The sequence below is a fragment of the Glandiceps talaboti genome, chromosome 5 (assembly GCF_964340395.1).
Source record: "Glandiceps talaboti chromosome 5, keGlaTala1.1, whole genome shotgun sequence".
NCBI lineage: Eukaryota > Metazoa > Hemichordata > Enteropneusta > Spengelidae > Glandiceps > Glandiceps talaboti.
The window spans coordinates 25,270,697-25,390,469 of NC_135553.1; the positions used below are offsets into that span (position 1 = coordinate 25,270,697).

General features: G+C 35.1%; 4 protein-coding genes across 7 annotated transcripts; 3 read left to right on the forward strand and 1 right to left on the reverse strand.

Annotated features, from left to right (window-relative positions):
- The first annotated feature begins 36,421 nt into the window (after nt 1-36,421).
- On the forward strand, nt 36,422-91,525 carry LOC144435205 (myosin-7-like). 4 transcript variants are annotated; one of them, XM_078123785.1, is made up of 41 exons: nt 36,422-36,542; nt 37,088-37,302; nt 37,887-38,030; nt 46,988-47,144; nt 49,439-49,466; nt 52,038-52,149; nt 54,108-54,200; nt 54,852-54,915; nt 55,595-55,797; nt 55,928-56,066; nt 56,405-56,523; nt 57,436-57,756; nt 58,145-58,333; nt 59,710-59,839; nt 61,866-61,924; nt 64,850-65,055; nt 65,574-65,694; nt 66,133-66,269; nt 66,505-66,586; nt 66,961-67,134; nt 67,663-67,743; nt 68,390-68,518; nt 70,337-70,459; nt 70,882-70,968; nt 71,596-71,741; nt 72,240-72,330; nt 78,079-78,135; nt 80,307-80,560; nt 80,904-80,982; nt 81,339-81,781; nt 81,898-82,030; nt 82,316-82,532; nt 82,667-82,907; nt 85,203-85,395; nt 86,024-86,152; nt 86,509-86,709; nt 87,000-87,170; nt 87,486-87,686; nt 87,811-87,960; nt 88,720-88,793; nt 90,493-91,525. In XM_078123785.1, exons 2-40 carry the CDS (start codon nt 37,123-37,125, stop codon nt 88,750-88,752), a joined length of 5,817 nt encoding a protein of 1,938 aa, XP_077979911.1. In that variant the 5' UTR covers nt 36,422-36,542; nt 37,088-37,122; the 3' UTR covers nt 88,753-88,793; nt 90,493-91,525. The 4 variants fall into 4 exon arrangements, with proteins under 4 accessions (XP_077979911.1, XP_077979910.1, XP_077979908.1 ...); XM_078123784.1 differs by lacking the exon at nt 88,720-88,793 and adding an exon at nt 88,964-89,070; XM_078123782.1 differs by lacking the exon at nt 88,720-88,793.
- A 2,541-nt stretch (nt 91,526-94,066) lies between these two features.
- On the reverse strand, nt 94,067-100,537 carry LOC144435590 (vacuolar protein sorting-associated protein 26C-like). The gene is made up of 7 exons (XM_078124177.1): nt 100,481-100,537; nt 98,466-98,609; nt 97,842-97,991; nt 96,743-96,898; nt 96,027-96,201; nt 95,550-95,675; nt 94,067-95,096 (listed from the first exon to the last, which is right to left on the reverse strand). Exons 1-7 carry the CDS (start codon nt 100,535-100,537, stop codon nt 95,014-95,016), a joined length of 891 nt encoding a protein of 296 aa, XP_077980303.1. The 3' UTR covers nt 94,067-95,013.
- Nucleotides 100,538-100,630: 93 nt separating this feature from the next.
- LOC144435282 (40-kDa huntingtin-associated protein-like) lies at nt 100,631-110,576 on the forward strand. The gene is made up of 12 exons (XM_078123871.1): nt 100,631-100,769; nt 101,621-101,667; nt 102,787-102,859; nt 103,458-103,617; nt 103,989-104,057; nt 105,082-105,144; nt 105,489-105,546; nt 106,413-106,567; nt 107,265-107,346; nt 107,862-107,911; nt 108,595-108,650; nt 109,340-110,576. Exons 1-12 carry the CDS (start codon nt 100,711-100,713, stop codon nt 109,419-109,421), a joined length of 954 nt encoding a protein of 317 aa, XP_077979997.1. The 5' UTR covers nt 100,631-100,710; the 3' UTR covers nt 109,422-110,576.
- A 2,048-nt stretch (nt 110,577-112,624) lies between these two features.
- Nucleotides 112,625-117,967, forward strand: LOC144435716 (cytochrome c oxidase subunit 6B1-like). The gene is made up of 3 exons (XM_078124324.1): nt 112,625-112,760; nt 113,417-113,600; nt 117,680-117,967. Exons 2-3 carry the CDS (start codon nt 113,424-113,426, stop codon nt 117,731-117,733), a joined length of 231 nt encoding a protein of 76 aa, XP_077980450.1. The 5' UTR covers nt 112,625-112,760; nt 113,417-113,423; the 3' UTR covers nt 117,734-117,967.
- The last annotated feature ends 1,806 nt before the right edge of the window (nt 117,968-119,773 follow it).

Here is a 119,773-nt window from a genome sequence, read left to right on the forward strand (position 1 = left end):
GTTATGATAACTGATCAAAGTGAGTTGGCCATCCCTATGTGAGTTAGTAACTTAGTAAACCTATATACAGCTCCAGGATATTACTTCTATGCAATGAAAGTTCTAGCATCTGTTCAACAAAACCACAGGTCAATCATCATCAGCTGAGAGACCTGTTGATATGTCCTTCCCCAGGATCCTGTACTGTACAGTCTAGAGGCTATCCATGGCTGGGAATCTGAAGATACCCCTTACCACACAATGGATATATTCAGATAACAAAACCAAGGATAGCCTCTAGACTATGTACTCTACATTTCACCTAAGTGACCAGGCATCTCATTCGACATATCAGAAGTGTTTCAATAAAGTATAGTGACTCTACTCTCAAATCTAAATGAACAGTCACCACTACTAGAAACATGCAAGTAAGAGATATTTAAAGCACAGGTTATCAGCTAGTGAGATGTGGTGCAACTGTTTAGTTCACCTTACTGATCTGGGATGTCTTTATGTATCAAACTGTGTTTCAATTATTAAAGTAAATTGTGTACTGTACCAGTGACTCTTACAGATCTACTTAGCCTATACATGTATTACTATGCAGTGAGAGACCTTTATGTAAACCACAGGTCAGCAATTGAGAGAGTTTTGAGGATAATTCAATCAATGTCTCATCCCACCCGCAGACTTTCCTGCTGTGTGACCAAGATATCAACTTGAATAGCCAGGACTTTGATGGTAACTTACACTGACCAATAAATGCCCTGTACTTATTTTCTACCTTTTTTAGGGACTTTGATACTGTTAGGTAGAATATTTTCTTGACCAACAAAAAATGAAAACAAATTATTACTAACAAAATGCTTCTCAAAAGTAACTCTCATCTTTACAGCATGATTAAAATAGTGACATAGGTTTACAATGCAGTTTTTAATTTCAAATAAATTTAAGTTCAGGACTTCTTTGCTCTTTCTTTCAACTTGTCATGTAACTTTCTGTACTTTTGGTTTCTATCTTTGGAAAGTGAAAAAAAATGGAAAAAATAAATAAATAAATAAATAAAAAAATGAGAAAATTTGAGTTCAGATTGTACAATTTTCATTCCGGTTCTATCGCCTGATTTTTAATAATGCTCATCAGCTGTAGCTTAGATCTTCACACTGGGGGACCTTGGTTTCTCCTCTCCACAAATCCTCAGAGATTTGAATTCAATATTTTATTTTAATGAAATGTTGGCCAGAAAATGTGCACAATTAACCTCTTATTGGATTTTACATCTACCCACTGTTCTTGTGGACTGGACATGGTTGAAATTCATCAACATGAAAGTCTAGGCTAAATCAGCTGAGATATCTCCAAGATGTATATGATTGGTACCAGATGGACACAAACTGTTGGTGATTCCAGACTGAACTCATTTATAGCATGTGTCATTTTAGATCAGTATCTTATATATGATTACATGTATATGAGAGGATGGATACAACCAGCTCAGTACAGTGTTGAAGAGTATGGACACATCATGCTCCTGAATGATCCAAAACCCAACTCTTAAAATATTGAGTCTGGTGAGATATTTCAACTCATATAATGCAAATGTTTACATGATCTTTCTATTCATGGATCTAGAGATTCACTGCCAATCACTGTCATCATCAGTAAAAAACAGGCAAAACAGATGAACATTTTTTCAGCTAAACTTTAAATCCTTGGAAATGAACATTTTCAGTATTTGAACATTTCAATACATTAGATCCCTTGAAATCAAGGACATTTTTGTAACAATCTATTCTGGATGCCAACGCGGTCTCTAACTAAACTGTTATGAGACTAGTGGAGGTGTAAATGGTAACAATACTGTATAGGAACTAGACTAGTGGAGGTGTAAATGGTAACAATACTGTATAGGAACTAGACTAGTGGAGGTGTAAATGGTAACAATACTGTATAGGAACTAGACTAGTGGAGGTGTAAATGGTAACAATACTGTATAGGAACTAGACTAGTAAGAATCAAACTTCTGAGAATATACACGTAGGAGGATTCACAGATAAATTCAAAACATCAATTTAGACATTTATTATGATGAAATACACTAGTATTGAAACTACACTTACCCTTTGGCAGCCACTTTAACATGGTTTGTTTGTACACAATGTTGGATGGCCCGCATGATAGCTTCCATACCATACATACTATGACATTTAGTGTAGAAATCACTGCAGTTACTCAGTAATAACAAACAACACATGACAGACCTGTATAAGGGCACAATGAAAAACAAATGTCACATCACTTCTAGTATTTGTATACATAAGATGTAAACTAAACATACCCACCCTAATCAATTTGAACAGTGCTGGCAATGTATTTGGACAACGTACATACAGCACCTCCCAAGAGTGTGCACTTTATTACCAAAGTTTACCCTGTTCTACTTTGCTGGATCTATAGCCTGTTTTATATGGCACTGATCTGTTACATCAATAGCTGAGGAATACAAGAGCTATCAAAGTAACCCTTCAGCTCTGTAAACAGACTACTGGATTTTAGACTATGCTATAGTGAAACCACATGGGCTAGCACCTGTGGTTTAGCTTGTGAAATTGCTATAATATCATAGAGAACTACATGAGTGAGGCCTAAGGCCAAACATGTAAGCTATGAAGTGCTATTTCGTAGCTTGGCCTAACTTGCGTAGTTCTCTATGATATAGCAACTTCACAAGCGACTGTGAGTGGAAAATTATACCTAATCAGTATACCACAGTATACCAATATATATCTGGTGTGATTATCTGCAAAAAGTTAAGATGCATGGTAAATTTATCATAATTGTAACTGTAACTGATACCATAGTTATTGTAAGGTTAGATGTTTCCATTTTGATAAGGGGATTAATTGAAATTAGGTAAGAGTACAAGAGCAACAGGGTGTCTTTATTCAGTGCCATAAAGAAAGTAATTTTTCAGCTGGAAAAAAAGCCTAATAGTAGTTATATCCTTTTATATTTACTTAAAAAAATAAACAGGGGGGAAGTTTTATATCACCACTACCACCAAAGGAAAACAAATAAATTACAAAAAAACTAGATATGTTGCTGAACCCTGTGCTTCAAATGAAAGATTAGCAAAGTCCAATAATTCTACAATTGAAAATCCAGTCCTTACCCAATGAGAAGATGGTCCATCGTAGCTAGAGTTTCATAGAGAAATTCAGCCATATCAGCTTGTAGTAACACCTCAGCATAGTTGTTACTTTGCATGAGTAATTGACATAATGACTGTACCACTGTTATTCTGATACTAGTGTTTGAAGTCTGTAATAGAATCTGTTGGGAATACAGTAATGGTAGAATTACTGAAATGATATCAATTTATTCTCTGCTAGGTGTAATAAAACTATATACAGCCCTAAAAAAAAAAGAACTTACTATTTGAAAAGTCTCATTCTGACAACATTTTTGGCACTTTAGGGCCAGTGTGGATTTCACAAGATTTTTAACCTTACTGCAATTTTGTCCACAAATAATTATAGCTTGTTCACGTCCCAATTCGTTTACCACCATGGAAAAGATTGAAATAATTAATAAGTTTAAATCAAACTTCTGACATCCGTTATTCTGTGGACTTTACACATAAAGTGGGATTTAATTTGTTGTATGTTACACTTTCACCATGTTCATTCTTTTCCTTAAAATACCACACATTTAACACTTTTGACTGGTATACAATAACAAAGATTTGACCACAGCAAGGGTTAAACAAACTAAACTGTTTTGGTCACTTATGTCAATATTATTGATAACACAGGCTACCATAAAAAATATTTGTACTGGAATCGCTGATAAGATAAAGTCTTATTAGACTCTGAGATGGTATATTCCTTAGCTATAAATCACATGGCAGTTCAGTAGCTGTAACTGTCAGATTACTAGTAATATCATCAGCTGAAGACAGTGTTTATTCAACACTAAAGTCCATGGGTCATATAATGTATTATTAAGATGAAAACTTTTGATGTGAATAACAGTTGTCGGGCAGCACTATACAAAAAGTTGGTTCTGAACAAAAAAATGTTAAGTTTGAAGAATGTAATATCATCAACACATTCTACTCTGAAAATTTAAATTTCAGATTTTATGTTCTTTTCAGTAACTTTTTGTGGGAAATAAACAAAGACATGGGGGAAAGTTTCTAAGCTGTAAACAAGAAATTTATCAAAGATTTATGGAAGAAAAGACAGAAACATTTACAGGAGAGTTAGTTACTTTCTTGTAATTATGTTTTTAGTGCTGTAGTTTCTTTTGTAGTCAGTGTTGTGTTTCTTACTGATTTAAAGGTTTGGCCAATGAATATTATTATTATTATTATTATTATTAAAATCCTAATGGCCCCAGTACTAATCCAAGTCTGTGGGAATGAGATATTGGGGTTTAATACATGTGGCCCAAGTCTGGCCTACAAACTTCATTATAGCCTAAACCCTTTACTTAGTTGATTTCGGCCATGTCATCTCAACACTTACTTTAAACTTTTGCACAGTATTCTGTATTAAAACTTAATAATAAGATTATGATTTCATAATAACAACAACTCAACCTATTCAAGTCAATCATGAAATCTTTCTCTTTGTGATTAGCTGATTCAGTCTACTGACTATGTTTACATTGCACAGCTCTATTCTCCTCATCAATTCAGATCACATGGTGATGACACCGATGTCATCTGACACAGTGGGTAGATTTAAAACCCAGTATCAATTTGCGACCTGTTTTCTGGCTGACAATTCATTACATGTAAAGTAAAATATTGAATTCAAATATGAATGTTGAGAACATAACCCACAAACAGCTAAGAGAAGAGTCTAGGTTATGAGTATTATAAAGATCACTGCTAGCACTTTACTGTTGATAATTAACACAGGTTCACTGTATTTATGGAGTCATGATGGGTGAATGGTTAGAGTGGCTGACTTGGAATCTGCAGGTTGCAGGTTTGAGCACCCATCGCTGCCATTTGTTTCTGAGTGGTTAAAGTCCTTGGGCAAGATTTGAACCACGACTGTGCTTCAGTCAACTCAGCTGTATAATTGGGGACCTGGTAGGATAGAGGTTGCAATGTGAATGCTTTAATCCTATGCGCTTACAAAGGCTGCAGTAGCTTTGAGCACCCAGACTGGGAGGGAAAGCGCAATATAAAAACCAACATTATTATTTATCATTATTACACATACATAGTACAAGATGAACTTTAGATTGTTAACAAAAAAGTACATTGTACTACCATTTTTAGCTATAAATCTACTAGCATATTCAACATTGTAAGGGTCTTGGATAGATAGATCTATATCCATAAATCTAAAAGTTGTCTCCTAAAGTACATTATTCCCACAGCATCCAAATAGCAAGGGCCCTGGATATAAATCTTTCCTCTGTGTAGTGGGGGTCTTGGTACAATAAAAACATTAATCTAAAACTTGTCTCCAACAAATTACTATGTGAAAAGTACATTGGCTTTTGGATCCATTCTCAGCGCAAGCTATCATATACAAACAGTCTAAGGGTCCTGAATATTTTCTCAAATGTAAATCTTGCCTAGTCCTAGCCCTAGCTACCATTCCCATCTCAGCATTCCCATGACGTTTATTAAAAGAACACAGTTTTCCAAAAACTTTAGTCTGTGTAGTGAGTCTTACAATAAATATAAAATCTATTTCATTACATGTAAAGTAAAATGCCTAAGTGAATGTTGAGAACATAAAACTAATGCAAAAACCTGGGATTAAAACTCTGGCCTTTAACTGAAAGATAACACTAATGCAAGAACCTGGGATTGAAACCCTGGTCTTTAGACATAAATGTCACCTCCGACCAAGTCCTGGCATCCCAATATCCAGTATCCACAGTACAGCTGAATTTTAGAATGCATACCTTAAAATATGCCATATGGATGAGGATTGGGTATTTATTTTGGATTTTTAATTTATAAAACAATTTTTCATGGCTTCATACTTGAAGCATGAATGTGAAACAGCACATACCAAGTCGTTGTTTGTAACTCTATAAATTGCAAAAGATTCACATACAAAAACAAACCTGTTTAGCTTTTTGCAATATATTCAGTTGCAAACACAGACTGGCCAATGTTGTTTCACATTGATTTGTCAAGTGATAAATTTGTTTTATAAATCAATTTTTTTTTGTAAATACCCAATCCTTATATGGCTTACTTTAAATAATATTGAGCATACACCAAATCCTTGCCTTCTTATACCGCCATTCCCCACTCTCCAAACCAACTTACATCATCTCTATTTGCACTGATAATGTAGGTTTAATATCAGGCAATGATTGTCTCATTTACAATTTATACAATTTTATTGTGCATCAAAAACTCAGTAGGTTCCCTAGATTACACCATATTTTCTATGATATATATAAGACTTGGGATTATCTTATCTCAATCTCTGACCTGTGAGGACTATCTATTAAAACTCATAGTTTATAATGTTTATACAACATATGTACTATACATGTAGTAAACTTTGACATTGTTGACACATCCAGGGTAATTTATAGCAAGTCTGTACACTAACTTTAACAGGTTAAAGAGCTTGTCCCTTCTAGGTCATTGGCAAGGGACAAGAGTGGGTGGATATCCATCTCATGCCCAATATAAAATAGTTAACAGCTTGATTTGTTTTTTAAATAAGTCCTGCTCCCCCTCACTCTTTCTGAGCTACACATGCTACAAAAGTATTAATTCTGGTGTAAGTAGTGTGTTTCTTTTAATTTATCTGATTCTTCCTTTTTTATTTTGGTATTTATTGCTCATATTCAGTAATGTTGCTTTATTATTAATATTATTATAATATCAATGTTTCACAGACCAGGACATTTGCAATAGTAGTTTTCATTTTTAGAAATACCTACCTTGATGATGCATGGTGTCCTTCACTGACACACTTTATAGAACCATAAATAAAGCTATAGCCACTTCAACAAGTTCAAGACAGTAGACTATACAAACATAAACCCTCTTATCACATCATTATAAGCTAATCTAGTATCAGAGTTGCTATGTTACAATGAGCTGCTAAAACTACATTGTTATCTGTATAGATATCACTATGATAACAACTGATTCACTTACAGGCTATTATATCAAAATCAAACATATCTGTATACTGTTATGTCTTTCCAGGAAATACAGGACAGCATGAACAGCAGCAGACTAGGTGACAATATACTTGTCGTTATAAAAACACCAACTAGGCATAAACTCATCCAATGATATGACATAACCCCATGACGGGCGAGTGCAAATACCCCTGAATACCCACACTGACACTCACACGACATGGAGTTGTTATTATTACATATGTTTATCCAAAACAGCAAATTTCCATATAAATGACAATGTGTGTTAATGGGTTTTCGTGTTCAACAAACGACTGAGCCTTAATTTGTATATCATTTGCATGCAGGTGTGCAATATTTTTGGTATTTCAGTGCAGAGCAAATACCACTAGTATTGCACATACATTCTAATGGTATTTGTACTGTATTAATAACAGACCCCAAACTGTTTTAAAACATTTAAACTTAGAGGTTCAGTTTGGATTAGGATTAAAATCTAAATGTGAAAAGCAGTTGTCTGGCAGAACTATAGCAAAAGTTGGTCCTAAATAGAGAATGATTCTATGTAATCCTTATTGTGTAGCTCCATTGATAAGATAACACTAATGTGAGTACCTGGGATTGAAACACTGGCCTTTAACATTTATGTATCTTACAAACTCATATATTATGGTTGACTTACTTTTTTGAGAACCGATGGCAGAGATACAGTACCACTACAATTCATAAACTTCTCTGCAAATGTCTGATTGCATAAAAGTTTCTTTAGGAAACCTATGTGAAATAAACAAACCAAAAGAACTTTTCATTTATATTACATAATACCTTTCAGTCTATAAAATTAGGATAATGAAAAATATATTTCCTTTGGACTTTATTTTTGCTAATTTTCTCACTAATTTCCATTGAAGTTAAATTTCAATACAAAATGCACACGAAATTGAGGTCTGTAGTCAAAATATTAAATTAACCATTTTCAGTGCTTTGAACAAAAGTTTACTTTGACAATCTGGTTTACAAACACAGTTGTATTCTCAACTTGAAAAATTCAATCCATGTTAAGTTTTTATGTTTGACTTTCTATGTGTCTCGTAGTGCAGTTGTAAGTCAGTAATGTTTGACTTTCTATGTGTCTCGTATTGCAGTTGTAAGTCAGTAATGTTTGACTTTCTATGTGTCTTGTATTGCAGTTGTAAGTCAGTAATGTTTGACTTTCTATGTGTCTTGTATTGCAGTTGTAAGTCAGTAATGTTTGACTTTCTATGTGTCTCGTAGTGCAGTTGTAAGTCAGTAATGTTTGACTTTCTATGTGTCTCATAGTGCAGTTGTAAGTCAGTAGTGTTTGACTTTCTATGTGTCTTGTATTGCAGTTGTAAGTCAGTAATGTTTGACTTTCTATGTGTCTTGTATTGCAGTTGTAAGTCAGTAATGTTTGACTTTCTATGTGTCTTGTATTGCAGTTGTAAGTCAGTAATGTTTGACTTTCTATGTGTCTTGTATTGCAGTTGTAAGTCAGTAATGTTTGACTTTCTATGTGTCTCGTATTGCAGTTGTAAGTCAGTAATGTTTGACTTTCTATGTGTCTCGTATTGCAGTTGTAAGTCAGTAATGTTTGACTTTCTATGTGTCTCGTATTGCAGTTGTAAGTCAGTAATGTTTGACTTTCTATGTGTCTTGTATTGCAGTTGTAAGTCAGTAATGTTTGACTTTCTATGTGTCTTGTATTGCAGTTGTAAGTCAGTAATGTTTGACTTTCTATGTGTCTCGTATTGCAGTTGTAAGTCAGTAATGTTTGACTTTCTATGTGTCTCATAGTGCAGTTGTAAGTCAGTAATGTTTGACTTTCTATGTGTCTCGTAGTGCAGTTGTAAGTCAGTAATGTTTGACTTTCTATGTGTCTCGTATTGCGGTTGTAAGTCAGTAATGTGTGACTTTCTATGTGTCTTGTATTGCAGTTGTAAGTCAGTAATGTTTGACTTTCTATGTGTCTCGTATTGCAGTTGTAAGTCAGTAATGTTTGACTTTCTATGTGTCTCGTATTGCAGTTGTAAGTCAGTAATGTTTGACTTTCTATGTGTCTTGTATTGCAGTTGTAAGTCAGTAATGTTTGACTTTCTATGTGTCTCGTATTGCAGTTGTAAGTCAGTAATGTTTGACTTTCTATGTGTCTCGTATTGCAGTTGTAAGTCAGTAATGTTTGACTTTCTATGTGTCTTGTATTGCAGTTGTAAGTCAGTAATGTTTGACTTTCTATGTGTCTCGTATTGCAGTTGTAAGTCAGTAATGTTTGACTTTCTATGTGTCTCGTATTGCAGTTGTAAGTCAGTAATGTTTGACTTTCTATGTGTCTCGTATTGCAGTTGTAAGTCAGTAATGTTTGACTTTCTATGTGTCTTGTATTGCAGTTGTAAGTCAGTAATGTTTGACTTTCTATGTGTCTCGTATTGCAGTTGTAAGTCAGTAATGTGTGACTTTCTATGTGTCTCATAGTGCAGTTGTAAGTCAGTAATGTTTGACTTTCTATGTGTCTCGTATTGCGGTTGTAAGTCAGTAATGTTTGACTTTCTATGTGTCTCGTATTGCAGTTGTAAGTCAGTAATGTTTGACTTTCTATGTGTCTCGTATTGCGGTTGTAAGTCAGTAATGTTTGACTTTCTATGTGTCTCGTATTGCAGTTGTAAGTCAGTAATGTTTGACTTTCTATGTGTCTCGTATTGCAGTTGTAAGTCAGTAATGTTTGACTTTCTATGTGTCTCGTATTGCAGTTGTAAGTCAGTAATGTTTGACTTTCTATGTGTCTCGTATTGCAGTTGTAAGTCAGTAATGTTTGACTTTCTATGTGTCTCGTATTGCGGTTGTAAGTCAGTAATGTTTGACTTTCTATGTGTCTTGTATTGCAGTTGTAAGTCAGTAATGTTTGACTTTCTATGTGTCTTGTATTGCAGTTGTAAGTCAGTAATGTTTGACTTTCTATGTGTCTTGTATTGCAGTTGTAAGTCAGTAATGTTTGACTTTCTATGTGTCTCGTAGTGCAGTTGTAAGTCAGTAATGTTTGACTTTCTATGTGTCTCGTATTGCGGTTGTAAGTCAGTAATGTTTGACTTTCTATGTGTCTTGTATTGCAGTTGTAAGTCAGTAATGTGTGACTTTCTATGTGTCTCGTAGTGCAGTTGTAAGTCAGTAATGTTTGACTTTCTATGTGTCTCGTATTGCAGTTGTAAGTCAGTAATGTTTGACTTTCTATGTGTCTCGTATTGCAGTTGTAAGTCAGTAATGTTTGACTTTCTATGTGTCTCGTAGTGCAGTTGTAAGTCAGTAATGTTTGACTTTCTATGTGTCTCGTAGTGCAGTTGTAAGTCAGTAATGTTTGACTTTCTATGTGTCTCGTATTGCGGTTGTAAGTCAGTAATGTTTGACTTTCTATGTGTCTTGTAGTGCAGTTGTAAGTCAGTAATGTTTGACTTTCTATATGTCTCATATTGCAGTTGTAAGTCAGTAATGTTTGACTTTCTATGTGTCTCGTATTGCAGTTGTAAGTCAGTAATGTTTGACTTTCTATGTGTCTCGTATTGCAGTTGTAAGTCAGTAATGTTTGACTTTCTATGTGTCTCGTATTGCAGTTGTAAGTCAGTAATGTTTGACTTTTTATGTGTCTCATATTGCAGTTGTAAGTCAGTAATGTTTGACTTTCTATGTGTCTTGTATTGCAGTTGTAAGTCAGTAATGTTTGACTTTCTATGTGTCTTGTATTGCAGTTGTAAGTCAGTAATGTTTGACTTTCTATGTGTCTCGTATTGCAGTTGTAAGTCAGTAATGTTTGACTTTCTATGTGTCTCGTATTGCGGTTGTAAGTCAGTAATGTTTGACTTTCTATGTGTCTTGTATTGCAGTTGTAAGTCAGTAATGTTTGACTTTCTATGTGTCTCGTATTGCGGTTGTAAGTCAGTAATGTGTGACTTTCTATGTGTCTTGTATTGCAGTTGTAAGTCAGTAATGTTTGACTTTCTATGTGTCTTGTATTGCAGTTGTAAGTCAGTAATGTTTGACTTTCTATGTGTCTCGTATTGCAGTTGTAAGTCAGTAATGTTTGACTTTCTATGTGTCTCGTATTGCAGTTGTAAGTCAGTAATGTTTGACTTTCTATGTGTCTTGTATTGCAGTTGTAAGTCAGTAATGTTTGACTTTCTATGTGTCTTGTATTGCAGTTGTAAGTCAGTAATGTGTGACTTTCTATGTGTCTTGTATTGCAGTTGTAAGTCAGTAATGTTTGACTTTCTATGTGTCTTGTATTGCAGTTGTAAGTCAGTAATGTTTGACTTTCTATGTGTCTTGTATTGCAGTTGTAAGTCAGTAATGTTTGACTTTCTATGTGTCTCGTAGTGCAGTTGTAAGTCAGTAATGTTTGACTTTCTATGTGTCTCGTAGTGCAGTTGTAAGTCAGTAATGTTTGACTTTCTATGTGTCTTGTATTGCAGTTGTAAGTCAGTAATGTTTGACTTTCTATGTGTCTCGTAGTGCAGTTGTAAGTCAGTAATGTTTCACTTTCTATGTGTCTTGTATTGCAGTTGTAAGTCAGTAATGTTTGACTTTCTATGTGTCTTGTATTGCAGTTGTAAGTCAGTAATGTTTGACTTTCTATGTGTCTCGTATTGCAGTTGTAAGTCAGTAATGTTTGACTTTCTATGTGTCTCGTATTGCAGTTGTAAGTCAGTAATGTTTCACTTTCTATGTGTCTCATAGTGCAGTTGTAAGTCAGTAATGTTTGACTTTCTATGTGTCTCGTATTGCGGTTGTAAGTCAGTAATGTTTGACTTTCTATGTGTCTCGTAGTGCAGTTGTAAGTCAGTAATGTTTGACTTTCTATGTGTCTCGTAGTGCAGTTGTAAGTCAGTAATGTTTGACTTTCTATGTGTCTCGTATTGCAGTTGTAAGTCAGTAATGTTTGACTTTCTATGTGTCTCGTAGTGCAGTTGTAAGTCAGTAATGTTTGACTTTCTATGTGTCTCGTATTGCAGTTGTAAGTCAGTAATGTGTGACTTTCTATGTGTCTCGTATTGCAGTTGTAAGTCAGTAATGTTTGACTTTCTATGTGTCTCGTATTGCAGTTGTAAGTCAGTAATGTTTCACTTTCTATGTGTCTTGTATTGCAGTTGTAAGTCAGTAATGTTTCACTTTCTATGTGTCTCGTATTGCAGTTGTAAGTCAGTAATGTTTGACTTTCTATGTGTCTCGTATTGCAGTTGTAAGTCAGTAATGTTTGACTTTCTATGTGTCTCGTATTGCAGTGGTAAGTCAGTAATGTTTCACTTTCTATGTGTCTCATAGTGCAGTTGTAAGTCAGTAATGTTTGACTTTCTATGTGTCTCGTAGTGCAGTTGTAAGTCAGTAATGTTTGACTTTCTATGTGTCTCGTATTGCAGTTGTAAGTCAGTAATGTTTGACTTTCTATGTGTCTCGTATTGCAGTTGTAAGTCAGTAATGTTTGACTTTCTATGTGTCTCGTAGTGCAGTTGTAAGTCAGTAATGTTTGACTTTCTATGTGTCTCGTATTGCGGTTGTAAGTCAGTAATGTTTGACTTTCTATGTGTCTCGTATTGCGGTTGTAAGTCAGTAGTGTTTGACTTTCTATGTGTCTTGTATTGCAGTTGTAAGTCAGTAATGTTTGACTTTCTATGTGTCTCGTATTGCAGTTGTAAGTCAGTAATGTTTGACTTTCTATGTGTCTCGTAGTGCAGTTGTAAGTCAGTAATGTTTGACTTTCTATGTGTCTCGTAGTGCAGTTGTAAGTCAGTAATGTTTGACTCTCTGGTAGTGCAGTTGTAAGTCAGTAAAGATAAATTGGTGAATGTATATTGCAGTTTAGAAGAATGAAAATTAAAACCACTTAATATTAATTCTTCACTTGAACAGTATGAAATGTTGTCATGGATCATAGAACAACATAGTTAGATCGTTGGCTAAGTACACACATTATTTTTAACAGATTTCTGAACTCAGACATAACAAAGTGCTTACCCTTTTACCTGAGGTCATTTATGAAAAGAAAAAGTAGGACAGAGACGTCACCTTTGGTTAAAGTGATGGACTCTGGCTAAACTTAATTAATCGGTTGACCAAATCAGTTCTCTACTTTGGGACTTGCCCTTAGGGTGCTGGGCTATCTGATTACAAATACTAGTCAAATAGTAGTAATAGTATCAATGGAGCATACACAGGTTTCTTGGTGGATCTATAGGCTGAAATAAACTTTACAATCTTTTAATAGCTGGTCTAAAAATATCCCTACCATATAAACAAATTCTTTACCATAATGATTTTGACAATACCAGTAACATGACTTTAATAGACACCCCCCCCCCTCCAGCTTGACAGACTAAGGTGTTAAAAATAATAAATACCTTACTAAGAGGAGTTTTACTAGAGTTTGGGTGTTCATGTGTGTATGGAGAAAAAATGTACAAAAAGAGGGAACTCTTGGATATCACATATTTCATCTATGTTATAGCACAATATTTGATGAGGAATTGTAGATTCTTTACTATTCATTGTACTGTGGTATTATGCTTTGTACTGTGGTGTTATGCATTGTACTGTGGTATTATGCATTGTACTGTGATGCTATGCACTGTACTGTGATGTTATGCATTGTACTGTGATGCTATGCACAGTGTACTGTGATGTTATGCATAATTGAACTGTGTTGTTATGGATTGAATTTGTGCTATGGTGCCATGCATTGCATTTTGTGTTGTAGTGCTGTGCATTGTACTGTGATGTTATGTACCCTACTGTGATGTTATGCACAGTACTGTAATGTTACACATAGCACTGGTGTTATGCACTGTAATATGATGTTGTGCATTTTATTATGTGTCATGCACTGTCCTGTGTATCAGGCACTGGATTGCGACATCATGCATTGTACTGTGATGTTATGCATTGTCCTGTGATGTTATGCACTGTTCTGTTTATTGTAATTTGTAGTGTTATATACTGACTTTGACCTTATGCATTGAACTGTGATTTTATGCATTGTACTATGATGCCAAGCACTGCACTATGCATTGTATTGTGCATTGCACTGTGGTGTTATGCATTGTACTGTGATGTTATGCACTGTTCTGTTTATTGTAGTGTTATATACTGGCTGTGATCTTATGCATTGAACTGTGATTTTATGCATTGTACTGTGGTGTTATGCACTAAGGCTATTTTGAAAAAGGGTCAACAGAGCTTGTACTTTTATCTTTTATTTGCTGGTTTTGTAATTCAAATTTGAAGAATAAGATTTCCATTGAAAGAATTGTCACCATAAGTTCAAGAATAATTGGCACACCACAAAGGAGTCTTTTGTCATTTTACAATCAACAAATCGTGATGAAAGTTCATTCAATTTTAGATACAGACCACATTTTAACTACTACAATTTCCTTCCATCTGGTAGACTTCGTGGATGCCCAGTTTGCAGGACATACTGGCATAAGAACTCTTTCATACCATCCACTGTGCGGCTTTTAAACAAAACATTTTAGAAGCTTTTGTTGTAGAATAGTTTTTTTATGTCCTATAACCTTTAACTCATTCATTTTTGCTTTGAACTATTGTTTTTTTTTTTGACCGAATTGCCCATTTGGGGTAAATAAAGTTATTGACTTGCATTGAATTGTAGTGTGTATTGTATTGAAGTGTTATGCATTGTACTGTGGTGTTATGCACTGTAAGTGTATTGTATTGTATTGTATTGTATTGTATTGGAGTTCATATGCATTGTACTGTGTGTTATGCACTGTACTGTGTATTGTATTGTATTGTATTGTATTGTAGTGTTATGCATTGTACTGTGGTGTTATGAATTTCATTGTGTATATATTGTACTGTACTGTATGTACTGTACTGTACTGTACTGTACTGTATGTACTGTACTGTACTGTACTGTACTGTGCTGTGCTGTGCTGTGCTGTACTGTACTGTACTGTACTGTGCTGTACTGTACTGTACTGTACTGTACTGTACTATAATGGTAGTATGTATTGTATTATGTATTAGTGTACATGTGTACTAGTATATCATGTACTGTACTATATGTTATGCTCTCTTCACTGTGGGTCTTTTTTTTTTGACTTACCAAGTGTATTCATAATAAGTTGCTGAGACTGTGCACTGTCCAACAGCAGTAAGAGAGACTGTGGTAGTGAATTGAAAACATCACTTGGTGTGTGTTGCCCATCATATATACAACTCAAAGTATACATTATAGATGTCTGCATTTCTACATCATCAACCTGTATTCCAGCTACTAGGTAATGTAATAAATCATCTGTCAATAAAAAAACACAGTTTTGTCAATTCTCAAATTATGACATGAATATTATTAAATAAAGCTTTGTTAATTCTCTAATTAGTTTTCTGATCTTGGTCAATTTTTGACAAAGAACCCTTTCTCTTGAATACTACAATTTTACTTTCAGTAAATGAATGATGTTGACTACACTAACTTCTGATGTTTTATATTACAAAGTTAATCATTTACTATGCACATTTCTGGGATATGAAATTTTCTATGAATTGTGAAAGTTTATCAAACTTTATGGCAAATGAATACATTCGTATACTGAAATGAGAAAATCTACCAAGTCTGGTTAATTCCAATGGTAAAGTATTATAAAACTGGAAATTTTCAAGGAAGACTTATTTTCATTTATTTTGCTGGACAACAAAAAATGCAAAAAAAAAAATTACTGTAGTGACTAAAATACCTTCTTGTACATGAATACAATTTACCAGTATGATAAATAGTAAAATAATCTTTGAGAACTGAAGACTGTAAAATTGCAAAATTTCTGACATTCTGTAAGTGATTAAATTCAAAACATTACAGACCAAATCAGTCAATGATGATGCCATATTTGGTATTGCTTATTATAATTCTAATAACATAGGTAATTATGTGCTTGGTGGGTCTTGAGTATCATGCAATATAGGGAAAGGAAGACAAACAAGTTTATATGTACAATAATTGCATGATAAGCGGACTGAGGTTCACCTGATTTTATAGTAGTATAGACTTGCTAAGGCCTCTTGGGCTTTGCTCATTCTTTTGTGTGAATAAAATATTTTAAAAACACACAACTGCGTTCTCTTGTATGTTAGTGATAAGCTGAATGAGTGATTGTAAAAAGTTGGGTGAACACGTAGAGTCCTTCGGAGAGGGGTTAGTAACTGGGAATTTGTTTTAAAAGTTGACACCCTTTACAAAACTGAATAACAACTCAAAACATTTTATGATTATGAGACCAAAAAAACTTTCCCAAGGGACTGGTGCCAGTCTATTACTAGTGCTACATCAGTCTACTTCATCATTCATTCAATCTTCAATAGAGCTACTTTTGTTTGTGTAAGCAATCATTCTGCAAATATTGAATTTATATGTTTGCAAAGTGTATTCCAAAGAATGGTAACTCAGGTATGTAGGACAATACAAGTCAGCCAAACTTCAAAGTTACTAGTTTTAAATACAGTTGTATATATATATATATATATATATATAGACAACCTTAAACTTAGCACTGAACCAAAATGCTTGGATAATCTCAGCTTTCAAACCTGAGTCCTCATATCTCTATCCCTGGAAAAGACTTGAGGTCACATATTGAAAGTTAGGATCATCCAAACACTTTGGTCAGTACTATTAAAGTTTAAATTTGTCTGTGACTATTCCGAGGCACTGTTCACCTGCAGAGACAAGTCTTCATCATAATCTTTATACAGGCATTTTCATTTACTTTAATTGAATATGATCAATTTTATCCCAAACATATATTACCAAAGCATTTTACTGCAATGTCAAGTTTAAAATTCCCCTGCACAGATGAGTCTTCATCAGAATATATCTATAAACATTTTCATTTACTTGAATAGAATGTGATCAATTTTATCTGTAACATATTGATACATATTGCCTCAATGACAGTCACTATTTATGTTATACAGTGTACTTGTACAAGATTACAGTTTGTTCTTGTATTCAATTGCCATAATTCAACTGTAAGCTCTATTAATCTAATGTAAATATTTGAAAAGCTACAACTTGTATGTTGGTATGTGTGCCAAATGGGAGCATGAATAGTAGTTCCTAATAGCATGGTCTGGGTTTTTGTTTTTTTTAAAAAACCCCACTTTTTCACCTGTGTGAATAAAAAATATTTATGCCTGTGACCTCAAATTCTAACATAATTTAAATTGAACATGTAGTGAGGGAGAACATAATATACAGGACTCAAGGAAAACATTAACACAAATGACGATAATTTTTTAATTCCATAAGCACTTCTCATTCTTATACAGGCTGTGTGTAGTCAATTTGTAAATGTATTTATAACATTGGTAAAGGGAGCCCTCTTGTGGTCAAATCATGCAAGTAGGCTTATCAGCATTGCCTTCACTTCAATGAAACTGTAGTATTACAACCACAGTCCTTAGCAGTCTGACCTCACCATCGCAATGTCCTAACAAAAATGTAATCAACAACATTACTTCAATGTCAAGAAATAAACTTTTATTACATGGTAGAGTGATACAAGAATAGTGTCACACCTTGATTGAGTAGTAATGGCTGAACCAATGAAGCTGAAGATTGGCACAGTTGACTCAACAATGATAACTCATCTATTACAGCAGTGCATGGCTTAGTTTGTAGAATCTAGGAACAAAAACATCAAATTGGAAATCAAAACATTTGTAAGTGCTTTGCTACGGTTGATGAACCCTAGTAACAGAAAAGGGGTAAATCAGATAAAACTGATATAGTTTCCCATAGATTGTACTAAAATTTTGTTTGGGGAACTCAGGTAGATTTTACCTATTTACCACCATTAGCAAAAAGTTAAAAGACACTTCAATTTATGCTGAAACTTTTTGACCCTGCAAAATTTCCTTCTAATCATTCAACCATGCATCACTTTGGAACAGATGAACCCAAGTTTAATTCAAAGCAATACTTAGGTAAAGTTACTGACTCACTGCTGCCTTTATTCACAAAAACTGCTGTTAAATGACCTGAAAACTGTATATATCAGTAACAGTGCTGTTGTTATTTGCCCAGACAACACACCTCAAACATACTTCTGTTCAATAGCAGCTACCTTTTTATGTGTTTGTGGAAAGATAAATATTTAACCTGTGGGGTGGAAAGAGTAGAACGTTGTTGGTTTTGGGGAAGAGAAGACAAACCCTAATATTTACTGAGGTTAACCACCTTATATAAATGTTAACAACACATCACAAACTTACCTGAATTTAATCAAGTACCTTCACACATGACAGGAGTAAAAAGTAAATACTTCACACATGCTGAGAGTGTCAAAAAACTAAGATGTTGGCATTGGGAAAACAGACAAGACCTTATATTCTACAAGTATTAAATACTTTGAATTCATTATGTGTTGAAAAACTTAGATTTTTTTTTGTTTGAGGTGGGGGGGGGGGGGGGTAGGGAAGGGAGTGGACAGACAAGTCCTTATATTCAAAAATATTCAGCTGTTTGTGTTTGAATATCATTATTGTGATGTTGCCTTTGTAGTAGTAGTAGTAGTAGTAGTAGAAGTAGTAGTAGTAGTAGTAGTAGTAGTTTATTATGGTGACTTGACATTTTACAATAGGAATACATAAACTTATAAAGAGAAGTATTTTTCAGCAACCCCTTTCAGGCTTATAAGTCACTCTCAATCAAAATTTTACAGAACATCAAATAATCAGTACAGTTGTCTAGTAAAGATATGGTTTATATTTTCTTATGGTAAGTTTTATCACAACAATGTAAATATAACTATAAGATAAATTACACATTATAATCTTTCTCTTCTTCTGCTGAAAGCACTTTCAATAAATTTTGTTAATCGTTGAATACAATTATTTATACTGAATATAAAGCCTGATACAACTTACATTTACAAAAGAATTATTCTCTTTGCAAATTAATTCAAACATAACATTTCTGAGATCATCACATAGTTTACATCTCATGACAAGTGTTTTTCATCTTCCACTTCTCCTAAGTCACAATGGAAGCATAATCAATTGAAATGGGTACATTTTTAAAAATGACCAACTTCAATTTGTAGTAGCAGTATGCCTTTGTATTTACTAAGTTTGAATTTTTTTATTTTACACAGGAAGTCATCAATGCAAGACAATAGCCACTGACTGTTTTTTGATTCACATAATTTAGTTAATAAACAGAATAATAACAATCTAGCTAGCAAATAATTTACCAAGTTGATACACTATGTATACTGGGTAACCATGTCAGTGTGATGCCCATACTGCGACAGTTTATTTATATGTCTAGCCCAGAAATACATGCCTTGGTTATTTTTCAACTATTTATCAACCATTATATTTAGCATATCTTTTTTAATAAAATAGCTTATGAAACCTTAACTATAAATTTATCCTGACCTTCCGATGGCAAGGTCAAGTTGGTTGACATTTTCACAGCATGACTTATAAAGCTTTCTGAAATTTCCAGACTTTATATAGTACTTTTTTAGTAGTTCCACTTGTAATCATTTTTATCAGAATGATATAGTTTGAAAATAGTTACATATCAGATAAGTGTGGCACGTCATGAGAACTTTTTAAAGTAGAAACAGAGTTCTGGCAGGGATCAAGACAACAAAATAAAGATAAAAGCACCGGATACAAGGTCGCTGGGTTTGGCATTTGGAGTATTTCTGTAAGGCTGAATGCTATCTGACACTTTAGAATTGCTTGCATACTGTCTATCTCTTTGGTTGCAGCCTGGTTATGGTAATATTGCAGGTCAAAAGTCAAGGCTTAAACAACTTCAAATAATTCATGTCTTGACAAGAGGGCATATATTTCTAAACCGACAACCACTTGACTGTTAGTGGTCTGTTCAACTTACATGCTGTTAATCAATGACGATACAGTCTGAAAAAAAGTGTAAACACCCATAAAATGTAGGGCTTTAAAATGACAAAATTTTATTATTTTGTTTTGGATTTGCCGACTGGTTGGTTGATACGGACATGGTATAAAACTAACAAATGGCAAAGGTTTTCTACACATTTGTCACTTGGAATAGGGATTCCCACTGTTCTGACTTCCACATCATAGACACACATACAGACAGAGACATATTAAAAGTAACCCATTGTACCCCTTTAGATGTCTGTACTTAGAAAATTGGGGTTTCTTGCAAACATATTTAACTATACATGTGTGTTTGGTCATTTCATCAACTGGAGAATGAAAACAAGATAATCCTAGCTACAGGATTTTAATATAATAAGTTACAAATTTAGTAAAAAATAAATTACTCTTAACTTTGACTCATGCACTGTGAACAGAATTCAGCTAAAATATGTTATTTATACTATATGATTGGTTGCAGCTACCTTTGCCCATTATTTAACAAACATTAACAGAATTGATGTCTGAATTTACCATTTCCAGAATGAACTGAAAAGCAACATAAACTTGAGATGGTTGGCTAAAGTTTTACACAACAATGCTTCTACAGTGTAATCATTTACAGTCAGTTTTTGCAAACACTACTAGTCCAACAAAGTTTTATTTTCTGGTTGTCCATCGTCATGGCAATGCATGTGTAAGTCTACATCAATGGTTCTGTGATCCTTACAATATTCCGTTCTTTTCTAAAATCAAGCTTAATATGTAGAGTCATAGTATTCCCCGATATTCTTGTTCATCAGCCAGAAAATACTTGACATAAGGATTTCATCACACCTCAATCAGAGTGAAAAGGATCCTTATTTCACTTGTGTTTACCTGTAATGTCTAAACGTCCAGTGATGTATTCTATGTAATACAATCATACTGATATTTGACCTGACAGCAAAGGTTATCTAATGAATTACAGAATGTCCCTGTTCACCTAGCTTATACACAGGCATAACACTATACACACATGTTGTAGGCAAGACATCAATTTATGGTGTTTAACATTATAAATCAGCTGGAGTCATAGATAGTTGAATGGTTAGTGTGGTTGGCTTATAATATGTAAGATGCCAGTTCAAGCCTTGCCCCTAAAGTTTGTTTCTGAATGGCTTGAACAAGATTTGAACTACATTTGTACTCCAGTCATCCAAGCTGTATAATTGGGAGACAGGGTAGGATAGAGGTTATGATGTGAAGGAGTTAAATGTGTGCAAAGAGGCAACAGGGACTGTATGCTTCCTAGGAAGTTGAGGAAGTATGAAAGCACTTTTGTGCCATTATACTTATAGGTCAATGCAAGGGGTATATAAGCACACATTGGGAAAGCACTATATAAAAACTCATTCAACTATCATTACCATTATAAAGTAAACCAAATAAGTGAGAAACATTTTTAATGTAATTGTTCAACAATAATTTTAGACAAGGTGGCCCAACTTGTTTGTAGTAAACCCTTACAATCTTTTTAGACTTTACTGACCATGTATTAAGTGAGACACTGTTAAGTGTCACAATACATTAAAGTATTGCTTCACAGGAAAAGAACAGAAGCAGGTGGTACAACTTATCCACTGCATATCCATCTACATTATTATACTTTTATTTTCAAACAAGTTTAAGAGATCATCTCTGTTTAGGTGATAATATTAGATTCATGCCCCTAGATACCAATAAGATAATATGATACCAAAATACTTGGAAAGTTTGGTCCCAACTAATTATTTTAACAACTTTAGCCCCAAGTCACGACAGAATGATTGATCTGAAAGTCTGTTTTCCTTTTCGGACTTCTGACAGTGATCTGCAGACTGTGGTATTACTGATTAAAGTTCCACTAGTTGTAACTGGACATGTTTCTTGAAACTATTTTGTTAGATGTAATGATTTACTTGTAATACAGTACACCATGAATAGTATTAAATCACCCGTGTGGTAAATGTGTAGCTGTACACATAATATGGTACAATAAATCCAATCAAATTAATTTTTGGTCTGCACCTAAAAATCAGTGCTCCAGTGCAATCACAATTTCAATATGTTGCTGTACTACTTGTGGATACAATCAACCCATAATTTACATGTACAATGGCTAATATACTATCAGTGAAAGTATTGTGGTTGTGTGATCCCAAAAATGATACTCTCAAGTTACAACTAGAGCACCTTAAGAGTAATAGTACGGTACTAATACTAGTATTCATTAGACCATACTGGTATTTAACAGATGACAGAATTAAAGTATTTATTACTGACATGTATTTTGTCTAATCCCTCGCTATATTTGTACTTGGCATCCAATTTCCTGTTTACAATGTTATCCTGATTTCAAAGTGACTTCTATAAACACAAGGGATTGAAATTATTATATGCACGTCTTTGCTATAGTCCAGAAGTGAAACCAACTGACAAGGCACTGGGAAGAAAAATCTAACCAGCTAATGTTGAGATTTAAAGGATTCAACCATAGTAGACACTGTAAGTGTGGTTTGTTGCATAACCAGAAATGAAACAAACCACAGGAAACAAACTGACAGGCACTAGGATGAAAAATCTAACCTTGTAAATCTCAGCAATATTGAGATTTGGTAGAAGTGAATGAAATCATTATAGGTGTTGAAAGAGTATTGCAGATTCAGAAACGAAATAAACTGACAAAACACTGAAAAGAAAACAATCTGCTAAGGGAAATCTCACCCATATCGAGATGTAGCAGATTAAACCAGTCATTGAAATTATTACAGATGCTGCAAGCATGGTTCTTAATTTGCCTATCAAAAAATGAAACAAACCATGGGCAACAAACTGACAAGGCACTGGGATGAGAAATCTAACCAGCTATTAAAACCTCACTAATGTTGAGATTTCACAGATTAAACAAAGTGTTCAATGAAATCATTCTACAAGTTGATGCTGCAAGAGTGCATCTTTGCAGATCCAGAAGTGAAACAAACTGACAAGGCACTGGGATGAGAAATCTAGCAATGTTGAGATATCATGGGTGACTGCAGCTAGGCAGGTCATTGTCCCTGTGTATTGACGTCACCAGGTCATGACCTCTACCACTATCTTTGTATTGACATTTCTTACCAAATTTAGAACCTTCATACATACACCACAATTTCCACTGGCTTACACTATAGCTATGTTATAGATATTTTATGAGAGGCATTCTTGTACAACTCATATCAGTAACTTTTGACCTTTCAAATCTAATATGCATACAATTTCATATATGACTGTCATATTGTTATACAGACAAACAGCCACTCATTTTTGTTGGCTTTTTACTTTTATTGTATATAAAAAGGGGCTCACATAGCTCGTCCTACTTGAGACTACAAGCTGTAATCAATAGCCGTGAAGGTTGTACGGAACATTTCATTGACTCTGTCAGGAGAAAGCCATATTGTTGAAGGGGATTATTTAAATCTAAATTGAATATGAGTACACAATCCACATTTAGCTGTGTAGGACACTTCAGAAACCCAACAGAGCACGACATGATTTGGACCCTGGTGATTAGACACACCTTCTACATGTGAGCTGACAATAGTACTAGTAACATATACAGCAATACATAGGTGGTGTCCATGTCATTTCACTGAGCTGGGATACCACCAAGCATGCTTTAACCAGTGTGAGGTAGTTCAACTTTGACCCTATAGTCACAGTCGACAGAAAGTCAAGCCTCTTAAAGGTGGTTAATAGGCATTTAATTGCAAACTGACTGCATTCCGCAATGCAAATGCCTTGTTTTCATGATACAGTTATTTGCATACCCTGCGATAAAGGGATATGCTGCCTGAATAATGAGCAATTTTGTCAAACTTTCAAAAACAATTTCATGAGTACCTTGACATTTATTGAGGAGAACGCGTGCTTTTAAGAGTTCTTGGGAAGTTCTTAAGTCCTTCTTCCTTTCAAGTCAACACAAGATAGGAAAAAAAATGATGATTTCAAATAATATCAAAACTTTCATGGTTTTTGGACTTTTATGTCAAATAATAAATATATAACTATCAAAAATGTCATACATTTTGAAATTTTTAGGGTTCATTGTGTTCAAAATTTGACTGGGATTGAAATTTGCAGCAATGCATTACTTTAACAATGAAAACAAAAGTTGTCCATTTCATTCTACAACTTACTTCTGGATGGTTGACTTCATACCTTCATATATTTTGATGAGGAATTCAATCCTACTTTTAAATCTTTTGAATTACGTTATAAACTTTTACTGTGTAGTACTTCTAAGTTTTCAGTCCGTAAAATAAACAAGTCTTTTGTGCAAAGAAATACATAAAAACTTTTTTATTCGAACGGTTGAATGAAAGCTACACATTGCAAAATCTTTAAAGGGTTTTAAGAGTTTTAACATTAGAATTAAAGGGGAGTTAGAATATTTTTAGTTTAGCATCAATCATTGGAATCAGTATTTGAACAAGAATTAAGGTCGCCTTCAAGTAGAAATCATTTTTATTGTGTGTTTAACCACTTGTTACACATATTTACCATAAACACGGTTTTCCCCTCAGCAAAACTCCAATTTGGCACTCACTCCTTTCTCTGAGTGGTGAAAAAATAACCATTTTGAAGATATTGACACGTGTTATCCAGCAAAGAGGGAAAATCTATAGACAGCAGGGTTTCCAAATATGAACAGCTGGATCACCAACTAACAAAATGAACAAAATTAATGTCTACCGGGGATATCTAGACACTTGATGAGTTGAAACAGCTGACTAATCAGTTATATGATGAGAAGGTCATATCACATGTTGCATAGATATATTTACTTCTATAGCAAATTCAATGTTGGCCCAATGATTATGTTTTCCACTCTCTTTTTATAAAAATAAAATGCAATATATAACTTTTTATAAGTCAATATAAGAACTATAACATGATGTAGCTACATATTTAGCTACATTTTGAGAAAATACAAATGTGCTGTGAGTAACAACCCCCCCCCCCCCCATCTTAAATAATCAAGGGTTCCAGCTATATCTATCTCCCTTGATTATTGAAGACGACACAAATAAAGAAGAAAAATTAATATAATAAATTTGATATCACATTAAAATGTATTGCATTCTTGTTTATTCAAATTTCCTAGTAGTAACACAGCAATTCTCTGGAGTATATTTAAATGTATCTGTACAAAGCACTCATAAGATACTTCAATCAGGATGTCACCGATCCAGCTATTACTACTAGACCTAGGTCTGATATGACATCAACTACGTACACTTTTACCAATCTCTGCCATTAATCACACTGGTCGGACACTTCCTACAGACAGAGACAACAGATGTGGATTCCTCCCTGGCACGCATCACACAAATAAGTCTACAAAAGGAAACTAGATGATCATCAAGGATATTAAACAGGTGGCTCAAAGATGCAATAAATCTAAGTCACATAGTATGGAAATATGAAAGGTGGTCTAACCCCATCCAAACTGTAATTTGTTAACAAGTCCAATCCATTATGGACTATACTTTGTATATTGTGTCAATTTCAAAGGTACATCACATCATGTCAAGGTGAACACTTTCTTTCCCTTACATCCTAATATTTTTGAGAAATTTAAGCTGTATATATTTTATTGTTTTATATGGTACACACATTCTGAAGTCTGTGAAAATTAACCTATATTAGGAAGTGATCAGTGTAGAAACATCCCCAAACTATGCAGTAATCTCAGCCTGTGTCAACCATACATACATACATACATACATACATACATACATACATACATACATACATACATACATACATACATACATACAGACAGACAGACAGACAGACAGACAGACAGACAGACAGACAGACTGCATGCAGCAACTCTAGAGCATTGTAGACACAGTGCTTCCAGTAATAAGTTCACAATGTCAAACACTTACTGTCAATTTGGCAAAGAAAGATGCCCTTTATGGCAGGATTAGAAAAAAATCACAATGTCACTGATTGATAGATGGCAACCCCTAGTGACCAGCATGTATCTGAGTGAAAATTACCATTTATTGCTGAAATTCAGGAAATTTGATTACACAAATGGTTCAGTCCTTTCTAACTTCTAAGTCATTTAGACTGTTACAACATGCTGATGAACTGAAAGTATTACCATGTACTCATACACTTACTTTTAAAAAAAAATGTTTTTAACCAACTGACTAAGCCATAATTTTGAAGGTGTTATGATGAGAAACATAGAATCAAGTAAAAGTGTCCTCTTCTGAACACACAAAATGTCTACTCAAATACATCATGAGTGTCCTCATTTTCCAGCCCAATGATTTTGCTGACTTGTTTGTTAATTGGGTATAGTTTTGTATTCAATTTCAATATTGACCAAGTCTGTACCACAACTACAGGAGAATGATAACAGAAAGACAACACAGAAATATGGCACAGAAAAATAAACAAATAAACAACTAAACAAATTTACGGTAGTATATAAGTATGAAATAATTTCACCAATTTATAGAGGTAAATATACTCAAAATGAAAAACACATGTAACATGCATTCATAATTTTTTAAAATTGAGAATGAATAATTTATGCACATCTGAAAAAAAAAATATCTAAAGCTGCTGGAACAATACTTATATATACAGCAATAGAAATGAATACAAGTCATTCATATTTGAAGTAATATACAATTTGAAGAAAATATATTATTAGACATTACCCTAAGGGTTTAACTGGTTTTCCCTTTTTGAAACTTCTTTTAGTTATTTTGGTTCAAGACACGATGTCAGGTATGAATATTGCTAACTAAAAAGATAAGATTTTTCTGAGATATGCCCAAAAAGATGAACAAATCACATTTTGCCATCTATGAAGTTAAAGTACTGTCAAGCCTATACAGTTTTGTTAGCATGCACTCAGTGTATCAAAGATGGATAAATCACAAACAAATTACTATCTGTGTAATAGAATGCAATTACTCTGAAAAAGGGTTATCGGTTTACTTGATGGTCAGTTCTTCCATGCTAATGATCGGTCTCTCATAATAAAAAGAAACAGTATCATGCAAGTTCCAACACACTGTGAGCTGCACTTTAAAGGAAACATAAAATGTGATTCATTTAATATTCAGAAACTCTACACCACCATGTGTTTCATACACATGGTTCATGTATTCCCAATGACAGCTCTCAATAGTCACCTGATCCCTGGACTGATCTAGGGCTTGACTTTATCCCCAGGGACTGTATAGGTCTTAGATGCAAATCAGTATTGTCAGAAGCTCTGAATAGGTCACAGTCAAAACATTAAAGGCAGTCAGACTTAGTTCCTGAAATTATGTAACCTACTGTATTGTCACTGTGACAGTGGTTTTGTCACTTGGCAGACTTTATACCGTACTACTTTCATTCATGGATGACAGGCACACAACTTTAGTAGGTAGGCAATTAGTAGCATCATTACGCAAGTCTGCATTTTTCCACTATTGCAAATAGCAGACTAGGACCAACAGTGCCGGCAGAAGTTGAACAAAAATAAAAGGAATCAAGGAGTGCTCTCACCTTTAATTGTGATTAAATGTTAATGAATGGATATCACATCCTGAAGGCAATGCATAAATAACAAGACACTGACTACACATGTTATTCTTCCTTTGGCTAAACCATTAACTTCAGGTTTATTGAGGAACTTCACTTTCAATTGATGCCAAAACCTCTTTAACTGATGCCCACTGTTGGTATAATTCAAAGTGGAATACAAAGTTGCCTGTATGCACTGTAGACATTTTAGAATCATTCTGTATGGTGACCATTATTCAAAGCTGATGGGAAGCAGGTATGAGTCATTTGGTCAGAATGATCATACTATATCGTCACAGTAGTAAGTTTTCAAACCTCTCAGTTTGTTTTACATTCATCAAGATACAGAGTCAAAACACATTCACTCTTCCATCCATCTACACAGTCCAGTGTTCTAGATATCACACAAAATAATTTATAACCCTGGTAGGTGCTGAGGAGACAATTACCAACATCAAGTTTAACCTATGAGTGAAAACATTTGCACCTAAGTATGCAAAAACTAGTTGTTATTTTTTATCAGCTAAATTTTGTATAAGTCATTTACTCATTATGAAAGACACCACACTATCGGTGATTTTCTTGGCATTTTTAAAATCTATCATTGAAAAAAAAGGCTGATCTTTGCAGCAATGGTAAAACGTGTGCCACCAAAAGAAAAACAAAGCTTTCACTTGCGAGAATGTTAAAATCAGACAATTGTTGCAGTTCAAGGAAACTTTGTGAACCATTTATGATGTACATGTATATGTCCCAAGTATTGCCATATTTAAAATATAAAATCCTTGTCCCTGGACACTAAGCCTTCATAAAATGGTTATTAAATGTGACTTGGGGAGGTCAACTCTCTCATCAAGACAAGGTCACTAAACAGACATGTAAATAAAGAAATTGAACCTGTCTGTGGCTTTGTGGCTTTTATTTGTAAATTCACAGCAGTGTATTTAGTTCCAACTTCAATAAATTATGTAAACATTGCTGGGATAGTAGACTAACAGGCACTAATCAATTGAACTGCAAACTTGGTACTATGATTTGTGTCACCCAGTATTATGGCAGCAACATAAAGCTGTTCAAAGTTAGCAATAATTTACTGTGAATGACCACATTTTACGCTTTAAATTCAATATTCACCTTATTTTCTGTAACTACAGGCAACCAATTTTGAAACTGTTAAACAATCTTTGTTGGTATGTCATACATTATCATACATTTTCTGTATACATCTATGTTCTTTTTTTTATATTTGTATGTTTGTAACCTTTAGTAATTCCTCCAGGAAGAACCACATGTTGGAATAAATAATATATAAACATTGAAATTTAGCTGAATTGAATTGAATTGAATTGAATTGAATTGAATTGAATTGAATTGAATTGAATTGAATCCTTACGAGTTTCAATGGTTTCTTTCCACCTCTCTAAAAAATTCATATTTGTAAAGTTGTTTTATCAATTCAAAATTCAAAATAAATACCCAATTCTCATCCATATGGCCATTTTAATAACTGCACTTTGCAAGCAAACGAAAGTAGCATGACAAATAAAGTGAGAATATACCCCAAAAAATCTGTAGTTATATATTTGAAATTCTTTCATTACATTAGATTTCTCCTCTACCCATTCTGATCACTATCACTAAGGAAGGGGTGAAGGTTAGCCTATAGATACTGGGCTGCAGGTATGCTCATTCAGGGGGAAGGTTGCCTATTTCAACAAATGTCTTTATCGCATTTTCCCAAAAAAGAAAAAAAGAAAAATTCCCTTCTCACCTGTGCAAATAAATATCCTAAAGGGCATGACACGTACTATTTACAAAGGTGTGTATGTGTAGTGTATAGAGGACAGCAAATGAATACACATTACACAGTCACATTATCCCATTCCTGTGTTCAAAGTCTGTACACACCTAGTTCTAATTACTAGCATGACAGACATGGACAAATTCCAATAAATGACAAACAGTATTTCACCTAACAAATCCATACATGCCACACTAGTATGTGACATACTGAGTTATTTATTCTCTTCATTATCAAAAACGAAGTGTATATTGTTGGTGAACTCCAGTAACAAGGGCAGTATTTTCTTACTTGTTAATGACTTATTGTTTTTCTGGACCACAAATCAAAGCAGTTAATTGTTTTAAGATTCCCTTGTACTGGGTAAGACCTGCTGTGACCATGAATACATGGCGTTACTTATCAGACTTTGTGTCCTTTCACAGCGACAAAAGTTTCTAAATATCTAATCTGTGCAATGGAACCAAGATTAATCCCCAGCCTAATTAGACAGTTAGAGAAAGTAGATTTACTGGGTGTTATGTTCCTTGCACTGTATGGCACTGTGTTTTGTGAATTACATCACCAAACTTGTCAGATAATACCATCTATTAAACACTGATACAGTATTAAAATAGTCAATTATCTGCATTGGGATTCTGTATTGACAACGTTTTGTTACCAGAAATGACAACACATCTAAAATGTTTGGTAACTCTACCAGTATCCTTCAGTCATGTAATGAACTGAAAGCAAATAAGTAAGGACAGGCAGAGTTGTGCTTCAAACACTGTGGTTACAGGCTACTGTTATGACACTTTGTACAAGTAGTCACAATTGACAGAATGATGCCAATATGAGTTTATATTCACATACATTCATGTTTATGACAGCCACACCTTAAATCAGCAACAGTGTAGGCTGGCAATTATACCAGTTTAGCAAACATGATGGTTGAACAGGTAATACATTGTATCATCATCATAAGTTGGACTTGGTCGTGCTGCACTATCACTTGCATTTTGAAGTTGTTTTGATGTTGCTACACCGTATAAAGATCTTCATTTGAATGTTTTTTGAGTCTTAAGTCCCACTACACCCTGACTGTGATGACTGTGAATAGTTGGTCACCTAAACTAGTCACTTCTTTTCTTTAATGAAAGTGGCCACCTAATTAAGTTTTTAGAATGTTTGTTGTTGTTGTTGTTGTTGTTGTTGTTGTTGTTGTTGTTGTTGTTGTTGTTGTTGTTGTTGTTGTTGTTGTTGTGAAGTGAAGTGAAGTGAAGTGAAGTGAAGTGAAGTGAAGTGAAGTGAAGTGAAGTGAAGTGAAGTGAAGTGAACAACAAGGGGTACTACTGCAAAGAGTGATTTGGATGGTAACTAAATATCTATACCTTTGGACTTGAATTTCACATTACCATTTATGACCAAAGATTGAATAAAACTGATGATAGTGTCTTGTCTATGTATCAAACCATCTAATTACACTTTTTTTGTCAAAGTTGTTCATTGCATCATTGATTATGAAGCAATATTTACAAAGGATACATAATTCAGAATTAATTTTGCTAATATTAAGGATAACAGCTACTTAGCCTCCCTATGCCAAATAGATTGAAGCAAATTAACCCCATAAAAATATTTTCCTAACTTTTCCACTTGACTTGCAATCTATCTTTTTATTTGTTTTATTTTGTTGGTTGGTTGGTAATTGCATATACATTAATATGGGTTTCTTTACTTTATCTTGAATAAAGTTTAATCAGGCATTGATATTTAACAGACAGGGGTAAACATTTGCCAAATGTACGTTATTTCTTGTCATCTCAAGATTTCTTGGCAACACCGATTTTGAAATTGAAAGAGGTTTCAAATAAATACTTGGTCAACATAATCCTTTACAAGAGGCAGTTACTTTGAGCAGGTGAAGCCTGTCACAACATATTTTGTTGTATTGAAACCATGCATGCAAGACCACAAATCATTCTACGAGCTTTTAGTGTTTTTGATAAAGTAATTAATGTGGTCAACAAAGTGCTTACTCTTACCTTAGTAATTATGCTTTCAAGGAGTGAGCACAGCAGATCACCTGATTTCAGATGAATGCACATGTGAACAATGGCTGCAACATAAACAAAAACAAGATAACCTATCCAATGAATAGTTTTCATTTGAGACGGGATATACTGTTTTAAAAGCTATTCTACACCTTATAAATTAGAAGCAGTTACAAAATAATCTGTTGCACATAGAACAGCTAAAACTCACTGAATAAGTCACTGATAACACACAGGAAGCTATAGTTGTATTTGTAGCCTCCATAAGCTATGCAATAGATACAGCCGTATCGTAACAGTATATATTTATTTATTGCATTGCTTGAATTTACGTGTGCTTGGTATGAGCATGGGGCTACTAGAATAACTTTGCATGGGGCTACCAGAATAACTTTGTTATTCACACACAAACAAATGAGTATTTATAACATTTTAAAGACAAAACAAACCTTCCACTGTGAGAGCAGCCAGTCTCCTTTCCCCATACCATATCAACCCTGTAAATCATTAGGAATAAAATACAAGTCTTTGATTTATTTCAGAATTCTGTTACTTGTACATTTCTCAATGCTTTAACTGTCAAATACTGTTCACTGCTACTTTAATTCATGCTTTCTTTGCTTACAAACTATGAAACTGAAAGCAAAATAAGTGTGAGAATGAATGTTCATGGATTCTGGGTTCATATTCAAAATTGAAAATTTCTACTCACAGAGTAAAGTTTTTTTGACAATATCTCGTCATCATTGTTAGCAGTGCACTACAATGGGCTATTCTCACATGTATCTTAGAAGAGACACATTACTCATACAAACTCAATCTTAACTGAGATGCCAGCATCAAGATCCGAGCTGTTTCTCTCAAGCTTATGACAGTAGCCCATTTTCTACAACTTTGATGATGCTAACAATCTGTTGTGAAAATTTGGGATTCACTTTCAAGAAATGTTTTGACGTTGTGAGTAGAAATTTTCATTTCAAAATAACTAGCGCAATATTCTATATGATTTAATGATGATATCACTGTAGGTTCATTTTACATCCAGTAGGATGACCAAACTAGAATTAATGGAATTTCCATGTATCCTGTCAAAAAAAAAGGAAGGAAAAGAACAAGAGAACTATTGCTATTAAAGTTAGGATTATTTTAGTTTGGTTTATACAATGTAGAATGCAACCAAAGAATTGTATTTATGAGCTTCTTACCATGTAAAAGTGACAGAAAATGTATAGTTGCTGGATCTTCTGCCGACAACACAGTATATAAATCACTTGGTTTACTACTGCACAGTGCAAGGAATTCTGATAAAGCATGTTTCTTTTTAAATAATGTAGTGTTGTTATCTTCTAATATTTCCACAATACATCCTATACATACAACCATATTGTCCTTATGAATGGACCATCTTTTATCATGTCTGCTATGACTTGGTGTAAAGTTGAACTGTTCCATGACACCTGTACAACATAATACGAGCAATTCAATGACAGAATCCCATAACACATGAGTGCAAGTGTGGTGTACTCAGGGTATTTGCACGAGTGCTTAGTGTTCTCTGAGGCTGTACTTTCACCAGGGTAACAAGTAAAAGTGCAGTAGAAAACACCACAAGTATGTGTGCAAACACCCCACGTACCAACATTGGCACTCAAGCATCACATGGTGCTGTTATTATATTATTACATATGTTTATCCAAAACAGTAAATTTTTGTAAAAAAAATAATATATTAATGTTTGTTTACTTGATATTGTGTATGTACATCATGTGAGGTAATCACTGGTAAATATGAAATAATTTGTACAAAGATGAAATGTCTCATTATTATTGTTTAGTCAATTTTATTGAACTGTAGAATAAGTTTGTAATTGAAGAAATAAAATGCCAAGGATATGGGAAGATATCGATTTCCCGATTTTGTTCTACACAACTGTTGCCAGTAGGACAATCTTTATTATGTAACAGACTACAGCTTCACTCCATCATAGTATAATGCATTAATGGTATCATATTGCGAACTGGTTGCCATACACCCATACACACGCACTAACCTTGAAAAGCTAATAATTAATAATATTTGGAAAAGACTTCAGTTTTTGATCAGGACTAACTTACTGCATAATGGACAGGTAGTCTGTGTACAAGAAGTATACTACACAACCTACTGATAGATACAAACATGACCCACGAGTTCGAGTGGCTGTGGTTCCGCGATTCGGCTGTGACTCTTTGGGCGACAACAGACAGAAACGACTGACAAAAAATTCAGGAAGTTGCTTGGACTTGGAGCCCATTTTAGGGTTGATTTTGGGCTTTAACGTTTGTCACCTTGTCAACGAATTCCAAGAAACTTTACTTATGACTCTGGATAAACTAACAGCGGATCATTATAAATATCCTCAAAAAAAATATACGAACATAATATCATGTGTAAGATTAGAACAAGTGTTCCACTTCCAGGCCTTTTGTGTCGTCCACTGAAAACGACATGCACAGTGATTTTATAATCCATTTGTTATAGTTCGTTATCATTCAATGAATTATTCTATTTCAGTCCGTCTTGTTCTTTAGATATGGAGCTTACCTCAAGTGAAAAATTAAGTACTTCTTTCCAATCTTTTGACAACAGAGCTTAAATTTTACTCTCAGGCCTCACGGGGACGACTTACGTCACTTCAAACTATCCGCCATCTTTGTCAAAGTGACATGGACTGCTGATTGGTGTATAGTTTAGTGGCTGTTCCAAGTAATCTACTCACCCTTTGATTGCGCCAATATAGCATTCGAAACTTTGTTTCGGCAATTGAAAAATGTTTTCAACTAACCTTCGAAAGTAATGGAGTTTTGTAACCGACTATTTTTTTGAATATTTTTTTTAATCATGCAATAAAATATAATGATTTCGGGATCTGGTCCCGACCAAACTCCGGTCGCGAGCCTGCTTCTCTACGTGTGTAACAACAACTTTTATTCGACATTTATCAAGTAAGTTGTTTATTTTTGTTCGAACACGATTTATTGGTTCGGGAGAACTTAAACCCAAAGTTAAACGTCCTGTTTGCACTTACATGTAGGTCTACACCCTTTACATGTAAAAACAACCTGTTTGTAATGGGTTCAAATTTCTTAAGTCTAAGGCTTGGCTCTGAAGAAGAACCTGTGATGATGATGATGATGATGATGATGATGATGATGATGATGATGATGATGATGATGATGATGATGATGATGATGATGATGATGATGATGATGACGACGACGACGACGACGACGACGACGACGACGACGACGACGACGACGACGACGGCAGCGGCGATATATGTATATATATATATATATATATATATATATATATATATATATATATATATATATATATATATATATATATATATATATATATATATATATATATATATATATAGTAAATAGTATCAAACTCGTAGAATAGAGTGCTCGATGCTTGGGTAAGCAGGGCGGGAATAATCAAAGTAGGTTGGTTGGAACTTGAGGTGCTTGGTTGTAACTCCGAGTTTCACGCTCAATGCGTTCATCAGACAACTGATGTCTGTTGTCTGATGAACGCATTGAGCGTGAAACTCGGAGTTACAACCAAGCACCTCAAGTTCCAACCAACCCACTTTGATTATATATATATATATACATATACATATATATACATATAATCTGCTAAGACAGTGCTCTATACCGAAGTGGCAGAGCGCAATATATATATATATATATATATATATATATATATATATATATATATATATATATATATATATATATATATATATATATATATATATATATATATATATATATATATATGATTGTTATATTCACGAAGTCGCTCAAAGATAGAACATTATCTATGCTGGTGATTAATCATCAGCATAAGTAAATGAGCTTATATAAATAGTTACTGAGTTGCTATAATGTTCACGAACATCTTCGTTTTGCGTCGTCAAGGTTACAATAAACATAACATGCATAACGGCATCGTGAGTGAATTGAAATGATATGAAATGCCATGAAGAAATGAAGCAGTGCGCAATATTACACGCCACAGGGGAAAAGTTTTCAACACATTAGATATCGAACGAATTAATTTTGAAATACGAGTTATTTGCACTGATTAATATACAGAAACCATGATAATTAGTTCAAGTTCAAGTGAGAAACCGTCTGTCGAGATAATAAATTCTTTACGTGGTAGTCTAGGGTTTCATCCGATGCTGATCATCATAATTAGATGTAGTGAGGAGTCGAACTCATCACTGGCTGCTCTGTCACTTTCACGTATCTAGTCCTGGCCGACCTTTCCTTTTATGGATATGCCGAATTGGCTAAAACCATGACAGGAGAATTGCATCTTATTAGTTATGCTGCCTGTTTGAAGAATGGGGCCCCGGAACACTCCAAGTAAATTCACCCTATCATTCCCATAATTTGTCTCCGCGATCTTAATACAAAAGTATCTCTGACTTATCACATCAAACTAGATCGACTTCAAGTCTTTCTCAAAAGACACTTCGGATTGCTAAATTTGCTCACATTGAATGAAAAACACCTTCTAATTTTTTAATAAGATATTATAATAAAGTTGGTGCTTATAATTTATCAGAATTTTTTGATTAACATGCATAAATAGTACGAGAGATTGGGCTCATAGGCACTTCAATGTTTAAAGCCCACGAAGCTATTTCAATTCTCCCAACTATGTACATTCCTATAGTTGTGGACATTCCCAGTGACATACCTGGGGCGGGACTATGACGTCACAAGATGGTAGCCATTAACTTATTAAAATATATGCAAATAAGCCGGTATTCCGATGTTGTTATTGGTTCTCTACAATTATGTGGGCTCGTTCCAGTGTCATCAACCAATTGTATTTTTTCAAGGAATAAATCGTGTCCCCCTATACTTGAGGAACAAGTTTATAATCGGCATTGCAGTAATTATTCTGCAATCAGCACTTTATACCAGGCTGGTCTGCGGATTTCTGGCTGTTTCTTAAACTACTTCGGTTCATTTAAGGTGTGGATTTTCACATTTTCATTCCCAACTTTGTTTTTCAAAAGTCAGTACCAGATTTTTATTTTACAAACTTACCCTATTAAGTATTGAGAAATTATTTAACTGTGTGGTTTGCCGTATATTTGCACTTTGGACCTCTGTGTACTTTTGTATATATGCATGTAAATTAGGTCATTTTACTTTGCGGAGTGACATCAACGAAACTGTTTCCCAACATCGGTTGCTGAAGTGTGCAGATTAACGAAAACAACGTCGTTGTAATACTTTTTTCATCTAAACTGAAAGTTGTTGGGAGTACATTTACCAACGCTGATAGTCGTTATAAACATAGAGGACCCTGGACTGGATTATTTGTTTCTGGTGGAAGGATACGAAAGTTCTTGCAGTCGTGACGCGTTGTCATTGATAGGAGGACCTTCATCTTACTCGATCTTTGTATTGGGACTGTAAGTAAGGCAGTGGGTACGCTACCTTCCTAACCCACCCGAGTAAGTTTTCTTATTTTGTGCATCATCTGATCTGCTCTTGTCTCCTGTATACTTCAGGTATTTGAAAGCGCCTTGCCGGCTAATTCACCAAGATGGGGGATGATCCGGAGCAATATTTAGTGGTCGACAAAAAGACCCAGATGCAGGAGCAGACAGGTTCTTACGATGGAAAGAAAACTGTCTGGGTTCCTGATGAGAAGGATGGGTTCGTTGCTGCCAAGATCGAAAGCACCAAAGGTGACATGGTCACAGTTATCACGCCACAAGGAAAGGTAGGCATTGACAATCAATGTATTATATAGTTTCTATACTTTTGATTCACCTGACGACCCATGTCATGTCATAGACAGACTGTCTCTCTGCCTGCAGTGCTGTGTATATAAAGTTGTATTGTACAGTGTACACACGATTGTGTAATGATATGTATATGGACTGCAAAGTCTCAAGTATAAGAGTGGCAGAGCTTTTTGTCGATTTTAAAATTGCACGGTCGTTAATGAGAAACTGTAACGACCATTGAACTTTAGTCGATGAATTTGAAGTTTTGAGTTTAGCCTCACGCGTCTTTTACGGTTATTGAACTGTTTACTTTTAGTTTCCCCAGTTATTATAACACAAATTCATATGTCACAAAATCAACACGATGTCATGTGAAGAGTTGAATGAGAACGAGTTGGCCCAGACAGTGCTCGTGATCTGTGACGAGTTCTTTACATTATGTACTGGCACTGTTACTAGATACATTTAGTATTATGTGTGAAGAACGAATTAATTTATTGAAAAAGGTATAGACAAATTAAGAAATGTCAGGACAATATTTAACATGTGTCATTTATTGTTATATCACTTCTTACAGAACGTTACTTTGAAGAGAGATGACACCCAACAGGTGAACCCTCCCAAGTTTGAGAAGAGCGAAGACATGGCTGCCATGACCTTTTTGAATGAAGCTGGTGTACTTCACAATTTGAAACAAAGATACTATGCTGGTCTCATCTATGTAAGTTTGACATCTTACCTTTTACATTGTAAATTAGCATTCACACTGTCACAACCAGGCTGAGTTATGCCAAAAGCACAAAATTCAATTTATTTGATTAAATAATAATTTGTCTCCTAGCATTTGTCCATCCCTCAATGTATACATATGTGAAACAGGGAGGCAGAATTTAAATCAGAGGTACAGTTTCACTTGGTAATGAGTTTACTATGCATACACTACCCAGTTCTTTGATCTGTTGGGGATTGTCAAAGTTGTCACATATTTGGGTAAAATTGCAAACCACATTGTAAGCTTGGCAAAAGCATTAAGTGCACTCCAGTGTTAAGACACATGCACCAGCCCCCAAGCTTCCAATCTGGTAAAAAGAGGACTGTGTTATGTCTGAGTCACATTTGGATGTAAACATACTGTACAACAAGCTACAATACAATATACAATGGTAGATGTCACATAGTGAAATAAGTTCAACTTCAAGTTGATTGATGGGGGTAGATTTCAAGGACTGTTCTTTAGTAGTAGGGTTGTCTAGAGCCTCCTTCCTAAACAGACATTTCTTGATGGCTGATTTCAACATTTCAAACATGACACTTTGAACTCCTATACCCTAAATTAGAGTATAAGAGAGACCCTGCTTGCACTGAGTCACAGCTGATGATGTCTCTCTGGTAGCACTACAAAACAGCTATTTTCTATGGCTGGCTTGTTAAAAGTACTAGTAGTTAAACAATAACAAAGTTGTACCTGTAATGCTGGAATGCCTTTGAATAGACAACACATACAACAAAAACCATCGCATTCTTGTACAGGTTTCATATGTAAATGAGGTCAACATCGTAAGCTAGTGACTTACTATAGTCTGAGGGGATGACTTCCTTCACTTCTCCAATAGATGTTTGATATATGATTCACTTACATAGTGTCATGTTGGCAAAACCCTGACAAGGGTGAAGGAGATAGGTCACTTTCTCACACAACCTTTTTGTTCTCTGAGATACTAGGTTACCGAAACCAGTGTAATTCATATTTCACTGTTGCTAAATCTCCAGAACAAAGTAGTTTTACAAAGTGCTGTGTATATGATATCGTACTTGTATCCAGACATTAATTCAATATTGAAAACATATGTTGAATTACATGGGACTTTGAATATGATACAGGAACACAACTGATTCTTTGTTGGGTCATGAAGTACATACATTGTATACAGTATTTAGAGTAGGATGCATGATACAAAGGAAAAGGCTTGGTTTATAGATAGGGATATTTATGATACTGAGGACTGCTCTCCCCACCCATTCCTGTGACCTAATACCCTCTAAGTCACAAGGTCATTTAAAATTACAAACTCTTTCCAGGCCAGTGCCATTCAGTTTCCACCCCTTTGAGTTTCATTTCAAATTCTTTTTGGTAATAACAAACAACACAGTTCAAATGTCTTCTTTCCATTGTAATAAATTTGATTTAGAGTTTAGTTTCTGCTGTCATGCACTCATGTTATGCAGGAAGTAAGGTGTAATTGCAAGTTATTTAATTGTAGAGAGAATCAGATCTCCTAAAGGTAACCTCCACAAATAGCCAAAATATCAAAGTTTTACTCTGTTTATATGTCTCCTAAACTGTGATTGAAGATTTTGTACATAACTTGGACAGCACCATAAATATTTTATGCCAAGTTTGAGGGTCAAAGGAGGTATGTTTAATTGGGGTTAAACGTTGTCAGTTGTAGTTTAGATGTTTTTGAAGTACATGTAAACATGCAACAAATGTATACAAATAGTTACTGAATGTTTACCCTCCAATCTGTTTTAACTTGGGTGTGTTTTCAGCAATCTGGATCAAGTACACCAGTAAAGTATGTTGAACTATTTCTGGCAAGGTTTATTGAACATAGATAATTCTTATTTCATTTCCTTAGATGTTACAACAAAATTTATCAATGTATATATTGGTGCTGATGAAAAGTCTAAAATACCTCTTCTTCATTTAAAGAATGTTGTTCATTTGTTATGCAGTGACGGCATAAAATAGTTAGCAGTTATAGTTGCATTATGGGTAATATTACATGCCAGTATCATATTGGTCTTCAGTTGAATTGATTACCCTTTAGTTCGCCTCTCTTTGAATTCCGATATTAATGCAGGAATGGCTAGCTGGCAGTCTAGTGGCCTAGAAATCAGTGGGAGACTTTCCTATATGCAGAAGGAAAAGTATTCATTTTTAGTAGATATTCATGACTAAACTGAAACTCTAGACAGAAAGTGTAATTTACTATTTAGACAAATCAGTTTTATTTGAGAGTTAAAAACTAAGACATGGGAAGACAACTAAACAAAATTAGCATCTAGTTTACAAATAGTCTATGATTATTGAAAAAGAAAGATTTTCAATGTTTGTCACATGTTGAAGCATCATGCATGTTGTAATAAATATTAAATTATGCATCTGAAATTCTTTTTGAATAATGCAGTTTTTAGTCCTATTTCCATCTAAAGTTTGTCTGTCATTCCTTTACATCTTATTCAGCACAAAATACTGCTATCAATGCAAAATTTAAATGGTCTTGACAGCTTCAAGTTCTAGTCTAAAATGCCAGCTTGGAAGTTTACCTTCTATACCTTGAAAATTACACTTGTAACAATTGCTAGTATTTTTCACAAAAAATTCTTCACACTGACTGTTTTTCTGAATGAAGAAGTTGAGTCACCATAGAAAGTGACAGAATAGGTCATGGCAAACTTGTGTCAAATTATCCACTACTAAAATTCAAAATGGCTGCCAAACCTAAGTCTAATGTCCAAGATGTGAAAAAAAAGATTGTTTCTTTTCTTCAAGATGATGAACAGTGCTATCTTAACTTTTTCGTATAAAATATTTTGGGTTGATTTTGAAATGATTTAATTTAGGGAGAAGAAGTCACGTATGGACCCTTCCTCTTTACTAAAAATGTTTGGTCAACAAACTGCTGTGAATGAATCATAGGTCAAACTATATGTTTCATATCATTCTAGTACTTACGAACAACATCTGTACAGTAGTGCAAATGTTGTTTCGAAGCACTACAAGTGATATGAAGTAAAAATGGGACAGAAAAACAACTTTAAAATGAAGTGTTCTTGACACAGTGATAAAGATTCTCAACATTCCAATATCCATTTAAAGGCTAGAAAAAAAGTAGTGCCTAGATTGGTCATGAAACCCGATAGGAGAAATGAGAATGGAATTGGTATGTCAAATATCCTGTACATCTTAGCTTGAACTAAAGCATGTACGTCAGTGAAAGTATCTTCAATATATACATATAAACGGAAGTGGTATTTAAACCTTCCCCTTGAAAGTAGGAAGAAATTTACCATTTTAGAAGAACATTGATAATGTTGTTCTTCGTGTCATTTGTAAAACTCTTCAAAGATTTGACAAGATAGCAAAATTTATTAAAAGCATGCTACTAAATTTACTTGATTACCTTACAGCTCCAAATATAATTGGAATGGTATATTTTTATCAAAGTTAAATTAGACCTTTCCTGTCATAAAGCTCAAATTCCTTGGTTTTTACTGTAGTATTTTTAGTACTCCCTGCTCAGGATGGCACAGGGTCCCCTGTGAACTGACCTAAACTTACAGTGTAACTTAAAAAGTCAATCAATTATTTACAGTCTAATGTGATACACTATACTACAGTCATTCATTTGTGTAATACTGGCCGCCATTCAGGATTACCATTCCAGACAGTGTAAACGTGACATCTTGAAAGATGTGCTGGCACAGTTTACATCTAGACTTCATTAGGGGGCAGGGTATGTTTCCTAAAGGGTACTCCCCTGGCTAGTATACAGTATCAGCTTTCTCCCTTCGAGTTCTTAGAAACAGAACATAGCAAAGGTATTTTGGGATAAAATATGACCCCAGGATGGTTTTCTAGTGCATAACTTTGTTCTTTGATTAAGATAGAAACCAGTAGAGTCTGAAAAACACTTTCCATCAGGTAAACTTTTCAACTTTGATTAGGATGAGTAGTCCCAAATTTTAGATTGCTTTCCAATTTCTACTTCAAGAAGGAAAGTGATGTACTTGTACCTGTATCTACAAGTGTACTAAAACTCTTGAGATCTGTTGGATGTTTATTGTTGTCTCTTAATTAACATATAGAAGTGTACCAAGACATTGAATGTTTGCCTCTCTACACACAGTTCAACATCAAGACCTCTCAACACTCCTTGCAATGTCACAAGGACATATTTACTTGCATGAAGGGTTCTGTTGATGGTACTTGAAATGTAAATCTTGCTGCCATGTTGATACAGAAATACAAATGTCCTACAGCTGGGGGGCCACCATCTGAGTGTAATTAGAAACTTAAACTCCCACTCTTGCCTGAAACAGTGAAAGAGAGCGTCCAGTGAAATCTGTAGCTGTCAACTAAACCTTGATTAATGTCTGCTCTGAAGTGCATGTAGCATTGAAACAAGTCTGGTAGTGATTCCTTTCTGTGTTTCAGTCAAATCTCAAACTTCAATGTCAAGGTCTGTGCAGACTTAAAAGTAAAGTAAGCCAGATAAAGTTGATTAATACACTAACCAAAGACAGTTAAATGTAAAACATGTCGTCAATCTGCCAAAATGTTAGTAAAGTTCATTTTAGGTTTAAAATATCCTAGCTAGTACCCCATTACTTTAAACATGGCTTCATCATCATCAATCATGATGAACCCTTTCCACCTGTTCATTACAACAAAGTAAGTTGAAAGGGACACAAACACTCACTTTGGCCTCATACTTTTTTGTTTTCTATGGGAAGATTTATTAACTAGAACAATGAAATAGTGATAAAAGAAGTCGTGACAAGTAGGTAATCCTTATATAGTTAGATTACAGAAGAAACTGGGGGCCTTTGAAAGAAAGAAAAAAGTGACTGGTATTTAGCATCCACAGCATAACATTCCACACAATGTTGGCATGCCATGACTTAAATTTGCATCTGACTAAAGAAATTACCACAGGCATATTGTGTCAAAAGGCCATAGCACTGATGTGTGACTTGTAAGGAGACGAAAATGATTTCAAGTGTATATGTCGTGACTCAGACCCAGATGAACAAATTCAGTACAAGGATGCTATGTGGAATTGAAAGAAGTCTTTTCTGTTCATACTGTCGTAAGAACATGTGAAAGTAGGCAGGAGCATGTTAAAGTACTGACAGTGAAGTCAGTGCATACTAAACTTTAAAAAAAAGAATATTTACTTCAAGTTATGACAGGAAATAGTATAACCTTGTTCCCATCCTTAAAAATTTGCAAGTTCAATAATTATGATAATTTCAGAGGAATAATCATAACTTTCGTGTTTGAATGCAATGGCACATCTCATTTATACATTAAAGTGGCACAAAATTTATACTCGCACACTCCAAAAAAGTTTTAGGATCCCAAATTTTAAATAGCACAGTTATGTGATCTCATCCACTTGTTGCACCCCTAATGTTTTCATCAAACAAGCAAGTAATCAGTTGTGATCACAAAATAATGCCACAATCAAAGACCAAGCAAATGAGAATGTTCTGTTTGGTGACATTAAAAGATTAAATGAACAAAACCCAGGGTGAGATTATGGTAATTCAATATTCATTAACTTAGAAACATAGTTAGCTCTTTAGATTGGCTGAATAGAGGTGTCTTGGTATCATTTGAGTATTTACTTTCAGATTGCCTCCACTAAAACGTATAGATTACTGCTTTTTACAAAGATTTAGAACTGTTTCAGAACAAAATAAAATAAATAGCCAAAGATGGGTCAGAGGTCACAAACATGATTTTAAATGTACTTGTGTCTTTCTCTTAGTAGGTGAATAAGAATTAGGTATTTACAAGGTTTCTAGAATGGTGTCTTCTGTTTAATCAGTCTGGTAATTTAAAATCACTTTTCACAGTATTTACACAGATTTTGAAATGAAAGTCACCGGACTGCTTAGAGGGAATTTAAGGCAGATTTACCCTTTTACAACCTTTTAAGAAATACATAGCTCATGATAGCCTTGTGAACCGTAACAGCTTTGAGTCATACGATACCTATCTGTTACAGTCTAAAATCTAGTTAAGCACAGTTCTATTTATATATATAGCATCTTTAAGGTCATTTGAGAAAAGTGTATGCAAGCAAGGCCAGTCAGGTCACCTAATATCATCATATGACATCATCAGGTCACCCCCTATCAAGAGTAGATTTAGAAGTGCACAATGTAGTTACCATGCAGTATTTGTGATATCTGTATCAGTCTGGGTGGAGTCAATTCAATACAAGCCGCATATAACTGACCTCTTAGCCTAGGAGTTGGAGACTTGTAAGAGATTCTATCAGCATACCAACAATGTAGATTATGCAAACTTTCTACATCAAATTTTTTATTGAAAATACACCCCTGATAAATAACAGAATGTCAATAACAGTTAGCCAGCTGTAGTTTCATAGTCACCTTTGCCCAGACTAGTACCATTATTAATGTTTCCGGCCACTTAATAAGTAGGTGTGTACATTTTACATGTGTGGGTATGGCAAAGAAAAACAGGGTAACAAAAGCATGTAATTTAAATTACCAAACAGTGTATATAAGTGTGTATTGTTCATGTGTTTACAGGGACACAGTCTTAAATGTTAATATGAATGTTTGCATAAAAACTTGAAAAGAATCTCCCTGCACAAGGCCTGATGAGGCTAACCCAAGCCAAGGTTTTTCCACTCTGTGGTGGTGGAATTGCAGAGACCAACTGTTCATGATGGAATGTCTTGTGGTAGGCCTGTCAAATGATAGGCTGAATATTAACTTTGCCTTATATGGTGTCCCTCAGTCCATGTTCTGTTTCTTTATTTGGTGCAAACCAGCTCAAGTTACTTCTATCTATATAACAAGTGTACTCGCGTCATAAGGCCAACACTGCTGTATAGGACGATGTCAAATGTTGTTATTTTAAGCTCTCCACAGCAGAAAAGAACTTTTGGTGTAAATTGTATAGAACGGTGAAAAGAATGATGAAAGAATAGACAACACAATGCTATTCATATAATGGCTGACAGGTTTGATTAAAAAATACTCTGTATCTGTAGAGTACAAGACTTGAGTAGCCATTGTGTGTATGTGTGTATGTATAATCGCCTCCACTTCTGTAGATCATGTGAGAACAAAACCATTCAGCTATACCGTTAAATTCCTTCACAAAGGCAACACTTATCCTGACTTATTTCACAGGGGAAAGTGGAAAATATTCAGCCATTTTAGTAAACTCTTTTGCTGTAAAATTTGTGGTATTATCAAATTAATGAGCCAAATCTGTATTACTATTATCATATTTTCACTGTCTAAAACCTAAACTGAAAAACAAAAACAAGTTTGATTTAAAATATTAAGCATGGAAGGGACAGCAGTAAATTAATCACAGCAAAGACCTAAACAATGTAAATAAAGATATTGATGATGCCTTGGTGATACACATGTAGTTGATATCAGAAAATCTACTAAGTAATGTTATTCTTCAAACTTTATTTCACTCCAGTGACCTACTGCAGTTATTGCTGTGGACTGAACTCATTATTTTCAACCACAGTTATTAAATTTTCCAACAGGAAAAGATAGGCTTGGTTTTGCAGGATACCACTGTCCCACCTCATCCGTCTATCGGAAATAGTCTGTTACAAATACCACCTAGAAGTTATCTCAAATGATTGATAGTGGAAACATCATATTGAAGTGATTGTATATCCAACATCTTTGGTTTCATATCAAATTTTAATGGCTACATGATTGAAAGTGGAGAAACCAATATACCGTTGAATTAAATTTGACGTAAACATGAACAAAAATAGACAGCAACTCATGCCAAAGTTTTTCAATAAAAAGCGTATGCATTAAGTTATAATTGCTATTCAAAAGAACAGCAAGTCCAGTGAACTGGAGAGATTGTAATTACTTCATAATATGCATAACCACCATCCTATGAATTTTACCATTGAAGATGAAGAGAAATATAGCGATCATACATATATATATATATATCTCAGAAAAAAATTTATGTAAAAATGGCTCTACCTCATGAATATGCATATGAGTAATTGAAACTGATCCAGGGATTCGATTTATTCCAGCACATGGGGGCGTCACCTCATTTTCCAGGCCGGCGACACATTCAACATTCTTGTCTTAAGAATTGTACAGCACACAATGGATGGATAAATGTTTTGTAAGGATATTTACAGCCTAACTGTAAACTTATTGGACTGTGTCTTTGTTGTATGTTACATTGTAAATGTTAGAAAATGGTGTCAACCTTTACTTTCCATTATACTACATAAACACATGTATTACTCTGCTACTAATGTTATGATATCAATTAGAAAAGAAATCACTCAGCCAGTCAAAGCTAATTCTTTGCTTGAGTAAAAATTTACTACATTTGAAAAAATTCAGTAGAAAGTAGAAATTCTCCATGGGAAACAAATGAACACATTTGTTTTGATAACAAGTTTTTCCTCAACATTCTTAGCAGCTTTCACTTTTATAAGGGCATGATTTGCTCATATAATTCCCTAAAGATTCACTTAAAAGACTCAACCTGAACAAAACAATTCAGCAATATATTTTTACTTCAAATCTTTATTCTAAATATTCATTAGCCAGAAACCAGAAACTTAATAGAAGACTTTGATTTTTTGATTCTTTTGTATGATTTCCCACCCATCCACAAAATGTTTATGTAGATGTAATAGATAAAGAACTTTACTTCATATGTCTACTCTGTTGTCCGAAATATTTCTTCCAAACATTGGAAAACTTCACATACATGTATTTGCATTTTTCTGAATTTCACATATGTTATAATATTTCGCACTCGTCACACACAACTTGTATGTTATAGACAAGACTGGAGAAACTGATTTGTGTGTTTGTTTTCTTCTTTCTTGATTACAGACATATTCTGGACTCTTCTGTGTGGCTATTAACCCATACCGTAGATTACCCATCTACACAGAAAAAGTAGTAATGTTGTACAAAGGCAAGAGAAGAAATGAAATGCCTCCCCACGTATACTCAGTAGCTGATAACGCCTACCATGACATGTTGCAAGGTGAGTTTCCTGTTAACAGTCAATAGAACAAAATTATCAAATAAATATTAGAATCTAATATAGAACTCATACTTTTATAAAGTAGAGCATATCAAAAAGAAAGACCAGAAATATTTAAGTGTAAAGAAACACACAGAAAAAATATTTCACTGCTAATGTTTTGAAATACTAGAACTTGATTGTGGGTATGAGGTAGTTATGCTATAGTATAGTAGTAGGCTATGGTTAAAATCCTTTTACTACCAGGAGGGTATTTATTTGTACACAAAAAATTATAAGTTGGGAAAAAACAGGATTGCCCATACAGCTCAAATGTTTTGATGTATGTGTAGCATTATAGTTATCCATCCATCCAGACATCATCATCCTTCAGCAGTTATTTAATGTTTAACAAGTCCGGTGAAATAGAGTTGAAATCTAATCAAAATTATATCTGTTCAGCACCTTGAACCTTAAAGGTTGGCAACCCTGTAAAATATTCTAGGAACTGAGGCAGATAGATTAACTGCTTGTCATCAGAGAAACACTGATATTGAACCTCAGTGAACAAATTTGGAATTCAGGGAGATTTTAACCTACTTGTACCACTCCTAGAAAAGATTGTACCATCATAATGAACTTAGATTTTTATCTTCAAATTGTGATCGTAGTTTTGTGTCAAACTCTCTTACATAATAAAGTATTTCTTCCATCTGTAATTTTTGGGGAGGGGGTTTATGACTTTTTGGGAGGGGGTTATGACTAGGGCACAATGAATTCTGTGCTTGGTGACCATGCTACTCTTGTAGGAAACCCTTGAATAAATGTATAGGCCCCAATACTTATCATAACTTCAAGTGTTTTGAGTATGAATAAAATGACAAGAATTTGTTGTAGGTCTTACATCACTAGGCTATCTGACCTTTGACATGTGAAATGGACAGCTTCTGTTAACAACAAGAAACCTAAGTACTCAATATCATAAAAGATATCAAGTTTTCATATCCATATTTACTGATGAAATTGAAAAGTCTTCAACATTTCAAAGTTTGCATACTTTTGGTATAGATGTATACATGTTTGTACCAGGTCTGTGTAGTATTCAGGAAACTATATTACGGATTGCTTTTTGTTTCTGACTATGTATACATACAATGATACATTCATGCATACAAACATATGTATATAAAAGAAAATTGATAGTATTTTCATAGAAGTTTGTAGGACTGTGTGTAGAATTTGATAGATGTGTTGTTTCAGACTGTGTACTTACGAATGGTTATAACTGTATGTTACAATAGTTCAGTCATACAATGTAGGTTTACTGTAATAAGCTAGCTATTAGGTCTGAGTTATCTATCCTAGTGACAGGTACAAAGCATCACTGAAGCAAGAAATTATCTGATGTCAAAGGTTATCCTAGAACAGGAGTAATGAGAGGATTTTAGACATAAATCAGAATACATGAAACCAGGTTAGAAGCAGGTATTTGTCAGGAACAGTCAAGACAGGTTAGAGAATAACAATAGAAGTATACACTACTGGTCTTTTAGACTACTCATACATTTCATCAAAGCGTCTTTGTCAGTAGTGTTAGTGTTGTTGGGGTAGTTGGGAATTGGTAGTTTGGACCCCACATTGCCAATAGGATGACAGGATTTATCATTTCCTTACACATATAGTGTAGACCTTGACATTAATCTAGACAACAGAGATGGGTTTGCCAAAAATAAGCAGGAAACACTATCTCATTGATTCAATGATTGTAACATTGTTTAATAGCTTAGTTTAATATGATTATAATAGATTATAGTAAAAAGTTAGCATTCCTATCATAATACAGCAATGAAAGGATCAATTCAAGCCTTTATACTCCACAAACCAGTCTCAGTGTCATGACAATGGTTAACTTGATGCAAAGGCCAAGTCGGGAAGGTTTAGATCTAGTGTGTATGTTTCATTTATACATTTCTGATGTTAAGGTCAGTTTCTGATATTAAGGTCAAATGTCAAATGTCAAGATCAGGAAAGATGTTTACATTATGTAAGCCATTGAGTTATATCAAAGAGATATGGTAACTAGGATAGAAAGCCATAGTAACAGTGGAATGAAGACAAATTGGACTCTTAGTCTTAGACTTCAGGTGAAATTTAACACTGATAACACCAAAAAAAGAATGCAAAATGAATTGAAGGTTACAGAATTATATAATGTGTTTACTGTGACCATTATCCTATAAAAATATTGACAGAGTTGCAAATAATGAATACAGTGATGACATACATATATTTTTGTGTCTTTTTTTCATTCACAGATCATGAAAATCAGTCCATGTTGATCACGTAAGTATTTGTCTTTGCCTGGCTTGCCAATGTCAGAATGAGTTTTTGAAAACAGAGGGAAACAACACCTCCAAAGCATGATAACATCTGCTATAAATGCATACTATATTAGTGGTGAACTTCAAAAAAAACATGTGATTCAATCTGCATTATTCTGGTTCACATTTGTCTTGAGTGAAAATTTTGCGATATATGTTAATGTATGCAAGTTTAGAAAATAGGAATCTATGTATGTTGAATTATGCAAAATATATGTCTGCATGTTGACTCAGTGTCTCAGAACTGTTTGTCTGGTGCATGCCAAATGTGTCTGTAGCATGTTAAAAATGTGTATCCAGCTATATTACATGTCTATGTCTGTCTGCCCCCCCCCCCCCCTCAACACTGTGGTGAGATGGGATATGCTGATAAGCAGCTGTAAAGTAGAAATAGCAAAAAGCATGATAAAGGATGGATATCCATCTTGTTAAGAAAATGTATGCAAACTGAGAAGTTTGGAAATGAACTGGGGGGAAAAATACAAAAGGCATGAGATGGTGGTAGACTTGTCCAAATGATAAAGGTATGACAGCATGGCAATATGAATGTCGTGTTTTACCCCCTCCCAAAAATGTTGTTGGTAAATCAATATATTGTAAATTATGAAGCATGGCAGAAAAATAGTGCCGAGAAATCATTTGCCTGTTGGATAAAGGACTGTTGACTTGTAGTATGTAATTGCTATGTTATGTAATGTGCATGAAGTAAATGCAGACAAAATCTAGAAGAAAAAAAATCTTAGTAAATAAATGTAGATATAATGCAAAAACTGTAGCTATGATAACAAGTTAGCTAGAAAATGAGATGCTCAGAATAAGCAGCCATACAGACAAGACAGTTATGTTTATTAAAAAGAAAGAACTCAGTAAAACATACCTAATGGATTACAAATTTAGACTCTAAATTGTTATTTTGAAAAGCAAAACAAAAAACGTTGAAAATATTTGCAAAACTGAAAGGTATTTTTGAAGAAAGTTAGTATTATGCAAAGAAAGAGAGTGGAGCATAACAGAGGCAAACATGTCATGTCAGCAATAGTGTGTGTAGTCTACTAAATCTAGTTGTTTAATCCCAAGAACAGACAAATATTGGAACAAGTTCTTACAGGTTTGAAATAATGAAAAGGATAGGATTTCAAAAAGCTGAGGGACATATAAGACAAGAAGTCACCAATAGACAATTAGAGTTAGAGCTGTTCATTTCAGCAATAAAGACATAAGTTTGTAAAAGACAGAAGTTGAATAAGTTTCTATCGTTGTCAGTTTCACATGTTTCATATCTGTTCGATAAATAGATATTGATATTATTAAGATGAAAATAGGAAAAAAAAGGAAAGATTAGCTATGTTGTTGTGAAGTGAGAAAAGCTAGGAACATAATCCAGAGATGGTAGGACTAGCTGCAGCCTGTAGTCAGGTATAATGATGAATAAATTAAAGTTGCTACAAATAATCAGTTAATTTGCTACTTTGTATCAATAGTAAACTACCATGCTGTTGATTTCATATGTTAGCAGTTAGGTTAATAGTGAAAACCATGAATATCTTTCTTTACAGCGTTCGACTTCCAGTCATACTATCAAAGACAATGTCCTGTCTTACCTTTGTCAGTCATGATTTATGCAATTGTACGGGCAAATTCAGCTTTCATTTCATAGATTCCTCAAACCCCACAGCTTGCTTCCACCATCGTCATCAAAACACTCTCATACTCTGTGCATCAATTTGCTCATTTCTGAAAGATGAACTTCAAGTTGACACAGAGCATTGTGGTGTAAGGCTGTTTTTCCCCTTCCTCCTTTTGTTGTATGAAAGTGGTGTTGGTTGAATACCCTTTGCTGTGTACGTCGTGAATCAAAACCTGTGTGTACTTGTTGACTGTTCCATTGCCTAAGTGTGTCATAGTAGTATATATTTTTTTTTAAAAAGAAAACTTGACAAAACTCTACATAATTGATGTAAAGTAAAAAAAAATAAAATAGAAAATGAGAGAGAGACATCTTGTCTGTGTCAATCACCAAATTGTTACAATTGCCAGTTTCCAGTATAGATATCTGTAGACGGTAAAAAATGCAGAAATTCAATTCTAGATAAGGTGGTATATGACTTCTGTAAGAGTTGTCAAAAAAAGTAAACTTTTTTGGTGTCTCCTACATGAGGTTTAACTATCATGCTGTACTTATCATTCCTAGACACTAATGTTCAGCATTTGCTGTTTTCTTGAGGTCAAAGTTGAAAGTTTCAGTACCACTACAAAATAATCTAAATCCTAAAATGCTGCATCAATATTTGATATATTCAAAAACAACATTGTGACAAGGGGTTGTCATTCATCACTAAGATTTGTAAAAGATGTAAAAACAAACACGTGTGGATGATTTTAATGTCTCATTCATCATACCAACAAGAGTATGTGTTTGTTGTCAGTGTTGTTGATGTTATGTGTATATATTGTTTTGTCTTTCCATTGAACCTCACCCCACTGTGCTATTATCATGTGCAATTGGCTGATCTCCTTTATATTTCTCCCTTAGTGGTGAGTCAGGAGCTGGTAAAACAGAAAACACCAAAAAAGTCATCCAGTATTTTGCCAACATTGCTAGTTCAACGGCTGGCAAAGATAAAGACCAGTCAGGACAAAAGAAGGTAGTGTGTGATGTGCCTTCCAATGCAGAAATCATAACTCTCGTCATCAACACATCCCATCTGAAATCCATCCATGTATCTCTTTGTCTCTATATTATGTCATTCCTTATCCAAGTCTACCCATTCTGTTTTAATGCCAACACTTCCATCCACCCATTTCTCCTCAAAACACAAAATCAGATGTCTAGTACTTAATTATGAGGAAAGTATGTCATCATGAATGCATTTATCAATCCATCCATTGCTACCATAGCGGTGTTCATATAAATCCGTCCATGTTCTCAATACTTTTATATTATCTATACAATGTTAAATGCTACTGTATAGTTTGTCCAGCCATGTCAGTTGTGGAATCATCTTGGTATACTTAAATAATCTGCCAGCATAAATTAAGCCTGCTTAAGTCGATATTTGTACAAAGTCTGCCACTTGTCAGCTTTGCTGCTAGTGTGCACAACGTCATAGTTTGATGACTCTCATTGTTAGACCCTCAAAGACATCATCAAGTTTCCCAGTCAACCTTCATCATGTCATCCACTGTGAATACTTCCTTCTCCATACCTGTATCCCATCAGCTCCTTCTTTCTTTCCATCACTATCATTTTCCATGATATTCCTCACGGTCAGGTGACTATCATTTCACCATTCTTGCCTGCATTCCATTCCAGCAAAGGTGATTGAGAGGTTATGATGATACTCTGTTTTATTGGTTGGCATTACACTTGATATTATATTGCGCTCTCTTCATCTCCATAGTCTAGATAATGTGTGGAGCTGAAAAGAGTGCATTGACCTTCATCAGCACCTCCTGGTGCTCGGATGATGTTAGTAATTGCTGATGGCAGACTGCCAAGCATGTAGCATGTTATCTAATCGCTGAAAAAAAAGAACGAGTGAAAGGTAACTTCTAAGATGCATGAAATAAAAAAAAAGATTGCATGGAGAGTGTGTGTGTGTGTGTGTGTGTGTGTGTGTGTGTGTGTGTGTGTGTGTGTCTAATCAAACTGATCTAGTGTGATTGTAATATCAATTGCATGAGCATAGTAGTTGCTAACATCAACGAGTTGACAGCTTTGTCGCCTCTGATCCAGCATGCCGGCAAGGTTTTTGGGTGACCTCCGTGTTTTCAGCGGGCACGAGATGACCCAAGGTGTGTTTCTTATATAACAACTCACGAGTGTGACCCTAGTGACCAGACCAAGTGTGGAATAACAGTACTATAACTCTCTAGTCACCTACTCTTAGTGTGGAATAACAACTATTACATAAATACTGATGGTGTGGACCTACTAGATCCGCTAACTGGATAAACAAGTGTTCCTACCATGGTAGCATGACGTGTGGTATTTTTAGAACAGTCATATCTATCTCATCAAGAGTGGATCTCATCCGCATGGTGTTTCCTAAACCCAAGTCAACCCCCTAGCCATGGAGTGGTGGTCTGAAGAGTTCTGGAAATTCTATGGAACCCATCCATGTATTATGGTTGTTAGTGTGGTGTGGTAATAACCGTGTGAAATGGAACAATTAATCGGCAGTGTCAGAGAAAAGCCAGAGAACCAAAACTATCAAAAAATAAACAAACAAAAAAAAATCATAAAATATATTGACTACAATCAAGATTTCTACATCATCCAAGTGCTACAGGATTATTATTTCATTTTATCCTAACAAATGATTTTTTTTGCAACCATTACAAATCTTTATTTTTTCCATATTCTTAATTTGAATCACAAAAAATTTTCATGTATTTTTTCTGTGATATACACAATTTTTTTTATTGATATATTCAGCAAAAATGAACTTTTTACAATCCATTTTGATCTAACAGAATTATTGTCTATGCATCCTTTCTCTCTCTCTCTCTCTCTCTCTCTCTCTCTCTCTCTCTCTCTTCTATTTTGTTCTATTATTTTATTTCTCTCCTGTGCTACGATTGGTGTGACTTCCATGTACAGGCAAATTTAGAAGACCAAGTTATCCAGGCTAACCCTCCCCTAGAAGCTCTTGGTAATGCCAAGACCACAAGAAACGACAACTCCTCTCGTTTTGTAAGTTTTTAAAACCCTGCACATTTTTAGCTGTTCTCTTCACTATTTCTAGCAAGGTAAATAAATTCAAACACAGTAATCGCTGAATACAACTCTGAAATAATTAGAAGTATAATTTATCATTTTTGTAATTTTACTGAAGTTCAATTATCATTTCCTTGGGGAACAACTTTCCTTTATGGGTAGTAGTGAACATATCACAGGTGGCCATAACTGGACTATCCAAAACTAAAATGATTAAATTCTAAAACTTGAAAACTTCATTTTTTATGTCACCATATTTCAATCCCAAGCCATCCAATTAGTCTTATCAATAAGGATTACATTTGGATCATTGTTGTGTTCTGGACCAACTTTTTTCTACAACTCTGCCAAACGATAGTTTGTCATAGCTAGATTTGAATCTTAATCTGATATGGACCTTAAAAGGTTATGTCCTCCAAGTAAACTCTGGCATCATGTAAATAAAGCTAAATTTAATCAGGAACGTAGGATGGATAAGTGCTTATGTATAGTCAGGATGCAATGCATCGTTTGCTTGTCAACAATTAAAAACACTTTGTATCAAATGACCACAGTACTTTAACACTGTATTATCAGACAGGTTACAGATAAGAAAAAACTAAAATATTGCGTCTTCTTTTTCTACAGGGTAAATTCATCCGTATTCACTTTGGTGCCAATGGTAAATTGGCCTGTGCTGATATTGAGACATGTAAGTATCAATAGAGAAACATACAACAAGTAACACTGAAGTAAAGCACTTTCTTAATTTGTTACACTCATTTATAGCATTCATATCAAGTGTAAAAGTATACTGTTTCAATTGGTTTATTTACAAGTCTAGCATGTGGCCTTTCTGATGTGGTTAATTAGCAAATGAAACAATATACTTTTACACTTGATATGGATGCTATACATGATTGTGGTACACACAGAAAACGTTTTACTTTGGTGTTATGGGTTGTACATACATCAGGTATTTTCTGTGTGTGTTTTACGCATTCAAGGAAATGCTAAGATGTTTATTCACCTTCATAGTTTATTCTTGGAGAAATAGACTTGAAGTAAAGAAACCTGACATGTTTCAAAGTCTTTAATAAATTGTTTGGTTGAATGTATGATATTACATAAATGTTTTATTGGTATGAATTTAAGTACGTAGCATCAGTCATATGATCTTAATGTCATATATCCCATGGGGAAAAAAATCTTAAATAAAGTAACTTGTTTAAACGGTTTATTTCTGAGGCACACTTTATAAAGAAGTGTATTATGAGTATTAATGAGTACGAATATTTCATAAATCTTCAACTAGTTTGTATGAATACATTCTAAAACATGACAGCATGCTAATGATTGTGATGTTTTCAAACAAACCTCTTTACACACAGATCTGCTGGAGAAGTCTCGTGTCATCTTCCAACAAGAGAAGGAAAGATGTTACCACATCTTCTACCAGTTGATGTCTGAAGAGCTTGAGGGTGTCAAAGAGGAAATGTTGGTCACCGGATCCATTAAAGAATACAGCTATGTTGCCCAAGGTGTTACCCATAATGACAGTATGGATGATGCTGAGGAAATGAGAAACACTGATGTAAGCGTCATTCTCTGGGTTTGGACGTAGTCTCGTACCATAGTTTTTGTGATATTTTTCTTGTTGCCTGCTTGAGAATGGCGCTTACTTAGCCTGGCTAACTCTTTTTAAAATTTGTTCCATTTTATAGACTGCTTTAGATGTGTTGGGATTCTCCAATGATGAGAAACATGGAATGTACAAAATCTGTGGGTCTATCATGCACTTCGGTAATGTCCAATGGAAGCAGAGACCACGTGAGGAACAGGCAGAAATTGAAAATACACATGGTATGTCATCTTTGAACAATCCTAATAAGGGACTCTTGATGAATTGCAATGTACCAATAGTTGACACTTTTTTTAAGCATTGAGTTTTTGATCTTTCCTGGTTGACATTCCTCATACAACAGTGACAGATTCTATAGTTACAGCTGATGTCAATGCTTGATGTCAGTTCCTATGTTGAAGGCAGTTTGCAAAATGCAGAGGAAAACTGTTAGTGATTGTTCTTGTCTTGTTGAAGCAATAAATGCATGTGGATTTCTAGTCATCAGCAAAGTAGTTATTTCAAGTCAATGCTTATAAACTACCCGAAAGTAATTCTCATTTTTTTGTCTAATTTGCAGATATTGACAAAGTATCTTTCCTGTTGGGTGTAAACTCAGCTGATCTTCAGAAGGCATTGTTGCGTCCACGTATTAAAGTTGGTAATGAATGGGTCAACCAAGGTAGAAATAAGTCACAGGTAAACATTGTAGTCTATCATATCATATGTAGCTCTGTGTAATGCAAATTTCCATATGTACTGTATAAAATGAGAGATGGGAAATGTTTCACACTGAAGGGACTAAAGCACTCAGGAGTCATGAATATTCATTGTTCAACCATGAATATATTATTTCTGCTGACTCCCATATTGCAATGGACCACAGCAAAGATACCCTATAAAGGCACACGATCAACTTGATTTTTCTCTTGAAATCACAAGTAATACTGTAGGTGATGTAAAATCATGAAATGACTCTCCAGAACCAATAGTTTGTGAAAATGTCTCTATTTCCTGGAGTGTTGGTCCCCTTTAACTCAAAATACAAGATTAATATTTGTCGTCACAAGTTTAAGACAGTATCTGCCTCAGAAAGAAAATCTTTCAACTTTTGTTGTTACTTTGTTCAAGAAAACACATCCATTCTCAGTTCAAATCAAGAAAAAATAAATCAGTGGTTACCATGCAAAATTTTGAAATAGAGCTCAAAATGATATCAAAATTACGTCATTTTAGAATCCAATATGGCCACTGAATACTGCGTTAACTCTTTGGGAAAATAAAATAAAGTTAATTTCCTTGAAAACAAGATTGCCAACACCCCAAAGTTTTAATTTTTCAAAAAGATTTGGAAAAAAGTTTTCATATGGCAAAGTTTGGAGAGATTTTTGAAGATCTTTAGTATTCACTGAAATTGATGCCCCATGTATAGATTTTCCAACTTATGTTCATTAATGTATGAAATTATGGCTTTCCCTATAATTTTCATAATCTGCCAAATATGTAGAAGTGACTTATCACATTATTTCTCTGAAATAGTAAACAAATGAAAGAAAAGTGTAAACTAATGTCAGATGTCTGATTTCTATTATGTATGTTTTCTCTTTATAGGTGCAATACTCTGTTGGTGCTATGTGCAAGGCTGTGTATGATCGTATGTTCTCCTGGCTAGTCAAACGTGTCAACAGGACTCTGGAAACCAAAGCAAAGAAACAGTTCTTCATTGGTGTACTGGATATTGCTGGCTTTGAGATCTTTGAGTACAACAGCTTTGAACAGTTGTGTATCAATCTTACCAATGAGAAACTGCAGCAATTTTTCAACCATCACATGTTTGTTTTGGAGCAGGAGGAATACAGAAGAGAAGGCATCAACTGGGAATTCATTGATTTTGGTCTTGATCTGCAGGCTTGCATTGATCTCATTGAGAGGGTTGGTTTATTTCACCTTTTGTCTGTCAAAAGAAAAAGAAAGTATAAACACATATTACAACTTATTCATCTTTACCTTCAAACCAAAAGTTTCAAATCATTTAAATTGTGACGTGAGCTGTTGTATGACAGCCACTTTTTTTAGAGCTTTATATTCCTTTGCAATGGTGAATACTACAGATACATAGTAATATGTTTTTATGGTTGGGTGAACTAGTCTATTTGATTGCTGTTGTGTGTATTAAGACATGTAGACTCAATACTAGAAATAACTCCATGTATTAATTGTGTGTGTGTGTGTGTGTGTGAAAAGAGAGAAACAAAGATCAACATTTGGTAGCATTTACATGTATAGAGACTTACTTCTGAACTTATGTTTTTCTTACCAGCCAATGGGTGTCTTCCCCATCCTTGAGGAAGAGTGCATGTTCCCCAAAGCCACAGATAAAACATTCTTGGATAAACTGTGCACCCAACACAAAGGCAAATCTAAAAACTTTGGGGTACCTTCCCTTGGTGGAAAGAAGAAGGAACTTGTACGTGAGGAACATTTCTTGGTCCATCATTATGCTGGCTCTGTGAGTATAATTGTCTCTGTTTATAGCAACCATCTTGTCATCTCCTGGTGCCATGCCACATCTTGTTTGATGTTGTCATGTCATTTCATGATGTCTACAGGTTATAACACACAAGTAGTTCAGAGTTGTTTAGGATTATGCTTTCAATCTGTCTTGGTTGACGATCCGAATTTATATAATACATTTGTAGAAGATATAATACATTTGTAGAAGACAGACAGATTGGAAGCTGAATACTAAATATGTTTGAAGTACTTGTGTGTTATAACCTGTGTATTAGTCATTGGCTCTACCAAGTAGATGAACAGTTTTGGTCTTGTCATTTTATTTTGTGTCTCTTAACGTATAAAACAGTGTACAGATTTTAAACTATTATTTTAAATCTTACATAATGGAAAAAAAAGGCAGAATTTACAAATTATCTTACCTCCTCACATTTTGCTGATTATGTTACTAGTATCTGATTATGTTACTAGTATCTGATTATGTTACTAGTATCTGAGTATGTTACTAGTATCTGATCTTCAGGCCTAAACACCTTTGTCTGGCCAACAGTAAGACTACATAGATGTATCACTGGCTGATGATAAGACATTCTTGAGTTGGTAAAACAACAGTAGTCAGTGATATACAAGAAAAATCACAATTGCCTAAAGTTAGAGTTGCTATGGATCTAATGTTTGGAAAGGGACACTGTCACAGTATAATGTGTAGCATAGCAGTATGGTTTGAAACTTTCACAATGTCATGCAGCTAGATAGATTTACAGTGTCATGCAGCTAGATAGATTTACAGTGTCATGCAGCTAGATAGATTTGCACTGCTATGCAGATAGATTTACAGTGTCATGCAGATAGATAGATTTACAATGTCATGCAGATAGATAGAATTACAATGTCATGCAGATAGATAGATTTACAATGTCATGCAGATAGATAGATTTACAATGCCATGCAGCTAGATAGATTTGCACTGCTATGCAGATAGATTTACAATGTCTTGGAGCTAGATAGATTTACAATGTCATGCAGATAGATAGATTTACAGTGTCATGCAGCTAGATAGATTTACAGTCATGCAGCTAGATAGATTTACAATGTTATGCAGATAGATAGATTTACAATGTCATGCAGATAGATAGATTTACAGTGTCATGCAGCTAGATATATTTACAGTGTCATGCAGCTAGATAGATTTACAATGTTATGCAGATAGATAGATTTACAATGTCATGCAGATAGATAGATTTACAATGTTATGCAGATAGATAGAATTACAATGTCATGCAGATAGATAGATTTACAATGTCATGCAGCTAGATAGATTTACAATGTCATTCAGATAGATTTAATTGTATGCATTGTGCTGTACCACAGGTTGGCTACAACGTTGACGGTTGGCTAGAGAAGAACAAAGATCCCCTCAATGAGAACGTTGTTGATCACTTCAAGAAATCCACAAACGCCATGGTCCAAACTCTGTGGGAAGACTACGGCACTGCAGCCAGTAAATACATTTTCCTTTTTCTGTTTTTCCTTCAAACTGATGTATTATGTGAACCCCCTCAAAAAAAACATTTACTGCTATAAACAAGTAAAAAAAATGGCTAGTAACCTCCACAAGATGTATGTAGTTGTACAATGTGTAAATCTGATTGGGTAATTATAGTACTTGTTTATTGTACACAAATGTTGATGTTTACATATGATATATACTAATGTATACTAAGGATCTGGAATATATATTATTCCCTGTTTGTATATCATTCATGATAATTTTGAAAAGTTTGCCAAAGGACATGAACTAGACAAGTTTGAATTTAGCAATGAACTACAGACCATGTGCCATTGCATGGTTTGTATATAAATGTCAAAATATACCGTATTTGTATCTTACAAATGAAACAGTAGCACTATTGTTTTTAGCAAGTTGAAAATTTGAAAAATTCGGACTATATAAAGTTTAATTTATAAAATGACACCAAATTGTTATTAGGCTGAAACTGATCAATCTCTAGTTTTGTATTAAAGTCCAGTTTGTGTCTGTCCATCAAAGTTATAGATATTGTCAGATCTATGTTACAAATATGTGTATGTTTCCATGTAACATTGTTTGGTGCCGGTTACCCAACCCTACCTAGTTTTTCACTGCCGACCTTAAATATTTTTTTTTACATATTCGAGAAAAAATAAAATAAAATTGCAAAAATTGTGACGTGTCAAAAAGTGGATGCGGAAAATGACATCAACTTAAAAAGACCAATATAAAACTATTCTTCCAATCTGTAACGGTTGTATAGCTGATAGGAAGAAATCGATAACACAGAGACCATTTGGAAAACAATGGAAAACCTGGACTAGACACTCACACATGAAAAATAAAATAAAATAAAAAATCTACCCACCCCCACCTATTCTAAAATTTGGCGTAATCGGACCACGCAATATTTTTTATCATGCTTTTTTTATTTCTTTTCTTTATGAATTCTCTAACTTTGTGCAGAAGTTTTGTTTGGTTGACTGTTTTTCTATATTTTTTAAAATCTTGTATGAAATTAACACTTGTCATTGATACTACTGAGTATGTTTCTGTTAATATCAGTGTAACCATTTTTCTCTTTGTCAACATGCAGATAATGTTGCATGTTATTAATTAACTATGATTAGGTGTCTCATGTTCTCGAAAATCTAATATGGTACTTGCCAAGGAAAGGTTCAGTCCCTTGTAAAGTGACAAACAAATAGGAACAAATTTGAATGATGTAGTATTCAAATATTTAAAGGCTAACGATTCAATCCCAGCATCAGTGTCTCATTCATATCTCTTACAGTGGAGCCATGGGGATTAAGATATGACCATTGTCTTGATCACTGCCAACTTTTTCTATAACTCTGCCAGACAACTGTTTTTCTCTCATTTAAAAATTAAAAAAAAAAGAATACTTTCCGAATTCAACATGATGACGGGTCTTAAATTTTTACAAAGGGCAAGTTTCCTGGTCAAATCATAATCTTCACAAATGCAAAATTACAAATTGTACTAGCACTAAGTTAAATCAAAGTTATTTTCAGTACATTTTGTTGCTGCTCTCTCAAAAGTCTTCTAGAAATAGTCTATTTCGTACTTTATGTCAGTGATAGATCAGGAGTCTGCAGTGTGTGACTTATAAAGAAATCTACTGAATCAGGAAATGTATTGAGCCAGTGAGTACCTTGTTGGTGGGAAATTGAACTGAAAACCAATGTATTGAGTTAGGGAAAACTGACTGCTTCTGTAGTTGTGATATCAGACAGCAGCATTTGCTGAGGCAAAATTAATTTAGTATAATCACAGTGTAGAATAGGTATGTTTACGAATCACATGATCCCATTTATGGTAATTTATGATAATTTATGGTAATTAGACCTAGGGTTGTATTCCTGTGTGTATTGATCTGTAAGTATTTTAAATGTTGTCAAAGTTCAATTGATGTACTAAACCTAACCTATTGTGGAGTTCTTGTGTTATAACTTTCAATCTCACTAAAAATTAGGTGGTGGCCGCAAGAAGGGAAAAAGTGGATCCTTCCAGACCGTCTCTGGAATGCATCGGGTAGGCATATGTATTTCCTTTTATTTGGAAATGGGGAAATAGCGATGATTGTTCATGGAGGGTAATTTGTCGTGTTCATTGTCAATTTTCAGTTGGCGGAAAGAAACAGAAGAAGATCAAGACAATCAGTGGCGGTCATCTGGTTTGCATGTCATTCTTTCCATATCCGTGTGGCTTTGGGTGTGATCTTTTTTATGATTCCCCAGATAGTTGCATGCCTTAAGTTTTGATCAGTAAACTCTGCACATAGATATATGATCATTTTCTAATCTTACTCTGAGCCTAAGACTTTATTTGTAAGATTTCTGGTAACACTAACCATGTATAAAAGTTTCATTCTCTCTGGGACCTATTTCAAGCCATCTATACATGACATCCATACATATACACTGATTCTGGCCAGGTAGAATGATAATGATAAAAATGATAATAATAATAATAATGTTTATTCACCAATATAATAAAAATTAACCTTAAAATAAATACATCTACAGAATACATGACAAAAGGGATCAAGAAATAGCAAAGCTAGTCAAGTTTGTATCCCTTAGTGACTAACAAACATACTTGAAAGATATGGCACTTCCTGGGAGTTTAAGAGTAATATATGTAATGTACAGACATGGTAAAACATAATATTCTTATTTCACACAAGCCCACAGTACCTTACATATAAACAACATACATGTGTAACAAACTCTTCATTCTTCAGTCATACATGTACTACCCCTCTTTCACAATACTACAGTAACATACAATAATTTTTCTATTTGCCCATTGCAAAAAACAAGAAAGTTGTTTCAATAATCTTTGATGCAGTCTTTAATACTTAATTGGTCATCTTCTCTTTGACCCACCAAACCTATAACTGTAATATTGGTTGGTTTCAGAACCCAAACCCAAACCCACCACACCCCCCCCCCCCCCACACAAGTATGCCACTGTATTAAAATCTTATCATGCAGACATCGTCCAAAGTAGTCATTCCTCAGACTATTCATCCAGCTATCATTATTCTGTTTCTATTTGCATTATCAGTTTTTGTCAAACCTCATGTTGTTGTTTTTAACTTTTAGTTTACAGTTGCTGACTAAGAATCACAAGTTATTGCTTATTCTTTCACCACTTCGTTTCTTGATTTTTTTTCTTCTTATCTAATGAAATGGTTTCATCCATTCATTCACTTACTCATCCTTGCATGTGATGTATCCAGTACAACCCATCAATGCATTGCACCTCCCTACAGTTGTTCATTTCAGCTCTTGTAAACTTCATTGCAGGCTTAGAACCTTTACATTCCCATCACAGCATGTTGCTATCCACTCCTCATCTATCCAATCAAATACAATTGCATGTCCACATTGTCTGTCATACCTTTGTTTGATAACACCCTATGTACACATTTTCCAGTCACTCCACTTCATCCAACCATGAAGATCCCATCGGCTTCTATTTCCAAGTCCAAACATGACGGATCACTTCCTTCAAAATATAACGTTCATCTTCATCAAAAGTTAACTTTCACTTTCATCTTATCTTCATATATATATATATCTTCATTATCCTAGTAATTTCTACTTTCTCTCACTATATCCATTATCGTAAAAGTCAAATTAAAAAGGGTCTTCATGACGCAACTACCATACCCAAAGCTTTGAACATATTCATAGACTTTAAGTCTCTGCTGCTGTCGCTTCTCATTTACTATCAAGAGTCAATGTGATATGGGTATTTCACAATGAACACAATGTGATTGCTGTCCAGTGGATAGGCTGGTATGAAAAGACTTAGAACCTGGCAAATCCATACCTCTATTGTTGTTTTACTCTTTATCTCTCTACCCACTATTCCATCGGTATCTCAAGTTTTCTGATAGTTCTTCGATGTTGCATGAGCTTCTGGTACTGCTACAATAGCATGTTATCTTCAACAAGTCTATTTTGGTATGGTATAAGCTATTAAGGGAAGAAAGACTTGCTCCTCTACTGTAGGGGATGATAGATTGCTGCCTGTAAAAGGTTGGGAGTGCATGTGTATCTATGGCTTATGTCTTACTCAGTTTCCATCCAATATGAGGTGTTAGATTTGCCAGCCATATTTAGTATTGTACACTGACTGTACACCAGCCTATCGTATGGTCCATCAATGACATTGGTTCATTATAGATTTGCTATCACTTTTTAAGTGTCAACTACTGCACTCGGCACTCACTATTCCTTTAAAGCTGTAATTAGCTTTAGTTTAACAGCAGTCTATATATCTAGTTGGTAGAAGCCCTCATCTAGTTGACGTGTGTATCACTAGTCTAGCATGTAATATGCATGAAATATGTGGGCAGTGGAAGACCTGCATGCATGATGTGGTTTGATGATAAATTGGTTTAAGTGAAATCTGTCTAAGCACTTTGATTCTGCTGATAGGAAATACCCATATCATCTTGACGTTTACTTAGTATGATAATTCTGTTATGTATATGCTGCTTTATCACAAAATATACTTTACTACCCGTACCATATTTGATCATCACAAAATTACCAATCAGGATTGTTTTCTTGAAGAACTACAAAGTCTAAAAATTGGATAGCATTTGTTTCGTTTCATAGATAACAGCTGTGTTTGTAAAATGCACCTTGCTGTTCATTTTGTGACATGATCAGAATATGGTTATATTGGGGTAGAGATATTTACACGTTTTCATAAAGAAATGCAAGCACACTGCTGCAAGTGGTGCCTGAACCACAACAAAATAGCCAACCCATAAAATCATGATGTGAAAATTCATAACATCCCTGCAAAAGCCTGCCAATATGAATACAAAGTTGCAGCCTATACATGCAATGTATGTATGTGATCTTTGTTATTACCTCGCAATATCATAACCATTAGCTCATTCGTAGTTAACTTTTATCTGGTTCAACCTCACAGGAACAATTGAACAAACTGATGGCAAACTTGAACTCCACCCAGCCTCACTTTGTCCGTTGCATTATTCCCAATGAACAAAAGAAGGCAGGCGTGATTGACGCTCGCCTTGTACTTCACCAACTGGCTTGCAATGGTGTGCTTGAAGGAATCCGTATTTGCCGTAAAGGATTCCCCAACAGGATGTTGTTTGCTGACTTCAAGCAAAGGTTTGTTTGAAGCTGCACTAGCTGTAACTGGAATAGTGTTTTTTTCGATCAGACAACCAACGATATATTCACTGAAAATTGTAATAATACAAATAATTAGACATTGTACATGTTCAGTAGGGCCCAATTCTATCCAGGAGTAGTACAGCAACAGTTTGAAAGTATTTTGGCCAACAATTTTTTGTGCGGACCCAAAAATAAATTGGTTTGGATTTGTAGTACCATGCTGTGCATACAGCCACACCAAATGATTTACCCACATAAGATTGAATACTGTAGAGTACAATGAGTTAGTCAATAATATCCAACAAAACAGTTTCAACAATTACTACAGTTGGAGCTAGTCTCTGATTGTAGATACTTTTGTGTTTGCATAAAATCGTGACTTGTAGTTTCAATTTTTTCTTGTAATACTTTTTAAACTATACTGCTCCTTCTATTGGCATACTTCTCTCATGTTATATTATAATCTTGTTTGGCAAACAATGACACAACTTTACATATAACCCATATTTTAGATACCAGATCTTGGCACCCAGTGCTGTACCTCAGGGCTTCTTAGACAATCGTAAAGCTGCAGAGCTGTTGCTTGATGAGATCCAATTGGAACCAGCTGAGTTCCGTTTGGGCCACACCAAGGTACGTAACAATGACTGTACTTGTACTGTTGTTTGCCATCATGCCTATCCAAATTCACATCCAAGTGACCAAACGCCACAGGAGTTTAAGGATCATACAATTACACAACTTTATGTAGTGATAACATTAGATTGCAACAAGTGTATGGTAAAGAAGCCTTCATACTGTGATAATGATTCTGATTGATTTCTGGATGTGGATGTTTCAGCTATGCAAAGAATAAACAATTCCATACATATTATATGTCAATCATTCAGCTATGTCCTTAGTTATCATGAGTTTTAGAAAATGATAAATCTATTATTTTACTATTGCATCTTGTCAGAGTATGAAACTGCTGTATCTGTATAAGTTTTGGATCAGTTTAAGAAAAAGCTCCTTTAAGTTGCATACGATCATGGTGTTGGTTATTAATTTGAAGTGACATTCTGTTTACAGATTTTCTTCAAAGCTGGTGTGTTGGGTACCCTAGAAGACATGAGAGATGAGCGTCTTTCCAAGATTATCGGTATGTTGCAGGGCCACTGCAGAGGATTCTTGATGCGTAAAGTTTACAAGAAAATGTTGGAACAGAGGTATGACTATTTCTATTTTCTTTAACAATGTTTGAACACTTGTACAAATCAAATTTTCTCTCTCTATTTGTTGTAGATACATTAGAAAGTTTTGTTACTCTGTCATTGATAAATAAGATGCAGTTCATTTTGTCATCATATAGAATCATAGTTACAGGAAATTCTTTAAGAATGCTTAGCAATATGACAAAATTAATACTTCTATACTTTTTTTTAAAATTGTTTTTCTGTACAGAATTGGTATTGCTGTTATCCAACGTAATGTACGTAAATACTTGATTTTACGTAACTGGCAATGGTGGAGACTATACACCAAGGTAGGTTTTTACTTGCCAAGGTTTACTTTCCCAATCCTTTCATTTCTTTGCCAAAGTTTTCTCCTCATACTTCTGTAAGTTCTGTACTACTCAGACTGTGTACTTCACTGTAAGTAATATTCAGTAAATGCTGACTTTCAAAAAGGAAAAAAAATGTATTTCTATTTGATGATATAAGAAACAATATATTTAGATATTTAGAGGTAAAAAATCAAGAAGTGAAGATATTTGTTGCCTGTGATCCCAATTTGATTGTGGATATGCCATTAGTAATTAGATTAACATGTGTACAGGTAAACCCTCTGTGGAACTTTACCCTCTGACCTTAATTTGAATATGTGACTGATGGAAAGATTTGATGTGTATGTACACAGGTCAAGCCTCTGTTGAACGTTGCCCGTGCTGAAGATGAGATGAAGATCAAAGATGAAGAATTGAAGAAGTTCAAGGACAAGGCTGAGTCTGCTGAGAAGGAACGTAAAACATTGGAATCACAGAATGCTTCATTGACAGAAGAGAAGAATAAACTCTTCACCGAGCTGGCAGCTGTAAGTTGGACTACATTCGTAATATCAACAAGTTGTACTTTTTTTAGGTGTACAGGATGACTACTTTGAAGTTAACATGTAGCAGTTTAACAGAATATTATGAATCTAGTAAATTATACAACTTTGTAAAATAGTACAAAGTATGTATAGTTACCTGAATTAGCTAGAAGGTAGAAGTAAGATAATCTCTGAATGTTGACAGAAAGTTATCTCTTAGTTCAAATAAATTGTTTTCTTAACATAGTATATGCCTCTGAAATTAAATTCTTAATTAAGAAAACTTTAACTCATTCTCAGTATAAATTAAGATGGTGGATTCTTGGACGTCTTTTATTATTTTAAAAGTGTCAGGATCAAATTTCAAATAGCAATGTTTTGATGGATTTTAATATTTTGGATTTTCAGGAAAATTGGCTGCTTAGGTATATTACACCATAACAATATAAAGATGCTTTCTAGTGTGCCTTTTTTCAGTCTGTCAATGAAAGATGTTGTGATAATTTGTCCACTTGTGTTGTGATTTTACAGGAACAAGAAAATGCAGCTGACTTGGATGACAGGTGTACTAAACTTGAAAGTTTCAAGAATGACTTGGAAGCCCAGTTGAAGGTAATTCTCCATTGTACTTAGATTAGTTTGATTTTCACATTTAGTAGGTTTCTCATGGTACCTAAAAAAAAGTAATGCATCCCACAGTCACTTCAAAAATAAGTGAAACTGATAAAAAAAAAAGTAAGTGTGATGCTTTGAATTCAGTGTCATACTTTTGATAGTCTGATGTGACAGAAATGACACTTAAAGTCAGAGGGGTGTTAAGAGCTATCTTTTTTCTCTTTGAAATTCCTTTAAATTTCAGCTCAAAACCCAGATGCATGCTTGTGATGTTACCATCATATGTACCATTAATGGTGGTGTGATTGTTTCCGATTTGCCCAGAAAGGGCATCATTTTTTGTATATTTTGATCTGATTTCTTGAATATATAAGAAACTCAGAAATAAAAGAACCAGCCAGATATGAATGCCATTATTCCAGGTTATCAAGCGATATTAGTCCACATTATGCGAATGAGATATCACATGTTTCTTTGATATGTCCACATTCCTGTTTCATACAGTCTTCTCTGACTTCAACATGTTGTTTGTTTGTTTGTTTGTTTGTTTGTTTACTCAGACATTGGATAGTTGAATGCTCAAAGAGACCTTGTAAGATGAGATTTGACATGCAACTTTTGTTGTTTGCTTTGTTTACTCCAGGAATTGAAGGACCGTCTGGATGATGAGGAGGATGCTAATGCTGATGTTAGCAGTGCTAAACAGAAACTGGAACAGGAATCTCAAGAGCTGAGACACGACATTGAGGACTTGGAAATTACTCTGACTAAGGTACTACAGCAATAATTGCCCAGAATAGAAACAACCCAACCAACATCACATACACTTCACTCGCAACTTCTATCACCACTACCACCACAAGATCCAAGCACTCAATCTCAACCTCATTTCTTACACTATGTCCATCATATACACACTTTCATTTGCATATACATCATTTGCATATACATCATTTACATGCAAGTAATTTGCATAAACATACTTTGCATAGACATCACAATACATATTCAGAATATTATACACTCTATACCACCACCGTAATTTCTTGCACTTCTTTAGTCCTTGTGGTAAATTTTCATGCTCTTCTATAGTCTCAATAAGTTAATTTTCTATTTTCCAATCTGTGTCACTATATCTATCTTTTCTCAGTCTATTCTTCGCCTTTATAGTATGTTCATGTAAAGGTGTTTCTGTAAGCTTATGTAAATAATTGCATAATCATGACCTAATTTGCATAATCTATACTGTGCATACTAATCTGCATGATTTGCATACTTTTTACAACTTGTGTAATATCAACTTTTATTTTCTATGCATGCTTTCTCTTACATTTTCACACTCCATGACTTGAAGCCATGTATGTTGGGATGCAGCTAAACTGGAAGTAGTTATTATTGTAGTGCAACAGTCAGCACTTTTCCAAGGACAACTTTTTGTTTTGTTTTGATAATCCGATTAACATAATGAGACTAGCAGCATGTTGTTGATTATACTATCAGATTCTATACATGCGCTGTGTACATTGACTTGCTGTACTTGAACTAGATAACAAGTTCAAGGCCAGAACTATCAAGAATGACATTAATTTCAAAACTATTTATTTAGAGGACTTTATCAAGTGATAAAACTTAAATTACAACTTGCAAAGATGCAACTGTTCCATAAATAGTTGATAAAGTGAATTTACCATAAATAAGTATAAATTCAAATTATCATGTTCATGGACATGAATGTTTTTGTTCATTGCAATAATTTTTTCCACGGAATGGAAATATTAGGAATATAATATTAAAAGTTACAATTTATACTGATATTCTGTTATGTGATATTTCCTGGCCTCCAGGGATATGTTTAGTCCAGAAACTTGAAGGTTCAAGGAGCAATAATCACTGTACACCATTGTATTCTGAAAGTGAAATAGTCTGATAGTGTAATTAATGTGAAGCTGAGACTTGTTATGATTTAAAAGCTAGTTTTCTGTGAGACTGATGAAATCAAAGAGTGGACTGCCTTCCTTGCAAGTCTAGTCTAACAACATTGATTTACTGATGTAGTATATAGTTCATTGCCATACTGATAGGTGTGTGTGCAGTTGCATTTTACATGCTGACTGACTTGTATGTGGTTGCCTGTTACATTTTCAGTTGTAAGTATGTCTGGCATGCACAGAAGAAGAGCAGATATTAACAAACTGATAAGAGATTTGTTTCACGGTTTTCAGAAAACAGTGAAATCTTCTTTAGCAATTGTAGGCAGTATGGCAACTGATGTGTAGATATTCAGATACTGGTGTTTTGAGTATGGGTGTATGTATGTTGTCTGTCTGTCTGTCTATGTATATATTTTTGTCTGTCTGCGTGCTACACTATCCATTTATCAGTATCTGCATATCTATATGTATGTGTATGTACAGCAGTGTGTGTGTATGTGTGTGTGTGTGGGTGTGTGTGTGTGTGTGTGTGTGTGTGTGTGTGTGTGTGTGTGTGTGTGTGTGTGTGTGTGTGTATGGGTGAGTGTATGTGTGGGAAAGTGTCTGCTCTGTGTATGAATGAGTGTGGATAGTCAACCAAAACCCATCCCTGTCAACAGGTCGAGGATGAGAAGAAACAGAAGGAAGAACAAATCAAACAGATATCAGAGAGCCTTGCCAAGCAGGAGGAAGCCCATGCCAAACTTAGCAAAGAGAAGAAAGCCCTAGAAGAAGAACACTCCGTAAGTTGTATTACAATTCATCCTTTCAGATGTATTTACTAAATAATAGTGTATGCTGTCTGTCAACAAGATGGAATACTAGAATGAACAGCTTCCAAAGTCACTTCTACAGATATAATGTTTAGACTGCAACCTCCAAAATATGCCTATTTTGACTAAATTTTTAGAAAGAAATTAGGTTTCTGATACTATATTTATGTTTTACTAGGCAAAATTTGACTAAATATGACTTATTAAAAGTGTATCCTTTTGTCGATATACAAAAACAGATATTTTTTGTATAATTTGTTGTAGAAAAGACACCAAGTGTAAGTGTGGTCACATCCATTCAAATCTGTAGTGTTTGATTAACTGAAACAATCCAAATCAATAAAGCTCATTCACCAGAAAATTGAACTTTGGTTTGATTTTTCTACCAACAGAGAACACAGGATGCCCTACAAGCTGAAGAAGACAAAGTCAACCACTTGAACAAAGTCAAGGCCAAGTTGGAGAGCACCTTAGATGAGGTCAGTATTGAGTACAAAGTTCAAAGTTCAAATTAGCTGATATTTTGGAATGATATGGGGTGCAATATTTCAAGCATGAACAGAGACTACAATTTGATCAATTTATCTCTGTATGTAATAGCCCAGATATTACAGCTTCCTTCATTTTGTGTAATTCCAAAGATGTTATTTGTGATAAAAAAAAAATGTATGTATTCAACTCAGTTACATGTAATACATTTCATGTCAGCTGATGTACGGTACCTATATGTAGTGAAAACCACTCTGTCTTCAACTGTGACAATACTTTGTATCCATTTGGGTGCCACCTAGTCTAAAAAATTCAGTCGTTGGTCCATTTATGTAACCACTCACTATCACATGGGTTGGAGCATACTACATATGCGGAAACAACAGCTAATCTTTCAGGCTAGGTGCCACCTATTTGGTGTATAGATCATACATAGTGAATGACCAAGTTTTTGTACCATTCTCATGGTTTGACCTGTTGCATCATTGCTGGCAAAATATATTTCAAAAACCAATCTATGAGTTGTGGAATATCTTTTTGTCATATTTTGGAGGGAAAAGCAGATGTGAAATTTTTGGATGCATCTTTGCTCACAAACAGACCACTTTATCTTATAGACTGAAGATATGTTGGAGCGTGAGAAGAAGGCACGTGCTGATCTTGAGAAGAACAAACGCAAACTTGAAGGGGATTTGAAGATGTCCCAAGAAGCTCTAGAAGAAACAGAGATTGCTAAACGTGGTCTTGAAGATCTAGTCAAGAAGTAAGTAGTATAAGATTACACTGAAGTTATAAATACTAGGAATACCTCATAAAAGAAACTACCTTTATGTAGCAAATTCTGTCCCCCTGGTACACTTAATCTCGCTTTGTACCTGTTTTCATGTCTGTTATGTGAGAGCAATGCAGAAAACTATCTGTTAGTCCAAAACTTGTTGCTGATGCTGATGCTGATGCTGTTGACTGAAAAGGGAGAGAGCAATTGAACTTTGACACCCTCTCTATAAAGTATCACTAGAGGGCACTGTTTTTCCAAAGTTCTCCTTGAGTCTCTGGGCCAATCAGAAACATGCTTTATATTAAGGTTTTGATAAGCACACAGTGCCAGGAGTCAAATTGACTGTGTGTTACCCATGTGAGACAGGTTGTCAAACTGAATACAACTTTACATAGTTTGAATAAAAGTTCATTACGTCTACCAGATTTTGACCAATCAGAACACAAAGACTAAGCATTATTTGTCATCTCTTGTGGTTTACAGGAAGGATGGTGAACTAAGTTCCTTAAACAGCCGCTTGGAAGATGAACAGAGCCTGGTGAGTCAATTACAGAAGAAGATCAAGGAATTACAGGTAAGTCTTCATTATTATGGACAGAATTCTATATGACTTTCCACTGCCAAAATTGTGAACACAAAATTCCATTTTCTTTTGACTGTTTTTGGCATACCTCAACTTCTCTGAAGAAAAAAAGAAAGAATGTATTCAAATTATCCCATGGCATAAATTGATTTCAAATGTGGTACAAAATTGATCAAATTGAGAAACTTTACCATGAACATAATTCTACCTATGTCAGACATGTCACAAATATTTTCAAATTTACGGTGGCATGGAGAGATTATTTTACCACATGTGCCTTGGAGCAATGGGTGGAATTTGAGAGAAAACATGCATAGTGATTTAAATAACATTTGAACTCAACTTAAGTTGCTCAAATTGTGAATGTTTTCATATTTGGAGATAGCAAATACATTGCATCAGACATATGCTCCGAAGTCTTGTACTTGATGTCAAATGTTGATTGGCTTAACAGCCTTAGATTGTGTATGTGTGTGTGTGTGTGTGTGTGTCTGTCTGTCTGTCTGTCTGTCTGTCTGTCTGTCTGTCTGTCTGTCTGTCTGTCTGTCTGTCTGTCTGTCCCTGTGTTACACGTGTGTGTTGGGGAAACAAGTTGAAAATCTGTGTTTAGTCTAGTTCAGATTGCATCATCTTTGAATCAACTTTGTCAGATATCTTGGTCAAATTGAAAAAAAAAGTGTAATTGTGGATGCCAGCTCTGCTATAAAAAAAAATGTATCTGTCTGTATGGTATGTGAGTCTGTAAATCAGTACTGAGTGTGATGACATAGACGTGACTTTGGTAGAATGGAATTGTGATTCATGGCAAAGAATTCATGAATGCAATTCATCCTACCATAGTGTGTAACAGGGCTATGCTAATCTTGGACAGACACAGGCTGTATAGTACTTACTCAGGTACCTGGTACTAGTACCATCACTTTTGGTCAAGTTTGGTCATCTCTAAATTTGATTTGCACATGGAAATAGAATGAGCCACAATTGAAACAACAGATCATCAGGTGTTATTCTCCCACTTGATTGGCCAAGCACAATAAAATATGATGTCTGATAACCTGAGTTTAGTTCCGCCCACTTCCAAAATACACCATTTTCAAGTGATGCATATGGTAAAGTTGTTGAAAGGAGCTGTCAGTGAAGTATGTGGTGTTTTATGGAAGGTGACCTGCACCTCTAGAATAGAAGTCTGTGTAGATTACACCACCATAATGATGACATGGCTACTGCTTGGTTCAGCCTTTAATGTTGTGATGGGGATGAGTGCTTTAGTGTGGAATGTGTTTATAAAAATCAAATCTTGCACAGCTGTTTTTCCTGTACTATTATCATCTCCAGAGACTACGTCATTCATTTTAAAGAGTCTATTTTTGCACTCTGCATCAGTTGATTCAGTCCCATGGCACAGCAGGACCAGTCTCTTAGACTCTTTGTCAGACGTGATGGAACTGAATACAAAATACATCAGATTTTTCATTCAATGTCTGCCAAAATTTAAGGAGTATTGTTTGACTGATTGGAAATGATATCTAGAGTTCATATTACATTCCCAGACGAAATTTCCAAAATTCAATAACCATTTATGTATTGAATAACTGTCATAAGAGGTTATTACAAACCACACACATATTAGTCATCAACTTTAATGATGTCTTCAAATTTCTCAATCATGCTGTGCTGTCTAATCTGTACATTTTCAAAATTATCTTGACAAAATTCTTGCTCTTAAAAAAACTTTTTTGCATATATCAAAGTTATTTTGATCTGGAATTCTAGAAAAAAAATCCTTGTGAAAAAGGAGATGTCAAAGTGTTAAATGAAAATTATTTCAGTTTTTACCAATTTTATTATAGTTTCAACATTTTTCAAACTGACCAAGCAAGCAAACATGGCTGTCTGCTCCTCAAAAATTTACCATGGCTTACCTGCTTGTTTGTGGGAATATAGAAGTGGGGGCAAAGTTCAGCAAACAAACTTTATATCAAGGGTAGTTGCAAAGGAATGAGAAGTATGTGATTGGTTTTAAGTAAAGCAGACAGACAAAGACAAAAACCAACAACCAAAATAAGCATCAAGTTGTTAGGTCATAACAAGGCAGCAAATACCTGAGTGATGAGAAATAGTGTGCCCCAAAAATGCACACACATTAATGTGATTTGACATCCAAATGTGGATGATTCATTATACAAAATGTAACCTTTAGCATAGGTATGTGGCAAGGCTACCTAGGTGACTGATCTTTGTGACCCTGACAGGCATTAACATGTGAACTAGTGAGGTGAAGAATGCAGTTGCTATAGAAACCCACACTGATAAGTGATATTTACAATAGACTAGGGGCTTTTTATTGGCTCGTTGATGACAGTGTGGCAACAATTTATTTTCATTACTTGAAATACGATGCCTTCAATATTCAAAAAAGGGGATAAGATGTAGTGATAGGTTACTGTGATTGGCTATGCTGTGTTTACCTGCAGATCAAAATGACAGCTGGGACATGGTAATCTTTCGATCATTAGGCGGTTCCACCTTTTGAGTTTATTATGAATTTAAATCTTAGATTACAACCATGTGTAGAAATATGCAATAGAACCCTCGTATAGCCTAGTGGGGAGGCTGGGTCAGCTGGATACATTTACTAGCAGTTTTGCATACATGGGCATGAATAAGTTATCATAGGAAATGACATACCGTTGGCAATATAAATCCCACTAAACATAGAGTTTGGCTACCAGCGTGTGTCTGTGTTCTCGTCTGTCAGTCTATTTGTTACTCTGTCACTGACACGATGTCTGTTTCGGCGCAGATTCTCATTAACGTGAGTATAGTCGTTCTTTTCTATGATTCCATCATTGAACTTTCTAGTCTTTTCCGATGTTGTTGCATATACCAACGCTGTGTCAGTTAGGGTGAAAAGATGTATGATGGCCGCCAGTGTTTTAACCATAATCTGAAAGACTTCCTGAAACTCCCAGATATGCTATACCAATGAATCGTTACTTTTTTTGTGCAGTCTTTAACAACTTGTTTTCATTTCCATTACAAAAACATTCTCGAGTAGGAGTTATTCTTATCACCTGCCCAGTGCCCTCAAACCTTAGCAGCTGTAGACAGTGTTACTACAGTTGTTGTGAGTTATGGAATGGTTTGGTAATCGCTTGTGTGAGTTATGGACTAGTAATAGATAGGGTGGAGATTTCTTCATGGGAGTATCCCCATAGACAACTTCAAACTGTTTACCCAGTTGTCTGCAGCTGTCTTCTGTCTCATTAAAAGTGTTTACCTAAAGACAAAACTATTTCCTTCAATTCTATTTTGAAATTCATTTTAGATGAGGCATCAGAAGAAATCTTTTTGCCTTTTTACCAAAAAATGTCAATCAAATCAATTGCTCAAAATTTATTCAAAGTTTTTCAGGCCTAGAACCACTAGTGCTGCAGTGTGAGAAAATAGTCCATCCTAGTCTATTTTGAAATTCATTTCAACTTGGACAGCAGTACAAATTTCAGAAGATTTCACTAAAAAATTTCAATCAAATGTTTAAAATTTATCCAAATCTTCCAGACAGTTTATATTGTGAAGAGATTATATTATTTTCTGTTGAGATTTGAAGTAGGCACAGCAGGCTGCCTACAGAGGATAGTTTTCTTGTTTATTCAAAGAGTTTACTCAGGATGGAAAAATCTTTACTATGCATACATTTATTTTATTGAATGTCATCATGTGGGTTGAAAGTATCACGGTTTCGATAGTTTGAAGCAGTTTTGGCATTTTTGAAATTCCACTGTTGCATAAAGTTGTCCTCTTCTAATGTAATTGGGCAGAGAGAATGCAACCTGTGACCAATGGCATTGAAGATTACCGGAGGTAATTTCCTTGAACTCAAATGTCATGTCACTTGATAGGATGTTGAAGCTATCTATTTTTCTTGGGTTAATGAAAGTGCTTCCTGCTGTTATTGTTTCTGGTATTGTTATTTTAAAAAAGAAGAAGAAAAAATTATCAACCGTTGAAAGCTGTTTGTCAGATTTCTGAGTCTAGTGACCTCTTGGGAATTTTTTGTTCAGTGAGAGAAATGGCTGTGTCAGCTCATCCAATTAAATGGAGTGGAAAGATATGTTGCATGGCAACAATTTGTTGACTAGTTGCCATAGCAACATTGCCAGACATGAGTTGAATGATAAAGATCCTTACAAGTGTTTTAACATGGTCATCTTGTGACGTTAATTGTGAAACTATGCATGGATTATCGAGTACATGAACAACTTTGGTGAGAATATGGATGTTATTACAGCAATGTAGTCTAAATCTGACCTATAGAAAGAGTCAGTAAATGTGAGATTTAATGAAGACACTGGACATTCCTTGACTTCATTTGGCAAGTCGATCTGTACACTCAGACATATGTGATGTTCTGAATGTGGACTATTCTGTGTCTGAGCATGGGATGGAATTTAAGTGAACTAATTTTAGTGCATGAAATCCCATCTCTTTGCACTGAGCATCAGGTCTTCTTGTGTTACATATTATCATATATGATGAGCTCGGTGAAAGTCCTGCTTGCCCTATTAGAGAAAGTGGAATTTCAGCTGAGCTATGCATGCCACTTCCATTTATGGCAGCATTCCATGCCAGCCATCTGACCATGTGATACATCAGGGCTGCTTATCTCTATAGGTCTCTCATTGGCTGCAAGGCTACACTGTCATAGTTGACCAGTACTTGTATGTCAAATGATTTGCATTCAGAGGCAGTAGTAAGTAACCGTGTTGGTAGCACACAGTTGGCATTCAGGCTCTTCAGGGCATGCCTACAGATTGGGAGATTTTTGAAGATTCAGCTTGTCTCAGGGAATTACTTGTAAGCTGTTAACCGGTACAACTCTACTCAACTACTACTACCCCTGCTGCTCAGCCCTTGTCTGTTCCTGTTCTGTGTTAAAGGATTGCTATTGGGGATATCTGCCAAGATGTCGATGACTTCATTAGTAGAATACAGCTACAGTGCTAGTGGAACGGGAATTCCATCAACATCCCATTCCCATACTGTATCAAAGAGTTCTTCCTATGAATCCAAAATGACCGAGAGGGGATCATTTCAAAACTTGAGCAAGAAGTCAAGGAAGATTCTCCGACAGAGTTATGAAATGGGTGACAGTGCTGTTGGTCTGAGACATCTATTTGAAGTAGGGAGCTTATTTTTATCAACTGCTTGTACAACCATAATATTGTTGCTTTAAAGTATAAGGTTCATTGGAAGTCTGCTTCATTTCTCAGCTTTGTCTGTTATGTCTGTGCTCAAGATTGTAAACAGTTAAGTAGCAGCTTTGGCTCATTAGTGATAAGTGAAGTATTTGTATTGCTTCAATGGTCAAAGTAATCAATATAATTACATGGACTTTGCAATGTTTTGTTTATGAGCAGTACTGCACTGCTAGTCAGATAGCAATGGCCCAGTACAGTGGTATCGTCAACAAGTCTTTACTGTAATGCACAGTACTGTATTGACAAAAGCTCCCCAGAGTGTTTCGCCACATTTATCAAAAGGTTCCTTTCTAAGGCAGTTATAAAGTTATGGATCGGAATGTAGTGTCGATTGTGTGAGCAGTAGTCATGTCATCCTTGGAACATATATTTTCATTGGGGTACCGTAAGCAAGTATTGTGCAGACAATACAACCATTGTTAACAATTATTTCCACCTGAGCCTGTCTTTTCATGCGAGTGCTTCTGTTTATCGACAGGCCCGCATTGAAGAACTGGAAGAAGAATTAGAAGCAGAAAGACAGGCTCGTGCTAAGGTAAGTGCAAAATATTAATAACTTCTGTAGAGTGATTTTGTCTCCTTTTATGGCAGAAGTTATCTGCAATGGCAGAATCACAATGTTGTGAGACAATGTTTAAGAAACATAGAATACATTCTTTAGTGTCAAATTACAATCTGTGCAATGTCTGTTCGTTAGTCAGGAGTTCATGTCCATCCATCCATATCCACCGTCGGTGTACATCGAGTGGAAAGGTCATAAAACGACAACAAAATACCGCAACATGTCATTATAGGTCTTTTAAAGACAGCATAAATTCCAGAGTGAGTTGACCTCTGTTGTACTCAGACATTTAAATGTGAGATTTACTGTTTGCTTCACTGCTATGTAAACTCTCAGCTGGATACAAGTAGACTGTGCTACACAGACATACATAAATTGTGTACGACACTCAGGAATTTTCCACAATTTTTCTTTTAATGAAAATTTTCATAGATAGCTAACCGGAAGAGATCATAACACTGACATAGCATTGGCTAGTGTCCCATCGTGTATGCAAGTGATATATTCATTAGCGCTGTTGAAAATTTCATTTCTCACTTTTTTCGATCTTAATGAAGAATTTAGTGCACAGTAAAATCAAAGTGACCCTAGTATAGAATGCTCCATCCAGATCAGAATTGTGACAGTGATATTTATGTTACATACTTGACATAGTCCTAATGCATAGTCCTAAAGTAGACAGTCGGACATTCTAGGTCAAGGAATCAGGACATAGTCTACACAGGGATAGATGAGGGGTGTGTGTGAACTCAACTGAGTTCTTAGTCTCCAGATATTAATATAACATTTTATGAATGGAAGGTGTTAGCCTGTTAGGATTTATATTTACCCAAAGTACTTAGTGAAGACGCCTTTTGAATGAACGAGGAAAATGCTTTGTTGTTGTCACATAAAATTTCAATAGCCTACTGTAGTGTCGGGGGACCTCACCTGAAGACTGACATCAAAACACCACAAATCACAACGACCCTAATATATAGCAACAGAAAACACTTCACTTCTGTTTTAGTAGAGAAACTAAAACATATTAGATCTCCTTACAGAAAAAAAAATCATATGCACTTGTTTACTATGAAGTTAACACCCATCAATCATAATTAGTCAGTGTTACATAGCCAAGACTCTGCTTTAACACATAGCCTAGCCTATCGATGTCCTGAAAGGAGACATCAACTAGGTGTCTGAAAGGTTATCAACCTTGAAGCGATAAACTATGCCAGTTTCATTCAGCTAAAATGTTTACTGTTGAGATAGCCAGACCACTTGTGAAAAACAAACAACTGTGTGAAGCAGTTTGTCATATGTCAATAACTTGCCAAGGTCCTCAACCCTTGAGGCTTTGGTATACATAACTCACACCAAATCAGAAAAGATATACACATCATCTGCTCCTGAATTCGCATGGAATTTCAGCAAGAAGTATTAGATATTTAGATTGATACGTCTGCTGTCACTTCTATTTATAGACAGTTATTTAGAGTTCCTAGGGATGTTTTTGGATACCTGATATCATTTGATTGACCCCATAAATACTTCCAAGGTCAAACCAATTGATTAACTAGCAAGGATGATGCTAGACCTTGGGTGACTAGGTGAGACTTTGTAGCTCCCAGGTTTTTAAACAAAAAAAAAACCAGTTAAATATCTACTACCGTAAAAGGCTTGGAATGTGATAGAGGAATACATTTGTATTTGTATTGCCTAGATTCTAGTAAGCAATGGTATGTCACTTGTTTTATGGGAGTGATTTAATACTATAGAAGAACCTTTCAAGAGTTGGAAATAGTTGAATTAGATTAAATCATTTATCTCATTTAATGTGGGTCAGTTGAAAACTTGATGTCTGAGACAGACAGAGCTGACTTGTTAAGTATTACCCAAATTAGAATTTGTTTTAATCTTGATTAAAGAATAATGAGTTCATACACAAGGCAATGATTTATATTCATATATAGAATGCTAGGAATAAATATTTTGACCCAAACTGAAACTCTTGCACATATGTAAACTTTTTTGAAAATGAAATTAGGCGCAAGTATTTTTAGTTTGAATTTTGATTAACATGTTATTGTTATTAGTCATGAATTTTAAGTTTGTGAACTTCTAAGTCAGCAAATCATTCTATCTTCTCTCTGTAAATACAGGTCGAAAAGCAGCGGGTAGAATTGTCTCGTGAGCTAGAGGACCTCAGCGACCGTCTTGAGGAACAAGGTGGTGCTACTGCTGCTCAGATCGAACTCAACAAGAAGAGAGAATCTGACCTTGCTAAAGTTAAACGTGAATTGGAAGAAGCCACACTACAACATGAAACTATTTCTGCCCAACTTCGTAAGAAACATCAAGATGCCGTGGCTGAACTCAGTGAGAGTCTTGATCTTCTACAGAGAGCCAAGGGCAAGTAAGTAGAAATCATGGGTTTTGTAACCATTTTGAAATACCTTCAAATCTGAATACGAATTTGAATCTGAATCTTGTTCACATGTCTTGTTTTACTTAAATGGTAAAAAAATCCCTCTGCAAATCATTCAATGAAAAGTTAACTTCAGGTGAAATTTTTAAAGAGATGTTTTTCCCAATTTCAACATTGTTGAATATAGAAAGAAATGTATTCAATTCATACATAAAAGACTAAATCATAGAATAAAGTGACATTTATCCATCCGATGGACCTCATGGCTTGCTTTTTTTGACCAAACTATACTTTGTATCTGATTGGAGTTTTCTTTATTTACTTATTACAGGGTTGAAAAGGAAAAGAACTCATTGAAGGCTGAAGTCGATGACTTGTCAACTAACATTGAAATGCTCCAGAAAGCCAAGGTAAAAATGGTCATCATTCTGTCTGTTTGTTTTAAACCTTTAAATGAAAATGACCAAAAAAAAAAGACCAGAATATACTGATACGTACTTTATAGGCAACTGTTTAAACCATTCCAAACTTTTACAAAATTGAATTTTCCATCATTACAAAATATAGACTCTTGTTGATGTTATTCTTATTGAGATTTGAGTCTGTTGTCATGGATACTTATGCTTAGTGACCAAACTTTGACTTTGATATGGAACGAATAGGCAGTTCAGCTAATGATATTGCATGTACAATAATCACATTTAGTTAGTTAGAGAACTGAATTTATTGTGTTGTTTTTAAACTTTGTCTCACTTTTTGTCTTCAGATGCAATCAGATAAGACTAACCAACAAATCAACAACCAATTATCTGATGCCAACATGAGAATCGATGAAAATGTCCGCATCATCAACGAATTGAACTCTCAGAAATCTCGCCTTTCACAAGAGAATGCTGACCTTATGCGCCAACTGGAGGAAAGCGAAAGCCAAGCTGGTCAACTCAGCAAACAGAGAGCACAACTCAATGCCCAACTAGAGGAAGCCAAACGTGCCCTGGAAGATGAAGCCAGATCCAAAGCCAGTGTACAAGGACAACTGAGACAAGCCCTAGCTGATAATGATGCACTCCGTGAACAACTAGAAGATGAAGCGGATTCAAAGAGCGATATGCAGAGACAACTCTCCAAGATGAACTCAGAACTCCAGGCAATGAGAGCTAAGTTTGATGGTGAAGCCGTTCAACGTGCTGAGGAACTGGAAGAACACAAGTAAGTGAACATATAAAGCTCCTGTAGAATTCATCAACATTTTGAAGATTTTTGTCACACTTTGAACTCAAAAAATATAATTGAAGTTAAACAAACTATTTTATTTGAATCAACAGGAAGAAGTTGATTCTCAAAGTACAGCAGATTGAAGAAGAACTTGACACATTCAAGAGTAAGTGCAGCAGTCTTGAAAAAACCAAACATCGTCTGACTGGAGAACTTGAAGATTTACAGATTGACGTTGACAGGGTAAGCTTTTACAAATTATTGTTTCATTCAAAACATATAAACTTTTAGTATTGTAACACTTCCCTTATAAATATTCTGTCATCTACTTTGATACAAACTGTACTTCCAAAACAACGCCCTCTAGTGGCAAAGTATTGATTGGAATATTGACTTCACAGGAAAGGGACTTTACTATGTATTCGTACAAAATCAAGAGCATGAATATAGAAACACCATGACCTAAACCTTCACCATACCCAGATAAAAACACATCTCACCATTGCGTATAATATATTTGTATTACAGGCAAACAGCTATTCTTCATCCCTGGAAAAGAAACAGAAGAACTTTGACAAACAGATCATGGAATGGAAGATGAAGTGTGATGAACTTTCTGCCGAACTTGATGCCTCTCAGAGGGAAGCCCGTGGATTCTCAGCTGAAGTCTTCAAACTGAAGAGTCAATATGAAGATACCATGGAAACTATTGAAATCATGCGCAGAGACAACAAGAACCTCAATGGTAAGTGGCAAACATTGAAATGATTTGTAACAGATTTCTATGCTCACAGCAGTAAACTTAGTCAAAGACAACAGGAACTTGATTACTAAGCTGACAGCAAACTTGAATTATTTCCAACCTTCTGTAAATTTTAGATGAAATTTCTGACCTGACCGACCAACTTGGTGAGGGTGGAAAGAACGTCCATGAACTTGAGAAAGCTAGAAGAAAGTTGGAGATGGAGAAGGAAGAACTACAAGCTGCCCTGGAAGAGTGTGAAGGTCAACTGGAACAAGAAGAAAGCAAATACTTGCGTATCCAACTTGAACTCACACAAGTCCGCCAAGAAGTTGACCGCCGTCTGCAAGAAAAAGAGGAAGATTTTGAGGCCACTCGGTGGGCTTTCTACATAGTTATAAGTTCTTATAAGTTTCCGGCATGGAAATACGCAGTCCTGGCAGATCCTGATGGACATTTAAAAACAAAATCTGATCATATTCCTATGCTTTGCCGCTATTACTTTTCCTCTGAAAATATCTATCACCATTCTCAATCTATCTGTCCATCTGTACACACATCAATCATTTTTTCAGTTCACTCTTCAAAAAATATCACCATCCTTTCAAACTGTCCTCTCTACCACAAATTTCTATCTCAGTATCTGCCACTGCATTTCTTAACATGCATGCTACATAATTCCACCATTATGTGTTTTTTTGACCTCTGAGTGAAAGTTGAACTAACCAGTCATGGGACCATTGTAACCATACTATAGTTAGTAGCTGTTCTGTCTCATTTTAAAAAAATTGACAAATCGGGTTGAACCTAAAGATTTGCAAAGTTGCTAAAGTAGCAAGAATTTGAGAACACCACTGGATGACTGCATACTAGTGATGAAGGCAGTGTGTTCTCAGTACAGTGGCTTTATGAGAAGGAGTAAGACAAATGTATGCAAAGACAGATATTAAGTAACTGGTTAATTTTAGTATGGTGTCTTGGTCCAGTGTCTGGAACAGTTTAGACAGGCATGCATAACTTCAAGTACCCATAATCTGACAGTCATAAGTATTTTATACTTGTGTGTAATTTTATATTTGTGTGGTTTTGTGTGTGTGTGTGTACTTGTACTTGATAGTAACAACATATCCACCAAGAGTGACGTAAAGTTTAGTATCCAAACTATAAATAATCCTGAAGTCCTCATACGTAAAACATTGCAGTAAATTTCAAAGTAAATAAGAATTCAAATTTCGATAAAGAACTTGCTGAAGTTTAATTCCTACATACAGTTTGACAATTTATTTGAACTATATAGCATTATCACCATTAGCTGTACAGTTTGCTAACTTCTGAACATGAAATTTCTCCTACTTCAGAGAATAATAAGATGGCCATAAGTTAAGATTCTACCCATCTTCTGAATAGTTTGTCTCTCCAGAATTGTCCCAAGTGTGTCTGGATGACTGATATGATGTTTTGCACGATCAAAATGAAACTGGAAAAACTATGGGATGATGTGGACATCGTAATCTTTACCCTATACTTGTCCGTGATAACCAGTCTAGCTGTGGACCTTCACACGTTCATTTACCTATAGCATCTCCTTTCCTTTCTGATTGTGCAAAAGATCAATAACTTCATCATATACATGCCATCTCTATTCCTTCGCTTCTCTTATCTTGTCGCCATGAGATTGAAACGTCTCAGACTAAATCTGGCATGACTGCATCATTTTCATCGTGCCTATAAGAAGTGTAACTAAGTAGAGTGTTCATCTAGCGTCCCTTAATCTTTATGTTTAAAAAAAAAAGCCAGTGCGGTTTGTACTTATAGCGACCCCCCACCCCTCCCCCTGACTCTCTACTCTCCCCTTAGACCTCGGTTTGTATATGTAGAAATCCTAACTTGACCCTTTTCCCTCAAAATGTGGTTTGTATTGGTATCAACCTGTAATATTTCCCTCTGTCACCTTTTAGTTGTAGTTTCTGCAAATGTTATATAACCTAACACTAACTCTACCACATCTATAGTTAAAATCACCAGCTATGATTGAAATCCCACATTTGACATAAGCTGTCATTGTCACAGTTGTTAATAAACTTGTCAGCCATTCCACATACTATATCAGATTCATAATATGACTTTCTTTGTCATTTGATGTGTTTGCATCAAAACGGGGAAAAAAATTATGAGAAAGTATGTAAATTTTTAAAATCCAAGTATTTACAATATATTGAAAGATGTCAATCTATTTATGTGGTAAAGTTTGCAGAAATTTTGATCTGATATAGATGTGTACCAAACCTTGTAATTACCTATTAATATCAAACTTTGTAATATTTAGTTAACTTAATGCACCATACTGCAATGCATGACAATACTAAATATTAACTCAAATGTCTTCTACCTTCAGATGATTATATATGTTTGTACAACATTAAAACAACAACTTTTCCTTTATAAATAAACATATATACTCATAAAGTTTAACATAAAACTCTGATAAGTTTCCCCTATACTCTATAAGAAATTTGCATGCAGAAGTGTTTACATAGAAGTAACTTTGTGATGGTAGATTATCACCTTCAAAGGTAAAGACAACTAGAATACTAAAACATCTTATCCCAAGTTTGAAACACAGGATATTTACTGGGTTTCTATTAACTATTATCCTTGTAATTATCCAAACAGCAAGAACCACCTGAAAGCAATGGAATCAATGCAGGCCAGTCTTGATGCTGAAACTAAATCTAAGACTGACCAGATCAGACTGAAGAAGAAACTTGAAACTGAAGTCAACGAATTGGAAGTGTCTCTAGACCACACAAACAAAGCCCATGCTGAAGCCCAGAAGAACATCAAGAAACTGCAACAACAAATGAAGGTATAGAGGCGATATACAAACAGTGTCTAGACTTTGAGAAATCTAACAATTTTTGTTTATGTTAACAACTTACAAGTAACTGTTGTGATACAGGAGAAGTGACATTGTTTTATATGAATGCTGTGTATAAACTTGAATTTTGGCATCCACACGGATCATTTCTGTAATACCACTTGTACCAGTGTACGACAGAGATGGGAGAGATGCCGAAATTTGGTGACATATTACACTAACTGCATGAAGACATTGTTATCACCATGCATTGATTTGGTACAATGGGGACCCATACATAATTGATATAATTTACCATTGCTCACTAGAAGGTGAAAGCCCAATTCATTCCAGTGTACTCTGCATGTTTATAAGAGTATTGTTGCTATGACAACTGGGACTGAAGTCATTTCTGCCAAGACTTCTGCATTTCTTTCTCTAATAGTGTGTGTTTGAGTGATCTCAATTAACCTGTCTTATTTTTCTTGTACTAAGCTTTCTTTACGGATGATGATTCCAGGTAGGAAGTCCTTGCCTCCATTTCTATTTTTCCACTCTTTTTTCCCTGCTATCTTGGTGTGTGTCGTTCAGTGTCTTCATTGTCGTTGATGCCATGGTGTACTTTTGTTGATCACAGGACATGCAGAGCATGCTAGAGGAAGAATCACGTGCCCGTGAGGAGATCCGTGAACAGTACCAGGCTTCTGAGAGACGTAACAACACCATGCAAGGTGAACTTGAAGATCTTAGAGCTGCCTTTGAACAGGTATGTGTGCAATATTCTACCGACTATTACCATCATCTATAGAGTTGAACATGACTGCTAAGTTTTGTTCTTGATCAAAAGTATGAAAATAAAGTTGTATTTTTTGTTCAGGAGGTGATTCGTTAGATCTTTCAGTATTGTCGTTTGAAACATGTTAAAGTGTTAAAATACAAAAATAGTGCATTATGAGAGAAGAAAACAAATTATTCTGAACTACATGGCAAAAGAGAGCCAAACCATGTGTCCAAGGAGAGTGCCAAAACTGTTTGCCTGGAAAATGAAAATGGCAAGATGATCAATACACCACTGTACACAGACTGGGTACATTAATTGAACTTTCATTTTTTTTTCAACAGTCCGACAGAGCCCGCCGCAGTGCCGAAAATGAACTGATTGATGCTTCTGACCGTGTGAACGAAATGTCAACCCAAATCAGCACTCTTAATTCCATCAAGAGGAAATTGGAGGCTGAAGTTGGTGGCCTACACACAGAATTGGATGAAGCATTCAATGAAGCAAGGAACAATGAAGAAAGAGCCAAGAAAGCCATAACTGACGTCAGTACTACATCATGTCTCTTACACCAGATTCATTCTTCTGTTAAAAAATTTGCAACCATTGTTGATAGTTGTTTAGTTCTGCCTTTCAAAATTATACACTTACATATTTAGATCTCCTGATTGGAGTTGACAAAAATAACCATTGATGAATAATTCCAAAGTGTGAAATTAATGGAAATTTCAGGACAATTTTGTACTCATATGATTTTTGACATTTTTGCCTTTGAAAACAAAAATGGTGTATTAAACCAAAGTTTAATGAATGTGGTTTGTCTTTTCCATTGTAGTGTGTCCGCATTGCTGAAGAACTACGTGCTGAACAAGACCACGCAATGCACATTGACAAACTTCGCAAACAACTAGATATGCAAGTTAAGGAACTTACTGTAAGAATTGAAGAAACTGAAATGATTGCTGCTAAGGAAATCAAGAAACAACTTATTAAATCAGAAACCAGAGTAAGTATGAAGTGTTTAATGTATTCGGCATTTAAAAAAAGCTTGTGGAATACACTTGATTACCTAAAAAAAATTGTTAAGGTTGTAATTTTCAGTACTGATTGATTTACAAGTTGGTCTTATGTAAGACCATCACATTCACACTTGTGAAAACAATTCTCAAATTGTCGTCCCTTATCAAATAGTCATTTGTGTGAATAACATGTAAGGGCCTTTTTTGATAGCCCCTCTGTGCCTTCAGTGTGTGCCCAGTCTTGTAATAGATGCGGTGATGTGCAACCATGAAAATTTACATTGACAATGGTTTATTTGCAGATCCGTGAACTAGAAGTCATTGTAGATGAAGAGCGCCGCCATCGCTCAGAGAGCGAGAAGATAATGCGCAAATCAGAACGCCGTGTCAGAGAACTGATGGTTGCCCAGGAGGAAGACCAAAGGAATGCTGAACGTCTACAAGAACAAATTGAGAAACTGAATGGCAAGATCAAAACATTCAAACGGCAAATTGAAGAAGCCGTAAGTGTTTTCAAATTTTTAAAATATGATTTTCTGATATGAATATTTCATTATTTTTAAATTTTTTGTACTCTGTGAAATTGAGCGAATATGAATATTTGTTGGTTCTTTTTTAAATCAACAGGAAGAACAGGCCAGCATCAATTTGGGCAAATACCGTAAAGTTCAGCATGAGCTGGATGAGGCTGAAGAACGTGCTGATATGGCTGAAGCCTCACTAGCCAAAATGCGTGCTAAACACCGAAGCCAAGGTGCCACATCTCGTGTCAGCACTGTAAGTATGACTGTAGTGGTTGCCACTATGTGAGACAAAATTCACTAATGAGTAAGTCTGTTATTTGAAAAAAAAAAAAGATGAAGAATATTCTGTATAAAAATATGTATGATTGGATTTGGTTGTGGTGAAAATATTTCAAAGTGTGTTGTATGTTTTGAGCAACGAAGATGATGTGTGTCAGTATGAAAGAGAATTGATTTCAATCATATTTGTGTGGAGATGAGATGATTGACATGTGGTCAAATTTGATTCCTTTTTGAAAGTACTCTGACTCAACACTGCAAAATCAGAGACAAATCCAAGGAATGGCATATTACACAATTTATAAAAAAATAGTCATTATGAAAAGACAGAGTTTTGGAATAATAACAAAATATCAAATTATGAAAATGAATCTGTCAGAGATGTCCAGATTGCTTGAAATTATATACATTTTAATAATTAGTCAATTTTCAACATTGTAGTCTGAGGTATATTCTAAACCACTAAGTCTTAAATTTGATCATAAAAGATTGGTTCCCTCAAAATGAGTGACTTTGATGCAACCAAACCAAAATTATTCTAAGTTGATGTGGAAAACCCTATGTGAGTGAAAGTACATGATAATATGCCGTTTGATGGAATCAAATCTGACAGGAAAACAATGCTGAGTCTATTTCTCTAAAAGTCTATTGTGTCCATCTTGTGTGTTTGTTGTTCTTTTCTTTTTTCTCACTTTTTCTGCTCTTCACTTTTGCTGGATATTTGCTGATAAAGAAGTCTACAACAAGTCTAACAACAGCTCATTAAAATGAAGCTGGTGAATCAAAAATCTAAGTTCAAAAATCCCAGTAAGTTGTCTGTCCAACTCTACTACTCGGCGATGCATCCCATAGTGTACATTCCAACTGCTTGTATTGTCTCCCAGTATTCTAGCACAAACTCCTCACTATCCAGTTTTATGAATGTGCAAACCTATGGTGTCTTATTAGCAAGTTTGTTATGTCTTATGTCTAAACAGAGCTCCTTCAGTGGTCCCGGTGGAATGACAACTATCGTTAAAAAGACCACTAGAACCCTGACCACAGAGGAGTCGTGAACATCTCCTAGTTCAAACAAAAAATAATGGTAATTGGTAGCCACGCATGCCGTGATTCCAACTATGTAGACATATTTGCATGCTGACTTTTTCCTGCCTGTTTGTCTGTCTTCTTCTTATTTCACTTGTGTGTGTGGCATGTTTGCATATCATGATTGACATTTTTTTATCTTTATTGGACTATTATATTTTGTTTTCATTTCTAGGGATATTTTTCGCAATCATTATCTCTCTTTCACTGTATTTGATTTGACATCTTTTTAACTTTGTTCTCAATAAATAAAAAGTGAAGAAAGTAGAAATGGCTAAAACACAGCAAGATATTACCCTATATTTTTTTAACGAGTCACCATTATTTCAAAATCAGTTCAATCTGATTTCTTTCTGTCATATCACTTAATTTGCATATCTGAAACGAAGTAATGAAAAAAGAGAATTATTGTTAACAGTGAAAGAGATATAGATGTCTTCAAAGATAGGTAGTGTGAAAACAAGGAACTGAACAAACTTTTAACGTTCATTGCAACAAATAACAACATCAACAAATATAACCATCATTCACATTGCCCAAGAATTGTAGATGTTGTTTTGCAACAAGTAACATCAAGAAATAACACTCATGCATTTTCAAACAGTTTTGTGGTTGAGAATTTGTCATGTAGATGCTTATACAGCAGTGACCTGTACTAAAAAGTGCAATGTTGACAGTTTTGTTACCTAGGAAACTTGTACCCTTCATCTCTTCATTAAAGACAAATGAAGTGTCCATTTTGAATTGAAAGTATCGCTCTATCCAAAACTATAACTTCACCATTTGCAATGTTGCCAAATTAGTGTTCAAATAAGTTGAGTTGAAGTTATTCGGTGCAACTTCCCAATTTTGAGTTTTGAGTTGTCTACTATGTACACTAAAAGTGTGATAAATTACCATATTTCTATAGGTAAAAGCATGAGTTTTAGGCAAAACAGGCTGCATTTTGGTCAAATTTGGTTAAAGTGTGTCCCTAGTATGTCAAATTATATATAATCTGGCTTCTTAGTAGATACATGTATTAATTTGTCGATCTATCACCAGGGATACATTTTGTTTTAGTTGTATTTCATGAGTCAAAATAGACCTTTACATAAACTGCGCCCTCTAGTGATGGCTTAGAGCTTTCAATGAGATATACTATGATTTTGAGGAACTGGTGAGATCTTATAGTTGTTATCACTTGAAGGCTGGCTTTATGTTAAATGTTTATTCTGCTGTAACCTTCAAAGAAGGGCATGATATAACCCAATACCAATATAACAATCTAGCATCTATACCAGTGCCAATGCCTGTAGAAAACTATGATCCCATTCTGACGATGTGGATCATTCCATTCTACTAGGTGTAGGTAAACAGGTATTCATATTGACAATCCTCACCTTTTATTCATTTTGTGCTTTTTTCTTTCTCTTCACAGGGTGGCTACAGCTCAAGTACAAGAATGTATACATCGCGAAGTAGTGATCGTTATAGCGATCGTGGTAGTGTAGGATCAGCAGCCAATGGGGGGGATGAGGAAGAGGAATAATGGAATTATAGTGCAAATTACAAAAAAAACTTTGTAAAGAACATTCATTTTGAAGCCTCACAATATGCAATGATACAATCCACGTTATATCCATCAATACTTTGCATATGCAACTATAGAGAACTCTTATTGCAAGGAGTCAATATAGCAATTTTTAGTACAGCATTGATATTTAAAGGAATGGGAGAAGTTTTTTAAAATGAAAGACAAAAAAAATCTACTTCAACATTTGAAGGCAGCAAGGACAAATGTAAAACTCTTTTTTTTTTAGCATTTCTCAGTAGTCCTTTATTCTTTGGTTCTCTTCTAGGAGTTAAGTTCCAATCTGAGACTTATGTATTTGGTAGAAACTTTCCTTCTCTGTGTTTGACTTGTGAAAAGGATAGAGTGAATGCGTGGATGGATGCAACATGCCTCGCATCGTAATCATTTTGTTTTGTTGCTTCTCAAATGATTGATGTAGGCAGGCAGACAGCGGTCTGGTGGCCACTTTTTGTAGACATACTCTATAACAAAAAAATATTAGGGAAAAAATCCCAGATTAAACTTAACTCTGACAATTCTCTCTCATAGATCTTTTTGTATTCGCTACTTTTTTCTTGAAGATGAAAAAACTGCAAAAGTGATTATTATTTATTACCATAGCTGAAATACTTGCAGAGAACCTCCATTGTTCCCCCATATGGCCTGGTCCTTATCAATCCCCTTATTACATCACCTATGTAGCCATCCTATCTTTCTTTCTTTTCTCTCTTTTTTGTAGACTTTCTTATTTTATGATCTTGTGTGGGTTGTGAATAGGATTTTTAGCAGCAGTTTAGTTGTTCTTTTTCGTGGGAAGTCATCAGTCAACCAGCCTGCAACTAATGTCATTTCCTTTTTACCAGTGCTAATAAAAAACAATCAGTTGGAAAAAGACAAATGATTGGAGTTGATGTGATTCTGTGTTGTGATTGGAGTTGATGTGATTCTGTGTTGTGATAGGAGTTGATGTGATTTTATGGAGAGAGAAAATGATTGTTTTTCCAGTATAATTTTGATAATGGTATGGACGATACTGCAGTGCATTGATCTTTGGAGTCCAGTCTAAGGGTTTCAACAAATCATACAATTGTAACAAATTTTACAAGTTAGATTTGACCCATACAACAGGTTAACATTTACACTTGAAGTATTTTGCTATTATTTAGTAAGACTCACTTTTGAGTTGAATTTCAAAAAATGTCTTGGTCTTGATTTAATGCACTGCAGCTATTCGTCTTCTCCTTCATAGTTTGCTATGTCACTCACTTCATGGTGGTGGTATTTGAGGAAGACTCACTCCCCTTCCCCCGACATCTAATCCCCACCCCATGGCCTCACCTCACCCTATCTCATCTTTGTTCCTGCTGGAAGAAGACCATACCCTGATGACTCCTCAGTGAATATTAGTTCAATTAATATTTGAAGCTCACATGATCTCCAACCTTTAACTTGTTATTCCTACTGAAGAAAATGACTTACACAATACATAAATAACTGTTCCAAGAAGGCTACCCGTGTCTGCACCTAGAAAGAGATGAAGACTTCACAGATCACTTCAAGACTGACAACTGTACCCAACTATTACACCTTGGTACACCCACCAACAAATACTAACCCAGGCTCGATGGTCATGGTTTCTGTCATTCTGGTATACTGAGAACTCTTATATTTTCAGTCAATTCTGTTTCTCCTAGTTGTGATAACTTGGCCTATATAATTAAACACTCCTAACAGCAGTACCCAATCATAGCTCTAAATTATGAGACCCCTAACTTCTGTGACCTTGTCACTCAAAACCCCTTATTAAACAACAACACTTCAGTTCATTCCACACAATCACTTCTCTCATGTTCTCAGAGTCCCTAACTTATTGATCTTATCATTCAAACCCCCTAGCACAGTACCTCAGTTCATTCCACACTATATCGTGATAGAAGGTCTGGGTCAATCCAGGCTCAAGCTCTAAGATGTCTAAAATTCTATGATCTTGTCATTCAAACCCTAGCAACAGTACTTTATCTCAATCATAGTCATCATGCTCTAAGACCCTCTAATTAACTCCTGTGATTTTGTCACCCCCTCTCAGCAATAGTACCTCAGTTCAACCATAGCCCTCAATCTTGGAGCCACCTAACTTCTGTGATTGTGTCATTCAAGGCCCTCTAGCAATGATTCCTCAGCTCAATCATAGCCAATCCCACAAGGCATACCTTAGAATACTGGATAAGCTTTATTTTGGTGTGTATGAAATCAACCCCCCACCTCTCCCCTTACCCTAAACAAAGGTTTAGAAGTGGTACATAAATGCATCATACAAAGTTTAATACTATAGCTATTGATTCTGTTAGGTGTTCCTATGCTCAAAGGTCAAAGGTCAATAAAATAAGTACACACAACCTTCTTCTTTCAAAACCTGGGCTGCACACTACGAGTGTGGACGTCACAAATCTATTTACATTTTAGCACAGTGTACTCTAGGTCTGGTGACTATATTTGCATACATTCATAGTGCCTGGGGTCTGCACTACACAGTGAAGTGTCCATATAATAATTTCAGCTCTAAATGGACAATTTCCAACAAATCTTTGCTATTTCTAGCTTTACATTCTATAGCTCCTTCAAATGTTGGCTATCCTAGTGGTTTTAAATGAGACTAGTAGAATTGCCTGTTCACACAACACAGCACGTTTGGCATCTGTCAACACTTGTTGTTCATCGATCATGCTAGGCCTGGTTGTGTTACACACACTAATATGGTCAGAGAACACCATAGTCCTGCTTGAAGACGGTGTATGGGACTAGCTTACTGAAAAGGAAGGGACAATTGCCACAATCAAGTCCCAAATTACTGCGCCTGCAAGCAGAACTAAGAATATGTTGCTTCAGCCCTATAAAACTTAAATGTACTCACATTGGCATCTACTAAAGTCATTTATTTATTTCAGTGACAAGGCATAGATATGTAGTTGCCAATCAATGTCCACACATCACATGCATCAGATACACATGGTTAAACGTGTTGTAAGTAGGTTGTTGATTGGTCGAATTGTCATGATGTCATTGCGCATGAATATATATTACAAAATACTAAACAGTACAACGGAAGATGCCAGAGTTAATTATTTCTGCTGATGCAACTCCTACATCCACGATCACTTGACATTCCAATCTTACCATTCTAAACACTCCAATAATCCCTGACAACATTCTAATAAGCTATGGCTCTCATACATTTGTATGTACAACTTCTGTAATGTTGTAACACCAGGTCATCGAACATAGCAACACACACAATCGTAACAATTACTGGATCATATTTGTAAACTTTTATTAAAGTCCATAATAAAATACAATGAACAGTATTAAGGAGCAACTACATTCAATCTCTACTAAATGTAAAGGTATGTCAGTTGAGAAACTATTATCAAACTTTGGGCAATTTTGGCATATTTAATTACCAAATTCTTTTTATATTTTCAATGAAAAACTCAACTCTGAGTATTCATGCAGGTTTGGATTTTTACCCTATGACATTGTATTTGCTTTTGTCTCTACAATTATACTAAATTTGAGTTTTAGCCTAATGCAGCTAGGACTGACATGTTGTTATAGCAACACTATTGAGGAAATACCACCCCACATTTATATAGAGGAGCTTTATTCTATAAGCCATCTATTCAATTTTTGTCACATTATATCACTTATGAGTAAAGTAACACCACAGTGTCATATCTTCATTTGTATGATTTCTTACTGTTGTGTGTTGTTGACATTTGATCTTATACAAAGCTATATCCTGCAAGAAACTATGAGAAGAAACTGAAACTCTGAAACCCTTTTCATAACACTTCCACATGTGTTATACCAAAATGAAACTGTTTGTTACAGTAACTGTTTCTTCAGCATCACAAGACTTGCCATTATACACATCAAACATGTTGTTTCAGTCTGTATTTCCATTTTTGTATGCCCATCTTTCTCTTCAGTCTACATTTTCCACTTTTAAAAGTCCATGACTTCATTCAGGTTCTCACATTCATGTAATCTTATCAATGGACCCATTGGGATTTAATACAATCAGTTTTGGCCAACATTTTCTACAACTCTGCCAGACAACTACTTGTCTCCTCCAGATCCTAATCCTAATCTGACTTGGGTTTTGAACTAAACTGTACAACAACCATCCGTTTCACAATAACTAAATAAACATAATATAAATGTCATATCTTTGCATCCATACAAACAAGTATAGCTATACCACAATACTTTGATGTCATTAAAGTGTTGTAGACTAACTATACAAAATATAGTTGATGGGTATAATCACACTAACATGCTGTGGTCCATGGTTGTGTCAGTCAAAATAATTTGTAGGATTCATTGTTTTCAAAACCTGTACAATTTGATTGGGAAATTTTCTGTTATCAGATGATCATCTTGAAGAACTATGACCACATTGACTTCAAACTCTGTAAGAAAACAGATAGATTCTTGAATTAGAACTGTACACATATATTGAGATGATAACCTACGAATAAATTAAATATGGCACTGTGACTGGAATGAATGTCATGTGACCTAAAGGTGGACTTTCCATCCTGGGTACGGAACACTTTGAATTTTTTAATCCATCCATATGTAAATCTATACAACAAACTTCCCTGTCACTATGAGGAGACTTGATTGAAACTAGCATGGTCTTGACATACTGGATCACTTTGTAGGTTTTGGAACTGTCTGGTTCAATGTATCAGTGCGGTATTGCAAGAAAATGACACTGTTAACAGACAGATGCAACTTTGTCAATCTTTATACATATGGACGGATATAACATATGATAGATTGTAAACTTCTGAACTGATCACTTTTCAAAAGACTAGAAGTTGTATCATGGTAGTTATAATTTTACTGACAGTACTTACCAACTTTAAAATTACTGGTAGCCAATGTTGGACATGTAAAAAGTCGGGGAAATATCATGAAAACAGGAATTGTGATACCCCGACACACATCACCATCTGCTATCTGAATATTCTGGATTTCTGTTGCTATAGGAACAAAATATGACAACGACTGCTGTAAAATACTGTTTACTATTCAAGTACATGTACATTGATAAATCTCATGATAAGGCAGCATTTTGAAATATTTTGTATTTCTCAAGATTATGCTAGCAGTGAAAAATACATACAACTTCGTTGCATTCACAGAAATAAAACTCATGAACATTTTTCCATTTCTGTACAAGAACTGAGACATGTAATTTTTGTAGTTTTCCTAATTTGTGGATGATGGTGGCTACAAGCTCACCTATATTTCACAACTGTGAAATTTATTACTTGAGAAATTATATGAAACTTTTTTCCCTGAACAAATATCAAGCATTGAAATAGACTTACCATCTTTAGCATAACCTTCGGCACATCCACAAGTCTCAACACGTACTAACTGTAGTTCTATTGACTTGATAGGAGCAGCACAGTGTTCCACTATAATTTCACCAGTTAAAGGTTTTGTTACACAGCAGTTGACAGAATCCATCTTGCCTCGTACTAAAAACTTGGGTAAATTCCTCTGTTAAGAAAAATGATGGCAATATTAATGAAAACTTATAAGAGTGATTTACTTACTGGAGAATTTTAAAGTTGACATTTCAACACTTGCTAAATATAAATATAACATGACAGAGTCGCAAGTTTGCATTTTTCTTATCAGCAAACAACTTCAACCAATCCAAGTAATACTGCCCTCTATCACATCATTTCTTGTCTCATGCAGGGCCACCAAGTTATACACAACATATTTCTTTCCCAACTTTCTAATATTTGATAATCATATTAATTTGCAACTTCTGGTTACAAACTTTTGTCACAAATTCATATTAAAGGCGACCATCTTTAATTTCATAGTTATTCACCAACAAGAACACTGGGTTCTTTCCATCTTGTACAAAACTAACAAAAATATCCCTGGATATTTCAAATGTATTTTTGATTTTGTTTTGGTCTGGCCAGTTGACCACAGTACTTTGTCAGCAGTAACTACTTCTAAAGTCTAGCTAGCCATATTTTATCTGTCAATGGTTGCTTACTCTTACATTGTATAGCAAACTTACCTCTCTCACATTCTGTAGTGAATCCGGTGTGATTGTGAATGGAACTGCTTTGAGGGCACATTTTTCTGACTGGTTTCTATATTCCACTATAAATTCACATGACTTACTCAAATCTTTACTCAGTACTGACCTCTTGACCTCAACTTTAACTGTATACTGTAAACAAAGTCAAAAATTGCGGTTACCTAAATGTCGTATGCTGGTTTAAAATATATTGTACAAATATTTAAGGTACTCATCACTTGTATATATAATTACATGTACTACAAATTTTAATGCAAAATTAGCCCTAGAATTTTAACTAATTTTTCAAATTTTTCAATTCTTGTACACTTTAGTGGGAAAAATTGAAACATGATTCACAGTGGAAAAGAATGATGACATGCACATGAAGATGTTTTATTCAAAATTACACTGATATCAAATTCAAATTCTCAATTGATTTGCTACATTCACTAACAAATCACAATAACTGCTGATACTATCAAATACAGCCTGTACTATGGATGAGTTTAACTTTACTGTGTGACAAAAAATTACAAATTTTGAGTACAGCAGTTGATAAAACCTTAACTATGTAAATGATTCCCAGGACAATGTGGTTTATTTTCATTTCTATATTCTGTACTACATCAACATACTTTGGGATAAATTTTAGACAAGAGATGTGCCACCCACATTCTAAATATTTATCTTACATTCTGAAACACAAATACTGTTATGATAGCTGCAGACACTGGTGAACATTCAGGTAACGTCAACACACAGGTTATATTTTGTGGCTGTACATACACACAACACACACACACACACACACACACACACACACACACACACACACACACACACACACACACACACACACACACACATCAACTGACAAAGTCAACTTACCTGTACACACACACACACACACACACACACACACATACACACACATCAACTGACAAAGTCAACTTACCTGTACACACACAGACAGACACTGACAGAAACACACACACACACACACACACACACACACACACACACACACACACACACACACACACACACACACACACACACACACACACACATCAATTGACAAAAGTCAACTTACCTGTACATTAACAAACACACCATGGTAAGTCTCAAATAAAGTTTTATTGCCTTTTGGTTTTAATGGTAATTCAAATGGCATCTCTGTCTTGCCTGCAGGCAATCTACCTGGTTTGGATACTTCCACTGAGTAGTGCAGTAACTGTATAGGCTAGATATAAAAAATACAAATTTTGAGTACAGCAGTTGATAAAACCTTAACTATGTAAATGATTCCCAGGACAATGTGGTTTATTTTCATTTCTATATTCTGTACTGCATCAACATACTTTGGAATAAATTTTAGACAAGAGATGTGCCACCCACATTCTAAATATTTATCTATTGGCAAACAAAAGGACCCATGTCTATTCAGGTACAAATAGACAAGGCACACACGAATAAGGATATTTCAACCGTTGGGGGCGCTATACATACCATTACTCAGATTACTTAGAGATTAGACCATGCCAAGTTTCTGGGCTAGATAAATCAAAAGTACATATGGACACATCTCTGTATTTATTCAAATTTGCACCAATTCCATACTCCTTATTCCCCAACTTATATGAGTTAGTTCTACCTCAAAGATTGCATGGTGAAAGATTACTAATCTTTGAAAGAACCTAAACTTTTGAAGACGTACCTTTATTGAGTTATAAAATGCTTCAAAGAGTCCAACACTTTTAGCACTGAGTTGAAGATTGACAGAGCCCTCCATTGTTAATGTGATTCCTTGATGTTGGAAATCACTTCTACTGTGCAGTAATATAACACCTTGAACCAGTTCCTGCAAAACAAGAAACATACAATAAAATTATGGGCTGTCACATTCCTACCATTTCGAAATAAAATATGTCTATTCAACTAGCTGCCACACAAAAATAGTAAAGATACATACAGTAATTATGAACATATTGTGTGTGTGGGGGGGGGGGGGTATGTGTGGCTGCATGGGTGTGGGTGCATGCATGCATTTGTGTTTGTATGTTGGAGCACATGTGGTTGTGGGTGTGTGTGTGTGGGGGGGGGGTATATGTGCGTGCATGCATGCATGCATGTATGTACAAGGTATACATCATCATAATATGAGAAATTATTGTCATGAAATTATCATATTACAACTTTTATGTGCCTTAAACGATATTTACAAAGAATTTTTTCTAATAAAGTTACTATACAAAATGATAACAACAAAATTGATATATTCTGTATTTTTTACTGATAATTAGAACTTCTGAGTTTATTTGATTAGTCGATGTAATATACTAGTAACCCTGTATAAATATATAACAACCATTTTTTCCAGGTAGAACTATAGAGACTAGTTAATTCCTGGCTGCTATAATTGTAACTGGGGTATGCAGATCCAGGAATGATAAACACTGAGCTCAAGATAATAATAATGCTACAATTATTGTAAAGGTTACACCGAAAAATAAAAACACATCAAATAAAGAAGTAACAATACTATTGGTGTTATTAATATATCATTCATAATTCCTTGTACCCATCAGGTAAATCATACCGTTAAGTGCTGGAGGGGAGGTAGTCTATCAGCTAGCCCTCGGATGTTCTTCCGATAAAATACGACACACAGCCGAACAACGGTATCGAGGATGGAACATCCGAGGTCTAGCGAATGTCATCAGGATATAAATAACTGCCAATCAGAGAACCGTATAAGTGACAAGCACAAACAGAGGACAATAGCTAAATTTTCATGCATATTCATCTTAAGGAGGGGCTTGTAAAAATAACCACCAATGCGTTAACTAAAATGTGTGAATGACAACGTCTATCTACACACTCATCAAACAAAATTACCATAAACTGATAAGACATAGTAATGACATAAATGTGTTTGTCAACACCTGCATGCAGAGATTGAATATATTAAAGTATATATATGCATATATGGCCCAACCCACCGCTTATCGTAATCTCAATGGAATGTCCGGTCTGAAAATGACATTCGCTAGACTGTTCGGGCAAGCCCTCACATGCGAACTTCGTTATAGCATCGAAAGAAACCCCGAACGTCTAGCAGCAAGACTAGAGGGGAGGGTGGTAGCACGGGAGGACGGGACAGGAGGGAATCAAGTCTATTGTATCACGTACTGTGATGTTGGTTGACAAGTTTAGAATTCAGCTGATATGATACCATCTATAACCATAGATGATGTGCACTCAGATCAATGTTGCCACATTGATTTGGTGGTCTGAGATGTTCATATAAATTATATTCATAATTGTTCCACACCAGTATAAACTTGTATGTGAACTTGTACATTATGAAATCCCATGTGATGTATCTGGGGATGCTCACATTGGCTCGATCATAGATCCAAAATCTATGGTTCGATAGACCCCAGGTTAGTCCTGCTTGCAGATGGTGTACGGAACGCGATAAGGGAAGGAGAGAGAATCGACTACCCGGGCCACCAGGCTAGTTTATTAAATGCTGCAGGCCTGTACACTGTGCAACGCCTTCATGCCAGTTTATTATGCTGTAGCCTGTACACTGTGCAACGCCTCCATGCCAAGAATAAAAGTTACAAATAAACACAATATTTCACAAAAGCAGTGGGATGTATAAAAGGTTGGCATTGATTGCCATCCATAACAACTACTACAATGTAAATAGAATTTGTTACATACCCCTTCATGATATATTTTATTCACTTTCTTCAGTTTGATATCGAGCACAGTCGCCATTTTTCTTCCGGGTTTGGAGACAATGTCACATGACAAGCACGTGATATCACAAACAGGCCAGTCAGAAAGCTTGTTACATCTCAGTCAATCACTTCCGGAAGCAGAAGGTCTCGGATCGGCGTCAAAGAATTCAGAGACGTATTTCAGTGCAGTGTGTCAGTCAATTTAGTACCATGGAGAGAGACGTGGATTTCCTCGGCAAGTACAGGGCTGTTTCTAGTAAACTAAAAAAGTAAGTGAACATTTTTTGCCTAAATGATGACAATATAACCAGTGATTTCGTCTGTGATGACCAGTGTTGCAAAATGTGGAGATTATTTTTTTTGTAAATATTGAGGTGTACTAAGTTACATGTACTAGATGTAGCTTCAACTGTCACAATTTCCTGTATGTTTTACTCCACCTGGAGTGTTATGCAGTATTTATCCAGATAAGACCTCATTTACATTTGTAAAACTTTTGTTATTTCACTTCACAGAAGTATTTGAAATCATTTACATTCTAAAACCATAATTTATTCTGCAATCCACTCCATTTGATTTTGAATAATTTTACTTCTTACAGTGATTTGTTGTCAAGAAACTTTGTATGACTGAAGATTCATGTAATATGAAGAATATGATAAAATTGTGTCATCCTATTGTAGTGCATGAACTATATTGTGTGTGTGTATATACATTATATTTATACATAATTCAAATAGCTTCCTTACTTTTAGTGTTTGTTAGAAACATGGAATACTAATGGTGATAAACCAGGCACCCCCTCCTTTTTTTTTTGGGGGGGGGGGTGGTGGTGGGGGTGCTTTTAATGTAGATTGGAAATCAAGCATAACTCATTCATTTCATAAACTGCACAACTAGAATATATGGATTCCAGGTATGCCACAGTGATAGACTCATCTAGTGACTCATGATAACTTTTGTATTTAGTGTATCTTGAAGTTCCATAGATGTTTAACATCATTCTCAGTAACCTTGAGCTACATCTGCTGAAGTTCTTATCCCAATGAATTACTCTCAGCATGAGAATGCATCAATATTTACAATTGTAACAATATGTTCAAATCCTTTTGTATTGTAGGAGATTCCTTCGTAAACCAAATGTTGCAGAAGCAAGTGAACAATTCGGTAAGTTGTGTAATCTGACTTATTACATTGACACTTCATCAACATTCTTTGGTTGAACTAACATTAAAAACAAAATTTCATCATGACAAAGTGGGTTGTCAATGGCCGAGCGGTTAGCTTGTACACCTCTTACTTCTGCAGTCTGGGTTTGAACCCGCCAGTTATAGGCTGGGTTTGATTAAAAATTTAACCAGGTCTGAGTTTGACCCCAGCCACACAACACAGCTTTTCCCTGGGTACTCCGGTTTCCCCCTGCTTCTTCAACACTAGGGCACTAGGGTGGTGCTCTTGTGACGACCATTCAGCAAATTTCCGAATTTATTTGGACGAATAAAGTTTATTAAATCAAACAATACACTGTCATTTCCTTGCACTTATATCTCAAAGTTAGATTTACTTTGCCTTCAATAGTGAGTACCATTGACGGTAGATACGATGAATTACATGATTCAATCTGACTTGTTTTTTCATCTCTGTCTGGTGAACATCCACAATAAAACTTAAACACTCCCCACACCTGTAGATATTACCACTGACAACTTATATTACATGTACCTCATTTATAGTCAACTCAAACCTTGCCTTGTAACAAGACCTTGGATCTCTGCTTGGAAGGTTAACGAACAAAGGCCGAGGATGACAGTGCCTGTGGTGTACACCTTAGATGCAATATGACCTTTGGTCCCCAAATAACAAAAGAAAGCCTGATGGTCTAGTTGCTAGACTAAGTCAAACCTATTTAGATGACCAAACTAGTAGAATTACAAATGTGTTTCATTTCTTAGTACAAAAGATGCTATCTTGGATGTCAAATGTATAGGTGTGTGTTTTCACTGTCTATTCTGTTGGAGTTCACACAGTGGCAGTGGAGAGACAATAGTCAGAGTAGAATCCAGTCATACTTTATTCGCACACAAGCTACATTTTTGTACCTTGATGAAAACTTTGCAATGATGACGATAACAACATTGTAACATAATCAGACCCCGTAAGCTTGTAAATGTACTATCTCAACAGGCATTAACCAAATAATCAACTTGAAGTGGGTGTTGACTGTATTCAATTACACAGACTCTCTGGTTATTATTTGACATGGTGTTGATACTTTTTTCATCACAGGTACATTATCAAGGACTTTAGAAAATCAAGAAAGTGCTCAATATGCTGGTCTTTGCTGTTTAGCCCAAGCAAGGTTTGATGAAACTTGTATACTATTACTTATTTCATTTAGAATTAATATATTGTACAAATTTAGCCCAGTTTGCAATGATGTACATGTGCATGTGTGTTTGAGTGAAAGAAACGTGATATAAGAAAAAAGAAACTGATATTCAGTCTGGAAACTATCTTACAATGAATATGTATGTTATGGATAGTCAGAACTACTCAGAGTGTTGTATGAGAAACAGATAGATTGATTAGTTGTTGAAGAAAGGAATGCAAACCTGTGCAATGCTGGCATAAGACATAAGATCCAAGATACAGGATAAGTTTTTTACACAATTTTACAAATTAAAGATTCATCATTGTGGACAGTCGCTTGATTGCTTTCTGTGTAGAGAACAGGATGGGTCCCTTCATTTCCTTAATTGCTTCCCTTGCACCAAACCAGGGAATGTCTTTCAGTCTACACTCATCACTTTTTGTTTTAACTTTTAATCCTCCCCTCTCTAGGGGATGGGGTGGGGTGTGGGGGTATTTGTTTGTACACAAAAACCACAAGTTGGGCAAAACATGATTAAACTGAAAAATTATATTCTTTTCCCTTTTTTTGTGGCTGTAATTTTCAGATGTGAACAGACACTAGCTAATTATCCTGGGGAGGCACATGCCTTGACAGAAGCAGCAAGACTGTTTGTACAAGCATCAGAAGCAGATAGATCATTGGATTGTCCTCACTTTGATGAACACCTGACTGCTGCCATCAATTGTTACAATCATACTATCCGAGTAAGTATAACAACTTCCAACTCAAGATACTGTTTTAGAACTTCAATCCCAGGTTCTCACAGTAGAGTTATTTTAACAGTGGAACCATTAGATGGGAGTACTTAGGACCATTCTGTTGTTCAGGACCAACATTTTCAATAGATTTGCCCGACAACTGACATGACAATGAAAAGTTGACTTTTGGCAAATTTCAAGTATTCAATCCTAATTTCAAGTTGTGTGTGTTCATGTCTATGTAAATTTATAATAGATTTCCATGTCTTGTCATTGTGGTGAGACACTGCAGTTAAATGAAATGCATTCAGGTTAATTTTTATGTACTTACTGCTGTTGGTGTATCTTTCCTTCTTTATTTTTGCATACCAATACAGATTCTTACAGAACAGAAGCAGCCAGCATTAGCAGCCATGCTAAGTTTACAGTTAGGAAATTATCTAAGGGTAAGATATATGTAATCATTGCATATCAGCCATGCTAAGTTTACAATTAGGAAATTATCTACGGGTAAGATATGTGTAATCATTGCATATCAGCCATGCTAAGTTTACAATTAGGAAATTATCTAAGGGTAAGATATATGTAATAATTGCATATCAGCCATGCTAAGTTTACAATTAGGAAATTATCTAAGGGTAAGATATATGTAATAATTGCATATCAGCCATGCTAAGTTTACAATTAGGAAATTATCTAAGGGTAAGATATATGTAATCATTGCATATCAGCCGTGCTAAGTTTACAATTAGGAAATTATCTAAGGGTAAGATATATGTAATCATTGCATATCATGAATTCAGCAGATATCTGAGGGTTTCTGACTGAGGGTTGCAGAAACCTACAGGTAAACCTCAAATTTAAATTGAACTTTGACCCCAATTCACCTGAACCAATGCTGTTGTGGATTGTAATTTACTTTCAAAGTGGCATTTTAAAAAAATTTTAATTGAAATCAGTGCTTGTCATGTGTCAGCAGTTTTATAGCATCAGGGGACCAGGTATATATTTCAATTATTGAAGGGAGAATTAGGTATAGTGAAAACTTGCAAATATTTCCATAGTTTGTACCATAACTGTTGTTGGGAATCCTGGTAAAATGTATGGGGAACCCAGGTAGATTTTACATGCTTATCTCCCATAACAAAACACTGAATTAGTAGACATTTCCTAAATATGTAGGAACTTCATTTGTACTTCATTTTATTTTTACTATATTTTATGGCTTTCAGTTTGAAAATAATCTCAACTGATGAGGTCTTGTAAGATAGTATCACTTGTTTCCAAATCTTGTAATGTTACACATAGTTGTATCCACTAAACAAACAAAAATGCATATCTGGATGAAGGAAAATATTTTGGTATAATGTGATCTAATGTTCAGTCATGTCATGTCCAATAATCCAGCATATACTAGTAATTACTAGACACTCTGTGACTCTCAGTATCAATGCCTTCAATCTGTTATAGGAAATAGGCAAGGCAGGAGAAGCTATAGGTCATTACCAAAGAGCAGCTGAACTACAGTTCCAGGTATGGAATAACTTTTTTTATATATCGTGAAATCATTGGTCACCTTTAGTTGTTAGCAAATGTATGACATGCTGTAATGCAATTTTAGTATAGTTGTGGAAAGGGGGGATTCTTGTTACAATAGTTTACTTTATTTTCACTGTCAGACATGAATGTTGAGAGTAAATTGTAAGGGATCAGGTAGACAAAAACACAGATAGATTTCTCCATAGTATGATCCATACATAGATCATTATACTTTTCACGGGAGGTAGAAAAAAATGAAATGTTCAGTTTGTTCTTCTACTCCATGAAGTTAGCTTTCTTCCCTGTAGTCATAAAATGACATTTTGATTGTTTTCTAGAATCCATTGGATTGTCTAACATCACTTGGCTGTGTGTCGTCCTGTAAAATAGAAACACGTAAGTCAGTGAAAACTACAGTTGTACTAATATTGTGGAGTAAATTTTTTCTGTTTTATTTTTTCATTATCATATAATGAAGTTTGCTGATGTTACAATGTTAGTTATGACAATATCTAAATATCTAATATCTGTTCAATACCTGAAAGATTTGTAAAATTTGTAATCACATGTCATTGTGAATTCCATGTAGTCGGTCATTAGTAGCAGTTTATAATGATAGATGATAAATTAGATGTTATTCCATAATATTTGTCTTCATTCAGCCAAGGAAAATATGAGTGACCTAAGGGGCCTTTGTCACTACAAGTCACTAGACGGGTAGTGACAACCCCTTAGGTCATGAGTATTTTCCAGTTGAATGAAGACAAATATTGGAGAATAACATAATTATACCAGTGCCAGTAATATCAAAGAAAAATCAGGGAAAGTGATGGCAATTTTGAACGTTTTGACTCTATTTTTCGAACACAGCAAAAAAAGTGACGTAAACATGTGTTGTTGTGACATAGACATGCATTGCCAGAACAACCAGAGTGTATATTCTATATTTTATGCATGGTATAATTCTTGTTACTCAACCTTATGATTCTTATTTCTTATGATTAACATTTTGCCAGTTCAGGTCGACAAGAGTTTTGTCAAACTGTGTGTTTGCTGTCTTTACCGCTAAGCATAGCTGTCTATGTATTGGATCACTTTGTTAAATTTACAGAGTTCTAACCGTGTTACAGTTATAGTACTTTTACATCTATCTTCATCTATATTATACCAGCTAATCTCCTTACAGATATCACACTATATGTACTTGGAAGAGAAGGGTAACTTTTAATTATACTTTGATATTTGATGTTACATTATTGTAGGTGATTATGAAGGAGCATTAACAGTGTTGACAGAGATGGAATATTTGGCCAAAGAGAGGGGTATCTGTCCTCACAGTGAACGTTTGATGGGTGCATTCTCTGACATCATAGCTAATTGTGAAACCACTAGAGTTCTGTTACTAATGTTACTACAGGTAGGAAACTCATATAATTATGTCATTTGATCAAGCTAATAAGATAACTTTTCTTTTTGAAAAAATATTACCATAGTATTAAACCAAACCAACATTTGAAGTCTATCAAAGGTTGAGTGAAACTAATCTTTGTAATTTTAATGTAAGACTTTATGACAAATCTTATTATATCATCAGTATAGTGTGAACAATATTTATAAGGTATTCAATCTAACTTTACTCTCAAACTTTTTTGCTATCAAAAATATTAAACTATCAATGGAAAATTCCAGTTTAGGATTATTTCTGCCTTTAGTACAAGTGTATTGATAACTGCTATCAACTTACATACATGATTTTCTTGACAAATCCAAAGCATTTCAAGACAAATAGATTATGCCATCACCACAGGTTTTCCCACAAACCCTTACAGGATATCCCCCAAATAGCTAAATACATGAAAATACAGTAGAGCTTCTTTACAAGATTTCAAACTTGAGTCAGTTACCAAGGTGCTGTTTTATCACCCAAAGTCATACATAAGTTGATAGCAATAATCAATATAAGTGTACTAAAGGTAGAAATAAGTCTGACTGGACTTTTCTTTTAAGTTGATATCAGTAATCAATACAAGTGTACTAAAGACAGAAATAAGTCTGACTGGACTTTTCCTAAATGATGCATGTGATACATAAACCATTTTAACTTTCCCTTTCAGCCAACTCCCCAAAGAATCCGACCGGAGCATGCCCAAACCTTAGAGAGATATGCCTGGGAATCCACTGAGGAAAATGATACTGGTCAGTAGAGTATTGTATACTAAACATTGTTTTGAAATCATGTTTGTAGTAGACCTTCAGTTTTCAAGCTTTAGTCAGATGTGTTCATTTTCAAACTTTGTTGATATTTAGTGTGAATCTTAATCCTCTGAGAAAGTCACTCAGGTCTAATCATTGATGGTGATATCTTTGATTGAAAAGTATATATGTAGTAGATTAACAAAAGAATTACATTACTTTGAGGAAGAAATAACTCAAAAGATGTAGACAATAGTAATTCTAACCATATCAATATGTATTTTTGTGGAATTAATGGTACACGCATACAATTGATATTATGTGGACTATGCCAGCTTTTTATTTAAGGTATTTTCTATTAAAAGTGTACAATTTAAAGTTTGAATTTCAATATCAACAAAACTTTGATAAAATCCTTAAAGTAAGAGCCAATCCAATTGTGTGGGGCTGAATATGCCATGAAAAAGTGAACTTTGAATAAGTGAAATGATTTCTTTCATATTATGTATCTCTTTCAGCAATGAATTGTCTAAGTGAAGAGATGGTTCTTTTGCTACAGTCCTTAGTGGTAAGTTGTCATTTGTATTTTACCCTAAAGAAGAATAACTTGTATAACACTCGGTAATATACCATATTCCGATTATCAGAGAGATAAAAGTTGTCATGGTTTGGCAACCAGGAGCACTGTTTGCAAGCCAATTTGGGGCAAGAAGTGAGGGCCAGAATCATTGAATATTGTAGTATAAAGCCAGTAGACATGAACTCATTTTCCAAGTTGTTCATGCTTTACTGTTTTGACAGTGATCACCAGTAATCTAACATGCCAAACCACTACAACTATAATTTTCTTTTAAGAGTTCTTTTTCACATATTTTGTTCATGGCTTTGTGCATTTCCAATACAATCAGAGGCCACAACCAAATATTAGCCTTCACTTTACTAAATCTGGGACTTCTTCAGATCCATATGTGTGTGAAATGGCCACAACTTCAGTATCTGGAATGTGGAATATGATCATGTAATTCAGTGACAAGATTACCAAAGTTTTTTTTATGTGTACATTGTACAGTTGATTATTTTAATCAAAATGATAGGAAGGTATGTTTGAGGTATTCATAAGAACTAATATTTATAGCTCAAGACAGTTCAAATGCAACCTTACTTGTAAAATTATTTATTGCATTTCCACATCCACATTATCGATATTTTGCTCATTACAGTTTCTTGTTTCTGTATTATAATTTTTTTCAGATGGCTTGTCAGTCCAAGGACATAGAATCTTTGAAAGCACTGCAAATAGATTTATGGTCAGTCACCTACTCAGTGTCAATGTTTTCTTAATTTATCATTTGTTGTGTCTAGTTTATGTCATAAAAGCTCTGCATTCAGTCCACATCACTACAAACTATGGAAATTGATATTCTACTAGTAAAATGGAGCATGTGTCAGTTTGATAGTCATGAAATTATAGCAAATGTGTACAAAATGTGATATTTTCAGTGTATCAGCTATGACCTCTGTCTATGCATAGGGGCCAATGTTGGATTAGGATTATTGAAGTGGGAAACAGCTGTCTGATAGAGCTGTATTAGAAGTAGTGCTATAGCAAACGTTTGGCCAACAACACAATTACAATACTATCTAATCCTTAATAGTGATATACATTAATTGAAATGTTGAAAATAGGGAAATAAAACACCTGCCTTTAAAGGCCTCAGTCTGAAGCTCAATGTTTATGAGTACACATTACATAGTAAAATAGTGAGTGCAATGGTTCATAGCTTCAGTGACTGACTACACTTCAATTGTACTGTCTTGTACAAAAATAGTCTGTAAGATACAATGTGTTGTGCCGCTATTGTCAGTGGTTGCTGATAGGGCTGCACCAAGTGTTGGTCAATGGGGCAGTACAACATTTCCTATCTGACAGATTAGTTTATAAATCATTGCTTCTATTGTTACTAACTGGAACTTTAATCTTTAACCTCTTCTCTAGGCCACAGTTGTCAGCAGAACAAAATCATCTACTTCATTTAGCCATCAAAGAGATTACCCACCCATCTGGTGAAGGTGTATGAACGTGATGGTACCAAAGATATCTGTACAAGATATAATGTATGTATTATGGGATGTGCAATATTCATACCGACATGTATCATTCATAGATATGGACAACCATGGAGATTAAACAGCTGCATCCCTTTGTTGTGTTGCCAATGAAACATTAATTCAACAACTACTAGATAGAACACTAACAAATATTTATTCTATTGTAATTGTTTAAAAAAGTAATTACACACAGTTGCCATCTTTCATGTGGGTTGGGTCATGTCAGGTTAGGTCAATTCCTGAGTTTCTTAATTACATAGGGATGAGAGTGAGTGCAAGTACCCTGTGTTACAGACATCATGTCATATACTCAAGAATTGGGGTAATTAAGTGTGTTACAAGGATCCCCAGGGAGCATAAGCAAACACATCACAGAATTTTTATGAAAATGTTCTCTTCAAAGACATAATTTCCTTTGCATGCTAATATGACTTATAGAACACTTGTCATTTCCATATGATCATATTGCATGCAAGTAGGCTTTCTTTCTACATGAGTATGCAGTGAATAGTGGAGGAAAGACTTCATCATCACCACCAACAATTGTTCACCTTCAGTTATTTTACAGTGAGGAAACCTGTTCAATTGATGATGCACTCCTTGTAAATGTTCCTCAACTACATAAATACATTACTCAGTCACTCTCCAGATGTATTGAAATTACATACCTCTAAGATTTGTTTACAATATGGCAGTTTTCAAAGGTATCGATTGCACTAAATACAGGAACTGTGCCACTGGCATTCACAAAGTGTTGTTTGAAAGTTATACAATGTTAGCAATGACTAGTCAATAAGTTATAATATACATGTAAATCATCCTACTGGCAACATATCATTGCCACAGTTGTTCTTGCAGACTATAGACAAAGCAGTTTTACTGTCTGTAAACAGTGAAAGTATACTTGATAGCAGAGTCTCAGTATGTTGGGGCAGGAGGCCATTTATGAAACAATGTACAATATACCAGATACAATGTATAGATGTTTCATTACGAGAAAGGGGTTTGAGAAAAATTGCCCAACTATTTCATATACCCAGTTTACACTTAATGTCTTTGATTGAAATATCAATTTATTTGTAGACACTAACAAACAATATGGTCATATAAATTTACCAGCTCTAGTGAACAAGTTACAAAGTCATCTGCCTCTGTCTGTGTGTGTGTGTGTGTGTGTGTGTGTGTGTGTGAAAGTGCTGTTGAAGGTGTGGAAGACAGTCATGATAGCAGAAGACATACAGTAGTACGGCACATACCTTCTCTGAAGGATTTGACAGCCATGCTGGATTCTAAAAAGCTACGTTTTACAATATGCACTTTATTTTCAGGATGCATTCGATGTGCTTTTATATTAAGATATACTATAGTTGTTCCCACTTATCACAACCCTGCCTGTGAGCTCCCACAACGTACCTTTCTCGTATAAATCATTTCCTATCGCTATTTCTCGAACGGTCGTCATCTGTATTTCTTACTTTTATTAATGATATGCAATCCAGTTCACGAAGTGACGGTTATTACTGCTCCGTGAACGTCGGCGTCACACTACGCTAATATTATGAAGTCACTTCCTCTGGACCGAACCAAACTATAACCTATTATATGGCTATTATTATTATTTCCCACATTGGATATAATTTCTGAGCGAACATCAATTGCCTAACGATATTGTCTGGGAATGCAAAAAAACAATTCAGTAAAATGTGATGGTTTACTTGAGATCTGGCGAAGTCATGGATTATTTATTGTCGTTGTTTTCAGTCAAGAAGTTGGCAGTACCAAGTATATGGAATTTACAAAACAGTAGTAACGGGTTATCTATAGATTTCTATCAAAATATTAACAGCAATGAAGGGCTGAAATTAAAATTGTTCACACGAATATGTTTTCGCACTTATGTTTTCGATAACAATATTTTTGTCATCTATTAACGATCTGATAATACTGAAAGAAGTGAATCTATTCAATAGAAAAATGGTGAACATGATATAAACTTACACCCAGACTTTATTTTCGTGTTCAACGATCAAGAAAAATTTTCGCTCTCGCACACACTAAAAATCCCCACACGTACACACACCAAGAAATTCAGTTTTCCTTTATATTATTTCTTTGTCATGCGATGTTACAAATGTCACTGCCATTAAATCTCCAGTATGAAGTCTGTGACGCACGCCGAACAAAATGTTTCTTCTTCCTGAAATCTTCGAAGTTTTCGACTGTATATGGGACAGCTGTCAAAATGAAGCCTAGAATTGAGACTGGACGTTGGAGGCGCCATACGCGCACTTCGTTGTTTTTAGCAAAGTGCTCGATCGATCAAGCGGTTTGACGTGCAGTTTGTATTTTTTTTGCCGAGCACTTTACCGCTTTTGCTACCTTTAGATACCTGATGCGTTGCTACATTTGCACTTCTTGGGTCTTGAAGGCTCTGTGTTAGGAAATGTCCGATATTTTGCCAGGTAAGGCGTAATTTAGCAGAAAAATCCGCCCAACTTTGCGATTCAGATCTGAATCGGTTCCGTTTATTTTCGTTGTTTGCGTTTTAGAGGAATTTTGTAGCGTTTGATTCGGGTATAAACGTCGGAACGAAAAAAGGCACAAAAACAGACGAAAAAGTCCTCAAAATCACATCAAACGCTACAATTATTGCAGCTATAGTGGAATACACAGTTCCTCTGCTAATACTTTAAAAGACATCGGGTACATCGAGTCTGAGCCAGGTGACTTGTCTTGTCTTGTTTTCACTTTAAAAGTGCTTTTCTCACCAGTTCTATCTTGTTATACTCAGTTCTGCCATTGCGGGATATGTTATTGTTATTTGGTATTGGCAATATAAATTTTATGCGGCTATGTGCAGGACTCCTTTGCATGGACATAGGGGCTTGTAGTATTTCTTAGATTGTTGTTTTCCTGGTCTACAGGCTAAATATAACAACCTTTTGACTATATATTCCTACCTGTATAGAGAATGATACACTTGTAGCTTGTAACAGTAGGATTCGTATGATATTTTCTCAAGAAAAGGGCAATCTAAGCAATAATACGTGCCCCCCCCCCCCATGCGTCCTGTGCACGTCCTGTCACGACGTCCTCATGTGCATGCATCCTATGACCACATCCTGTGATCCTGTGACCAATGTCCTGTGATGTGACGCTGTCTTGTCACAGCGCCCTCTGTAGAGGCAAGTCCTGCGGCCGCGGAGGGTCTTAGCGCATTGGTATTGTCGCTACCCCTCTAGGAGAACGTCGCCATCTTGGTTGCCGGTGCATTTGTTCACGAAGCAGACAGCGGTTTAGAAACAACAGTAAGTATGAATTTCACTAGCTCCTCTGTATATGTAAGTTATAGAAAACCATGGAATACAGGTCACCCTTCGTGTAACATTACGAGAATTTCAATGAGTTACATACAAGCGAAACTGTAGTACGTGCTCACGATCGCCGTTGTAATGGAGTCCTAGGTCCTGATTCGTCGTCGATGTCCGTACGCGCATACATTTGTAAATGGCACATAAGTGTAATATCCCTGCGTGCTGTAAAAGTTACTGACAGTTCTACGTTTTTGTTGTGCGTCATGAAGCATTTGACAAGGGATTGATTCTCTGTACGATAATTGCAAAACATCGAAGAGGTCATGTATTAATCGTTGACCTTCGAATTTGAAGCTTGCACTTTCCTTTCTCAAATTTTCTGTGTTCGCCATACGCAATTTCTGATATTCATCGGTATCATGGTGACAGAAGTTACTGATATTGCTTTGTTGAGTAAAATTGTCGAAATCTATCGTATAAAGATATAAATGTATCTCGAAAGAATATATTTTATCCAGAGATCACGGTATACCTAGTGGTCAAGTACAAGTGTATACCGTAACTTTGTTTACACATATAGTCATACATACGTCTGAATAATTTCCAATATACATTTATTTATGTATTTATTTATATATTTATTACTTTAGGTCAAACATGACAGATACATACAAGACGGCACCATTCGATGCCAGGTTTCCAAACCAGAACCAAACAAAGAACTGCTGGCAGAACTACATGGACTATCAGAGGTGCCAAAAGATCAAAGGAGAAGACTATGAACCATGTGATTACTTCAGAAAAGTGTACAAATCACTGTGTCCACTTAGATGGGTAAGTTGTCTTGAGGAGATGATAATATTTTGTCATTATGACTCGGTTAATCCTACTGAGGGCCCAATATTCTTCACAGTAAGAGTAATTACCAGTAGACTACTACTAGTGCTAGCAGTGTTATGAGCAATCAAAATAGAGTATTGGCATTGTACATGTATCTCCAATCTGATTGGAATCTGATGTATTGTACACTTGCGGTTTCTTTTTGGCTGTTACGTTTACTGTCTTTTGTTCTTTTGTGAGTGCTCGTACGTACATCTGAAAACAACACCATAGACATTCCCGTACCAAGTATCATATTTACAAGTAGCCAATCAGAGTCTGTCTTACAATATATACACTCAACATTCAAAATTGAAAGAAAGAGAACCACCAAACAACAGTAACATCGCTGTCTGCGCTCTGTGCTCTATCTCTTTTCGAACAGAGTGCTCTGAAGTACTGTACCCATATGTTTTGTCACATAACATGTTCTCATTCATTGAGTGTATTCACTCGGCACTTAGATTTGGTATGGGAATGCCAATGGGGTTGTGTCAGATGTATGTAACGAGTGCTCACAAAAGAACAAACAACAGTAAATGTAACAGCCAAAAAGGAAATCGTGAAGTGTACACTACATCGGATTTTAATCAGATTGATCTCAGACCACTAAATAGACAGACTAGAAAAGCGGCTTTTCCCTTGATGTCATGATGTCACTTACATGTATTTGCTGTAGCGATAATTAATCCTAATTAGGGGCCGTTGTTTATGTATGAAGTTGCTATGTTACGTTTCATCACGTAAAGTTACGCGATATTTGGGCCTGAGTAACTGCAATAATTGTAGCGTTTGATGTGATTTTGAAGACTTTTCGTTCTGTTTGTACTTTTTTTTTGTTCCAGTGTTTGACTAAATCCTGCATTAAACGTAAATAGACGGAAGCCATTCAGATCTGAATCACAAATTGGGTGATAGCGGGATCCGAGACTGTAGTTGGATGGATTATTCTACTAAGTTACGCCTTTTCTGCCAAAAAATCAGACATGTTGAAATTTGAATTTTTCCTAAAAAAAACACACGCTAAAAATCTGATCGGAAAATAGTCAGATCGTGCGTAATCTACCCACCATTGGCCAGTATAAATTGAACTTGTATGAGTATTATTCATTATTGAACATTACCACAAAGAAATATGAACAAATTAATTCTTTACATCGATAAAAATTGGTCCCAAGACGATAGTATGGGCGCAGACTACGGGTCAACAAGTTACGCATTTTGCCGACTTTCACTATGACACCCGTAAATTCCCCGTTGGGAGATAACACGAACTTAGCGGTACTTCTGATGCTTATACTGTTCCCACGACCAACTACATGTATTCAACGATGTATTTCTGGTAAAGTTCAGTGGAAATTTCTTTGGACGGTTGACAAATTGACATCGTAAGAGATGTTATGAGAGCCGTTGGTTACTTCCGCCATGTTGAAATTCGATTTTGTCAGCGAAAAACGCACACAAAAATTACGATCGCTCGTCATTTCGGTCCTATTTCTAAACCGTTCACTTCCATGTGTTCAAAATGGCAGACAAGCACAGTGATTGGGAAGTCAACGCGCCCCGCACGATAGTCGCATTTAATTGAAAATTGGCACTTCTTGGTGCCCACAAAGGCGCATTGTGTCTAACAGTGAAATTTAGACACTTCAGTGCTGGAGTGCCGATTCGGTAGAGGCGAAGTACGGAAGTACATTGTAAACCCAACTCACGTCAGCTGTGTGAAATGATGCCCCCACACGTCGTCTTTTGCAAAGCAAATCTGAATACTTATACTGTTTCATGTCCCTCTATCCATGTTTGACTATTTGAATACACGATACACGCGTGACCATCCCTGGGTATAGTGAAACAAATCAAACCAATACGATTCAAGGTATTCAAATTAGTATGCCCTTTGATGACCTCGCCTGACCGTCACTGCGTTCATCATGCATGAGAAAAGACGTCAACTCCTTGAATGAATGTTACGATCAGTGATTATGATCACCGATGTTTTAGAATAAATACTGGAAGCATAAATTTATCAACACAATTACTAATCTTGTAGGTAACAACTCAAATCGCTACCACAGAAAACTACCGTCACGATGTCCACTTTTCCGTGTCAGGCTTACAACGGTTGCATGGCTTCATACGGTACGGACTTACGGTTAACGACTTGAACATGCTTCCCTACTGTACAAACAATAACAAGCAGAAATATTACTTTACTTATTTATGTATTTAATTTCCATGTGACTACATAAGAACACTTTTACTTTCGTACCCCTATGGGCCCTATCAGAAATAACGAATGTTGCCAATTCTACCTCACCATTCATTCCGTAGTAACTCGTTACTATACTATAAAGTCTCATGAGAAACAGGCTCTCACCACTACATTGTGAGAGACTATTACGAGTTCGACTTGAGGGTAAAGGTCTCAACGACCACAACTTTGGGGAATCCGTAAGGAAATTTCATGACAAAAAGAGGCTAATAAAAACCTCTGTTAAATAGAGACTCATATATCCCTGTGCTCATCATTGTTTAGATTTTGTTATAATAGTTAACTGTTATGTAATGACCTGTGATTGAAAGATGCATCTTTCACATTTGAAACCTCCCTATGTGAGAGCTCATATTTTGTCAATAATAATGTAGAATTGATGGTTACTTCATTTTAACTATTTCGCTTTATTGTTGGATCATGAATGCTAACTTGGACCCATTAGCAATTCTGAATGGCCCATTGAAATTGAAAATGGCCCATTCATTTTTGCTGGAATGGGGCCATTGTCACATTGGTGTTTTGAGACTTCCCAATCACTGCAAGCAAAACATAGCTAATACGCATGTGTGGAACTAGTTATGGCAGCAAGTTTTGCAGCAATAGCTGCCGTTAAACGGCATAACGGCGAGATAGGCGAATCATGGGTGAATGAACTTTGCCATCCCCATATATGGGGTACTGGTGGGCGCCTTAGCGCGTCCCCATATATGGGGTACTGGTGGTGAAAGGGTTAAAGGTATTGGGCATAAAGTGGGGTGAAAAAACTACATCAGCCTATTTGACAATATGAAATCAGAATACTGGCATTAACAGTGATGTTATTAATAACCCATAGGCTATAAGTAGTGTGCAAATATCTGATTACCCATAGGCTATAAGTAGTGTGCAAATGTGTAACAGCCAGTGGGGTAGACAATGATAGTATTCAGAATTTAGTGAGAAGTGAAATAAAATTACAGATCGCAATGTAGACAAGGTAATTAATTTGATGATAGAAAACAAATGTAGCGTGTGATAGACAGAATAACTTGAATTCTCATGGTCAACATTGATCATTCATATAAGTCCCTTAAATGTTACAAATTGATGACATGTCAAAATTGCCTAAGCACAAGCCCAAACGGCCCATTAGCATGCAATGCAAGTGAGGAATCACAAATATATCATAAAATGAAGTCTGTGTGTGAATCAAAATAGAACAAATTTATGGATGTCACCTTGAACTTTGTGATATAATACGTATGATGAGTAGGTCACATTCTTTTAGTGGTCAGCATCTTGACTCACTTTAGACATATTTAGAGATGTAGAGATCAATATACACACCATGTCAGGCACCATGCACATCAACTTTGCAGTTTACTGTTTTGTAATTAGCCCCCAACACTTTGGGTTCCTTGATATTCATATGTCTCACATAGCATGTTACCTTTGTGCCAGGTTTGGTTGAAATCCGTCAATGCATGTCAGAGATATTTTGCGACCGAATCAAATATGGCAGCCATATTTGTTGTTTGTGAGTTTACCCTCATAACTCTGGTGTACACCAACCAATTTCAACCAAACGTACCATAAAGGTAACATACTATGTGAGACATATGCTTCTTATAGAATTTATATAAGAAGCATTATTACACATAATGTTGCTACAAATGAGTGTATTGTGTTCTCCCCTCCATATACACACATGATTGATGGGAGTCTAGTTATATTACAATTTTACTAACAAACACATTTTGTGTTTGTTAATTTGCTACAGGTTGAAACTTGGGATGAACAAAGAGAAGAAGGTACCTTTGCTGGCAAGATATGATTGGTACCGTGAAGAATTGACAGAATTCTGTGTGTCTGCTGCAATTTGTCAACTATATTCAGGTTCCTGTTTGTTATGTAGCTGAATCAATATATATGTTTTGGGGTTGTAGAATTAGATCTGAGAAACAAAATTATACGTCTACAGACAGACTTTTCCTGTGTTTGTTAATTACCTGGATATCCTCATTTTGTTTGAAATTATATCTAACACCATGTGCAGGAAAATTGTAAGTTGTATTGAATAAAATTCATATTTAATTCACAAAATATATGCATCTGTGTTGTATCATCTCGTCCAAGGGTTCAGTGAGTTTTGCAGTGATTTTGTCATAGGTCCTTGGTGTAACATTTTGTCATACCGACTCACTGTTATCATTATTATTTCTTTAATTCAGGCCACCAAGATGTACCATAAAAATATAAATACATACAAACACAAAGAAAAAGACAGATAAAAATAATATTAAACTAGCAACTATCTTGTACTATACATGACAATCCTATACTTTCTCCAAAAGTTTGAACGAAAATATGCATCAGAGTCAATGTAGATTCGAATTAAAGTATTGTGACTCAACAATTATGCTAACACATACATGTATAGTACACTAAAGGAGCTAATTGGTATCTGACACTGGTGTTTTTCAAATTTGTTGGTACCCAATGAATCATGCCATTTTCATATGTTGGAAGTCCATGGGTTCTCTTTGGAATGTGATTCAGTACATTCCAGTTGTTGGAATTGTGTAAGGGATGATCTTAACGTCATACAAGCTCAATAAATGAACTTGGTTTAGGCCAATACCCCTTCCCCCTCCCCAATACAAGTATTCACAAGTGTGACGTTGACAGAATTAAACATGGTGTATGATCATGGTGAAAATTGTAGCCTTCAAACCACAATGTAATTTAAAAACATGGTAAATACATTAAAATACTAACCAGAAACCCTACACTAAGTGTCACATTAGATCAACTTATCAACATCTCTCTAGTACTACAACCTTTTATAATTGAAAGCGTGAAAGTTTCAAAATTTGGATAATGTGAGATAATGAAGTACAGCAATCAAGTTGATGCCCCCCAACAAACAAATAAAGTTTGTTTATTGAGCTCATGTGACATTGTGCAATTGTCCCTAAGAATATATCAGTATGAAATGTACTATAAAAGACCAAGTTAAGACTGCTCAGCAGTTATTCGAAAATACTTCATGTCTCTATGTAACAGTAACACAGGACCAGTGCTCCCTCTAGGCCAATTTGATGCACACAACATTTAGTGAAACACCAAGATTTGGTTTTCTCCTATCTTTCACTGTGGTGACTTGCAAAAAGTCCCAGTTTTCATTTTTATGACTTGCAACAACAACATTTGGCTATCACTAGAGGGCTCACTTCATGGGACGTCATACAGTCCAAGCTATAAGGATCCTGGGTAAGGATCTCGGCTGTATGTGTGAAATTCAGTGTAATATTTCTCATAACCTGGAGAGGGAATTAATGAATACTTTGATGTTATCACCAATATTTTTCATTTTATAAGATGAGTGAATTTTCTAATTCTCTACTGTGACAACTTTATAATTAGTTGCCCATCAGACTGGGGTCAAATGCCCTATGGTGATGTTCCGTAGCATACATTTAATCATACTATAGAATTGGGATAGGTTTAAAGAATCAATTAGGTATGGCAGCACAATGGTTTTTACATCCACAACTTTTGTAGTAACTTGCATTTAAAAATAGACATGATAGTTCAGACAAAATATAAAACATTTCATCTTGTCTAATATGACTGGACATGTGGCAGGAATTATTTCATAGCGAGATGGAATGTATCTAAATATCAGTCATTTCATCAATTTCACCATAGTTAATTATCCTGAAATAGATCTAAGTGTGTTAAATATTTTACATGAAAACTTGCTAGACTAGTACAAATCATAACAAATTGTTGAAGACAAAACCATCATTCTGCTTCCATTTATGCCAGAACACAGGTTACAAGTGCAACAATACACACACATATGCCAGAA

What these genes read in the sequence shown, in the direction of transcription:
- LOC144435205 (XM_078123782.1), top strand. Translation starts at nt 37,123, where the DNA reads ATGGGGGATGATCCGGAGCAATATTTAGTGGTCGACAAAAAGACCCAG. An exon ending in CCCTAGAAGAAGAACACTCC is followed by an intron (nt 70,460 to 70,881) that starts GTAAGTTGTATT and finishes TTCTACCAACAG; the next exon opens with AGAACACAGGATGCCCTACA. An exon ending in AAAGACAGGCTCGTGCTAAG is followed by an intron (nt 78,136 to 80,306) that starts GTAAGTGCAAAA and finishes CTGTAAATACAG; the next exon opens with GTCGAAAAGCAGCGGGTAGA.
- LOC144435590 (XM_078124177.1), bottom strand. Translation starts at nt 100,537, where the DNA reads ATGGCGACTGTGCTCGATATCAAACTGAAGAAAGTGAATAAAATATAT. An exon ending in ATAAAATATATCATGAAGGG is followed by an intron (nt 98,610 to 100,480) that starts GTATGTAACAAA and finishes CTTGTTTTGCAG; the next exon opens with GAACTGGTTCAAGGTGTTAT. An exon ending in GTGTGTTTGTTAATGTACAG is followed by an intron (nt 96,899 to 97,841) that starts GTAAGTTGACTT and finishes CTTTGTTTACAG; the next exon opens with TATACAGTTAAAGTTGAGGT.
- LOC144435282 (XM_078123871.1), top strand. Translation starts at nt 100,711, where the DNA reads ATGGAGAGAGACGTGGATTTCCTCGGCAAGTACAGGGCTGTTTCTAGT. An exon ending in TGCTGTTTAGCCCAAGCAAG is followed by an intron (nt 102,860 to 103,457) that starts GTTTGATGAAAC and finishes TGTAATTTTCAG; the next exon opens with ATGTGAACAGACACTAGCTA. An exon ending in GTTACAATCATACTATCCGA is followed by an intron (nt 103,618 to 103,988) that starts GTAAGTATAACA and finishes ATACCAATACAG; the next exon opens with ATTCTTACAGAACAGAAGCA.
- LOC144435716 (XM_078124324.1), top strand. Translation starts at nt 113,424, where the DNA reads ATGACAGATACATACAAGACGGCACCATTCGATGCCAGGTTTCCAAAC. An exon ending in CACTGTGTCCACTTAGATGG is followed by an intron (nt 113,601 to 117,679) that starts GTAAGTTGTCTT and finishes AATTTGCTACAG; the next exon opens with GTTGAAACTTGGGATGAACA.